Below are 144,179 nucleotides of genomic sequence, written 5' to 3' on the forward strand. Positions count from 1 at the left end.
TCTCACTGAATGGAGCAGTTTGTACTGACTCCGACGTCATTGCAAACCGCTTGGCAGAGCATTTTGCTCGGAATTCCGCTTCTGCCAATTACCCCTTGGCCTTCCGCTCCATTAAAGAGCGGATGGAACGTCGGGGCCTTTCTTTTCGCACCCACCATCCTGAATCGTACAATGTTCCATTCAGTGAGTGGGAATTTCGCAGTGCCCTCGCCGCTTGTCCTGATACCGCTCCTGGGACAGATGGCATCCATTGTCAGATGCTGAAACACCTTTCAGTGGACTGCCAGCGACGCCTCCTCGACCTTTACAACCGTATTTGGGTCGAGGGGGAGTTTCCGTCGCAGTGGCGGGACAGTATAGTTATCCCCGTTTTGAAAGCTGGAAAGAACCCTCTGGAGGTGGACAGCTACCGTCCTATTAGCCTCACCAACGTTCTTTGCAAGTTGCTTGAATGGATGGTGAGCCGGCGGTTGAATTGGGTGCTGGAGTCTCGGGGCCTTCTGGCTCCGTCTCAGGGTGGGTTCCGTAAAGGCCGCTCCGCCACCGACAATCTGGTGAGTCTGGAGTCGGCCATCCGTACTGCCTTGGCCCGCCGTCAGCACCTGGTCGCTGTCTTTTTCGACATGCGGAAGGCATACGATACGACATGGCGTCATCACATACTTTCTACGCTTCATGGATGGGGTCTTCGGGGCTCTCTGCCGATCTTTATCCGAAATTTTCTGTCGTATCGTACCTTCCGCGTGCAAGTCGCGGCCTCTCATAGTTCCTCCCGTGTCCAGCAGAACGGGGTACCACAGGGATCTGTCCTCAGTGTCTGCCTGTTTTTAATCGCAATAAACGGGCTCGCTGCAGCGGTGGGAAATTCTGTCTCCGCTTCCCTGTATGCTGACGACTTCTGCCTTTTACTACAGCTCTACTGGCATTGCAGCTGTTGAACGTCAGCTACAGGGCGCTATCCGCTAGGCGCAGTCTTGGGCTGTAGGGCATGGTTTTCAGTTTTCGGCTGCCAAGACCCGCGTTATGCATTTCTGCCGGCGCCGAACGGTCCATCCTGAGCCGCGGCTTTATCTTGCCGACGAACTCCTTGCTGTGGTGGAGACCCACATGTTTTTGGGTGTGGTTTTTGATGCCCGGCTGACTTGGCTGCCTCATATTCGGCAGCTTAAACAGTCGTGTTGGTGGCATCTAAATGCTCTGAGATGCTTGAGCCACACCCGCTGGGGCGCTGACCGATCTACCCTGTTACGGCTCTACCAGGCGTTAATCCAGTCTCGTCTGGATTATAGGAGGCTGGCTTATGGCTCAGCATCCCCATCTGCGCTGCGGGTACTGGATCCAATCCTCCACAGCGGAATACGCCTTGCCACTGGTGCTTTCCGGACCAGCCCACTGGTCAGCATACTTGCGGAGGCAGGTGTCCCTCCATTGCGGTTCAGGCGCCAAAATTTACTGGCCGCTTATGCTGCCCATGTTTTTAGCTTGCCCGGGCATCCAAACTGTCGTCTCCTGTTCCCGCGATCGGTCGTCCATCTGCCAGAACGTCGGCTCCGGTCAGGTTGTATGATCGCTGTCCGCGTCAAAGAGCATCTCTCTGGGCTTAGGGATTTCACTGCTCCTCTTCCTTTTCGGGCCACTTTGCGTACAACTCCATGGTGTGTTCCTCGCCCTTGCCTTCGGCTCGACTTGGCACAGGGCCCGAAGGACTCAGTCCCTCCAGAGGCCTTCCGCCGCCGCTTTTATTCCATCCTGGCCACGTATCAGGGCTCTGGCATTGTTTACACTGACGGCTCGATGGTTGCTGGTCGTGTCGGTTATGCACTAACTCTAGGGGACCAGTACGAACAACGATCCTTGCCGGCTGGCTGCAGCGTTTACACTACTGAGCTGGTCGCCATCTTTCGTACCCTAGAGTATATCCGCTCCCGCTCAGGTGAGTCCTTCGTGATCTGTAGCGATTCCCTGAGCGGTTTACGAGACCTCAACCAGTGTTTCCCTCGTTCTAGTCTGGTGATGGCTATCCATGAGTCCCTGCATACTCTTGCCCGTTGAGGCCGCTCTGTGGTCTTTGTGTGGACCCCCGGTCATGTCGGTATCCAGGGCAATGAACGTGTTGACCGCCTGGCCAAACAGGCCACCAGTGAACCTACTCTAGACATTGGCCTTCCGAAGACTGATTTGAGGGCAGTCTTATACCGCAAAGTTATCTCGCTTTGGGACGCTGAATAAACTCCGTGCCGTCAAGGAGACGACGACTGTGTGGCACTCCTCCTTGCGAGTCTCTCGCAAGGAGTCTGTCGTCCTCTGACGACTGCGCATTGGGCACACACGGATGACCCACGGCCACTTATTGCGCCGTGAGGACCCCCCTCCCTGTCGCTGCGGCTCGATATTGACGGTGGTCCACATTTTGTTGGACTGTCCACTTTTATCTGTGCTCAGGCAGACGTTTGCACTGCCTGACACGCTCTCTGCCCTTTTAATAGATGACTCTGCAATGGTGGACTCAGTTTTGCGTTTTATTCGGGCATGGGGTTTTTATTGTTTAATCTGAGTGTTTATGTTTTTTAGTGTTGATTCTGGCTTTTAGCCTCTGCTTTTAAACTGAGTTTTTAATGTCTTCTTGGTGGTTGGCTTTTCCTCTTTTTTTTCTCTATGGTCGGCCAACCACCGTCACACTCTGTGTGTTTTAATTTGTTTTGTCTGATCTTTGTCGGAGTATTTCTTGTCCTGTGTCGTCTGGTGTCTTTCCTGTTGTTCGTTTTTTATTCTCTTTGGGTGGTGTTTTTTTTTTTTTTTTTTTTTTTTTTTTTTTTTTTTTTTTTTGGAAAAAGGGACCGATGACCATAGCAGTCTGGTCCCTTTAATCTCACAAACCAACCAACCAACCAACTAAAGCGAGCGAGGTGGCGCAGTGGTTCGTCCACCAGACTAGCATTCGGGAGGACGAGGGTTCAAACCAGCGACCATCCAGATTGAGGTTCTCTGAGACTTCTGTAAATCTCTCTAGACAAATGCCGACATGGTTCCTTTGAAAAGGCACGGTCACTTTCCTTCCTCATCCGTGACATCATCCGAGCTTGTTCTCCGTCGCCAATCACCTCGATGGCTGCAGGACGTTAACCCAATCTTCCTTTCTTTCCTTCCCCACCTGGTCCAGCGTGCGACCGTAGACACTGGTACCATTGGTGCATAGGTTTGGTGTCGTGCAGACTTTGGCCGTATCCAGTATTTTTTTTAAACTAACTAATACAACTGCGAGCTCACCTTGCCCTACTCTCATTCTGTACCTGAAATCCGTTTGGATCATATCTTGGTGGAGGTGAGTCGCCCTGTACAAGACGTCTGTTAGTAGAAGAGCCGTTAGCCTATCTCTTTCCCGATACAAGCTGAAACGTAAGTTTAACGACTTTTAGCGAGCAGAGCAAGTCAGGAATTCCTCTGTGCATTGATCCATATTTTACGAAAAATTAATTTTACCGCCCATGTCGCGATGTTATTGGCAATTCATTGCCACCGTAAGTGCCATAATGGCAAAACTGCCACCTACTGATCAGCCAAGCCAGGTAAAGAACCTTTGTCAGGAGTTCAGTTCTCCATACGGTTTCTCATCCTTGATACGCCAACTCTTGCTCTTTCGAACACTTACCTGTACTTCGGCCTTGTTAATTATACTTGCCCTTGCCATATCCTCAAGCATGTTCATAGCAGCGGTTGACTATGGTCAGAAGTAATGATTGTTGTGCTAATAACCCTATTTTTCAGCTTATGATTAAGATTTCTGTTGGCGATGCCCGTGAATCAATAAGATGCAGTACCGCTTTTTTGTACTAAATACAATAAGTAATCAAATGTCTCCGGACACCTGCCTGAATATAACTTACAGGTTCGTGGCACCTTTCATCGGTAATGGTGGAATTCATTATGGTGTTGGCCCACCATTAGCCTTGATGACAGCTTCCACTCTCGCTTCATACGCTCAATCGGGCGCTGGAAGGCTTCTTCGGGAGTGCTGCACTGAGGAGAGGTATTGATGTCGGTCGGTGAGGCCTGGCACGAAGTCGGCGTTCCAAAACATCCGAAACGTGTGCTACAAGATTCAGGGCAGGACTCAGTGCAGGCCAGTCCATTACAGGGATGATATTGTCGTATGACCCCTCAGCCACAGGCCGTGAATTTTGAACAGGTGCTCGACCGTGTTGAAAGATGCAACCACCATCCCTAAATGTTCCTCAACGGTGGGAAGAATGAAGGTGCTTAAATCATCAATGTAGGCATGTGCTGTGATATTGCCACGCCAAACAACAAGGGCTGCAAGCCCCTCCATGGAAAACACGACCACACCATAACACCAGTGCCTCCGAATTTTACTGTTGGCAGTAGACACGCTGGCAGACGACGTTTACCGGACATTTGTTATATCCACACCCTGCCATCGGATCGCCACATTGCATACCGTGATTCGCCACTCCACACAACGTTTTTCTACCGTTCAATTGTTTAAGGTTGAAGCTCCTTACACAAAGCGAGGCGTCGTTTGGCATTTACCAGCGTGATGTGTGGCTTATGGGCAGCCGCTCGAACATGGAATCAAAGTTTTCTCACCTCCCGCCTAACTGTCATAGTACTTGCAGTGGATCCTGATGTGGTGTGAATTCCTGTGTGATATTCTGAATAGATGTCTGCCTATTACACGTTACTACCTTCTTCAGCTGTCGGTGATCTCTGTCAGTCAACAGACGAGGTCGGCCTGTACGCTTTTATGCTGTAAGTGTCCTTTCACGTTTCCACTTCACACTTTTCAGAGCCCAGTTTCATCGGAAAAAGTGGACCTAGAAAAGTTGAGGAGTATGGAAATCTCGCGTATAGTCGTATGACACAAGTGACACCCAACCGCCTGACCACGTTCGAAGCTCGTGAATTCCGCGGAGCGCCCTATTCTGCTCTCTCGCGATGTCTGATAACTACTGAGGTCGCTGATATGGAGTACCTGGCAGTAGCTGGCAGCATAATGCTACTAATATGAAAAACGTATGTTTTTGGGGGTGTCCGGATACCTTTTATCACATAGCGGATGTGTTGAGGACGGATCAGAACTCCAAAAGGTAAACTTCCAGAGGTGGTAGTACGGACCAAGATACGAAAACTGTGTCCAGTGAAACTGGGCTCCGAAATGCGTGAACACTTGTCCTATGAAACACGTCCCTTTCTCTTCCGTATTCTGGGAGGACGTAGTGTGGACCATAATAAGAAAACAGTGTCCAGTAAAAATATATTCCAAAATTCATAACACAGCTGCTATGAGCTCTCGTTAAGATAAAATGTAAGTCCTTTGCAGTAGCTAAGATGAACAATTGGTCATAGTAGTTTGCGAGGTGCCGGGGCTAGTAGTGTATTTATCACTAAATTCTACTAGAATCCACATGTGTAAATCATGCTCTAAGCCCCCCCTATTCTAACTCCGACTTTTGCTGTTGCACAAGGATAAAACAAATACGCGAACTGACTCTAATCAACCCTGCTAGTGGAGTAGAAGAGAGTTTGGCACCTGCAATAATTTAATTTGATAAATAAGTTAAATAAACAAAGGTTTCATTAGCATAGTGAGGAATGATAGGGTTGCTCTATTGATTAACAGAAAGAAAGTTCTGTCCAAAATAACAATATGATTTATTAAGATTAAACGCAGAATAGTAAAAGAGACACAGGAAATATAAAACATCAAATTGGCTAAAATTGGAGATTCATACAAACACAGTAAAGGTGAAGTTGTCCCTAACTTAGATCGTGAGGTTTAAGACGAAGTGGTATGTGGAGCCAATTCCTTTCCACTCAAATCTCAAGAGAGACACACAGCTAACCCAATAGTAATTGCTGCTACTCGAAACTGAACAAAGTTAGAAAAGGATGAACAGGCGCGCTCTGCTGAGCTCTGATTATCACCTAGGAAAATCCCTATCTGCCGGTGCTGCGGACGTACATTACCAACAGTCTTCTTATCTCCCAGAACACGATCTGGCGTACCGCAGGCGAGGGCTGGTTGCTCCGACGTCCTCGACCGAAAGGCGACTGCCGACTACCCAGAGCACCCGTACAGGCCGAACACCGAACATTCCCGCCCCCACGACAGTGGCCGTGGTTACGTTCCAATCAGCAACTCGAAAACCGGCGGAAATTCCACTCCATTGCCGGAGCACTACCATTCCACCAATGGAGATTCTTGGCGCCAATTTCTGTGCTGATTTTGCAGAAAGTGCGGGAATTTTCCCGCCACAACTGCGTGGGTACACAAGTCATTCCCACGCCTCGCTGGTAGCCCGCCAGAAAGTGTTTTCGCAAAGTTTCTCTGAAGTAACGGAACCTCTAGCCCAGCCGCTACTTCACACCCCAGCGGGCGTGTCTCTTGACAATGTCGGCGTCTGAAAAGCATTCACTCGACTGCCTCACACACGTCGGCTTAACTCTCTCCCGTTCCACAGAGCCCGCCTGTCACCGGCCCACCCGGGTGACGAGAGACGCTGCGTGGGAAGTACGCGTGTTAAGGAAAAGCAACCCTCCACCGCATGCAACTAGAGAGGAGAATCGTAAGATAGAAATATGAGAGGGGGCTCATGCCACCTCTCATTGCCCCTACGCCATTTTAGATTGTAATTGGTGAGCGGTTGGCTCACTTAGGAGCAAGGTAGTGAGTCAATCGCCCAAGAACAATCTTACAAAGTGACTCCACATACCGCACTCTATAAAAAAGATCATTGCAACTGAAAAATGCAACTCATAGAGGGAGGATTATTTATGATGTAGCCAACTTCACCTTCTTAATATGGAACACTAACACTCACATCACACATCCATACCCAGGGAGCCCCTTCCAAACACCGATTCACGCAGACATTCACGCTCTAAACATGGCCCGGGCATCTGAGCCAAATATGGAGCAGTTTATTCTTTACAATCAGAGTTGGAGTGCTCCGCAATTAAATGCCCAAGATGTTACAACAATTTTAATCATTAAACTAACCTGACCTCACTCACACATGATAATATTTAAGTTAACAATCTCTTTGTGAGTTTTCAGAATCTAGTTACAACCTCCGATTCATTCTGTCTCCCTGCAGCAAGAATAACCTTTACAAAATGTTCCCTGAACTGATGGTCCATTCACAATGACAGTGGTGGTATCTGCTTCAGTTTATAGGGACTTCAGGCACACTGTTAGCATACACACAACAATAAACACAAAATACAAAAAAAACATGATGTGGAGAACAATACAGTAATCTGTAATAAGAATTACAGTGTAAAACACAAACGCATACAAGGTATAACATACATTACAGAAACAACATAAGAGAAAGAAATTTAAGAAAAACAAAAAAAACAAGGTTCATGGGGCATCAAATTGTGCGTGCACATTGCACAAAGTTCACGACTGTGCTGAGAATGAGGCACTAAATCACATTGTTAGAAATATCCGTGGCACTTCACAAATTCCACCGTACTGACATCACATAAGGCTAAACGTCGGGTGTAGTTGCTACGTTGTGGCAACAGCAATAGGGAGTTCTGGAGTGTCTGCAGTACGCTGTTGAGATTGTAGTCAGACCCACGCATATGATCACGGCAGTACGGTAGGAAGACACAGTGATAGGTTCTCCTCACGTCGATTAATTGTCTCTGAGATCTTCTTGTTGGGATACATCACTAGTCTAGGTCTCTTCTCTCGCTGGACAGAACTTTACGTTTCCCAATATTGCAGTTCGACGAGGGATGATGGCACGTGGAGTGACTCCACAAGTGTGTGAGGTCATCCATACAGGATCGAACTAGGAGCGACTATTGTTAAAAACTGCTCTCTAATAGAGAGGAGAAGTAAGACATGAGACCATACATTTGTTAGTGTGGCACGATACTGCTTTGTGTATGCAGATCGGCCAATGCTAGTGAGTTGTAAAAACCCAAACAGGTGAGTATAGAGCGTCCCTTTCTGTCCTGAGGCACATGAGGCGCTGGTTCTGACACGATATGTGATCTTCTTCGTGTACTCACGACAACGTGGTCTGCCGCAGGGAATCCCTCCAAGCGGCTGCCGCGTCCGGAGAGCTAGCAGGCTGTCGCGTGTCAGGGTCAACGGCCAGCCCCACTTTCGCTTGTGGCGGGGCAAGGGTCCCGTGTAATCCCTCAGGTAGGCAGCCGGGTGACTGTCAGCGTGTAGGACGGGACGCTCGCCCTCTAGCAGGTAGCCGAAGACCTCTTGTTTTTGCGCTGGCTGGCCTCTGCATTGCCACGTTCCTCGTCATCTGTACAATTCTTACAAAAGTCTTATGCCTAACTTTTTCCCATGACCTTCTATGTTATAATAAATTTACCTAATGAAACATTGATGGTCTGTCATTTCAGACACTCTTATCTTACTTTTATAGTTATTAATCTATGGCAATCATTATAACATCTAATCTAGACATGGAAATAATTTATTTTGATATACGTGTAGAGACCGATCTCAGTAAGTACATGGTGTGTGATAACTGATGCTTTGTAATGGATGAACAACTAAATGTGCGGGCCCGCACTAATATTACTATTAATTATATAGATCGACAGTAGACATGCTTCAAGAATTAACTACCATATCCCAACGATCTACATTCTACGTCTTTTAATTAAATTATGTTGTTATGCAGGTCTAAGTTTTACTGTGCTATAAAGAACATGCAACTACGCTACTTTCGCTCGCCCGTCGTCCCTCCATCTCGGGTCTGTGGTTTGGTGACCTGAAAAATAGCAACTCAACAGGCGCGCGCCACACTTGTGGTAGAAAACCCCCACAATATTAATCTAGTTATTGTTAAATCCTACAGTTTAACTTATCCTAGTATCGTACTTTCCCTTTTATTTATTTATTTATTTATTTTATTTTATTTATTTATTTATTTATTTATTTATTTATTTTTTTTATTTACCTTATACAATACCCTTACATAGTTCCTGTTACGCTGAGATGTCTTGCTGCTCGCCGCTATTGACGACAGTGATGTGCGCGCCGTACGACATGACCTCCGAGTTTTCATTACGCCTCACTGAAACTCCAGAGACTGGGTTAGCCATGGCTATACACGACAATAAATTTATAGTTGCAACTTCCTTCTCTATGTGAAGCGGTTTTCGCGATCGAAGTACACCTTTCCAGAAGCAATGTAATATGACCAAGCCAGGACTGGTTCCTGTTGAGGATTCAGACACCCAACACACGCCAGCTACACAGTATGTCACGAATATCCAAGTACAATTCCTTGGTGATTCATCTGTGACAAAAACGAGCAGCACGCTAAATCCCCAACCAGCACATTAGCATGGTAGGCTTTTATGCCCTCATTTCTCTCGTCTAGGGCACCATTAGAGTCAAATGCTCACAGGTTCACCCCGACTTGCAAGACAACGATACCGGCGCAGCTCTGCAAAAACTATACTGCCCATATTCACCCTCGAAATCGCGCAATATACCACAATCGTGCAGTGCACTGACGCGTGCCTGCAAGCATTGGTATGAACGTCTCACGAACTGGTTGTGGCCGCTATGGAGCGTATCACGACCCCTCAGAACGCTTCTAAGAGCACGTTCTTGTATGCGCCCGTTTGTGCGACGTCTCGTCACTCATCCTTATCCCTTAACATGGACACCAGATAGGAAAGGACAAAAACATTGCTCATGAAAAGGTAGTGTCTCCTACTCCATCGACATTGGAGATCGCAAACATAAACAAAAAGAGGATAGCAGCAGTAAATTCTTATGCAAGACAACGCCGCGTGTTAATACTTTAGCAATCTTAATCTATTAATGTAACGATTATTGTTCCCCGAACAAAGGTTCATATATTTGCCTATTCTACTATGTACATTTCTTACACTACTACTATTCTACGAACTCCTTTATGTGAGATATGTGGTGGAGTCCTATGGACTTCTTTCCTTTCAGCGTCTCCAATTCATAAGCATTGTGGTGAGCTGCTCTCCTTATACGGTACGGGCCGTTGTAAACAGAATAGAATTTTTGGCATTTCATTTTTTGTTTGTTCGAAAGTCGGAAAGACTTAACGAGCACCTTTTGTCCAATTTGGAAGTGTCGTAGACGAGCTCCCCTGTCGGCACGTCTCTTCCTGACCTCTGCTGCAGCCCGTATCCTCTTGAGAGCCAAATCCACTATGGCTTGGTGCTGCGTTCGCGCCCTTGGTGGGAAGTTTACGACCTTGGTTATCAAGTCCTTAGGAATCCGGTTTTTCAGTACTGTAATGGGTGCCAATCTTGTTATCCCATGGGGTGCCTCATTGATCACCTCCTGGAAGTCTTTAAGGAAAACGTCCCATGTCGTGTGCTGTTTGTTACAGTACAACCGGCACAAGTTTCCGAGTTCTTTAATAACCCGTTCTGCAGCATTCGAGCTCGGATGGTGTGAAGATATAAAAATGGGATCAATTTTACATCGACGCAACGTCTCCTTCCATGTTTTTGACTTAAACTGTGGCCCGTTATCAGAAATGATTCTACTCACATGACCAACCTGTGGTAGGAAATCCCGGATTAGGGCTCGTGATACAGTTCGTCCTGTCGCCCTCTTCAGTGGCGTAAAGGTAACGTATTTGGACGTTAGTTCAACAAACACTAATACGTAAGTATATCCTCTTCTTGTTCTTGGCAAAGGTCCCATTAAATCTGTTGCTGCTAATTGTCTTAATTTGGTCGGTACGATTGGGTATAATGGTGCCTGCATGCTCACAGTGGTGTGCTTAGCCTTTTGGCAGTCTTTACACACCGACAGTACCCTCCGAATTCGACGCTCCATGTTTCGAAAGTAACACATGGTCCTTAGTTTGAGATTGCACTTGCGTGGTCCGAAGTGTCCATAGCTGAGGTGAGTATGCCATATAACCTTGTTTATTAGGTGTTCAGGGATGCATACCCCCCATTCAGTGTCATTGGCATAATTTCGGTGGAAAATTATGCCTTTCCGCAAGAGGTAGAACTGCCTGACGGTGGCGTGTCTTCTGTCTATCCATTTCTGTTTCAATAACACTAGGGCAGGGTCCTTGTCTTGCTCCTTCTTGATGTCCTGCATACTACAGGTAATAAAATTTTCAAAGGCTACTTTCTGCATATAGTAAAGGCAGTAGTGATTTTCCTCCAGATCTTCTTCCATGTTGTGCTCAAATCCGATCGGTGACCGTGATAAGGCGTCTGCAATAATGTTCTGACTGCCGGGGATATATTCTATCGAAAAGTTGTACTGCTGTAGATATGATGCCCACCTAATGAGCCGCCTGTGATTAAGCTTTGCAGTCATCAAGAACTCGAGTGCCTTGTGGTCTGTGTAGACCCTCGTCTTGCGACCAAACAGAAGGTATCTGAATTTTTCAAACGCCCATACAATAGCCAGCGCCTCTAACTCGGTTACTGAGTAATTCCTCTCACTCTTGGCTAGTACTCTGCTAGCAAACGCAATTGTCTTCCACACCCTGTTTCCTTCATGTACATAGTCTTGGAACACCATGACACCCAGACCGGAGTATGAACTGTCCGTTACTATGCAAAGCTCTTCAGCTAAATTAGGGTGTGATAGGATGGGTGCTTGTAATAATGCGAATTTTAATGTTTTCCATTCGGATTCGGCCGCCTCATCCCATTCCCAAGGAATCTTCTTTCCTGTAAGTTGATGCAACCGAGGACTGCTCTGAGTTTTGACATGTATAAAGCGGTTGTAAAAATTTATGATCCCCAAGAACCCCCTTAACTGCTTCTTTGTCGTAGGAATGGGAAACTTTTCAATCGCTTCGATCTTTTCGGGATTTGGCGCAATGCCCTCACCCGTGATGATATGTCCTAGAAATTTCACAGAGGACGTCCCAAAATTCGATTTTTTGATATTGATAGTCACACCGTATTCCTTGAATGTCGCTAGGAGTTCACCGAGGACCGCATTGTGCTCTCCCCAAGATTTCTCCGCGATCAGCAAATCGTCCACATAGCTGGTGACATGACGTTTCAAATTATCGCTTAGTATGCCGTCCAGCCCCCGAATGAATGCGGCAGATGAAACGTTCAAACCAAATGGTAGACGACGAAACCGGTAACATCTTCCAAATGCTAAAAAGGCTGTGTACTGTCTGCAATTTGGATGGAGCTCGATCTGCCAGAAACTCGATTTTAGATCAACTGATGAGAAGATTGATATTCCATGGAAGTTTTGTAAGAGTTCCTCTAATCGTTCCGGTCTGTCTGTTTCGGGTTCTATTATGGTATTAATTTGTCGCGAGTCCAAGACTAAACGAATACTACCATCTGCCTTCTCGATTACTCTTAACGGGTTATTATAGGCTGAAGCCGTAGGTTCTATTATTCCTTCACTCAGCATTCGCGTAATTTCAGCTGCTACTTTCTGTCGATATGCCAAGGGGATTGGATAGGGTGGCACACGAAACTGGTTGTGCGGACGTACACGAAATTCATATTGGAAGTTCTTTATTGATCCTGTCTTGGGAAGGAAGACCTCCGCATGTTCTACTAGTAATTTATGAAGTTCTTTGCGGTGTTCGCCCCTTACATTCTTTATTGCTTCCACTTTTTCTCCTATTTTCTCCTTTATTTCTCCCATTATTCCGACTTCATTCTCATCCGTGTCCTCTCCCCTATCCGCAACGTCGTCCTGTTCTTCCTTTCTGTCTTTCAGACACGCATAGTTTATCCGAACACAGTTAGACGGTAGTTGAGCTGGGATCAGCTGATCGTCGAACTTAATGTGGACGGGATTCCCTTTCCTCAAAACCACTTCACCTCGTCCTAGATCAACTATCGCTTCATGTTCATTTAGGAAGTCCGTTCCTATTATCATGTCGATCGCCAGATTTGGCACGATCCAGAAGTTAGACTCTATTTTGTGTCCTTGGCAGGAGAATTCCAGTCTTGTTTGTTGGGTGACCTCCGTACATTTACCCGCTAATGCCCCTTTTATTTTGGTTTTCTTAACCGATAGGACAGGCCAGTCCATCTCCTGAGAGCACCTCTTGTATGCTGCCTCAGATATTGCTGTTATGTAGCTTCCACTATCTATTATCGCATTCAGACTCTTTTCAGCTATTGCTACTGTGATAAGAGGCTGCCGATCATGTCGAGGAGTTGCTTTATGTTCCTCGAGCAGGATTTCTGATAAATCTTCGTAATGTATCATCCGTAGTTGGCCAGGTCCGAGATTACGTGCGAAATTCCGGCGGCCTGTGTTCGCACTAGTCTGGCGTCAATCCCTAGTTAGGCTCCCCCTCCTCTGACGTGCATTAGGATTTGCGGGTCTGGTTTCAATCTCCTGGTTCCACCGTTGTCCTTGGTTTCGCTCTCTCCAATTACGGTCGCTTTGCCGTTCGTTATTCCTTCTATCCCAGATTCCTTGTCTAGATTGACCCTGCTCCCTGACGTTCTGGTTTCCGTGTCTTTGGTTTCCATAACCTTGAATAGCGTAACCTTGACTTCCGTAACCCTGGTTTCCTAACTGACCAGTGCGATTATGCAATCTGCTGTCGTCTTCTGTTCCTGGCCGGTGGTATTTGTTACTTTGCCCCTTCTTCCTGTCCTTTGCGTCTTGTTTATCAAAGACTACTTCGAGTTCGCGCAATAGAATCTTGAATGCTTCTATGTCAGCTCCACACTTGCCGACAAGTGTCTGTTGGTACCTAACTGGCAATTTGGAAAAGCAAAATTTAATGATTTCTCCGTTACTATATGGACTATCTAAAAATTGATTCTTCTTGAGTAAATCATCAAGAAATTTGGTTGCGCTCCTATGCCCGGACACTTCCAGTTCAGGACAAAATATTATTTCCTCTTTAATCCTATCTTGCGTTTCCTTTGACCAGTAGGTCCGCAGGAATGCACCAACAAATTCCTGATAAGTCCGACACGTCACTGCCACACCCCGCATCTTTTCCGCGGCTTGGCCTTCGATGTGTCCACACATGAATTCTAATTTTGCCTGGGTTGGCCATGATGCCGGTAATGAATTTGTAAACTGCATCACCCAGCTCTTCGGATGCATCGACCCTCCATTTTCTTTGAACTTCTGGAATTTCAGTATCGACAGGAAGTGATTGTGATCAAAATCCTGTCTGATCCTCGCACTGGTGTTGTCACTCGTTTCCGATACTTGCACGTCTGCTGAGTGTCCTGTTCTATCTTGCTGATAACTGTGATGTGCAACCTCTGTATCACAGTGGAAGTGGCACTCAGAATTCACTCTCCTAAGTGGGCTATAATTATTGGAGCTATTACTTGCTGTTTCTGCGTGTGCATTGTTAGTTCCGCACTCTGTCACTGGGCTAGAGCACGGCGGGCTTTTCCTCGGAGACACAATTCTGTGTACTCCATCGTGGGTATCCGAACGCGCAGTGCTCGTGTGCCCGTTTTGCTCTAGTTTTGCTATCCGACTCTCTACTTCTTCCATTCGTTTCGTGGAGTTCGCAACCGCGATATTACCTTGAGTTTTTAAGAATGCTAGGGATTTTGAGTGGGATTGTGTTGTACGTCGCAAGCGCCCTGCGAGTTTAGAAGTTGCTTCCGCGACTTTCATTGCCCCTGTTGCTGCAGTTTTGGCAAGGCCTGCTACTTTTTGTGCTACCGTTGACATTTGTTTTGCTTCTCCACATTCTTTCTTTATTGTTAATAATTCCCCACGAATTTCCCCTATATGCGAAATTATTGCCTCCGTGTCCTTCTTACGCTGTTCGTCAGCTTCTTCCTTCTCCTTCTTACGTTGTTTCTCCTCTTCTTCCTTCTCCTTCTTACGTTGTTTCTCCTCTTCTTCCTTCTCCTTCTTACGTTGTTTCTCCTCTTCTTCCTTCTCCTTCTTACGCTGTTCGTCAGCTTCTTCCTTCTCCTTCTTACGTTGTTTCTCCTCTTCTTCCTTCTCCCTCTTACGCTGTTCGTCAGCTTCTTCCTTCTCCTTCTTACGTTGTTTCTCCTCTTCTTCTTTCATTGATCGTAGGAAGCTCAGTATTGGGTTTACGTCATCTTCTTGATCCTCTTCAAACATGGGCGATGTAACTCTGGACACCTGGGCGCTAGAGCTCTGACGTGACCGAGCTGGCCTCTGTCTGCACTCGTTCGTTTGACTATAAACTTCTGCTACCGTCTCGACCTGTGTGCCTGTCTCTGTTTCATCCTCTACTTCACTATCATAATCACGGCCGCAACGCTGCTCTGAGATCGCGACCAAATCACCTTCCTCATCAATGCCCCTGGCGTCCTGTCCTGCTAAAAATGTGCCCATCTCATCTCCGAACCTATTCCCGTCAGTAAACTGCCCCTTATCCATTATGCTATCCTCTTTTGTTTTAGCTTCGCCCGATAATAGTCGTGCCTTACTTCTCGTTATCATTCATAAAAACAAATTCATCTAAAATGCACAATAAAATTAATCTACTCCATATATTTTTTACACATAAACATAAAATTTCAACAACGCTGTTCCAACGCTGTAATCACAAACACAATTTGATGTGGTACAGAAACCGCACACAAATCCGACAAAGTGCGATGCGGTACAGACACCACATCAGCGAAACACAAAAAAAACAATGAACAAAAAATATATACACTGAAAACAAAACTGTAGTCATGCGCCGCTACTTAAAAACTAAACGCGGAACTACCAGAAAAAAACTTGCGTATTAATTAAGCAAAAAAAATTCTGAGTGTCCCTACTAATATTACTGCTTGCTTATCAGAAGATTCGCAGGAAAGATCCTGGCAGGGTCGCCATATTATGCGAGGTGCCGGGGCTAGTAGTGTATTTATCACTAAATTCTACTAGAATCCACATGTGTAAATCATGCTCTAAGCCCCCCCTATTCTAACTCCGACTTTTGCTGTTGCACAAGGATAAAACAAATACGCGAACTGACTCTAATCAACCCTGCTAGTGGAGTAGAAGAGAGTTTGGCACCTGCAATAATTTAATTTGATAAATAAGTTAAATAAACAAAGGTTTCATTAGCATAGTGAGGAATGATAGGGTTGCTCTATTGATTAACAGAAAGAAAGTTCTGTCCAAAATAACAATATGATTTATTAAGATTAAACGCAGAATAGTAAAAGAGACACAGGAAATATAAAACATCAAATTGGCTAAAATTGGAGATTCATACAAACACAGTAAAGGTGAAGTTGTCCCTAACTTAGATCGTGAGGTTTAAGACGAAGTGGTATGTGGAGCCAATTCCTTTCCACTCAAATCTCAAGAGAGACACACAGCTAACCCAATAGTAATTGCTGCTACTCGAAACTGAACAAAGTTAGAAAAGGATGAACAGGCGCGCTCTGCTGAGCTCTGATTATCACCTAGGAAAATCCCTATCTGCCGGTGCTGCGGACGTACATTACCAACAGTCTTCTTATCTCCCAGAACACGATCTGGCGTACCGCAGGCGAGGGCTGGTTGCTCCGACGTCCTCGACCGAAAGGCGACTGCCGACTACCCAGAGCACCCGTACAGGCCGAACACCGAACATTCCCGCCCCCACGACAGTGGCCGTGGTTACGTTCCAATCAGCAACTCGAAAACCGGCGGAAATTCCACTCCATTGCCGGAGCACTACCATTCCACCAATGGAGATTCTTGGCGCCAATTTCTGTGCTGATTTTGCAGAAAGTGCGGGAATTTTCCCGCCACAACTGCGTGGGTACACAAGTCATTCCCACGCCTCGCTGGTAGCCCGCCAGAAAGTGTTTTCGCAAAGTTTCTCTGAAGTAACGGAACCTCTAGCCCAGCCGCTACTTCACACCCCAGCGGGCGTGTCTCTTGACAATGTCGGCGTCTGAAAAGCATTCACTCGACTGCCTCACACACGTCGGCTTAACTCTCTCCCGTTCCACAGAGCCCGCCTGTCACCGGCCCACCCGGGTGACGAGAGACGCTGCGTGGGAAGTACGCGTGTTAAGGAAAAGCAACCCTCCACCGCATGCAACTAGAGAGGAGAATCGTAAGATAGAAATATGAGAGGGGGCTCATGCCACCTCTCAAGTTCTCTACGAAATTTTCAAAAAATCTATTTTTTTGTTTTAAAATGTTCTTTGTAATTTCTACTGTATTCTAGAGCTGATCCAGAGTTCGACAGGAAATCAAGTATCGAGGTATAATGCGATCTGTAAAAAAAAAAAAAAAAGTGCCTCCGAAAACCATTCACAGCAGAAAAACAATTGTCGACTTGTAATCTGAACAACGGCGGAACAGGAATTATGGATATTATTATCGTGCTCGAACCTGAGACCGGATAGCCTGTTACAACTTTTGCACGAAGTAGGTAGAAAGACGTATCAAGCTAGCAGAGCAGCGGATGACAGAAGCTGCCAAAGAGGCCCGCAGCATCACAATGACCAAGAAGAAGATGCAAGGGGCTCTCTTTTTGTATTTGGAAGGATTGATGTATGGTTCATGTTTAGAGGCATGTTCAACTTAACTTCCAAAAACGTAGCCCTAAATTTTAAAGGCGTTTTTCTCAAAACTGTATGTTTCAAAGTGGCGACAAACACAGTTAGAGAATGGTACATACGATTTTAAACCTCTAAATACCGCGCGCGTCACAGTCTCACGAGATACCGCGGGCGGACCTGGGTTTCGCGTTTCCAAAATGGTACATCCGTACACTTTTGTAAGTATTATTACTTACATAATGTCAGTAGACTATAAGGACAGTAAATGTCACAGAAAAACACTATTTATTCTAACTTCGGTACCAGTTTAAGGGATAAAGATAAATGAATACGTAACTGTGCTTTATATTATAATAGCATTACTTTTGATTTCAGTAATGTATAATATCGAACAATTGTGGTATAAAGAATATACGTGTATTTCTCATATTCACTGAAAATAATGAGATTACAATTTACAACAACTATAATATGAAAACACTGAATCTCAATCACTCTGCACTTCCATTTCCCCATCTTCGCAAATTATTTGGCGTTTTGAGTGATTCTTATATAAAAACATTTCCATGTCGAATAGCGCACAGTAGTTTGTTATTAGTGTGTGGGCCACATTTCTGGCACGGAGCTACTCTTCTTTCATTCGATTGCCCGCTCGATTCGGTATTATTTGTTTCTCCGTAGTCTGAGAGAGATAAATATATATCCTTCAGTGAATTCTCAAGTTTTGCACGGTCTTTATAGTGTTCTTCAAGAAGCCCGAAAGCCTTATGTTCCAGGAAGTCCTGTCTACTATGTGTTTGGCCTATATTATTCCACATCCACAATATGTGTGCATTTATTCGTGCCTAGTTAAAAAATATGAAGAATATTGTCAGCTGCCACGTTTACGTTTTTCTTGAAGTCGAATAAAGGGAGCACTGTCGGTCAGCTGCAATCAAACCCCCCTTTGTATGGTTACGGTCCTTTATTGGAAGCACTTTTCCTCGTTTCTATGTCTATTTCCTCACAGTCATGCATTTTAGATAACAGGAGGACACATTTTTTCTTCTTTGGCATATTGGATACACAGGGTGCAATCGTCCTGGAATGCAAATAACGGGGAGCCCCTTCCTCGGCGTTTCAAATCCAAAAAGTCTGAGGCGATTTCTGTTTTATTCCCTTTTATCGTACGAAGAAATGTTACACCATTCTACAGAAGAAACTGCGACAGTGGATAGCTAATGTAGTAGTTGTCGGTGGTCACATTTCTGTGAGAAGGTAAGATGGGCTGAACCACTCGTTTGTCTATGTAGAACGGTTTGTTCGATTTAAAGAAAGGACCTTCCCCGTGATTGCTGTAGTACACCTCAAAGTTGTGCGCATAACATGTTCTACTGTCGCACATGGCATACAGTTCCGGGCATTACTTCGCCGCCTTGGCAGGCGTATATTGGATGAAACTACACCGACCTTGAAAGTGAAGCAGCATGTCATCAATGGTCACAGATTTTGATAGAGAGTGATGCTTTTACAGCTACTTTCAAAGTCCCTGTACATCTCAGTAAATGCTGCTGGTTTATCATACTTTTCTCGTATTTCCCTGGTCGCCCTCTCATCATACCTGATGTTTCTCAGTATGAACAGAGATCTACACTCCTGGAAATTGAAATAAGAACACCGTGAATTCATTGTCCCAGGAAGGGGAAACTTTATTGACACATTCCTGGGGTCAGATACATCACATGATCACACTGACAGAACCACAGGCACACAGGCACAGGCAACAGAGCATGCACAATGTCGGCACTAGTACAGTGTATATCCACCTTTCGCAGCAATGCAGGCTGCTATTCCCCCATGGAGACGATCGTAGAGATGCTGGATGTAGTCCTGTGGAACGGCTTGCCATGCCATTTCCACCTGGCGCCTCAGTTGGACCAGCGTTCGTGCTGGACGTGCAGACCGCGTGAGACGACGCTTCATCCAGTCCCAAACATGCTCAATGGGGGACAGATCCGGAGATCGTGCTGGCCAGGGTAGTTGACTTACACCTTCTAGAGCACGTTGGGTGGCACGGGATACATGCGGACGTGCATTGTCCTGTTGGAACAGCAAGTTCCCTTGCCGGTCTAGGAATGGTAGAACGATGGGTTCGATGACGGTTTGGATGTACCGTGCACTATTCAGTGTCCCCTCGACGATCACCAGTGGTGTACGGCCAGTGTAGGAGATCGCTCCCCACACCATGATGCCGGGTGTTGGCTCTGTGTGCCTCGGTCGTATGCAGTCCTGATTGTGGCGCTCACCTGCACGGCGCCAAACACGCATACGACCATCATTGGCACCAAGGCAGAAGCGACTCTCATCGCTGAAGACGACACGTCTCTATTCGTCCCTCCATTCACGCCTGTCGCGACACCACTGGAGGCGGGCTGCACGATGTTGGGGCGTGAGCGGAAGACGGCCTAACGGTGTGCGGGACCGTAGCCCAGCTTCATGGAGACGGTTGCGAATGGTCCTCGCCGATACCCCAGGAGCAACAGTGTCCCTAATTTGCTGGGAAGTGGCGGTGCGGCCCCCTACGGCACTGCGTAGGATCCTACGGTCTTGGCGTGCATCCGTGCGTCGCTGCGGTCCGGTCCCAGGTCGACGGGCGCGTGCACCTTCCGCCGACCACTGGCGACAACATCGATGTACTGTGGAGACCTCACGCCCCACGTGTTGAGCAATTCGGCGGTACGTCCACCCGGCCTCCCGCATGCCCACTATACGCCCTCGCTCAAAGTCCGTCAACTGCACATACGGTTCACGTCCACGCTGTCGCGACATGCTACCAGTGTTAAAGACTGCGATGGAGCTCCGTATGCCACGGCAAACTGGCTGACACTGACGGCGGCGGTGCACAAATGCTGCGCAGCTAGCGCCATTCGACGGCCAACACCGCGGTTCCTGGTGTGTCCGCTGTGCCGTGCGTGTGATCATTGCTTGTACAGCCCTCTCGCAGTGTCCGTAGCAAGTATGGTGGGTCTGACACACCGGTGTCAATGTGTTCTTTTTTCCATTTCCAGGAGTGTATTATAGGAACACAGATCGACAAGCCATCATCCCTGACTATTATGTTTGCAAGTTCTTCTGACAACAGCGCGGCTACTTTTGTTGACAGCCATAAAGAATAGAACTCCACAAAGTGCCTTCATTTTCGAAGAGGAAGTAAACCTAGAACCTCTTTGCCTCGTATATTGAATTGTTAAGTTATACATCTCCGTTCTGAAATACAGGGTGGTCCATTGATCGTGACCGGGCCAAACGTCTCACGAAATAAGCGTCAAACGAAAAGAAACTTGTCTAGCTTAAAGGGGGAAACCAGATGGTGAAATGATTGGCCCGCTAGATGGCGCTGCCATAGGTCAAACGGATATCAACTCCCTGTTTTTAAATTGGAACCTTCATTTTTATTACATATTCGTGTAGTACGTAAAGAAATATGAATGTTTTACTTGGACCACTTTTCCCACTTTGTGATAGATGCCGCTGTAATAATCACAGACATATGGCATACAATTTTAGGCGAACAGTTGATAACAGGTAGGTTTTTTAAATTAAAATACAGAACGTAGGTACGTTTGAAAATTTTATTTCGGTTGTTCCAATGTCATGCATGTACCTTTGTGAACTTATCATTTCTTAGAACGCATGCTGTTACAGCGTGATTACCTGTAAATACCACGTTAATGTAAGAAATGCTCAAAATGATGTCCGTCAATCTCAATGCATTTGGCAATACGTGTAACGACATTCCTCTCAACAGCGAGTAGTTCGCCTTCCGTAATGTTCGCACTTGCTTTGACAATGCGCTGACCCATGTTGTCAGGCGTCGTCATTGGATCACGATAGCAAATATCCTTCAACTTTCCCCACAGATAGAAATCCGGGGACGTCAGATCCGGTGAATCTGCGGGCCATGGTGTGGTGCTTCGACGACCAATGCACCTGTCGTGAAATGTGCTATTCAATATCGCTCCAACCGAACGCGAGCTATGTGCCGGACATCTATCATATTGGAAGTACATTGCCATGCTGTCATGCAGTGAAACATCTTGTAGTAACATCGGTAGAACATTACGTAGGAAATCAGCATACATTGCACCATTTAGATTGCCATCGATAAAATGGGGGCCAATTACCCTTTATCCCATAATGCCGCACCATACATTAACCCACCAAGGTCGCTGATGTTTTACTTCTCGCAGTCATCGTGGATTTGCCGTTGCCCAATAGTGCATACTAAGCCGGTTTACGTTACCGCTGTTGGTGAATAACGCTTCGTCGCTAAATAGAACGGGTGCAAAAAATCTGTCATCGTCCCGTAATTTCTCTTGTGCCCAGTGGCAGAACTGTACATGACGTTCAAAGTCGTCGCCATGCAATTCCTGGTGCATAGAAATATGGTACGGGGGCAATCGATATTGATGTAGCATTCTCAACACCGACGTTTTTGAGATTCCCGATTCTCGCGCAATTTGTCTGCTACTGATATGCGGATTAGCCACGACAGCAGCTAAAACACCTACTTGGGCATCATCATTTCTTGCAGGTCGTGGTTGACGTTTCACATGTGGCTGAACACTTCGTGTTTCCTTAAATAACGTAACTATCCGGCGAACGGTCCGGACACTTGGATGATGTCGTCCAGGATACCGAGCAGCATACATAGCACACGCCCGTTGGTGGTTCAAATGGTTCAAATGGCTCGGAGCACTATGGGACTTAACATCTGAGGTCATCAGTCCCCTAGAACTTAGAACTACTTAAACCTAACTAACCTAAGGACATCACACACATCCATGCCCCAGGCAGGATTCGAACCTGCGACCGTAGCGGTCACGCGGTTCCAGACTGAAGCGCCTAGAACCGCACGGCCACACCGGCCGGCGCCCGTTGGTGATTTTGATCATAATAGCCATACATCAACACGATATAGACCTTTTCCGCGATCTGTAAACGGTCCATTTTAACAAGGGTAATGTATCACGAAGCAAATACCGTCCGCGCTGGCGGAATGTTACGTGATACCACGTACTTATACGTTTGTGACTATTACAGCGCCATCTGTCACAAAGCGAAAAAAGTGGTCCAACTAAAACATTCATATTTCCTTACGTACTACAAGAATAGGTAATAAAAAATGAGGGTTCCTATTTAAAAATCGCAGTTGATATCCGTTTGACCTATGGCAGCGCCATCTAGCGGGCCAACCATAGCGCCATCTGGTTTTCCCCTTCAACCTAGACGAGTTTCGTTCTTTGTAGATTTTTTGTTTGATGCTTATATCGTGAGATATTTGGCCCGGTCACTATCAATGGAACACCCTGTATATAGGTTTGTGTAGTCAACAATTTTGTCAATCGTATTTGTAGGAATGAGTCTCATAAATGCGTCCAATTCAGAGGAAATATATCTCTCAGCGCGGGTCGGGCCTGGCAACTTTTTTAAAGCGTTTTGATTTCGTTTTATTCGACACAGATAAGGGATTTCTTATACAAAGTGTTTCCGAACTTCTCTTACGTAAAAAAGGCAATAACTGCCTTGAATATCATCTAAAGGAATGAAATGTTCGTCTACGGATTGTTCTGAGCCGCTACTGTGGCAATCCATGTTCACACTTTCTTCCTCCCCTTCACTTTCATCTGTGAAATCGCATCGAGGCTCAACCCCTTGAGCCGCGCGGAGTGACCACGCGGTTTGAGGCGCCGTGTCACGGACTGGGTGGCCCCTCCCGCCGGAGGTTCGAGTCCTCCCTCGGGCATGGGTGTGTGTGTTGCTCTTAGCAGAAGTTAGTTTATGTAGTGTGTAAGTCGAGGGACCGATGACCACAGCAGCTTGGTTCCTTAGGAACTCACATACATTCGAACATTCTACCTATTCATCTTCGAACTCAGACAGCCCATGAATTGTGCGAGGTAGGAAAGCAAAAGGGAGCAAAGACGTAATTATGCGCATTGCACTTATCGCAATATGCAGCGACGTTGAACACAAACAACTTTACAAGCAAAGGGATACACTACAAAGTAAATACGTACATGATTGACAGCGCGGTATTCAGTGCCGCCTGTGCGATGTTTTAAGTTCAACGCGTAGTTTCTCACTGACTACACAATGAAACAGGAGAAAGACACGTGCAATACTCGAAGCAAGGGAGAACCTTGGAATTCCTATAAACAGAAAGTGAGGGGAATAAGGACTAATACGTATTTCCGCGAAAACTGCGGCTTCGGCACTCTTTACCACCGCGCAGTATTTAGAAGGTTAATGGGAATCTGATGCAGAGACTCTAAATTGAATTCTCCATCAGTGTACTGTACGTAGTCGTTTTGTGATATCTTCAAAAGTCTATTTTCTGTGCACGCGTTTGTTCTATTTTAAGGACAAAGAAAATGACATTTGTTTCAACACGCCACCATTTTGTTGAAACTTAATTTTTTCGAGTAACGTATGTAAGTTGATAGAAAATATATTGAGGATGACTTATAAAAATTAATTTTGTTGAAGGTCCTATAGGAAGTCTTCGGAAATTTACGCCGATGACCAACGTTGCGGCTGAAAGCGCTACTTCTTGGGCGCCAAATGTGGATACAAAATGATTTCTTGATGATAAAAGTGTAGGGAATAAAACTGTATACGCAGGTTTAGCATTAGTTTTAATTTTATTTGAAAAAAATCAAGAAAAATCACCAAATTTTCATACAATTAAATAGGACTGCCCCTTAAAACCCCACGTTTACTAGACTCTTTTGTTGTTGATGCCGGCCGCGGTGGTCTAGCGGTTCTAGGCGCTCGGTCCGGAACCGCGCGACTGCAACGGTTGCAGGTTCGAATCCTGCCTCGGGCATGGATGTGTGTGATGTCCTTAGGTTAGTTATGTTTAAGTAGTTTCAAGTTCTAGGGGACTGATGACCACAGATGTTAAGTCCCATAGTGCTCAGAGCCATTTGAACCATTTTGTTGTTGTTGTCCATACTACCGCCTGTTAAAGTGTGTCGGTGGAATTGTGGTTCACTCTGTATCGCAACGACGTCATTAATACAATCAGGTGTAGTTCATCAGTAGGTTTTTGGCTTTCTCAGCTTCCCATAAGGCTACACACGTCTGCCTGATATACAAAATACACTCATGATCAATTACGAACAGGTTACAGGTAGTAGTTCTGTTGCGTGATAGAGAATACTGTTATCCTACTCATGTTCAAGAGAAATGAAACTAGCGAAATTACATGAAACGTTTCTTCAAGTTGTGGTATTTTTCTCTTTGTGGCGAAATATGTTCTGTACTCTCACCAGTCTGGTAACAAATTTCTATCACATAAAGTAACAGGCTTACAGCCTTTGAAATTACAGTTACGGACAACTTAAATTGGAAGGAACACATAGAAAATGTTGTGGCAAAGACTAATCAAAGACTGCGTTTTATTGGCAGGACACTTACAAAATGTAATAGATGTACTAAAGAGACTGCCTACACTAAGCTTGTCCGTCCTGATTTACAATACTGCTGCGAGGTGTTGGTTCCTTACCATATAGGACTGAGGGCGTATATCGAGATAGTTCAAACTGGGGCAGAACATTTTGTATTATCGCGAAAGAGGGGAGAGAGTATCACTGAAATGAAACAGCATTTGGCTTGGACATAAGTAAAACAGAGGCGTTTTCCGTGGGGAGAAATCTTCTCAGGAAATTTCAGTCACCAGTTTCTTCCCTGAATGTGGAAATATATTGTTGACGCCGACCTACACAGGGAGAAACGATCGACATAATAAAATAAGGGAAATCAGAGCACGCATGGAAAGATATAGGTGTTCGTTTTTTCCGCGTGCTGTGCAGGAGTGAAATAATTGAGAGTTAGTGTGAAGGTGGTTCGATGCACCCTCTGCCAGGCACTTAAATGTGATTTGCAGAGTATCCGTGTAGATGTAGATGTAGAAAGCGTTTGACAGCACAGTGTCTAGGGCGACCTAAAATGCTGCTTTATTACCGAAGTGCATCGCTTTAGTAATAAAGAAAGTGACTGAAGCATATAATCTCCCCCTCCTTCCTAATTCCAGCTATTGTTCACAATAAGCAAAGTCTTTTATGAATAAAATTGAGAAAGGTGTAGATTACAATAAACTTTCTAGTTTACTTAGCTTTTTGTGTAGAGTTGACTCCAGACCTTCTTGTCTAGGGGTCTGATTCTTGAAGCTGAAATTCTCACATTTTAGGTCCTAATAATTAAATTGATCTAACCAATTTGAAGGTTGTTGTTGCAGAATTTTTGTTGTTACGTTAGTATATTTTGTCACATTTTAGTATATCAAACACTACGTGATCAACGGTATCGAGACAACCCCAAAAACATACGTTTTTCATATTAGGTGCGTTGTGCTGCCACCTACTGCTATCAGCGACCTCAGTAGTCATTGGACATCATGAGAGAGCAGAATGGGGCGCTCCGCGGAACTCACGGACTTCAAACGTGGTCAGGTGATTGGGTGTCACTTGTGTCGTACGTCTGTACGCGAGATTTCCACACTCTCTTCGTTCGTTCTTGGGTTGGGTTGGGTTGTTTGGGGAAGGATACCAGACAGTGAGGTCATCGGTCTCACCGGATTAGGGAAGGACGGGGAAGGAAGTCGGCCGTGCCCTTTGAAAGGAACCATCCCGGCATTTGCCTGGAGCGATTTAGGGAAATTACGGAAAACCTAAATCAGGATGGCCGGGCCCGGGATTGAACCGTCGTCCTCCCGAATGCGAGTTCAGTGTCTAACCACTGCGCCACCTCGCTCGGTTTTCCACACTCTTTCCGATGTGATAGTGAAGTGCAAATGTGAAAGGACACGTACAGCAGAAAAGCGTACAGCCCGACTGCGTCTGTTGATTGTCTGAGACCGTCGACAATTGAATTGAGTCGTAATGTGTAATAGGTAGACGTCTATCCAGACCATCACACAAGAATTCCAAACTGAATCAGGATCCATTGCAAGTACTATGAGGTGACAAAACTTGGATTTCATGTTCTAGCGGCTGCTCATAAGGTACTCATCATGCCGGTAAATGCCAAACGACGCCTCGCTTGGTGTAAGAAGCGTAAACATTGAACGATTGAACAGCGGAAAAATGTTGTGTGGAGCGACGAATCACGGTACACAATGTGGCGATCCGACGGCAGGGTGTGGGTATAGCAAACGTCAGGTGAACGTCATCTGCCAGCGTGTGTAGTGCCAACAATAAAATTCGGAGGCAGTGGTGTTACGAGGTGGTCGTGCTTTCCATGGAGGGGGCTTGTATCCGTTGTTGTTTTGCGTGGCACTATCACAGCACACGCCTACATTGATGTTTTAAACACCTTCTTGCTTCCCGCTGTTGAAGAACAGTTCGGTGATGGCGATTGCATCTTTCAACACGATCGAGCACCTGTTCATAATGCACGGCCTGTGGTGGAGTGGTTAGACGACAAATACATCCCTGTAATGGACTGGCCTGCACAGATTCCTGACCCGAATCCTATAGAACACCTTTGGGATGTTTTGTTCAGAAATTTTTCTTTTTTTCTGTCACTTGCAATTTGCGCTTCGAATCGAATTGTTACGTTGATACTTAACATAACGCTACCCCTTTTTTGAGAACCGATAAATAATTCGTGATAGAGTGTAGGATTAGAGTTGCAACGTTGATAGTAGTGTTAACAGCTGCTGACAACGCATTATCGATGCTGTATTTCCTGTGAAGTCTGAAAACGTGTCACCTGCAGGTAAGTGTCTCTCGCTGGGAACAACACCCAAAACGTTGCCTTGTAAACGTTAAATTTTCATTACCTGTTCCCGTTGTTACGATTATGACACACTAAAATCGACTTGGTTACGTCAGTATAGAATTTGTGACAGTTGTTAATGGCGCGTGAAAGACGCAGCCGGTTGTGCATAGTATCGTGTCGCCATTGAGAATAAAAGGACGCCGAACGGGCACCGGAGTCATAGCTGATGGTATCGGATGCGCGTAACCGTACAGAATGTCACAACGTTGACGATGAGTGTTGCACCAGGAAGTGCAGCCATCTGAACGGCGGCATATGGCCGATCAAGTCTGTTAGGGCGGGGAACAGCGCTGCGTATGGACCATAAAGTCAACTCGGTGACGGCGCTATTGCTGTCACGGAAAACACGGCACGGTTATAGCTGGACGAGCTGCAATGCAAAACGCGATGGACGACGCATTCGACGCCCTGTTGCAGTCAACCGCACATATTGTGTTGTTTCTATGAGGTCTGCGCGTTGTGTAACATTAACGAAAGAAGTATTATCGCAACAACGTGGTCAGTACCGATTTTTCTACTTCAGAAAAGCGTATTGCTCCTCTTGTGTAGTAGAATATATATCTACATCTACATCTACATGATTAGTCTGCAATTCACATTTAAGTGCTTGGCAAAGGGTTCTTCGAACCACAATCATACTATCTCCCTACCATTCCACTCCCGAAAAGCGCGCGGGAATAACGAACACCTAAACCTTTCTGTTCGAGCTCTGATTTCTCTTATTTTATTTTGATGATCATTCCTACCTATGTAGGTTGGGCTCAACAAAATATTTTCGCATTCGGAAGAGAAAGTTGGTGACTGAAATTTCGTAAATAGTTCTCGCCGAGACGAAAAACGTCTTTGCTTTAATGACTTCCATCCCAACTCGCGTATCATATCTGCCACACTCTCTCCCCTATTACGTGATAATACAAAACGAGCTGCCCTTTTTGCATCCTTTCGATGTCCTCCGTCAATCCCACCTGGTAAGGATCCCACACCCTGCAACAATATTCTAACAGAGGACGAACGAGTGTAGTGTAAGCTGTCTCTTTAGTGGACTTGTAGCATCTTCTAAGTGTCCTGCCAATGAAACGCAACCTTTGACTCGCCTTCCCCACAATATTATCTTTGTGGTCTTTCCAGCTGAAGTTGTTCGTAATTTTTACACCCAGGTACTTAGTTGAATTGACAGCCTTGAGAATTGTACTATTTATCGAGTAATCGAATTCCAACGGATTTCTTTTGAAACTCATGTGGATCACCTCACACTTTTCGTTATTTAGCGTCAACTGCCACCTGCCATACCATATAGCAATCTTTTCTAAATCACTTTACAACTGATACTGGTCTTCGGATGACCTTACTAAACGGTAAATTACAGCATCATCTGCGAACAACCTAAGAGAACTGCTCAGATTGTCACCCAGGTCATTTACATAGATCAGGAACAGCAGAGGTCCCAGGACGCTTCCCTGGGGAACACCTGATATCACTTCAGTTTTCCTCGATGATTTGCCGTCTACTGCTACGAACTGCGACCTTCCTGACAGGAAATCACGAATCCTGTCGTACAACTGAGACGATACCCCATAGGCCCGCAGCTTGATTAGAAGTCGCTTGTGAGGAACAGTGTCAAAAGCGTTCCGGAAATCTAGAAATAGGGAATCAACTTGAGATCCCCTGTCGATAGCGGCCATTACTTCGTGCGAATAAAGAGCTTGCTGCGTTGAACAAGAACGATGTTTTCTGAAACCATGCTGATTACGTATGAATAGATCGTTCCCTTCGAGGTGGTTCATAATGTTTGAATCCAGTATATGCTCCAAATCCTTACTGCAAACCGACGTCAATGATATAGGTCTGTAGTTCGATGGATTACTCCTACTACCCTTCTTAAACACTGGTGCGACCTGCGCAATTTTCCAATCTGTAGGTACCGGGAAAAAGTGGAGATATTTCTTTTGGTGACTGAGGACGATCTACTGAATTACATCAAATCAGCATTTACTTCATTTCTGTAAAAGTAATAATGGCTATTACGAGTAGTATGTTTTTAGGTTGGTTAGTAACTACAAGTATGCGTGAAAAGGGCAAACCATTAATGCTTATTTTCCCCTGGGCAGCAGATCTGGTGTTCAAGTGTTGGCACGTGGACGTAAAACGATTAGTCTATTGTAAGAGTTGTAGTCCACTTAAAAGAGCAGTAACAGCCATGCGGAATACATCATGTCTTAAAGCGTAGTGCTCCTCTTCTTTTGCAGAATGTACACGGTGAAACAGGAACAGGTGCAGATATTTCTATTGGTGAGTGAGACCGGTGTACTGAACAATTTTAAATTAGCATTTACTTAATTTCTGTACTAGTAATAATGGCTATTAGGAATAGTATGTTTTTAGGTTGGTTAATATCTCCATGTTTATGTGGTAAGCGAAAGCCATTGATGCATAGTCTATTTTCAGAGGTGTAGTCCACTCAGTGGTGCAGTTACAGTCAAGTAAAGAACATCAAGTCGTAAAGCTTGTGACGTGTTTGTGGGAAAACTGTTCGATGCCGCGAAAAAAAAAAAAAAAGCAACACACTGATGTGTGTACATAATAAGGTACTACATATAAAAATATCTGCACTCATACCTGTTACAACTTGTATTACAACACACGAAACATATGTGAATATTATACATTCAGATTGTGAAATTTACTTTTGAGCAACTAAATACTGCGATATAAATTCACGCTAATATTAGACTACAATTCCGTCATCAGCGATTATTGTCCATAATCCAGAACATACATTTGAAATTGATCGTCTAGCTAGTTAATTTGCTAGAGAGATTTTTGAATGGCGCACATAATCTGGCTCTTGCTACTACGATTATACCTTATCATTGCGGGTTGTGTATGTTATAAGAACAGTTGACACTATTCTGACGCCTCATGGGATACCCGTAAGCCGTCTTCATACGGGACGTTTATCTCATTGCCGAGCACGCCAGATGTTGCACTTCCGACATATCTGCTACATGCTCTCAAACGATCTGCCACATCTCACGGAACGTGCCCTTCATCGTGATTTTCCACTGTAGAACTTTCCAGCGGCTGTTGTTGGCTGTATCTGGTACGCGAATAACACCGTTTGTTTACGAAAATACACGCCAGTGAAATAGATAACTTTTTTACTGATAATGGAAGACGAGCGGAGCAGATCGCGAAAGAGATTCTGGACTAGTTGATGGTTTGAACAACGAATTGCTGATAGTGTTCCTCTACTATATATGCTGCATAACGATATGAGAGTCATACTAGAAGAAGTTAACTTAACTGAATCTACATAAGACTCTCGGTGTGGGATTGAATGTAGTTCAAGGTGAGTGTCGCTTTGCACATGCATAATGCCCACACTCTCGCCGTTGTGTTAACTACCATTACTCTGAAACAACGTACAGATCACGTAAATTTCAGGGTCCAAATTCGTCGGAAAAGGGAATTTTTTCGAATCTGCTCACCGCCTTGGAAAAATATATTCCGCAGGAAGGTAAAAACATGCGGCAATCTATAAGTCCAGGAGATACCTATATATGTTTTACATAAAGTTTCACGGTAGCCAAAAGTTCCGGTCTGTAACTTGTGTTTAGTATCTGACAGACTGGCAGTCGCCTTAAGATTTCTGCAAATTCGGTAAATAGTTCAGTCGTTGCGTTACGCAACAACAATTGCAGGTCAAAATGCACTCCTGGAAATGGAAAAAAGAACACATTGACACCGGTGTGTCAGACCCACCATACTTGCTCCGGACACTGCGAGAGGGCTGTACAAGCAATGATCACACGCACGGCACAGCGGACACACCAGGAACCGCGGTGTTGGCCGCCGAATGGCGCTAGCTGCGCAGCATTTGTGCACCGCCGCCGTCAGTGTCAGCCAGTTTGCCGTGGCATACGGAGCTCCATCGCAGTCTTTAACACTGGTAGCATGCCGCGACAGCGTGGACGTGAACCGTATGTGCAGTTGACGGACTTTGAGCGAGGGCGTATAGTGGGCATGCGGGAGGCCGGGTGGACGTACCGCCGAATTGCTCAACACGTGGGGCGTGAGGTCTCCACGGTACATCGATGTTGTCGCCAGTGGTCGGCGGAAGGTGCACGTGCCCGTCGACCTGGGACCGGACCCCAGCGACGCACGGATACACGCCAAGACCGTAGGATCCTACGCAGTGCCGTAGGGGACCGCACCGCCACTTCCCAGCAAATTAGGGACACTGTTGCTCCTGGGGTATCGGCGAGGACCATTCGCAACCGTCTCCATGAAGCTGGGCTACGGTCCCGCACACCGTTAGACCGTCTTCCGCTCACGCCCCAACATCGTGCAGCCCGCCTCCAGTGGTGTCGCGACAGGCGTGAATGGAGGGACGAATGGAGACGTGTCGTCTTCAGCGATGAGAGTCGCTTCTGCCTTGGTGCCAATGATGGTCGTATGCGTATTTGGCGCCGTGCAGGTGAGCGCCACAATCAGGACTGCATACGACCGAGGCACACAGGGCCAACACCCGGCATCATGGTGTGGGGAGCGATCTCCTACACTGGCCGTACACCACTGGTGATCGTCGAGGGGACACTGAAAAGTGCACGGTACATCCAAACCGTCATCGAACCCATCGTTCTACCATTCCTAGACCGGCAACGGAACTTGCTGTTCCAACAGGACATTGCACGTCCGCATGTATCCTGTGCCACCCAACGTGCTCTAGAAGGTGTAAGTCAACTACCCTGGCCAGCAAGATCTCGGGATCTGTCCCCCATTGAGCATGTTTGGGACTGGATGAAGCGTCGTCTCACGCGGTCTGCACGTCCAGCACGAACGCTGGTCCAACTGGGGCGCCAGGTGGAAATGGCATGGCAAGCCGTTCCACAGGACTACATCCAGCATCTGTACGATCGTCTCCATGGGAGAATAGCAGCCTGCATTGCTGCGAAAGGTGGATATACACTGTACTAGTGCCGACATTGTGCATGCTCTGTTGCCTGTGTCTATGTGCCTGTGGTTCTGTCAGTGTGATCATGTGATGTATCTGACCCCAGGAATGTGTCAATAAAGTTTCCCCTTCCTGGGACAATGAATTCACGGTGTTCTTATTTCAATTTCCAGGAGTGTAGATAACATCGACTATTGCAGTAAGGAATTTCCAGAATCTTTTACGATACAAAAGGCGGAAAAAAAACTGGAAGAGGCAAGCAGCGAACCTGCTAGATGTGTCTTTAGAATTTACCACATTATCATGTACGCAGCTTATTGCCGCTCGCCATAAAATCGCATTCACTGGTGCAAGCCTGTATCTTTCATTCGGAGTCTTCCTCACGGAATTTGTCCAGAAGAAACTTCGTCTGCTTATCTGCTGCCAAATATAAATTAAAACAGTTCCATGAAATTTTCGTAGATAATAAAAAATATAGAAACAAAGACAGACTGTACAGAAGCCCTTAAGGTTGTATATTAAGGATCCTCCTCAGACACAACGTATCAGTTGTGAATAAACGGAAGGATACACAATTATTTTCAGGCCACTGAACTTAGAAGGTGCCATAGTTTTTTTTTTTCCTTGTTCCTCGTCAGCATAAATGAGTCACCGAAGTAAAAAAAAAAGAAATTCTTTAGAATGACCCTGTAACGAAGAACTAAATTTAAGGTTGACCTGGAATCTTTTAATGGAGCCATGGAAGTTGTATATTATGGAGAAATAATCAGGACTCCAGCGTGGTAGGCAAGGAACTTCTAGTGTTTCATTACTTAGTGGATTGTGAGGAACGGTGCTACAGTCAGTTATCACTAAATATTAAAGCGACTTGTAATAGGGTGTTCAGCTGGACTACAGACTTACATTTGGCAGGATTTGCATCCACTGCTTATATCTGGGTTGCTGTTTTAAGTTTGAAAGTTTTGATGTTGTGGTTTGTTGAAAATCTAATAGTGAAGGCTCGTGTTACATATTGGTAATGTACAAATTAATCAAGTACGTAGTTCACAATGTTCTTTGCGCTGGTCTGAAACGACTATTCCGTTTTGATGAAATATCTTAAGGTTATTTCTGATTCGCTAAATATATTGATGCTTGCCATATTCTTCTTGCTATATTCTTCTTGCAAATTTACATTTGGTCCCGGCACACCAACCAGTGTGAGAGTGAAGACACCAAACTGCTCTCTGGGCATAATGGACTTTGCCTCAGATTAATTTTGCGTAACTTCTCTCTGGTGGGGATCGTGTTAATGACCATCTCACACCAGGTCGCCTTATAATGCGACTGTTACACGCGGCTATAAAAGTCCTTTCAAATGTTATTATTTTTTCACGAGGTTATACAAGTTCTTCTAAAAGTTATTGTCTGTTCTGTCGCCTTTCTTGCTGAGTTATGCTTTTTGTTGTGGGATGTTTAGGAAGTTACTACAGGTGTATAAGCTACATATAATCACGTATGACATACCAAAGTTCTGAATTCACTGGTGCCATTTTAACCGGTGGGAGGGAGTTGGAAGGCACAACTGATGTGAATAAAAAGTTTGCTATGACTTTGTAATTATTTTGAATAGTCCTGAATGTCTCTTCAATAAACAAAGCCATTGATTGTGGCTCACATTTTTGATACGTAAAACCCCTTTGGACAGCCGTAGACTAGAGAATGAAATGTGGCTTTGAAGTGTTGCCTCGCCAGACATACAAACAAGACATGGCATGTATTATCTAGCGATTTCTGTAAAAACTGGTAACACTGTAGTTACGTAATTGATTTAAAAAAAATGGTTCAAATGGCTCTGAGCACTATGGGACTTAACTTCTAAGGTCGTCAGTCCCCTAGAACTGAGAACTACTTAAACCTAACTAACCTAAGGACATCACACACATCCATGCCCGAGGCAGGATTCGGACCTGCGACCGTAGCGGTCACGCGGTTCCAGACTGTAGCGCCTTTAACCGCTTGGCCACACCGGCCGGCAATTGATTTCTGCTCTATGTAGTCTGCCTAGTGTTTTTAAGTTATTTTCTTTGATTATAGGGCACACTGTTGATTTTATTCGCCCAATTTACCAGACCCATCTCCCTGGAATTGGTAGAGGTTATTATGGCTAATTATTTTTTGGTTTCTAGTTGGTGGGTCTTATTTTGTTCTAAACTGTTAGTTTAATGTTCCATTTCTATTATTTAGAATCTACGTGGTATGGTTCTCGTTCATGTGACCCCACTGAACCTTTTAAGAATCCATTTCATTGTCTCTAACTCCTCCGCGGTGTTCGTGGCAAAACTGTCTTCATTTGCGTGGGTTCGACAAACAGCCTTGGTGTTCAGGATCTGGTGGTCTTGAAGTCTTCAGTGTAGATGTTCGACGCATAGTGTGTACAGTATTAACGAAAAGGATATCCTTGATGAATTGCACTCTTTATTGGTATTGGAACCGTTATCTGCCCGTTAAGCCCAATTTTCGAGTAAGCCTCCATTAAAAATTTAATGTATGATGCTAGTGGTTCAAATGGCTCTGAGCACTATGGGACTTAACATCTATGGTCATCAGTCCCCTAGAACTTAGAACTACATAGACCTAACTAACCTAAGGACATCACACAACACCCAGCCATCACGAGGCAGAGGAAATCCCTGACCCCGCCGGGAATCTAACCCGGGAACCCGGGCGTGGGAAGCGAGAACGCTACCGCACGACCACGAGATGCGGGCTATGATGCTAGTGAATTGCTCGTTAAAGCCTGTTGTTAATGTTGTTCTTAATAACACCTTGTGGCTAATTCTGTCGTATGTCTTATTGAGGTCTAGAAAAATGAGAGATAATTCAATCCGTCATATTGATGTAACGTTGACAATATCTCTGCATTCTGATAATAGATTGGATATATTTCAATCTTTTGCAGTACTGTTTTGGTACGGGCTTAGGAGCTTATTGATTAACGGTTTTACTCTCCAGTTTAGTAGTCTTCCAATAATTCTTCAGTCCACATTAGGTAAAGTTATTGGTCTAAACTATTGCTGTGTTAGTCAAAACTTAATATCGGCATGGACGATATGGATTCAACGTATCAGTAGCGTAATGCCTTAAGGTCGCTACAAATGCCACTATCTGATATTTAACTATGACAATATGTACCGAAAACGAAGCATATTTAATAAATAGTCATTGTGCTGTAGCACTAAAACAGTATTCTTCCATGGCACAATACCAAAAGGTTCAAACACAAATACACCGATGTTTCCATTTATTTTATTACAACAAACTGTACCAAAAATATTGCGTTTTCGAGAGAGCTTCACTGTGCTGGAGATTTGAAACAACTTACTTTCATATTAAATATCATGTGTATAAGAACCACCAAATGCGGAGTCCTGCTTGTGACATAAAACCGATGTTACAACTCATTAGCCACATTCCTCTCCATGGAGCAAAAATCTAGCATGGAAAATTATTCCTTACGTGTTTAGCAGTGTAGTGGAACGCGAAGTTCATCGCTGTAACGTCACCAGCTCCTCGTCCATGTACGTTTAACACGTCACTTGAGAGGACAGCCTTGGACGCACTAGGTTCAAAATGGTTCAAATGGCTCTGAGCACTACTCGACTTAACTTCTGAGGTCATCAGTCGCCTAGAACTTAGAACTACTTAAACCTAACTAACATAAGGACATCACATACATCCATGCCCGAGGCAGGATTCGAACCTGCGACCGTAGCGGTCGCTCCGCTCCAGACTGTAGCGCCTAGAACCGCACGGCCAGGAAGTACTAGGGTGCAACTAGAATTTAGCCAGGCAACAGTACGGTTAAAACATTTCGGGATGTTTCTTTGTGACAAATGGTGACGGCTCCATAATGTATATGCTTCTTTGAATTTTCGTAGCAGATTAAAACTGTGTGCTCTAGTTGGACTCGAACCCGCAACTCTGCCTTTCGCGGAAAATGCTCTTACCGACTCAGCTATCCAGGAACGATACAGGAGCCGCCTGAAATGGGCGAACTGCACCTCACTTGGAAGGATTTGACACCAAGTTGTTCAGCAGCATTCACCATTTAATTTCAGATACAAATATACACTCCTGGAAATGGAAATAGAACACATTGACACCGGTGTGTCAGACCCACCATACTTGCTCCGGACACTGCGAGAGGGCTGTACAAGCAATGATCACACGTACGGCACAGCGGACACACCAGGAACCGCGGTGTTGGCCGTCGAATGGCGCTAGCTGCGCAGCATTTGTGCACCGCCGCCGTCAGTGTCAGCCAGTTTGCCGTGGCATACGGAGCTCCATCGCAGTCTTTAACACTGGTAGCATGCCGCGACAGCGTGGACGTGAACCGTATGTGCAGTTGACGGACTTTGAGCGAGGGCGTATAGTGGGCATGCGGGAGGCCGGGTGGACGTACCGCCGAATTGCTCAACACGTGGGGCGTGAGGTCTCCACATTACATCGATGTTGTCGCCAGTGGTCGGCGGAAGGTGCACGTGCCCGTCGACCTGGGACCGGACCGCAGCGACGCACGGATGCACGCCAAGACCGTAGGATCCTACGCAGTGCCGTAGGGGACCGCACCGCCACTTCCCAGCAAATTAGGGACACTGTTGCTCCTGGGGTATCGGCGAGGACTATTCGCAACCGTCTCCATGAAGCTGGGCTACGGTCCCGCACACCGTTAGGCCGTCTTCCGCTCACGCCCCAACATCGTGCAGCCCGCCTCCAGTGGTGTCGCGACAGGCGTGAATGGAGGGACGAGTGGAGACGTGTCGTCTTCAGCGATGAGAGTCGCTTCTGCCTTGGTGCCAATGATGGTCGTATGCGTGTTTGGCGCCGTGCAGGTGAGCGCCACAATCAGGACTGCATACGACCGAGGCACACAGGGCCAACACCCGGCATCATGGTGTGGGGATCGATCTCCTACACTGGCCGTACACCACTGGTGATCGTCGAGGGGACACTGAATAGTGCACGGTACATCCAAACCGTCATCGAACCCATCGTTCTACCATTCCTAGACCGGCAAGGGAACTTGCTGTTCCAACAATGCACGTCCGCATGTATCCCGTGCCACCCAACGTGCTCTAGAAGGTGTAAGTCAACTACCCTGGCCAGCAAGATCTCCGGATCTGTCCCCCATTGAGCATGTTTGGGACTGGATGAAGCGTCGTCTCACGCGGTCTGCACGTCCAGCACGAACGCTGGTCCAACTGAGGCGCCAGGTGGAAATGGCATGGCAAGCCGTTCCACAGGACTACATCCAGCATCTCTACGATCGTCTCCATGGGAGAATAGCAGCCTGCATTGCTGCGAAAGGTGGATATACACTGTACTAGTGCCGACATTGTGCACGCTCTGTTGCCTGTGTCTATGTGCCTGTGGTTCTGTCAGTGTGATCATGTGATGTATCTGACCCCAGGAATGTGTCAATAAAGTTTCCCCTTCCTGGGACAATGAATTCACGGTGTTCTTATTGCAATTTCCAGGAGTGTATAATTATTTTAACCATCTAGAAAACCATAATTTTATTAAAGAATTAATCGTATAATGACTCTATTTAATAACATCAAAAATCAAGGTTCACCGGTTGGCTAACGCTCACAACAAAACTATAGATTAATTTTTTTTATTCTATAAGAACAAATCAAATTCCTTTATTGTAGGAATCCAACCCCTTAAGTACAACTAGTTGAACACAAAATTGCATCCTTTAGGAAGATTAACTGGATCAAAATTACAAGAACAATTAACTTTTTATCAATAATCCTGCCTGAGGACAATTAGAGTCAGAACAATATATACTTAAGTGAAGATTAGGCCCATAAAACTATTAATAAACACAGTAACAGATCAGGAGCCAGAACATTAAACAGTACAGTTAGCAGCTTATTGCGACATGAAAAACAAATGAGTGACAGTTATTACATTAAATATTAAAGGTGCAAAGCCAATTTTCAGCAATAATGCACAACAACTTAACTTTGATAATTACTTGCGTAGACTACTTACAACAGGCACAACGTTCAGACGCGGACGCTCTGGTATGGTTACAGTCAATAAGGAGTGCCGCCAGATGTCCATATGTCCCTTCCAGATCGCAGATGTGCGGATTGGCCAGCGCGAACCTCTCAGCAACTCGAGCATGGACGATCAACGCAAGCAAGGCAGTCCCACACTAACGAGTATATTGACAGCTAGATTGGGAGGCAGAGCTAGGACACAAAAACTTATTAGTCGAGATACAAGAGGGGAAATTCGCGTTACCTATACAGAGGGGCACGCTGATATAAACTACAACATGAATATTACATTTTCTTTTACAAAACCTTGCACTTGGCCGCTGTCGTTGGAACTGGTACAAATGTAAGCTATCGCCCGAAATTCCTGGGCCTTACTACTTTGAATCCTCAATAAAATGAACAAGCTTACAAACGCGACAAAATGCAATTAATCCGCTGAATGGGCAGCACAAGAAATTTACAGAAATATTAAATATATAATTTGAAAAAAAATATTAGCTAGCTCACCGATTTACATCAGCAAGACCTGTAACGCTGCGCAACAAGCTACATGTAAAATTCCACAGTTTAAAATGAGGCGAATTAAGCTTCAATAGCCCATAGTTTACCACAATTCCAACAGTGAGCCCTTGTGTAAATAATAGACCATATACACCATGCAGAAGAATCGTCCAGTGACCCAACCATAGCTTAAACTTGGCAGTCTATGTGAGCAATACTAGAATACACCAAGACTTCCATCAATTTTCAGGACAAATAAATGTATCAACTTAAAACAATTCGGTCACATGCAAACATAAATGTTCAAATGTGTGTGAAATATTATGGGACTTAACTGCTAAGGTCATCAGTCCCTAAGCTTACACACTACTTAACCTAAATTATCCTAACACACACACCCATGCCCGAGAGAGGACTCGAACCTCCGCCGGGACCAGCCGCACAGCCCATGACTGCAGCGGCTAGACCGCTCGGCTAATCCCGAGCGGCTCATGCGAACATAAACAGTGTCACATTGAACGTAGCGCGACCCAAAGCAGTGAAGACAGTCATTTAAAATACAATAACGCTGGCAATACAATTGCAGAAGGAAGCAATTCCAATGCTTGGAACGGTAATACCTCCACTTCCAGAACATCGACTTCGTTCTCCTCAAAAATGGGTTTAATGGACAAAAGGAAGGCGCCAAATGTCATTTCTGCCTGTCGGCCAACGTCCAGCCCAAAATCCACCGCAGAATGCTTTCCAGTCCCCACATCCCGCGGAGACATCACTGGCGTCCAGCACACTTCCTCGTAAACGGTCTTGCCAAGCTGGGTACACTCTCCTCACTGCGGCTACGCAAACTCTCCATCGATTAACTTACCTCTCGGTCCCGGAACGCCACTTAGCCATACGACGCGGCAGCGAACCAACTTCGTTAAATAACTCGCTACAAACACATTTAATGTTCACACTGCTTGCGACATTTACAGCTGACTGCTCAGAACACTGCTGAACGTTCACTGGCTGTCGGAGAACGCGTGACGTAAGTGCGCAAAACTTGCCTAAACTCGCCCTTCATCATTCGCGACTCAAACTACAATACCGTCTCCAACTTTCGAAATTTAACATTTGTTCTCCAGCATTCCGTGAGGGAGTAGAACTCGGGGAACAAAGGAGTGGCATGCCTCAAATTTGTACAGGATACATACGACCGAAATGTGCAGAATTCGGAGTGCTTTACATTACGCAGCTGTACCTGATGTCATGCTGAGATTTCAGAACGGTAATCCCACGTGCTGAAATTAAATCTTCTAAGCATAGTGGTATGAACTGAAAGAGGATGTGTATATGAGCCAGGCGACTTGATGTGAACGCTTTCTGTATGCGATGTTATTAGGTAGTATTTGTTATTGGGGGTCTATGATAAATCCGGCTAGCTGTGTGGTATAGATACTGGATAGACTTACTCGAAGGTCACGGAAGCAGAACGCTTCCAAATATTTAACTACATATGAAGGGCTTATTTCAGTAGTGGTACAAGTCCATTTTTGTTCATTTCGAGATACAGATGGTTCAAATGGCTCTGAGCACTATGGGACTCAACTGCTGTGGTCATTAGTCCCCTAGAACTTAGAACTACTTAAACCTAACTAACCTAAGGACATCACACACATCCATGCCCGAGGCAGGATTCGAACCTGCGACCGTAGCAGTCGCACGGTTCCGGACTGCGCGCCTAGAACCACGAGACCACCGCGGCCGTCCGAGATGCAGAGTCCTAAAGTTAAATGAGTGCTGAAAATTCTGCAGTTGAGTAACCAAAAATATTAAAGCATATGGCTTCTTGCTAGACACGAACCTTTCTTTCAGTATGTTTGAATCATTAATTTCAGCACCATTATAGACAGAAAAGTGGAGCTAATGGACTTGTACCACTATTGAAATTAGCCCTTCATATGGCGGAGCATGATCTGAAAATATCAAAACGATAACGTAAGAAATTCCTCATCTTTCTATTTGCTAGCAACGTCTCCACTACTGCAGTCAAACAACGGTTTACTTGAGACATCTTAGGACTTTCGAGCAACACGACAGCAAATGCGACGTGCTGGGACTCAGAATCCTGAAAATCTGGAGTAGGACTCCTTCACGGTCATAAAGAAGGGTGGACAACCTCAGTGTCACTCCGTCGACTCTGTGGTGGATGTGGTCCGTGTGTTGTCTGTGCCCCATGAACGTGGCGTTCAGCAGACCGCAGCCCGGTTTTGGCAGTGTCACATGCAGTCCCGTTTGCCACGGTGAGCATAATAAAATCAGTGCACTGGAGGTTACCAAGTCCTCGTCTGCAGTTGTCTAACACGTGTAATGTGTATATGTTGTTCTTTGTAAGGTTTGTATCCATATATTGTAAGTTCCAGAAGGAGATTTTCGCTCTGCAGCGAAGTGTGCGCTGATATGAAACTTCCTGGCAGATTAAAACTGCGAACCTTGCAGCGCACACTCCGCTGCAGAGTGAAAATCTCATTCTGGAAACATCCCCCAGGCTGTGGCTAAGCCATGTCTCCGCAATATCTTTGTTTCCGAAGTACTAGTTATACTAGGTTCGCAGGAGAGCTTCTGTAAAGTTTGGAAGGTAGGAGACGAGGTACTGGAAGAAGTAAAGCTGTGAGGACGGGGCGGGTGTCGCGCTTGGGTAGCTCAGTTGGTAGAGCACTTGCCCGCGAAAGACAAAGGTCCCGACTTCGAGTCTTGGTCCGGCACTCAGTTTTAATCTGCCAGGAAGTTTCATATTGTAAGTTGTTTGCCTCTGATTCAGTCATTAAACTCAACAGCAATTTTTACCGATCTGGACGACGTGTCGGCCGTCCCGTAGCCTCGTCGCGTTGTACCGCTGCGTCACGATCCGCTTCAAAGCGCCATTGTGCCACGCGGGTTTAGTCGAGCGGTCTTGGGCACTGCAGTGATGGACTGTTCGGCTGGTCCCGGCGGAGGTTCGAGTCCTCCCTCGGGCATGGGTGTGTGTGTTTGTCCTTAGGATAATTTTGGTTAAGTAGTGTGTAAGCTTAGGGACTGATGACCTTAGCAGTTAAGTCCCATAAGATTTCACACACATTTGAACACACGCCCTTGCTTCGGCCATCCTGCGTAATCGTGCCCCACAGATACGAGAACTCTTTCACTTCTTCCCCTACTATGTCGTTTCGAGTATCGATGTTAAGGAAGTCAGCATTCTTCTTCCTTCTAATCTTCATAAGCTTTGTCCACTTTGAGGTTCCGTAACTCAGTAGGTAAAAACGGAACCCTTACAGGATCACTTTGTTGTCCGTCTGTCTGTCTGTTGTTGTCGCGTTGTTAAAACCTCATCTCGTCAGGAACTGGTAGATGCACGAAGTTGAAATTCCTGTCCCACACTAACATCTACGGTAACTTGACGGTGCAAGAAATTGAAGCTACTAAGTCAGTGCAATCAGGAGATACGAGCATTTATGTCACATGTATTCATACTCGAAAATTCACTCATCAGAACTTACAGTTAATTAGCACTGGGCTAGAATCATTAAATGTAGCGAGAATCAAGATCTCACGGTACAAATACAGGAAAAAAATCTGAAAATTTGTAAGTACACTACTGGCCATTAAAATTGCTACACCACGAAGATGACGTGCTACACACGCGAAATTTAACCGACAGGAAGAAGATGCAATGATATGCAAATGATTAACCTGTTAGAGCATTCACACAAGGTTGCCACCGGTGGCGACACCTAAAACGTGTTGACATGAGGAAAGTTTCCAACCGATTTCTCATACACAAACAGCAGTTGACCGGCGTTGCCTGGTGAAACGTTGTTGTGATGCCTCGTGTAAGTAGGAGAAATGCGTATATATATATGTGTGTATATCGAGTTAAAATATCATTATTGGCAAGTTGTTAAAAGTTGTTAATGTCATACCTGGTAATCTCCTTTTCATAATAAAAATTGTCAAGCTATTTGAAATTGTTTTAAAATTATTTTTTAAAGAAATGTCAGACTTAAAAATTTATTACTGAAATATCCTTTTAAAATAAATGATAACCTTATCAATGTGTGTTTTTTCGCCAGCACCTCTTGGCCCCTACTTCCACGAGAACGTTTTTGGAATAACATGTGTACTTAAGTTGTTGTTTGTGAATCGCACTAATTGACGGTTCAATCAGCAAACACAACCTCTTAAAAAAAAAAGAAATTTCCTCCAGTTGTGACTGTTCATTTTTAAACACAAAAGACCTTCACTGCCCCCCCTCCCCCCTCAATGACAGCTCGCTCGAACCACTCAAATCGCAAATGAAGGTAAAATTACTAAATAACAGTCTATTCTATCGCACAGAAATTTGTTAAAATCTGACCGGCTTCGGCAGCTGGCAGTAGGCCACCCTTGTATAACTGACAATCCGCCTGACGATGATGACGCTTGGTTCAAATGCCTCTGACCACTATGGGACTTAACATCTGAGATCATCAGTCCCCTAGGACTTAGAAATACTTAAACCTAACTAAACTAAGGACAGCACACACATCCAAGCCTGAGGCAGGATTCGAACCTGCGACCGTAGTGATCGCACGGTTCCAGACAGAAGCGCCTAGAACCTCTCGGCCAATGCCGCTTGGAACAACTGTGCAACCATTTTTGTTATGAGGCTGGCTGCTTGAATTTGAGCGCGTAATGGCCTTATTGTTTAATTTGAATGGTAATTACCTCGGCAACGGAGCAAATAGTTTTTTTTTTTTTGTTAACAGTTATTTAGCAGTACAACCTAACCAGCAACACACAAACTTTTGAGACTGTTTCTGATTTCCCTACATACGTTGGAGAAGCAATGACCGAAATAAAACAAAGATACGAGAGTGGGATTAAAACTCAGAGCGAAATGGTATCAATGATAAGATTCACTGATGGTGTTTCTATTCTCAGTGGAAGTGGCGAAGAGTTACAAGATCTGTTGAATGGAGTGCGTAGACTAATGAGTATATAATACAAACTCAGACTGAATAGACAGTAAAGCAAAGATATGAGAAGAGGAAATAACATCATACTCGTAATTAGTGATTGCGAAGTAGACAAAGTGAAGGAATTCTACCTTCGAAACGAAACAACCCTTGACGGACGAAGCGAGAAGGGCATAAAAAGCAGACTAGCACAGGAAGAGGGGCATTCCTGGCCAAAAGAAGTCCACTATTATACACTCCTGGAAATTGAAATAAGAACACCGTGAATTCATTGTCCCAAGAAGGGGAAACTTTATTGACACATTCCTGGGGTCAGATACATCACATGATCACACTGACAGAACCACAGGCACATAGACACAGGCAACAGAGCATGCACAATGTCGGCACTAGTACAGTGTATATCCACCTTTCGCAGCAATGCAGGCTGCTATTCTCCCATGGAGACGATCGTACAGATGCTGGATGTAGTCCTGTGGAACGGCTTGCCATGCCATTTCCACCTGGCGCCTCAGTTGGACCAGCGTTCGTGCTGGACGTGCAGACCGCGTGAGACGACACTTCATCCAGTCCCAAACATGCTCAATGGGGGACAGATCCGGAGATCTTGCTGGCCAGGGTAGTTGACTTACAGCTTCTAGAGCACGTTGGGTGGCACGGGATACATGCGGACGTGCATTGCCCTGTTGGAACAGCAAGTTCCCTTGCCGGTCTAGGAATGGTAGAACGATGGGTTCGATGACGGTTTGGATGTACCGTGCACTGTTCAGTGTCCCCTCGACGATCACCAGTGGTGTACGGCCAGTGTAGGAGATCGCTCCCCACACCATGATGCCGGGTGTTGGCCCTGTGTGCCTCGGTCGTATGCAGTCCTGATTGTGGCGCTCACCTGCACGGCGCCAAACACGCATACGACCATCATTGGCACCAAGGCAGAAGCGACTCTCATCGCTGAAGACGACACGTCTCCATTCGTCCCTCCATTCACGCCTGTCGCGACACCACTGGAGGCGGGCTGCACGATGTTGGGGCGTGAGCGGAAGACGGCCTAACGGTGTGCGGGACCGTAGCCCAGCTTCATGGAGACGGTTGCGAATGGTCCTCGCCGATACCCCAGGAGCAACAGTGTCCCTAATTTGCTGGGAAGTGGCGGTGCGGTCCCCTACGGCACTGCGTAGGATCCTACGGTCTTGGCGTGCATCCGTGCGTCGCTGCGGTCCGGTCCCAGGTCGACGGGCACGTGCACCTTCCGCCGACCACTGGCGACAACATCGATGTACTGTGGAGACCTCACGCCCCACGTGTTGAGCAATTCGGCGGTACGTCCACCCGGCCTCCCGCATGCCCACTATACGCCCTCGCTCAAAGTCCGTCAACTGCACATACGGTTCACGTCCACGCTGTCGCGGCATGCTACCAGTGTTAAAGACTGCGATGGAGCTCCGTATGCCACGGCAAACTGGCTGACACTGACGGCGGCGGTGCACAAATGCTGCGCAGCTAGCGCCATTCGACGGCCAACACCGCGGTTCCTGGTGTGTCCGCTGTGCCGTGCGTGTGATCATTGCTTGTACAGCCCTCTCGCAGTGTCCGGAGCAAATATGGTGGGTCTGACACACCGGTGTCAATGTGTTCTTTTTTCCATTTCCAGGAGTGTAGTAACAAACAAGAAGGGGCAGGATGATAGGACGTGTATTAACACATCATGGAATAATCTCCATTCTTCTAGAGGTAGCCGTAGAGGGCAAAAGCTATAGGGGAAGACAGACACTGGAATACACCAAGCAAATAATTGAGGACGTAGATTTCAAGTGCTGCTATGAGATCCAGAGATTAGCTAGAGCGTTCAGATCACTCACACAACAAACATTACAAAAGGTTCAGCATAGCGCACATGTGTTTCTGACATCCTCTTTTTTGTGTCGTTCGTCTTCTGACCGGTTTGATGTGGCCAGCCACGAATTACTCTCTTATGCAAAGTTCTTCATCTCAGAGTAATATACGCAACCTACGTGCACAATTATTTGCAGAGCTTATTCCAAATTCTGTCTTCCTCTACAATTTTAACACTCTGCAGCTCCTTTCAGTGTCATGGAAGCTATTCCTTGGTGTTCTATCACTCTGCCTCTTCATTTTGTCAGTGTTTACCATATATTACGTTCCAATCTCGATTGTGCAGGGAACCTAATCATTCCTTACCTTATCAGCCCACGTAATTTTCCGGTTTTCCTTCAGTGCGTAATTCACTAATTTACAATGCTACGCTCCAAACGTACATTCACAGAAATTTCTTCCTGAAATTAATATTTATGTTTGATACTAGTACACTTCTCTTGGCCAGTAATGCCCTTATTGTCAGTACTAGTCTTCTTTTGATGACTGTCTCACTCACTCCGTCATGGGTTATTTTGCTACTTATCTAGCAGAATTCCTTAACTTCATCTACTTCGCGGTCAACAGTCCTGATGTTCTATTTCTCACTGTTCTCATTTCTGGTTACTTCTCATTACTTTCATCTCTCTTCAATTATCTCTCAATCAGTATTCTGTACTCAATAGACTGTCCGTTCTATTCAGCAGATTCCGTAATTCCTCTTTATTTTCACTGAGAATAGCAATGTCTTCAGCGAATCATATCATTGATAGCCTTTCACCTAGAATTTTGATCCCAATCTTGAAATTTTGTTTTAGCCGAGCGGTCTAAGACGCTGCAGTCATGGACTGTGCGGCTGGTCCCGGCGGAGATTCGAGTCCTCCCTCGGGCATGGGTGTGTGTGTGTTTATCCTTAGCAGTTAAGTCCCATAAGATTTCACACTCATTTGAACATTTTTTTAACTTTTCTTGTATTTCCGTCATTTCTTCTTCGATTGAGAAGTAGGGGCGAAATACTACAGTCCATTCATACACCCTATTTAATCCGTGCGTTTCGTTCTTGCTCTTCCAGTTTTACTTTCCCTATTGGTTCTTGTTCAAATTGTATATCACCTGTTTTTCTTCATAGCTTATCCTATTTTTCCGAATTTTGAACAACTTGTACCATTTTACATTGTCGAATGTTTTTTCCAGGTCGACAAATCCTATGAACATGCCTTGATCTTTTTTCAGTCTTGCTTCCATTACCAACCACACAAATAGTACAAATGGCTCTAAGCACTATGGGACTTAACATCTGAGGTCATCGGTCCCCTAGGAACTACTTTAACCTAACCTATCACACACATCCATGCCCGAGGCAGGATTCGAACCTGCGACCGTAGCGGTAGCGCGGTTCCAGACTGAAGCGCCTAGAACCGCTCGGTCACAGCGGCCGGCTACCAACCAGAACTACAGAACTGTTTCTCTGGTGCCTTTACCTTTCGTAAAGCGAAACTAATCGTGATCAGAACGATCGTTACTTTATTTTTCATTCTTCTCTACATTATTACTCTCAGCAGCTTGTTACGCTGATTAAGCGAGATTGGTCGCACTTGTCGGCTCTTGCTATCTTTCCGAAAGTCTGATGGTACAGCGACAGTCTCAGATATTGTTCACACAGTTGTGCACACGCCGTTTTGTTGCCACTTCTCCCAGTGAGGTTATTACCCTGCATCCACAAGGCCACACTGTATCATAATAGTGCCTTAAAATAGTGTAATGTAACACCGAAATCGATTGCAAATAAAATAAGAACTATAAATGCAGCTGAAGATCGCCCCAACAATATATGGTAGCCTCTCTTATAAAATACCTCGTAGAGCCAGAATTGCTTCGCCTGTTCCTATATGTGTCTCCTGCACAAATGAGAAAAGGAAAAACAAATGTTGTGTGGCGACGTCGCAGGAGCCACACAAGTAGCCAGGTTACTGTATCTCTACGCTGTACGAGCACAGAGGAATTTTGGAGCGAGGCAAAGAATAGGGGCGGAAAATGCGCATTTGTGTGGGCCGCAGCCGCCATCTCCACGCCGACAGAGACGGTGGCTGGCTGTGTGGGGAAACTGCCCCCGCGGCGGTAGTGGCCGTGACGCGCCCCTGGGGGAGCAGGGAACAGGCTGCCCGCAACACAGCATGCAGAGTGCCGCGTCAGCGGCTAGCGCGCGATCCCGCGAGTGCACTAGCCTACGTTCTCCTCTCCATGCTAACCACAGACACACCTCTTGCCGTCTCGTCTTCAGAAACAGGACAATCACAATCTCTCTCTCTCTCTCTGTTTCCACCTGCGTCCCTCCTTCTTTCCCTCTCTCTTTTTGCCCCAAGTGCCCTTGCCCGCCGCCCCCTCTCCCTCTTCTTGTGAAGCGGTGGTCTCCACATCTCTGTCATCACCCCCCCCCTCCCCCCGATGTGTTAATTTAAAATGTCAAAGAAAAGAAATCGAACTGCTGAATGAAGGGGGAAGGTTAACAAGAGGGAGATCCTTCTTTTTTTAATGTAGCTTTAACATTGTGTTGCATGTTTGAGACGTGGGCCGGAAAAGGTGTGGACGGGGCCTAATTAGTTACCACTGCTTGGACAGTAAACACATACACTTTATTTAAGTAAATAATTTTTTAAAAACAATCATTTAAAAAAAAATTGACTGCAACGCAAGCTTCACTGGCAGTTGAAGGCCTTATTAAGAGAGTATTCAAAATTATTTGCGGCTGAACGCCACAAACAATACTTCAGAACAATTAATGGCTGAAGGCCTGAATCACAAACGAGGAAGACAATTACACGTTAAAAATACCAAAATAAGTTTTTAAACAATCTTTTTTTAGAAAAAATTGACTGCAACACAAGCTACACTGACGGCTGAAGGCATTATTAAGAAAAAATTCAAAATTATTTGTCGGCTGAAGGCCACAAGCAATACTTGAGAATAATTAGCGGCTGAAGGCCTGAATTACAAGTGAGTAATACAACTGCACGTTGAAAATACCAAAATAATTTTTAAAACTATCACTAAAAGAAATAGACTGTAACACAAGCTGCACTGATGGCTGAAGGCCTTATTAAGAAAGAATTCAAATTATTTGCGGCTGAGCGCCACAAGCAATACTTCAGAACAATTAACGGCTGAAGGCCTGAATCACAAATGAGGAAGACAATTACACATTAAAAACACCAAAATAATTTGTAATCAATCTTTTAAAAAATTGACTGTAACTCAAACTACACTGACGGCTGAAGGCCTTATTAAGAAAAATTCAGAATTATTTGTTGGTTGAAGGACAAAAGCAATACTTCAGAACAACTAGTGGCTGAAGACCTGAATTACATGTGAAAGACAACTACACGTTGAAAATACCAAAAGAATTTTTAGAACAATCATTAAAAAATTGACTGTAACACAAGCTAAACTGACGGCTGAAGACCTTATTAAGAAGAATTCAAATTATTTATCGGTTGAACGCCACAAGCAATAGGAATAATTTAAGCAAAATATCATTTTTAAGCAACTGACCCAATCAGACCAAATAAAAAAAGGGATTGATCCACAGACAGTGCTCCAAGGATCGACCTGAGGAAAGTCCCTACAGTTGCATAAGTGGTGAGACAGGCAGCCAGGAGTTATGCTCACCTAACAGGATGGCAACTCAGACTAGGGACAGTTTAAATGCCGATCAATCCTCTTACCAAATCCACCTAATGTGTGATAACCAGTACAACGATGGAATAATTCAAGAAAGGGCAAAGTGACAGATAGCACTGCGTCTTCAAAATCCAGTGTTTAAAAAATCAGAAGGCAGAAGGAACCACTACAACCAAGGTAGTCAAAAGAAATCACAATCCACACCACAATCAAGGTGGCTGTCGAACTACACGTCATGCCAGACAGCATCGGCAAGATGAGGAAAAGTACACTGCCGCAAAAGTACGCTAACCTCCAGGGCAGGTAACTGGGGCGTTAGCGGCCACTAGGCTGTAAAATACCGCTGGTTGCATTTCACCAAATAATAACACCAAATTTGAAAACTAATAACAGATAGTAGAAGACGACCAATAGATTCCGCCAATTCCACATGCTCCACTTGCTGCTATTCACCTCATGGTGACCCTCAAGCAGCAACGCATGGACAGATGACGTCATCACAAAAATGGAGGTCTCACTACTGGATTAATGTTCACTCAAATCAACGTGCTGGGTCTGGTGGAAAACGAGGTTGTGGTCTTCGCAACTATTGCCCTAGATCCGGCAATACCTGCGTACCGCCAGCGGTCCCAGCATGTCCACGCGCAGCGGGACCTCTCTGCTGCTCCGTCCCAACTGAACTACCGACACAGCCGACCTGGAAAACACTTCATGTCCTTCCAGAGACAGTATGGGTACTAGATATCGGTAAACGCGGCAGCTGTCACTCGCAGACAGACAATGCAAGCAAATGTAGTGGCGACAGTAAACAGAAGAAGAAAATGAGACGCCACTATCTCTATTACACGATGCCAACCTACAAATGGCACCAACGCGAGCCGCACACGGCTCAATGTTACAACTGATAACGTCCAAGCTGCCATCCAACATCGCATTCCGCAGAGAGGAAAACTCTAAAACTTATGTGATTACGGCAGAGGGAGAGAATAATAGTCTAAGAACAATAGATTATGTACCCATTCCCAGCCATTACGTCATCAGGAATGAAGAAAAAAAATTGTAATATAATCAGGATCTGTATTGCATACATTCTGTTTATGGAGCAGGACGTTGCATTTATCGTTATCCGTTATTCATGTTGTTAGGGAAATTAGTACCCCAAGGTGGGGTGTCTATGATTTCTTTAGGAGCACCTGCGTTTTTAAATCAGTGCTCGATATTTTTTGCAGAGTGTACTGATGTGAAGGTGTGCTCATTTTATTTCCAGTTCCTTTGATGACTGTTTAACTGGTCAATCGCTGCATGAACTACAATCAGTAGTTTTTCCATGAAATTATCAGTTCGTTTTCAGTTGATTTGTTAATGGCACCGGAGTGGCGCGACATTTTAGACAAAGTCAGAAGCTGATTTTAGGCTACATACATGTCTTCTGCACTGTCTGAGACTGTTCCCCCATGGGATTATTAATCGTCACAGTACCAAAGGGGGGCGAGTGGGGGTTCTTTGTGCCCACCTATCGAAAAAAAATTTCTTGCCTTTAATGATTTCTTATACCAGATACCATAGTTATTTTAAATTGTTTGGTCAGTTTTTGTAGTATGTGTCACTTTCCCCAGTGAATGTCATATTCAATATTTTCAGTTTTAGGACGTAACTCACACATCAGTATCTGTTTAAATAGAGTTTTGTGAGTAAAAGTCAACAAAAATTAAAGACTTTGGCATTTAAAAATTTTTTTTTGCGTATGCATAAAGTTACTGAAAGTGAGATGATGTTGCTTAGAGAGTCCTAAAAGATTTTTCCATGCTCAGTACAGTAACACCTGTGTATATCTTTACTAAATTGTTGTTAATAAAAGTGAACAACAATTGACGAATTTTGTATGTTTTACTATTTTTTTAGGTAGACATGAAGTACACCCCTCCCCCCCCCCCCCTGCCCGTCCACCCCGCACCCGAGGAAAATTGAGAAAGACTTCGTTTATACTGGTAATCGCCTTAATAGGAAGGCGTTGAAGTCAGAAACAACGCAGAAATTTGAATTGAATAATGAGTGCTTACTATTTATTATTATGTATGATATGAGGTCAGACGACATACTAAATTTGTAGCAATAATATGTATGTACAGAGTTACGTTTCGAGAGCTTTTGTGGATTGTTATTAAATTCCATTAATAACGTAGTAGCTACTTTTCGCCAAGCCGGCGTTTACTGTTAAAAGTCCCTGGAAACTTTAGGATTGCTTTGGCCGTTAAAAGCCATCAGTATCTGGCAACCTTCACAGACTTCTCAAATCCACAAAAAAGAAAGACCGGCTGTACAAAGTATCACCTATCCGGACAGTTGACTGTTTCCTTTTAGTGCCGAGGTTTTAAATAGCACCCAAAGCTAGTGGTCGGTCTCATTTTGCTGATCTATAGGCAGCACACTTCTTCCTAGGTTAGTACAGTCAGCCTCTAGCCCACACGGAATTACAGCTTAGCCACCATGCTGCAGTAGTCTGCCTGAGTGCCTAAGGCCTCGGAATTACTGGAAAGGCTGCCGGTTTTGTCGAGCAAAACCCTTTACAAACTCGTTGCTGCTAGTCACGTCGCGACAATTATATTGGATTTACGACAATAACTCGCACTTACCGCCTCCGCGGCGAGTAAGGTTCTAAACTGAAGCTGCCTCGCTCGTCCTCATTTAGAAATTTTGTTTCTATATTGATGTAGTTTCCATGATTCCCTTGCGTATTGGCCAAGCGCTGCCTATTGGTCTCAAACAATGTTTGCGCACAATAACTTTATTCCTGTGTCCCTATGAAATAGATATGTTTAATTCAAAACACAAAGGAACTGAAGACATTAGCTTCCAGTGCGAATTGTTTGAAATAAATTGGGAAAGTTGAAAATGTGTCCCAGACCGAGATTTGAACGTGGGTCTCCTGCTTACTGGGCGGATGCTTTAACTTCCTTCCCCATCTAAAATTGGAGGTTAAATTATTATGAGTAAACAATATGTAGTTACTTGAATGGAAGCACTTTGGTGAGAGAAGTCGCTTCCCTAATACTTTTTAACCGCTATCTTACACACTTCCAGGCAGAAATTTTGCTGCTATTTTCAATCTTTAGGTTTATAAAACAAAATGATTAGAAGTTACAGTTCATAATCGTACTCTGTCTCACTCTCGTCGACAAAGTTAGAACCTGGAATAAAATCCCGGTGGCTCTGCAGAACTCCGGCGATCGTTGACTCTGAAAATTCGTAGAATAATCAGAGGCACAATTGTACGCCGTGGGGAAGCTCTCTTGGGTGCTATGACGTACTCACTCTACAGCACCAGAATAGTGTCCAAGTTGTGTATCAGTTTAGATAAAATCCAGAATTTAATCCCTTAAAATAGAGCGTAAACGACCGTGGGGCAGGCTCTACTGATTTCCCAGGATACAAATTTCCCTACGAGTTACGACACACAAAATAATGTTTCGAGCCGCAGATAAGGGAGAAGTTAAAATAACCAAAGAACTGAACGAACCATTTCCATTCATGAAATTATAATTTCCCGTAAAAGATTTCCCTGGCTGCAATCCAGTATATATTATCTTCTTGTATGAGATTAAATGTCATCACAGTTAATCAAATTTCATTCCTTATTCAAGATGGCAGCTTACAACAATGCCGCTAATTACAGTCTCACGGCGATCTTACCCTAAATCTAAAATCCGAAGCAGTCAGTCCATTGTACACGTAATATTCCACATAACAGCCAGAATGTCTTTACAGCACGAGTAGGAGATTATTTGTCTTTCGCAGTCGTAAGGAGTCTTTGAGCCCTATGAATTACTTGCACTATTTCAGTGCGAGAGAAACAGTGTGTTTTAATGGAATTTAGAATTCGAAGAATTCGTCCACACTTGGAATACCCTCTCCTTCCCCTTGACAGTACCAGACAACACACGAGTACGGCGAGGTATTAAGCAAACCGCCGCCTAGGGTTCACTGTCATCGATCATCCCCCGCAGAATCCGAACATGGCCCCATCCAATTTTCAGTTGTTTCCAAATTTAAAGAACACTTTTGAGGAGCTAACTTTGATAGTGACCTTTCTCTGCCTCGTGATGACTGGGTGTTGTGTGATGTCCTTAGGTTAGTTAGGTTTAAGTAGTTCTAAGTTCTAGGCTACTGATGACCATAGATGTTAAGTCCCATAGTGCTCAGAGCCATTTGAACCATTTTTTTTTATAGTGACGAACCGGTGCAAGAAGAGGTGAGGTTGCGGCTCCGTCAGTAAGTCAGACGTTCTACGGCGACGGTGTCAACAAACTGGTCTGTGATTGGGAGAAATGTGTTCGTCGCTAGGGTGTCTGCGCTGAGAAATAAATATATAGACTAGAATAACGAAGGTATAGAATGGTAATAACGTTTGTTTTATTTAAAAAGCTTTTTAAGGTTCGACGTAAAAAATTGCAGGCATTTCTTTTCAGCACGCTCTCGTAAATGTCTATTACATTTTACTAAGTATTGATGTCAAATGTGTTCAAAGAAACTTAACAGACACCACTCTTTTCATCACAGTACTGATGTCATGAGCCTTCAGAATCACATATTCATTGACAACTTCTTCTTCTACCTGAATGTTGTGCTTCTGTTCAGTTACGAGAAGCGGATTTTTCATTTCCTGAAAAAAATGCAAGGGCACAGATATTATCTTCCCAGAAAACATAACGTTTCCACAGATGTTTTTTTTATTTCACTAAAGAGTGAACTATGCAAGCTAGTATGAAGATTTTGAATAATTTTCCATGATTTTGCTTGACACATGTGAACTATTGGAAACTGTTCATGCATCAGTAGCGTCTAAGACTGTTACTATTGGATAATCTTCATTCCCTGCCCCATTTTGTTTTGAGGACCAGTTAATAAATTTACCCTGTTCATCTTTTTATTGTGTCAATTACCTACGGCAGTGAAGTGGGGCTTTGTTGAAATTCCGAGGGTTGCCTGTGGATGAGATGTAGAAGTGCCTGGAAGATAGGATAGGGATGTAATTGATCATCACGGTACCTGGATTCAACGTAAGAGTGTAGGACGTGGGCAGCTGGATTTATATTTTCCAGTACATGTTCTGGCTTCGAAGACGATCTAGCAAGATCAGAAGATTCAGGAAACTGACCAGATGTGAGCTGGGGAACCGTGAGACCGCTACGGTCGCAGGTTCGAATCCTGCCTCGGGCATGAATATGTGAGATGTCCTTAGGTTAGTTAGGTTTGAGTATTTCTAAGTCCTAAGGGATTGATGACCGCAGATGTTAAGTCCCGTAGTGCTCAGAGCCATGTGAACCATTTAGACGAGATATCCGCATGGTGCAAAAAAGTAGCAGTTGGCCCTGGACAACGAAATGTGACGTCCTCAAAATGAGTGCCAAGACAATTTCTCTTAAATTTCGATTACACGAAAAACCATAAAAACTTAAAGGTTGTCGAATGAACTAAATGCATAAGGACTCAATTTACGAACAACTTAGACTGGAACCATAACATAGAAAATGTTGTGTAGAAAGTGAACCAAACACTGTGTTTTATTGGTCGAAAACTTAGAAGGTGTAACAAATCCACTAAAAATATTGCCTATAATATCGTCCGCCTTCTTCTGATGCTTGGCATGGAATCTTTAGCGGATAGGATTGACAAAGGGCCCTGAAGAATTTTAAGGAAGTGCAATTCGTTTTGCACTACCACGAAATTGGGTAGAGGGTCACGGATACAATAAAAGGAGTGATAATCATTCTAATTGCGGCGAGATCTTTTTGTACGAAGTATCAGGGCCCGTATCGTGTCGTGGAAACTTCGTCACCACTGAATGTCGAGATGCAGTTGTCGACTAGAATTACAATTGTGCACGTGGGACGTTTTAAGCCTTTTCGAAGGATTTCAGATGTTATCCCAGGAACTGGAAGGACAGACTGGAAGGGGAAAGTGGAAGCAGCGGTAGGAGGTTAGTATGGGTTAAGACCTAGGAGATGAGAGTAGATTTATGTTTTTCTATTGTTATTAAATGTAGGTGTAGCATAATGTTTAGTGTATGACATGCTGCGAAGCAGGTGACTTTCGGGGTGAGGGAATGTGAGGGAATGGTAATAGATTTAGGTGAGATAGGCCGGAAGGGGCCATAACCGGGCTACTGGTCGTCATCTGATTGGAAGTACTGCGGAATCAGAAACAGGAAGTGGAAGTGTTGTTTGCGAAGCAAGAAGATGTTGTGATCACCGGTCATCGCTGGGTGAAACAGGTGGTATTTAACGAGTGGGAGACGCGGAATGAGGTGAGACGGTTAGAGGTAGCCTTTGAGAGCTGATTGCGGAAGTGATTAGCTAAGCAAAAATTGTAGGGTAATCAGTAAATTGGAAGTGTCTGGCCAGTTGTTAGATCGGTTACTGGTGCTACAATGGCAGGTTGTCAAGATTCAAGTGAGTTTTAACTTGGTGTTTTAGGCGGCGCAAGGGCGATGGGACACAGCATCTCCGAGGTAGCGATGAAGTGGGGACTTCAAGTACGATTATTTCGCGAGTGTATCGTGAATATCAGGAATTCGCTAAACATCAAAACTCCGCCACTGCTGCGCCCGGGACACGATTCTATAAGAACGGGACCAAAGATGACTGAAGAGAATTGTTCACCATGACAGAAGTGCAACCCTTCCGTAGACTGCTGCAGATTTCAATGCAGGGAAATCAACAAGTGTCATTGTGTGAACCATTCAACGAAACGTCACCGATATGGACTTTCGGAGGCGATAGCGCACTCGTGTACCCTTGATGATTGCACGACACAGAGTTTTACACGTCGCCTGGGGTCGTCAAAACCGACTGTTGACGACTGGATACATGTTGCCTGGTCGGACGAGTCTCGTTTCAAATTGTATCGAGCTGATGGATATGCACGAGTATGGAGAATACCTCATGAATCCATGGACCCTGCATATCAGTAGGGGACTGTTCAACCTGGTGGAGGCCATGTAATGGTGTGGGGCGTGTGCAGTTGGAGTGATACGTCTGTATACGACTCTGACAGGTGACACGTACGTAAGCGTCCTGTCTGATCACCTACATTCATTCATGTCCACTGTGCATTCCAACCGACTTGGGCAATTCCAGCAGGACAATGCGACATCCCATACGTCGGGAATTGCTACAGAGGGCCTACAGGAATGCTCTTCTGAGTTTAAACATTTCCGCTGGACACCAGACTCCCCAGAAACATTATTGAGCGTATCTGGGATACTTTTCTACGTGTTGTTCAGAAGATATCTCCACCCATTTGTACTCTTTCCGATTTATGGACAGCCGAGCGGGATTCATGGTTTCAGTTCCCTCCAGCATTACATCAGACATTACACAAGTTCATGCCACGTCGTGTTGCAGCACTTGTACGTATTCGCGTGGGCCCTACACGATATTAGGTTAGGTTAGGTTAGTGTTGTTTAACGTCCCGTCGACAACGAGGTCATTAGAGACGGAGCGCAAGCTCAAGTTAGGGAAGGATGGGGAAGGAAATCGGCCGTGCCCTTTCAAAGGAACCATCCCGGCATTTGCCTGAAACGATTTAGGGAAATCACGGAAAACCTAAATCAGGATGGCTGTAGACGGGATTGAACCGTCGTCCTCCCGAATGCGAGTCCAGTGTGCTAACCACTGCGCCACCTCGCTCGGTCACGATATTGGGAAGGTGTACCAGTTTCTTTGGCTCTTCAGTGTAAATTCCTTGCGGATTTGGAACTCAAATCTTCTTTTGTTAGTATCGTAGCACTACCAACATGGGGCCGTGACACTTGCGGTGACATGTGGAATGCAGTACGGGGTCCGCAGTTTGACCTCACGTCAGGGCAGCGTGCCCTCAGACAGGGGATGCAGAACCGCCACCGCCGTGGGGCCATCCGAGCCCTGAGGTACAGCGCGCCAGACACAGCACGTCAAAAGGGCGTCACGGCCGCTGCAGTGATGCAGATATCAGCTGCACCCGGCTGCCGCTGCCGTGGCTACTGAGACCGGAGTACGTCTCTGACAGAATCAGTGGCATTGCACAACACAGGCGGCCAGGCCGCGCTCTGTCAGCATTGCGGGACATTACGCACACATACGCAGAAGGGAACTGGATGCCTCAGCCACACTGCTGCTGCTTGTAATGAATCACGTCGGAGGGCTGTGATAAAGTAATCTGGAGGGCAGAAAACCAATCTGCTGACTACAGTCCTATTTCACTACGTCCCACGAAGACAAGGACGCTGTAGATACAGCTCTCATCGTCGAGGACCGGTTTTATGAGCACGAGGATGAACTGTCACGTCTCCTCACCACATCTCATTATTATTGAGCCTTTCTGGTCTACTTTGGAGAGGAGTATGCGTGATCCCTATTCACCTCCATCATTGCCACCAGAACTTGCTGCTACTTTGCAGGAGGAATGGTGGAAGATTCTGTATCCACATCTACATACATTACGTACACCAGAAGCAGGGTCGGCTTTAGCTGGCGAGGGGTCATGTGCAAAATATACATACATTACATACTCCAGAAGCAGGGTCGGCTTTAGCTGGCGAGGGGTCAGGTGTAAAATATACATACATTACATACTCCAGAAGCAGGGTCGGCTTCAGCTGGCGAGGGATCATGTGTAGAATATACATACATTACATACTCCAGAAGCAGGGTCGGCTTTAGCTGGCGAGGGGTCATGTGCAAAATATACATACATTACATACTCCAGAAGCAGGGTCGACTTTAGCTGGCGAGGGGTCATGTGCAAAATATACATACATTACATACTCCAGAAGCAGGGTCGGCTTTAGCTGGCGAGGGGTCATGTGCAAAATATACATACGTTACATACTCCGGAAGCAGGGTCGGCTTTAGCTGGCGAGGGGTCAGGTGCAAAATATACATACATTACATACTACAGAAGCAGGTTCGGCTTTAGCTGGCGAGTGGCCATGTGCAAAATATGCATACGTTACATACCCCAGAAGCATGGTCGGCTTTAGCTGGCGAGAGTTCATGTGCAAAATTTCCGCTCGAGACTCACCCGCATCACCCCCTCCCCGAAACTCATCCAACGCACGTTACACACCTTCCCCACGTTCAAAATAATTCCAAGTTTCGTCACTGACGTACTACAAAAGAGTGTTACCACAGCAGACCTACTGTTAGAATTGAAATATAATTAATTGGAGAAGGAATCTTAATCGGAAGGTAATTACTAAAATATTAATGATAAATGCTAACTTACCAATGGGAATCCTACTAGTTTAATGAAATTCAAAATCACATAAGGTTCACAAGCTTTGTTCAGGATATACACTTAAATGTTCTTATTAGGTGAATGCTCTCCATATTTAGAAGAAATTACATGGGTTGTAGGTAATAAATACTAACGGTTTTCTGCTTTACGTAATTATGCCCAAAACCTTTTTTCCTTGCTTTTGGCGATCAAATTCATCAATAATTTCTTAAAAATTCTATTCTGTAACAACGTCGTGGTCCACTGACAGCATGCAAGAGAAGGGGAGCGTTCTTTTGAGATGCTGCTTCTGAAATAATACCCTTTAAACGTGAAGAGCTCGTTTCAGAGAAGGCGAGTCACTGGCACGGTTAGCAAAATTCTATGGGCTATATAAACGTTGGGAAATGGGTTTCCAATGTCATTTAAGTACACTGGTGTCCAAAATTAACACAGCAAAACGCTATTCCCCTGTCAACAGACGTCCTTGCGGTCGTGTTCTGCACGAAAGATGCAATTCCGGTCAAAGCACAATCACGCCAGCGATTACGTCATGGCACCTATCAAACAGGATAGTGTTTGCCGGGTAGATCCACAACCGCAGTCGCTGTATACAAAGCCATAGACGGTGCACCTACCACACTCTCTGCTGTGGAGGGCAATAGGAAGAATGGAAGCAGGACAGTCGCAAACTCAAGTGGCCCGATGGCTTAATTTGTATCGTTCTGTTGCTTCTCGAATGTGGCAACTGTTTGTAGAGTACCGAAACTGCATCCTGAAGACGTGGGCAGCGCCAACCACGCGTAACATCAGAAAGAGGGGACCGTCATCTGGCTGCAAGGGTACGATGCTACCGCCTTAGGACTGCACGACAACTGGTATTTGACCTCACAGCATCCACAGGACGTGTTATATAGAGCAAAACGGCATACAGAAGGCTTCGGCGGAGTAACCTTTACTGTCGGAAACCTGCTGTGTATATAGTTTTGACGCTTCACAGAAGCGAACTTCTAGAGCGGAGTCATCAATATGGCGCCTGGACGATCGAACAGTGAGCCCATGTTCTTCTCACAGATGAGTCCCGATTTTGTCTGGAGAGTGATTCTCGACGGGTTCGCATATGGAGGGAACGTGGGACACGATTCTGGGACCCAAACATTGTGGAAAGAGACCGATATCGAGGAGGATTGCTAACGGTGGGGGCAGGGATTATGTTGACCACCCGAACACCTCTTCATGAAATTGTATGGGTGAATTGGCAAGATTTAAGTGCTGTCAGATATCGTGATGAGATCTGGTGACCTCGTGTGCGATTGTTGCGGGATGCTGTGGGCCCAGACCTCGTATTGATGAACGATGATGTTCCAACTAATAGAGCACGAGTGGTTATGTTTTCTTGGAAACGGAAGATATTGCACACAGGGCGTTACCTGATCACTCTCCCGATTTGAATCCCATAGAGCACGTCTGGGATGCCTAGGGAGACGGGTTGTATCACGTCTCCTAGACTTGCGAGCAGCTCTGATGGAAGAATGGGCATTATTGCCTCAACACGAGAATGATGACATCTTTCACAGCATGTCCAGCCGTTGTCAGCCTGTATTGCTGCCAAAGATGGTTACACTCAATACTGTGCACAAAACGAAGAACATTTTTGACGCCGTTCATTTTGTAGTTGTTTACTTTCTGTATTCTTTACAATGTTTCTACTTTACTAGTATCTGTTTATACTGTTTCTAGGCATAATAAACCAACTTTGTTGCTTTAATTATGAGCATCAGTGTATATTAACATAGGATGTTCACATCATCGAGCACCATTTCTCTGAAAACTTTAATTTCTGTCAAAAAGTCTGAAGTAACAATGTCTTTCGAACATTCACCAATTATGTTAACACTTAGCCCTTTCTCAAGGATTTTGCATAGCATTTTCAGTTCTTCGTCCTGTATGTATTTTAAACTTTCTGGAGAAAACAAGAAGCCGAATATTTGGGATTACTTACCCAGCTGACGAAGCCTTTCTTTCAAACATTTTAACATTGCATCAACGACAGAATAGAAAAAAATGCATTCTGTATTTCTCCTCTGAAGGCTGAGCTCTTAAAACCATGTTGTCGCCTTCAAGTCAAATAGCTTCGCCTTCATGACAGTGCTCTTTTCTCCAAAATTTGGTAAAATCTGCAAACTTTCAGCTATGTTTTTTCCCTGTTATTTGCGCATTAATGAAACCTTCTTCACACAAATTCACATAAGCTTCATTAGACTTTCGAGGGATTTAGTTGCTATTTTCATGTCCATATTTTCTGCTTGAAGTGCCTTACTTGCTGCATTAATAGCAGAGATGGTCATAAGATATAACAATTCCTACAATAAACTCGAAGATTTATAATTTGTTCACAGCAAGCGAGTGTACTGTGCTCTTTGTTTTCGATACAAAAATGCTGTTGCTCACCTCACTAAGAGCAGTTCTGACTTCTCTTGTCTTATAGCTTTGACACTCTCCATCCTACTTTCCCAACGAGTATCTGAAAGCTTCTTCATTGTTGAAGGTGGTACGCTGCTCAGTAAGATTTCCCATCTCTGAGAGAGTGCAGTAAAAACAATTTGTATTCTTTGAATTACACCAAGAAATGTTAATGCTTTTGCTGTAGATTTTGCTGCACCTGCTAACATAAGATTAAGAGTGCGGCTGGCACATGGCACATAAAATGCTATTGGACTGCACTTCAGGATTCTGGCTTGAACACAACTTCGATAACCTTTCATTGTTGCTCTATTACTGTAGCTTCGGTCTCTGCAATCATGAATATCGAATCCTAGTTGATCTACTTTCGACAAACGGGTTTCATTCAAACTTTCTCTTGCTGTTGAAGTGGCGTTCAGAAAGTCGAGTAAGTGTCCGTCTACAGTCTTTGCTTCTTCTGATAAATTTACAAACCTAACAATGAATGTCATTTGTTCATTGTGGCTTGTATCACGAGTACAGTCAAGTATGACAGAAAAATATTTACTTTCCTTTACAAAATTATCAACGCTATTTTTTACATTGTTGGCAAGCAAATTGATGAGCTCGTTTTGAATGTTTTTCGCAAGATTATGATCATGAATTTCTTGAGTTTTATGTACCTTAAATTTTCCTGTAAAATAGTGTTAAATTCTAGTATCTTTCGATCAAACCAAGGAAACTACCATTATTTTTTTGATAGAGCTTGTCGCTGATTTTCCTTAAAGCCATATTATGTTGAACTAGGTACCTAATGGTGAGTATAATTCTTTTTAGAACCTGGCGCCAATGTTTCTTCTCGTTATGCAGTAGTTCAAGGTCAATTTGAACAATATCACTTTCTTACATTTTATCCATTTTTGTACACTTTATGTGGTTAAATGATTGTTGATGCTCTTGAAGCAGATTTATAATGAACCGAATCACAGAGTCCATCACTTGATAGCTTGTTTGAGGGAGATGCAACAGAGTTTACAACAAAAACAAAATACTTCGTCGGTAGATTTCGAATACACAAGCCATTTGCAATCCCTTTTTTCTCCTTCTGGTAAGGTTCTTACGTAAAAATGAGTTAAAAATATTCTTCTTTTCTCATTTAAGGGATACTCAAAATCTACAAGTTTACTCGGGCCTTTCTGTGTAATATTAGTTCTCATGGAGGATATTAGCGTGTAAGACCAAGTGCGTGAGTCCGAATTTGTGATTTCTTCACAATTGCTACTACTAGGCCTATCTGGGTGTGAGATAGCAGGAGGTCTGCATTCCAATGCTTCATGTTCAGTTATATGTAAAGCATCACATGATGAAAGACTTATTGACATAGTGCTTAAAGCACTATTTAGGTTCACTGTTTGAAGTTGATGGTTGAATTAATTTTTCGAAAGCGCCTTTTTCACGGTTCAAAAACTGTTCATGCTGTAGATTTTTCTTGATCTTTTCTAAATCTGTCCCTTTCACGAGACATCTCTCTGTAGGCACTCCGAACTTCACAGGACAGGCAAAAACACTGTATATTCACAAAGAGTGCACGCACAACACGTGAAAGGGCCTGAACTGGAAAATTATCGTACGTTTAAACTGATGACAATGAGAAAATCATTCTCTGGGAAACACCCGTTGACGGAAGATTGCAATGCTTCATTGTTAGCCACAGCAATGAGCAGAAAGGGCGCGGACAGACGCTGAGAAACACTGTGTCGCGTACCTCTTATTTTACGCATGAGGAACCGTCATGTGTTGACAATACCTTTTACTATAGCGCATCACTATCATAGCCCCTGGTTCCCTCGACTCCGATGCAAACATAATTTTCATAGACGTACTCTAGTGGCCATAGTCGTGTCACAATGGGTATATAACTGAATTGCACTATATAAAAAGTAGCTTAGTTTCAGAAACACTTTACTTTCTTTCTAATTTATCTGTAATAACGAAATTACGGATGGCAGTTATCAAATTACCTTCTAATGACAGAATGAGATTTTCCTCTGCAGAGGAGTGGGCGCTGATATGAAACTTCCTGACGGATTAAAACCGTATGCCGGACCGAGAGTAGAACTCGGGAACTTTGTCTTTTGCGGGCAAGTGCTCTACCGACTGCGCTCCCGAAGCACCACAGACCACTACTCCTTAAAGCTTCAATTCTGCCAGTAGTTCGCTCCTTCCTTCCTAACTTCACAGAAGCTCTTCTGTGAACCTTGTAGAACTAGCATTCCTGGAAGAAAGGATATTGCGGAGACACAGCTTAGCCACAGCCTGGGGGATGTTTCCAGAATGAGATTTTCACTCTGCAGCAGAGTGTGCGCTGATATGAAACTTACAGGCAGAGCACTTGCCCGCAAAAGGCAAAGGTCCCGAGCTTGAGTCTCGGTGCGGCACACAGTTTTAATCTGCCAGAAGGTTACATAACTTCTAATGTTTTGCGAGGAGCCCCTAGAGGCGCGAGGCCGCTAGAAGCGCGGAGCCTTGTGCGGTTGCACCGTCTGCACATGCCAAAGGCCGGCTTTGTTTACAAGCCAGCGTATGGTGCGTGGCGGAGGGTACATTGTAGCGTTACTAGTTGTATCCTTTCATATTCCACTCGTAGACACAATGAGGGAGAAACGATTGGCTATAAGCCCGTAAGAGCCTCAATTTCTCGTTTCTTATCCTTGTGGTCCTCAGATAAAATGTATGTTGGCGACAGTAGGATCGTTCTGTACACATCATTGAAGCTGTTGCCCTTGAAAACCACACAAGACTTGTATTTGCCCATTCCGTGACACCTGCAAGTTGTTTTGAATGCCAACAGGTTTACTACATTGATTTCGGCACGGTAATGTATTGAGTTTTGGTCTTCCACACTTTTGTCGACTGTCTGTAGCACATGTATGGGTGTGTGGTAACAAAATATTTGTGTCATTCCAAGAGGATTTGGAGGTAACTACCAAATACCCATCCGTACAAGGTGACGTAAACGATAAAGCATGGTTAAATTCTGATACAGTGGGGACTAGATGAGTGTTACACAGCCTTTAAATAATTTCATGTGGATACCGGATCTTTCCTTCGAAACGGCCACAGTCTGTTCCCTTCCCAAAGCTACCCAGTCCTCGCTACTGCTCCTTCGCTGCAGCCCACAGGTCGACTGGGCATCAAACACTTAACTTCTGCACTTCCTCCGTTCATTAACTACACTACTGGCCATTAAAATTGCTACACCCGAAGATGACGTGCTACAAACTCGAAATTTAACCGACAGAAAGAAGATGCTGTGATATGCAAATGATTAGGTTTTCAGAGCATTCGCACGAGGTTGGCACCGGTGGCGACACCTACAGCGTGCTGCCATGAGGAAAGTTTCCATCCGATTTCTCATACACAAACAGTAGTTGACCGGCGTTGCCTGGTGAAACGTTGTTGTGATGCCGCGTGTAAGGAGGAGCAATGCGCACCATCATGTTTCCGACTTTGATAAAGGTCGGATTGTAGCCTATTGCGATTGCGGTTTGTCGTATCACGACATTGCTGCTCGCGTTGGTCGAGATCCAGTGACTGCCAGCAGAATATGAAATCGTTGGGTACAGGAGGGTAATACGGAACGCCGTGCTGGATCCAAACGGCCTCGTATCACTAGCAGTCGAGAAAACAGGCATCTTATCCACATGGCTGTAACGGATCGTGCAGCCACGTCTCGATCCCTGAGTCAACAGATGGGGACATTTGCAAGACAACAACCATCTGCACGAACAGTTCGACGACGTTTGTAGCAGCATGGACTATCAGCTCGGAGACCATGACTACGGTTAACCTTGACGCTGCATCACAGACAGGAAAGCCTACGATGGTGTACTCAGCGACAAACTTGGGTGCACGAATGGCAAAACGTTATTTTTTCAGATGAATCAAGGTTCTGTTTACAGCATCATGATGGTCGCATCCGTATTTGGCGACATCGCGGTGAACGCACATTGGAAACGTGTATTTGTCATCGCCATACTGGCGTATCACCCGGCGTGATTGTATGAGGTACCATTGGTTACACGTCTCGGTCACCTCTTGTTCGCAATGACGGCACTTTGAACAGTGGACGTTAGATTTCAGATGTGTTAAGACCCGTGGCTCTACCCTCCCTGCGAAATCCTTCATTTCAGCAGGATAATGCACGACCGCATGTTGCAGGTCGTGTACGGGCCTTTCTGGATACAGAAAATGTTCGACTGCTGCCCTGGCCAGCGCATTCTCCAGATGTCTCACCAACTGAAAACGTCTGGTCAATGGTGGCCGAGCAACTGGCTCGTCACAATACGCCACTCACTACTCTTGATGAGCTGTGGTATCGTGTTGAAGCTGCATGGGCAGCTGTACGTGTACACGCCATTCAAGCTCTGTTTGACTCAATGCCCAGGCGTATCAAGGCAGTTATTACGGCCAGAGGTGGTTGTTATGGGTACTGATTTCTCAGGATCTATGCACCCAAATTGCGTGAAAATGTAATCACATGTCAGTTCTAGTACAATATATTTGTCCAATGAGTACGAGTTTATCACGTGTATTTCTTCATGGTGTAGCAATTTTAATGGCCAGCAGTGTAGATTCTAATCGAAAGTCATACGACTTCTTGCCGCATATGACTCACCGATTGACTAGAGTGTGACAGCTGCCTCTACCCCTGGTGCAGCGCTCAGTAGAAAGAAAGGAGGCCAGGGCGCCGCTGCGCATGATGAACGCCGCCGGCGCCGCGGAGCTGCTCGTGCACCGGAGCGCCACGCGGAGCGGCTTGCTCACGGCGGCGACCCGCTGCCGGAAATCGCGTTTGCGGTGAACGCCCAGGCGGCGCGCGCCGCCGCTTTCGCTGCTGTTCTCCCTCCGAAATCCCGCCCGCCGGCGCTCCACATTCACGGCGCCGCCCGGTCCCGCAGAATACCCTGAACGCCGCAACAAATGCAATTTTCTGCGGAACCTGTCGTCAGAACGGTGGCTGCCGTAGCAGCGGTGGCACGGGCCTTCCCGGGTATCGAGACTGCGTCGTGTCGCATACCAGTGTGTTTCTCTGTCAGGAAGCAGCTATCGTATTGCAGAGAACACCGCTATGCAGGATCGTGTTAGGGTATACTACATGCAGTATGGTAGAAGGAACTCATCTTTAAATTTATAGATGATTTGGTGATAAATTGAGTGCGAAATGTAGTAATAGAGCTATCGCATGTGGCAATAACAACGGCTCTAACCTGGCAGGTCATCGAAGATAGATTGTGTGACTGGTTTGATGTGGCCCTCAACGAATTCCTCTCCTGTGCCAACCTCTTCATCTCAGAGAACACCCCCCCCCCCGCCCCCCCCCCAAAAAAGTTCAAATGGCTCTAAGCACTATGGGACTTAACATCTGTCATCAGTCCCCTAGACTTAGAACTACTTAAACCTAACTGACCCAAGGACATTACACATATCCATGCCCGAGGCAGTATTCGAACCTGCGACCGTAGCAGCAGCGCGGTTCCGGACTGACGCGCTCGACCACAGCAGCCGGCCTCAGAGTAGCATTTGTAACCTACGTCATCTGTTACGCTGAAGCGCCAAATAAACTGGTTTAGGCATGCGTATTTAATTAGGCAGAAGACGGCGCTGCAGTCGGCAACACCTATAAAAGACAAGTATCGGACGCAGTTGTTAGATCGATGTTGATGATGATGTCTGGTTTTGCGGGGCGCTCAACTGCGCGGTTATCAGCGCCCGTACTAATTCCCAAACTTTGCTCAGTCCAATCTCGCCACAGCACAAACACCCAGTCATCCCGAGGTGGGTGAGAATCCCTGACCCCGCCGGGAATCGAACACGGGACACCGTGATCGGGAGTTGTTAGATCGGTTACTGTTGCTACAATGGCATGTTATCAAGATTTAAGTAAGATTGAAAGTGGTGTTGTTGTCGGTGCATGAACAATGGAACACAAAATCTCCCAGGTAGCAATGAAGTGGAAATTTTCCCGTACGACCGTTTCACGAGTGTGCCGTGAATATCAGGAATCCGGTAAAACATCAAATCTCCGACATTGCTGCGGCCATAAAAAGATCCTGCAAGGACGGAACCAACGACGACTGAAGAGAATCGTCCAACGTGACAGAAGTGCAATCCTTCAGCAAATTGCTGCAGATATCAATGCTGGGACATGAACAAGTGTCAGCGTGCGAACTATTCCACGAAACATTGTCGATATGGGCTTTCAGAGCCGAAGGCGCACTCGTGTAATCTTGATGACTGCACGACACAGACCTTTACGCCTCGCCTGGGCCCGTCAACACCGACATTGGACTGTTGATGACTCGAAACATGTTGCCTCGTCGAACGAGTGTCGTTTCAAAGTGTATCGAGTGGATGGACTTGTGCGAGTATGGAGACAACGTCATGAATCCTTGGACCCTACATGTCAGCAGCGGACTGCTCAAGCTGATGGAGGCTCTATAATGGTATGGGGCGTGTGCAGCTGTAGATTTGGACTCTTAATACGTCTAGATACGACTGTGAAAGGTCTCGTGCATCCATTCATGTCCATTGTGCATTCCGACGGACTTGGGCAATTCATGGAGTCAATTCCCTCTAGCACTACCTCAGACATCAGTCGAGTCGAGTCCATGCCACATCGTGTTGCGGCACCTCTGAGTGCTCGCGGGGCCCTACACGTTATTACACAAGAGTACCAGTTTATTTGGCTCCTAAGTGTGCAAAAGAAGTGTTCAAGGGTAGCATGAAATTCAGAGTCAAAGGACATCGATGTTCTCAGTGAAACTGAAGTATTATATCTGCAACTTTTGTAGCCCTGTCTTCCTTAGTTGCGTGTAATATTACGGTATATTGATAATTTTTACTTATGGACCGTCTGACAGCAACTGAATAAAACAAAATTGGCACTAAAATTGTGTTTTATTCAGTTGCTGTCAGCCGGTCCACAAGTAAAAATTATCGTTATACCGTGAAGTATTATAGTTACTGTTCAATGGAATGAAGAGTCGCATGAGTACAGAACAGGGATTGAGGATAAACCTAAGAAAGACAAAAGTAATGAACGGTAGCTGAAACGAGAATAGTGAGAAACTTAATATTAAAGTAAGTATTACGATGTAGTCAAGGACATAAAAACGGAATAACACGAGCTAAGCGGGCATTCCAGGCCAAAAGACGTGTGTTTATATCAAACATAGGCCTTAATTTGAGTAAGAAATATCTTAGTTTTTACTACTGGGGCACAGCATTGTATGGAAGTGAATCGTGGACTGTAGATAAACAGGAACAGTAGAAAATCGAACATTTGCGTTTCGATGCTACAGAAGAATGTTCAAAATTATTTTTACCGAAAAGGTAATGAATGGGGAGATTCTGCGCAGAATTAGCAAAGAAAGCACATATGCGAAACATTGATAAAAAAAAGTGGCACAGAATGAGAGGATATATGTTAAGAAACCAGGAAATATCTTCCGTGCTCCTAGAGGGAGATGTGGTGAAAACTTTGGAGGAAAACACAAATAATTGAGCGCCTAGTTTGCAAGTGCAACTCTGAGATGAAAAGGTTGGCACAAGAGAGGAATTCGTGGCGGGGCACATCAAAACTGTCAGAAGACTAGTTACTCAAAAAAATGCCCATTCGATTCTTGTGAGATACAACACTAGTTTCTGTTTCCGTGGTCACGCCATTTACCAGCTTTACTGCCACAATTTTGCTCTAAGAAATGTTCTGTCTCGTATCTCGTACGTTGGGTTGCGTTCTGCATATCGCGAAGAATGAGAAGCTATTTGTTACAAAACACGCAACTCGGTATTTATGTAACACGTTCAGAGAGGCTACGGATAAATCACAACAGTGACATGGTGCAATTTTTTCCAACCTTCTGTTTATTCAGCGACTTTCTGCTGCATATTTACCCGCTTATCAGAGAAAACTTCTGTTCCGGTTTAAGGTCTGTTGTTTGTGCTTCCGCATACGTACAGAGAGTTTATTTATTGACAGACCGTTCGGATACAAGTTCCATATATAAAAATATGGTATACAAGCCTCAATGCCAGAGTGCATCGCAACTGGGAAAGACGAGCGGGAAGGAAATTGTAGTAATGGTTACCATTGCTTTTGTAATCCCTCATTTCATTTGATACAGTGCACCATTTCCCTATCTTTTGCTAATCATTTCATCAGTATATAACTATTAGACGCAACTTCTACAATAATATTATTTTCATATTTGTAAACGTTGGGGAAAATGCTTTGTGTGGTAATGACCTGCAATACACGATGATGGACCCAGATGAACTATTCGGGATTTTGCAGACTAGCAGTTTCCTAAAGTTTTGTGACGTAATAGAAGTGAAGTTTACCTAGTGTTATCAACTAGACTTTTTTTCTTAAAAGTGTATATGTTCTATGGCAAAATAAAGCAACTTGGTTGCTTAATAACTGTGTTATCCACCTTGGGACAAGTGACGAAGCTTCTAGCTATGAACGATTTTTTTTTCTTTCGAGTCATTTTCTGACTGATTTGATGCGGCCCCCCACGAATTTCCCTCTTGTGACAACTTTATATATTCAGAGTAGCACTCGCAACCCACGTCCTCAGTTGTTTGGTGGATGTATTCCAGTCTCTGTGTTCCTCTACCACTTTTACCCCTTACAGCTCCCTCTAGTAACATGACAGTTATTCCCTGATGTCATCATAGATTTCCTGTCATCCTGCGCCTTTTCTTGGTAGTGCTTTCCATATATTAGTATAGCCTGAATATTAGGGGCGAAAGACTACTCCCCTGATTCTACTATTTTTTGTCTGAGGACTTCGTTCTTCATCTTCCAGTCTTATTGTTCGAACTTCCTTCTTGTATATACTGCATACTGCTCGTCTTTCCCTATAGCTTTCTTCTATTTCTCTCAGAGTTTCGAACATTTTGTAACATTTTACGTTGTCGAAATGTTTTTCCAGGTCGACAAATCCTGTGAAAGTGTCTTGACTTTTCTTGAGTCTTGCTTCCATTATCAACCGCAACGTCAGAAGCACCTCTCTGGTGCCATTACCTTTTATTAAGCCAAATTGATCGACATATAACAAATCTTCTATTTTATTTTTCATTTTTGAGTGTATTATTCTGGTCAGCAACTTGGATGTATGCGCTTTTAAGATGATTGCTCAATAATTCTCTAACTTGTAGGCTCTTTATATTTTCTGAATTCTATAAATGATGTTTTTCCGAAAGACTGATGGTATACACGTACTGCACACGTTCTATATACATTCTTCACATCAACGTGAAAAGTCGGTTTGTTGCCACTTTCCACAATGGTTTTAGAAATTCCGATGGAACGCTATCTATTTTTTCTGCCTTATTTGATCCTAAGTCATCCAAAGCTCTTTTACATTCTTGTTCTAGTACTGGACCCCTATCTCTTCTGTATCGACTTCTGTTTCTTCTTCTATCAAGTCCAGACAAATCGTCCTCTTGTAGAGGGCTTTGCTGTCGATGCCGATGAGAACAATCTTATCACTTAACTGTTCACAGTACCTCTGTCGCTGCACCACCTCGCGTTTCATAAAGAAATCTACTCCTGTTATACCGTTTTCCGCTGCTGTTGATATAATCGTCTGATCCGAAATACTTGTTTTCTCTCCATTTCACTTCATTGGCTCCCGCTACATGTGGATTAGGCCTCTGCATTACCCTTTCCAGATTTTCTAGCTTCCCTACCGTCTTCAAACTTCTGACATTCCATGTCCCAGCTCGTAGAACGTTATTCTTTCGATGGTTATTTACTTTTCCCATGTTCACCTCCCCCTTGGCAGCCCCTCCAGAAGATATGAATGGGAGATATCTTCATGAAACTTGTTTCAATCACAGGCCACATATCATGTAGATACACATTACACGTTTTTAATGCAGATGTTTCTGTTGCCATCTGCATCCTCATGCCGTTGAACGTTGCTGTTTTGCCATTGAGGGGAATTTACCACTCCAAGGGCAAGGCAATGCCCAGAACTATCCACTCGTTCACCCTCTGTGACACAGTCGTTGACAGAAAGAGGGTGCTCCTTATGCTGGAAGTCGTTGACCAAAATTTAAGCAGTGGTTGGAGTTGAACCTATGACCAAGAACATTTTGCTTACTAGTCAAAGACACTGTTCCTAGGCCAAAGGTGGATGATCCTTAAAAAAAAAGACTTAACTATTTGATCTGTGCATTTTGGACTTGATGGGTGCTTTTCTCTTTTTAATCTGTGGGTTTCACAAGAAGACGCAGTCACTTCTCTTAACCCTTACCTACTCTGGTGAAATGCTCATACGCTAATACTCTAGTCGAGTCTCGGAGTACCCAATAAGTTAAACGAAACTGTAATTTAAAGAAATATTATTTTGAATTGCACTTTTGTCACTGAATATTATAAACACTTCTTCGCATTTGAGATACGATTACAAACAGTTTTGGCACACTGAAAATCTGTGATCGTTACAAACATGTTTTGAGCATTTTTCACACACTATTTTTCTTTCCTTGTCCGCATTTCTTGCATACATGTAGCATCTTGCTTTTCTCATGGGTTGTCGCTCTGAAGATGTCGAGGCAAGAGGAGTACCACCAAGTTTAACTACAACGTCTCTCAGTTCACGACAAAGGGGTAGGATATCTCGACATTGTATATGGGGTTTTACTATATCCGTTCCAAGCCTCTGTAGCAATTATCTTCTTCTTAAATCATCAGTTTGATCAAGTTGTTTGGTGCACTGAAGTAAAACAGTAGCATTGGCTCCTACTATGTTTAAAATGGCATAAAATACAGACACTGGCCACCTGCGTGTTCGCCGTGATACCGAATACTTGGTGAGTTGATACAGTGCGTCAACTCCTCCTTTTGTGGCATTGTAATCAATTATAATTTCAGGTTTTCTCTTTTGAGTGCTAATTTTCTGATCGTGGTGCATAGATGAAAGCAGCACAACAGACCTACTTTTCCGAGGAACATAAGAACGCTGGTCGAGAATCTCTGTATTTGTTTGACATGTCATGTATCTTGACGTTTGTATTGGTGAGTATTAGTTCTAATAAATCTTCAGTAATGAACAATTCCCAAGCAGATAGTATGTCAGTTGAATCAAGGATTTTTGCTTCACGTCTAGCACCTGGAAGGCGACTAACTATATTGTGAACACAGGTACGAGTTGTAGCAGGAGCTTCTTTTGACCACTTATAGGACTCCTGTTTTCCAAAAAAAAAAAAAAAAAAAAATTGGCAGCGGAAGGCCTAATACACGCCTCTTCATCTAATTCTTCACAACTACTTTCTGATGTAACTTCAGAGGTGGAACCATGAGCACTTAGTATAAATTCATCACTTAGTAACAATCATCTGCTGTGCTCTTCTCATCAGATTGCACAAACGCAGGATCATTCACTATTCTTTCCAACTCGTCATCTGTTATTGACTTCGATGATACGTTTCTGAAGAATAATGTATACATACTCCCCCATGAACCATGGACCTTGCCGTTGGTGGGGAGGCTTGCGTGCCTCAGCGATACAGATGGCCGTACCGTAGGTGCTACCACAACGGAGGGGTATCTGTTGAGAGGCCAGACAAACGTGTGGTTCCTGAAGAGGGCAGCAGCCTTTTCAGTAGTTGCAGGGGCAACAGTCTGGATGATTGACTGATCTGGCCTTGTAACATTAACCAAAACGGCCTTGCTGTGCTGGTACTGCGAACGGCTGAAAGCAAGGGGAAACTACAGCCGTAATTTTTCCCGAGGACATGCAGCTTTACTGTATGATTAAATGATGATGGCGTCCTCTTGGGTAAAATATTCCGGAGGTAAAATAGTCCCTCATTCGGATCTCCGGGCGGGGACTACTCAGGAGGACGTCGTTATCAGGAGAAAGAAAACTGGCATTCTACGGATCGGAGCGTGGAATGTCAGATCCCTTAATCGGGCAGGTAGGTTAGAAAATTTAAAAAGGGAAATGGATAGGTTAAAGTTAGATATAGTGGGAATTAGTGAAGTTCGGTGGCAGGAGGAACAAGACTTTTGGTCAGGTGATTACAGGGTTATAAATACAAAATCAAATAGGGGTAATGCAGGAGTAGGTTTAATAATGAATAAAAAAATAGGAGTGCGGGTTAGCTACTACAAACAGCATAGTGAACGCATTATTGTGGCCAAGATAGACACAAAGCCCATGCCTACTACAGTAGTACAAGTTTATATGCCAACTAGCTCTGCAGATGATGAAGAAATTGATGAAATGTATGACGAGATAAAAGAAATTATTCAGGTAGTGAAGGGAGACGAAAATTTAATAGTCATGGGTGACTGGAATTCGTCAGTAGGAAAAGGGAGAGAAGGAAACATAGTAGGTGAATATGGATTGGGGGGAAGAAATGAAAGAGGAAGCCGCCTTGTAGAATTTTGCACAGAGCATAGCTAACACTTGGTTCAAGAATCATAAAAGAAGGTTGTATACCTGGAAGAATCCTGGAGATACTAATAGGTATCAGATAGATTATATAATGGTAAGACAGAGATTTAGGAACCAGGTTTTAAATTGTAAGACATTTCCAGGGGCAGATGTGGATTCTGACCACAATCTATTGGTTATGAAATGCAGATTGAAACTGAAGAAACTGCAAAAAGGTGGGAATTTAAGGAGATGGGACCTGGATAAACTGAAAGAACCAGAGGTTGTACAGAGTTTCAGGGAGAGCATAAGGGAACAATTCACAGGAATGGGGGAAAGAAATACAGTAGAAGAAGAATGGGTAGCTCTGAGGGATGAAGTAGTGAAGGCAGCAGAGGATCAAGTAGGTAAAAAGACGAGGGCTAATAGAAATCCTTGGGTAACAGAAGAAATATTGAATTTAATTGATGAAAGGAGAAAATATAAAAATGCAGTAAATGAAGCAGGCAAAAACGAATACAAACGTCTCAAAAATGAGATCGACAGAAAGTGCAAAATGGCTAAGCGGGGATGGCTAGAGGACAAATGTAAGGATGTAGAGGCTTGTCTCACTAGGGGTAAGATAGATACTGCCTACAGGAAAATTAAAGAGACCTTAGGAGAGAAGAGAACCACTTGTATGAATATCAAGAGCTCAGATGGCAACCCAGTTCTAAGCAAAGAAGGGAAGTCAGAAAGGTGGAAGGAGTATATAGAGGGTTTATACAAGGGCGAAGTACTTGAGGACAATATTATGGAAATGGAAGAGGATGTAGATGAAGATGAAATGGGAGATAAGATACTGCGTGAAGAGTTTGACAGAGCACTGAAAGACCTGAGTCGAAACAATGCCCCGGGAGTAGACAACATTCCATTAGAACTACTGATGGCCTTGGGAGAGCCAGACATGACAAAACTCTACAATCTGGTGAGCAAGATGTATGAGACAGGCGAAATACCCACAGACTTCAAGAAGAATATAATAATTCCAATACCAAAGAAAGCAGGTGTTGACAGATGTGAAAACTACCGAACTATCAGTTTAATAAGTCACAGCTGTAAAATACTAACGCGAATTCTTTACAGACGAATGGAAAAACTTGTAGAAGCGGACCTCGGGGAAGATCAGTTTGGATTCCGTAGAAATGTTGGAACACGTGAGGCAATACTAACCTTACGACTTATCTTAGAAGAAAGATTAAGAAAAGGCAAACCTACGTTTCTAGCATTTGTAGACTTAGAGAAAGCTTTTGACAACGTTAACTGGAATACTCTCTTTCAAATTCTGAAGGTGGCAGGGGTAAAATACAGGGAGCGAAAGGCTATTTACAATTTGTACAGAAACCAGATGGCAGTTATAAGAGTCGAGGGACATGAAAGGGAAGCAGTGGTTGGGAAAGGAGTGAGACAGGGTTGTAGCCGCTCCCCGATGTTATTCAATCTGTATATTGAGCAAGCAGTAAAGGAAACAAAAGAAAAATTCGGAGTAGGTATTAAAATTCATGGAGAAGAAGTAAAAACTTTGAGGTTCGCCGATGACATTGTAATTCTGTCAGAGACAGCAAAGGACTTGGAAGAGCAGTTGAACGGAATGGACAGTGTCTTGAAAGGAGGATATAAGATGAACATCAACAAAAGCAAAACGAGGATAATGGAATGTAGTCTAATTAAATCGGGTGACGCTGAGGGGATCAGATTAGGTAGTGAGACACTTAAAGTAGTAAAGGAGTTTTGCTATTTAGGGAGTAAAATTACTGATGATGGTCGAAGTAGAGAGGATATAAAATGTAGACTGGCAATGGCAAGGAAATCGTTTCTGAAGAAGAGAAATTTGTTAACATCGAGTATAGATTTAAGTGTCAGGAAGTCGTTTCTGAAAGTATTTGTATGGAGTGTAGCCATGTATGGAAGTGAAACATGGACGATAACCAGTTTGGACAAGAAGAGAATAGAAGCTTTCGAAATGTGGTGCTACAGAAGAATGCTGAAGATAAGGTGGGTAGATCACGTAACTAATGAGGAGGTATTGAATAGGATTGGGGAGAAGAGAAGTTTGTGGCACAACTTGACTAGAAGAAGGGATCGGTTGGTAGGACATGTTTTGAGGCATCAAGGGATCACAAATTTAGCATTGGAGGGCAGCGTGGAGGGTAAAAATCGTAGAGGGAGACCAAGAGATCAATACACTAAGCAGATTCAGAAGGATGTAGGTTGCAGTAGGTACTGGGAGATGAAGAAGCTTGCACAGGATAGAGTAGCATGGAGAGCTGCATCAAACCAGTCTCAGGACTGAAGACTACAACAACAACAACAACTCACATAATCTTAAAAATTGACATTATCGTTGAAATGTGGCTCTTTTCGAAGTTCTCTAAGACTTCAGTGGCGTAAAATACCAATTGAAATAATGGGAAACCACTTATGTTAATATTCTGGTGGGGTATTCTGAGACCTCTTTCTCTTTATCTCACAAAATATTACCGGAAACACTGCATCCAACACTCCGCGTTAAACGGCATCACATCACTGAGGACTACCAAAAACACAGGCGCCATCTGTTATCCGTTCACATACCATGTATTGTATTCATATCACCTGCGGTTCTCCAGGACTCTACTACAGCAGGTAACGGTTAAAGAAACATTATTGTTAGCTTATGAATTTACACATTACTTCAATATTGTAAATTAGGGAATGATCTGACACTTTACTTAGTACATTCGGAATAGCAACACAACACTGCTACTTTCTTGCCTTTTTTTCTAGCTGCTATGAAGTAATTTTTTAATTATTCTGCTGCACTTCCTCCAAATCAATTTATACCAGTGTGTCAAACTTTGCACTTCATGTAGACCAACATGCGGTGGCCAGTTACACTGGGCAAGAAAGTAAAACTTTTTGTGTATTAAATGGAAACTGTAAAGGGGTGGAGATTGGCTGCTAATTTCAAATTTGTTAACAGGATTTTCTATCGGGAATAGATTTTTCTAACACATACATTTCAATTCAATAAAATTATGTATTTATTTTGTGCCAAAAAACGTAATAAAAATGGTCCAAATGGCTCTGAGCACTGCTGAGGTCAACAGTCTCCTAGAACTTAGAAGTACGTAAACCCAACTAACCTAAGGGCACCACACACATCTACGCCCGAGGCAGGATTCGAACCTGCGACCGTAGCGGTCGCGCGGTTCCAGACTGTAGCACCTAGAACCGCTCGGCCACTCAGACCGGCAAAAACGTAACGTTTTCCTATACAGTGCCTAGTACCTAGAATGTAAATTTCTGTGATTATCTGCGGTATCTAGCTTGAGGATCATCCTTTTTGAGAGTTCAACAGTTGTCAGTTAACATCCTTGCGCTCCATTTACCTTTGTAACGGGTTTCCAAAGCACAAATTTCCTATTTCAAACGTTTGCCATATTCATCACTTATAGTGCCAAGGTTGGAGAGAAAGAGGTCAAATGTGAGCGCAAGAAAAGAGGTTTTAGAGACATATAACAATAACGTTTCCTATAATTCTTAGTAAGCTGACTAAGAATCTGCTCATAGTTAGCAGCATTATGGTTTCCTAGGAAGTCTCTCACATCGTTTTGTAAGCATCTCCGTGCCGCTGCCTCAGCTTCATTCAAACTCTCTTTCAGTGGAGGATCATTCCCATTAGTTCCCTTATTTGTGGACCAATAAACATGCCCTCTTTGATCTTGGCGTCGCTGATGCAAGGAAACTAGGTTCTGACGATCTCAAAACTTTTGCCATTGCTTTGTCAAAATTCTTTATCAACCCCAGATTGTTGAGTGTGTAAGATAAATATTCTCTGACTTCACATGTGGTTGATACACTACATGTTTTGTTCCAGCAGTGGATGTTTATCTGTATGGCCATTGTTTCAGAAGGCGATGGTTTTTCCTTTGTCCTTGCTGTTCAACTCACAAAGGGAACAATAGAAATTTTGTATGTTAGATGTAACTCAAGAAGCAGTGCTATAACCTTGAAATCATCACATACATGGCATTCACAAACATCATATATTATCTACCACAAACTTCATATTGGCATATGATACCTTCATATATGCAGCTTATGGAAGAGGGATTGCCGCGCGGGGTAGCCTAGCGTTCTGGGGCGCCTTGTAACGGTCCGTGCGGCTCCCTCCGTCGGTGGTTCGAGTCCTCCCACGGGCATGGGTGTGTGTGTTGTGCACAGCGTAAGTTAGATTATGGACCTATGACCTCAGCAGTTTGGTTCCATAAGACCTTACCACAAATTTCAAAATTTCCAAGAGGGATCGAAAGATATTGATTGCCTCTGTGCAGAAGGACTGCTTAGCAAAAAAAAAATGAAAAGTCGCCCTTCATTGGGATTGAGCGGATTTCCCATGACTTCAAATAAACTAGCCACACCTTTACAGTACACGAAACTATGTTGCTGGGAGAAAAGATTTTCAAACTATTGTTGTCTTACACGACGGAAACATACCTTTTCATTTCCATACACAACATTCCATCCTTTCAACCTTGAAGCCACAATCTCAGCATTTTTTTTTTTATAAGTCAGTTTCACGAAACACATCGTTTAATTCAGATTGTGTAATCATATGTGATGCAGTTGAAATTGTTGTGTCGAAAAACAATGGATCCTCTCTTCTCTTTCACTACCAGAATGTAGTTCAGCCTCGGAAAATTCATCATCTCTGGTCTCATCGGTATCTATACTCTGTGTTTCTGGTCTTTGAGGAAAGGCAGGCTTAAACTGTGAGACACAGGGCTTCTAGGTGAAGCAAATAGCAATGCCGGAAATAGAAGGCCAAACTTAATATTCGATACAAGAGGTCGCTATGTGTGAATTTTATTGTATTACTTTACACTGCTACTAAATGATTGTGGGACTAACTTTAATCAATCTTTAAGTTGGATTGTATATTTACATAACGGTGCTCCGTGAATTTAATTGTGTTGCCTTGCCATTGCATACACATCGGACTGTTTGACATCTGTCACACATGGTGGTAATTCTGATTAATTCACAGAGTGTAATTAAGCAGATCTGTGGACTACATTAACTGATACTGAACTTCATGCGTAGTGTATACACTAATATTATTTGGTTTTCTGCTTTCACTGGCATTCACTGTAATAGAGTAAATTTGATTTCTGCTTTTATTTTAATCCTTACTGCTTATAGCATATTTTGTGCACCAGAACTCTGTTCGGCTTTCTTCTTTTTGAAGTAGTCTAAATTCAGTGTGTTGTTGTTGTTGAGGTCTTCAGTCCTGAGACTGGTTTGATGCAGCTCTCCACAATTTAAATATTTTTGATTATTACTTCTTTTATTATCTGTAGCTGTGGGTGCACCATTTGCGTTTGTTCTCTATTCAGGAAGTTGTTTTCATGGCTATCCAGGTGATGGGTTTATCATTAACAGCAAATTCAGTGAAACTTTGTAAACTCAGGTGTTTTGCAGACAGAAAATAAATCGTTAAATTTATATGTTCAGTCATGGCTGAAACAAGTCCTAACACTCCCACTGTCACCATTACATTGTGGTAACAGAATACGGTTGTGTGTGTAGCGAGCTGTGGCTGATAGACCAAGTTTTAACTTTTCTTTGATGTAACAGTCAGGATGCCTTGCCATTGAAAATAGTACTCTGTTTCATGTTTGTTTCAGAATGGCCAGATGAGAGGTGACAGGATGAACGGGCCTACACAAGGAAAAGTGAAACACGGTTTGGAAATTGGAAATGCAGACTTCCCAGGAAGTGCAGCTGAAATAGTGCAATGACTCAATGAGGTACGCAGCTGATACAGGTGAGAGGTGCCATCCTCCATATACAGTTGACATTATCAGAGTTACCTTCAATAATCACATTGTTAGGAGCCAGTGAACCATTGAGTTTTCAGTTTTGTTGAGTTTGGTAATGATTGTAACATTTTATGAATAGACATGACGATTTTAGTAGAATCAAAAACGGAGGAAAATTTTAGGGACATGACACTTTGTTACAGAAGCAAGTAATGGGTGTACAAGACTGTATAAAATCGTTGTTAGGTAAGATTTCAGAACACCTGACAGACAGTGAAAGATACTATGGGAACGACATAGGGAATAATGAAGATGTCTATCCAGATACATTGAGTGTAGGTCTGAGTTAATTGCTAAGTTCATAACAACCCCCTGCTTCCCAGGATTTGCGAAATTAAGAGTTGACAATGACCGGAATTATGAATTTTGACCCACGTCGGGATAAGGCCTCCGAATCCGAAGTAAATAATGATTATTCCGCGGGAAACAGGAGACGTTATAACTTGATCGTTTTTGAATGAGTAATTTCATTCAATAACGATCGGTAAATGAAATAAGGGAAATAATTTGGAAATAAATTTTGCCAGTGGAAATTTTGCCGAAAGAAACGATTAAGTTGTAAAAGCAATTAAAAAAATCGGTCGCCAGCTCAACTGATGAGCGACAGTGCTGTTAAGTGGTGGTGGTGGTTAGTGTTTAACGTCCCGTCGACAACGAGGTCATTAGAGACGGAGCTCATGCTCGGGTTAGGGAAGGATTGGGAAGGAAATCGGCCGTGCCCTTTCAAAGGAACCATCCCGGCATTTGCCTGAAGCGATTTAGGGAAATCACGGAAAACCTAAATCAGGATGGCTGGAGACGGGATTGAACCGTCGTCCTCCCGAATGCGAGTCCAGTGTGCTAACCACTGCGCCACCTCGCTCGGTGTGCTGTTAAGTACATGAACAATTGTGTCAAAAATAAAGTTTACCTGTTTGTAGCGCGGCAGGTGGAACGAGAACTTTTACGTAAGTGCTGTGTCAGGCTCAGCAGTCATATAAAACAATGTCATAACAATCGAACTACACTTAAACATTAATGGTTAACTTTCAATAAGTATTTTGATAATTATTTTGTTCATAATTTTTCAGCTAAGTGCAATGGTGACAACACAGATAAGTATCTATCGAGATGGACTGTCATTCTGTCTTTAAAATTAGATACTTTGCACAGTTTAATCTACTGATAATGAAATATATTGCCAATAATTGATTAACTATGTTTTGGATGATAATAATTCATTAATTGGGAGACTGTCAGGTGGAATAAGCTTTATAGTTTCATGAAATATCCTTGAACTAACCTCAGCTGAATATGCATTAAAATAAATCTTAATAATCAAATTTATTACTTCAGTGTATTATTAAGTTACTACGGTTGGCGTAAGCTTATTAAGTGCAACAGTTAACTACGATAACTAGTCTGAAATTTACTCTTCACCGTCTATGCAAATAATTTGATAATTAACATATTTTCTCTTGATAATGGCGTGACACACTCGGTTCAATAAGGTAAGGATCGGAAGGAACCTACTTGGTGTTATTGTCGGGTATAATGTAACTGCAACACTTCGATTATAAAGTGCTTATTATTAATTGTTCCACTTCAGAGAAAAGCACAGTCACTGGCAAGCCTTCTACAGTTTTATCCTACGAAAATTACGTAGAACTTACTTCCCTCGTTGTCGGTGGATCGACGGAAGTCCACGGCAGCGACACAATGTGGCAGCGGGCTTTTACTGTTGCGACTTGGGCCCACAGTGCGCTTCACATTTAAGTCCTTGTTTCTTCAGCACTATGCCCATTAATCCATAATAACTTGCCCGGCCATGCTTCCAGATATGCCACCATTACTTTCCCGTTGTACTTAGATCCACACACTAGCCGTTAGATTTAACACAGCCTGAACTAGCAGCACTCGACTGTACGTCTAACTCCGAGCACGGCGTCACTGCTGCTAGTACCTGCTGGCGCGCTCCCGCGCCCAGCGGCACGACAAAACAATCTCTCTGACTTCAACGTTAACTAAATATGCCCTGACTTGCCAGTGTTAAATATTTACAATACATATTTACACTAGACAATACATCGTATACAAACAGTTTCATGTGTTAAGTAAGCGAAAAAATTCATAGCAAGGACTGCGTTGTAGCGTCACAAGTTGACCAATCTCTTGGGAGGATTGTTATGGGAATAATACGTCCTACCAGTTCAAGCTAGAGAGGATATTGAATACATACGCTGCAGTTTCTTCTCGAACTATAAGATAAAGGAAAGATATTGGAGTTGAATTACTTCAAATTTTATCAGTTGTTGATACCATTAGTCTCTCTGCAATTATAGCAGGTGTTTTGGGAGGATATAGAGAAAAGACAATCCCCAGTGCATAAAATGTACATTAACTTTTGTCGGTGTTTTTAATGGTTAAAGGAGGGAAACAACTTTGCACTGGTTGTGTGGATGCTTCTGTGTGTTTTGATTGGTTACTCTCCACTAAGAGCGTTACACAGCGCCAACAAGCCTCAAATGTAAGAGGGCAAGTTTTGGTGCTGTTGGGCTATGTTAATGGAGAAACAATAGACGCTGCTTTGTATGGAAGCATTTTGTTGGCTAATATCCAATAAGAAACTGTTTGGTACTTTCAGGCTATGCTGAAGAGGGAACCAATTAGTGTTGGTTTGTGTGGGTGCATGTATGGTCAGTCCCTTTTAGGAAGGTAAATGCTCCGACGATTATCAAATATCTGAAGGGAAATTTGGTTCTTGTGGACCATAGAAAAGTGGATACTTGCTTCCATGGGTTGAGCTACAAGTTTGACACAGCTGTCTGAAAGTGCTCGAGGATACTCAAGCCAATGTGATATTTTCATTGAAACTTAATTCACTCCTCTGTGATCAGTGGGCATTCAATTACTGATGAGTGGTGAAGACTGGCACTGCATAAATCCGAAAGACGTGAGGATAATCTAGGAAAAAATTGAAAATAAATGGAAGCATTGTTCAACGTTACATTGTGGGGGATGTGGCCCAAATCATACTTGCTAAATTATTTGTTGCAGTGAGTGAGGGGACTCGTTAGGTCATGGACAAGATTTTGCTCCATTTCAGGGGACCTGTCCCAATTGTACGAGTCTTCACTTCATTTATCTTACTGGTAAGAGACCCAAGGGAAAACATGTTTTTATAGTCCATGTCTCCCAGACGAAAGCATATGTGGGGAGGCCTTATCTTAATGTAAATAAGATTGTACCTGAACTTCCTTATCGTACATATTCCTTGGAGATCTTGAACCACAATTTTCCATGGTATTTAGTGGCACAGTTTGATCAAATTAAAAATCTGTTATATAGTCCTATATTTTCTTATCCTATACAATCTCAAGGCTGTAAAATTTTGTGGAAAACTGCAGACTTTGTTTTTGGTTTCAAGGGCATGTGCGAGTACCAGTCCCAGGAGCCTTTAGTTTTGTGGCAGGGAGAATCTGCCAATACTATAAGTCACACATACAAGGCTATTTAAAGGGTCCTGTGAACTGAACTATGGCAGCACAGCAGCACAAAGTTGTCAATAGCAGGTGCAGGGCCCCACCAGCAATGTACAGAGCCATTGTGGGAGGCTGCTGCATACTAGAGCAGAATACCCCAGAGACAGAAGGTCGAGTACCACATGGAGAAGAACTTTGACCTTCAAAAGGCAGAGCAGAATGGTTAAACAGAAGCATTGATAGATACACATGGGCAGCCATTGGGCTGTAGACTACTAGGAAGAAGAGCATGTTGTTCAATGGAAGCAAATACGGCACGTTTGGTCCAGTTTTCAGGTAGCTAGATTGTAACAACTGGGTTGAGTTTTGAGCTGTGTGTTTGTGTGTGTGTGTGTGTGTTTTGTGTGTGTGTGTGTGTGTGAGAGTGTGTATCTACATTGCATTCGGTACTCCTCAGGCTCTGGTGCAAGTTGTGTATTTGGCTACTGAACAAATGTCGTTTTGCAAGTAATAGAAGGCAGTACTCTATGGTGAATATGTGAAATCATTCTGTGTGACTTTGACTATTTTATTTAAACTGCTATTGAATGATTGTGGGACCGATATTGCATAGAAGCTTTAAGATGGAGAGTAGACTTACAAACTGTGCTCCATGGATTTAATTGCATTGTCTTTCCATTGCATACATATCTTAGTAATAGGCTGTTTGATATATGTCAGGAATAGTGGTAATTCTGATTAATTCATAGTGTGTAATTGATTTGGGCTGTGAGCGCTATTAACTGATGTGGAAGATCCTGTATATTGTGCAGCGCATTTCATTTGGTCTCTGTTTTCGTCTGGATTCACTATAATAGTGTAAAACAATTTTCCTGTTTAAATATTTTAATTATTACTGCTTTTACCCTCTGGGGGTTGTGTAAGCACCGTAAGTCTCAATTAGTTCCTCTAGTCTCTTGCATTTGGCTTCTATTGAGGAAATGTTCTGTTGTCAAATATTCTTGTTGCTTTTCGGCCGTCCAGATGAATGATTCAATACAATTTTTGAACTGAGATGATGTGTAGTTAACAAGGAAATGCATATGTTTACTCGCAGGTGAACCCCATCTCAGCGTTGCCACTACCACCCTTATAATTACCACCTCATCAGTCTGAACTACACAAAACATCCTACGTAATGACTCTGCATTATTATGCTGTTTTCCCTCCCTATAATGGAATTCATAACCATACCCACTTAACTTTAAACGCAGCACATGAAATGACTCCTAATGTCTTTAAAATTCATTAACAGCAACAGGACATTGTGGTTCTTGATCCCAGTGAAATTTCTATCCCGCAAAAAATATTTAAGATAATTAACTGTAAACGCATTGCTATAAATTTCTTCTCCATTGCACTATAATTAAATTCAACCTCTACAGACGTAACAGACCTGGTTTTATTCGTCATTGTGTTCCTGACTCAGAATGTATCCTACAAGCAAATTAGTTGCCTTACATAACGATAAAAGCGGTTTCTCAAAATCAGGGTATATTAGCAAAGAGGAACTCACCAAAACACTTGTTTTATTGTGCTCTTGTATTCTGCAGTCCATTTTCAACAATTTGATGATTTAGTTACTGTGTCATTAGTCCTTGACCAAACAGCGATAATGATTCGCTAGTTCAAGAAGACTTTACGATTTCTTCACATTAGTGGATGCAGGAGAACTGTCTACCACTTCAGTTGGTCAGAGGTTTGGCTTTATCCCAATGTAGCTAACAATATGCCCCAGATATTGAACGTGCAAGTCTGCAAAGCAAATAATAATTTTTCTAAGTTTAAAGCCAAATGTGCACCTTGGACTCTTGACAACACATTTATCAGTCATTGAGCATGCTGCTGCGTTGTCTGAGAAAACACAACACTGGCATCTAAATAAAGGACCAAAAACGTTGACAAACCCTTTAACAACTAATATTCAAGTTGCCGGAATGTAATAGGCACTTTCCTTAAGTGGAAAGGTATCCTTAAAAACTCAAACAGGCCAGAAGGCATTACAAAAGCAGGTTTCAAACGGTCTTGGGGATAACAGGAATCTGATGATAGTCTGATTCCATATCAAGAGTAGTAAAATACTTGCAGTTTCCCTACCTGCCTAGGCTTTCATCTATACACGACAGAGATTATGTGTCGGGTGTTGTGACATTATTTTTCACCCTCACATTAAAACATAGGTAACAGGATACCTTACCTTTAAGTGAGTTTTGCGAACAATTGGTTCTGATGAGGCCTATGGAGTTGTACAACTCCATTATCAAGCTGTAGGTGAATAATTTCTGCCAGCGCTGACTGCTAGTAATACAGGATTTGAAATGGCATCTGTGTTATCAATCTAGTATACCTCATTGGAGTTCTGTGATATGTTAAGTCAGTAGCTGGCAAATGCTGCCCTTCCTCTAAGTACCACACAAATTTTTCTAGTACTGGATAAGAAAGGCTTCGATCTGATTCGGACAAAAGCGACAACTTTTGAGGGATGATATGACTGTATAATATTCTGTTACTCTCCCTTATTTTCCTTAACATATTTTGCTTCGTTGGAGGTAACTCATCACTAGATGATATCTTTTGTTTACTGGCCAGTATAGTTCCACATGACGCTGTGACATTTTTTCATTCAATGTCCACACTAACTGAAGTACAAAATGTTTCATCTACCGCCTCAGTCTTACAGAGACACCATTTTACGTATAGCAGGTCAGGAACGTCATTTGGGATGAGCATGTAATCCAGAAAGACAGTTCTGTCAGGCTCTTGGACTGCCACCCACAGCGTTTTTCCGGTACCACCACTTATTGTGATGAGCTGCTTCGCCTCATCGAACAGTACATGATGGGTACCAGTTACACACCGAAACTGGACCAGAAAATCATTCCCCGGATGACACTGACCTCAGTTTCTAGCTTGGGGGAACATGTTCCCATGGGTTTTATTACGTCAGCATCCAAACCACTAGGAAGGCGCCAAGGCAGCTTTAGCGCCCATTTGTTCTAAGTGCGCTGAACTTACACAACTCCCTGTTTCATTCAAAATTATTACGTTTCTGCTGTACTAGTTTCCATTACCTTCTCTATATCTCAGCATTTGACGAGATTTATTGTTCTTACTGAGGGTGGGGTAGGTTAGCTATCCCTGCCCTAAGTGTCTCCCTAATTAGGTCTCCAGTTTCCTCTGTAAATTTAAGAGCCACCTCGACCATGTTATCGTCTATTGCAATTCCAAGGCAGTTTGTGCACATATGTCGCACTTCTCTGCATTGAGGGCAGCAGGGAACCTTTTATCTGTCGGCAGTTAGTTTCGTTAATGAACATGTGATATGGTTTGCATGAAGGAATGAAAACAAATCGTTCTGCTTCTTCATGTAACAGTACTAAGTGGACCGCTTCATCCAAGGAGAATGGTGAAGCCACCTTGATTTCGTTACCAATTTGCCGCTTACTGCCATGAATGAAGACATCTCACACTAGAGCCTCATCCAACACTACCTCATTATGTGTTGCATCCCTGCCTAATATGTATGTCTGACAGAAAGAGGTCCTGATGTGGTCCGAAAACGCCTCAAAATTTTTCTCTGATTTCTATCTAAAGCTGAATAACTTACCACAGTAACGGTTGCTTCCCGTCTTATAATACCACTTAGCTTTCGAAATCTCTGTCTATTCTACTGGTTACATCAATGTACACCCTCTCTGCCTCACCCACATACAACTGCAACTGCACCACACTGAACGAAAACCGTCCTGTCACGAACAAATCCGACTCACAAAGTAAGTGTTCTGTGAAAACATAATGTTTTCAGAAGGTCTCCCCGAGAAAGAAGAAAATAATGTGACTGCCAGAAGAATGCAGATAATAGCAGGCTGTGAGATAGCTGTAATGGCTTCGGCTTCCGTAGGGAATTCCAGAGAGGCCTGAACATTAGAATCTTTGGTACAGCCTGTGTTTGGACCCCCTCAATGTTCTCCTTTAACTCCACGTTTATAACGGAATTTTCTGCACCTGAACCTGCAGAGCTACCGCTTTCAGAGGTGCTGTCCTGCTGTCTGTGAAAGGTACGGCTACGAACAACGGACCTACGACTTTATACCAAGAACAGTTCAAGGAAACCAAACGGGGTGATTACACATAAAAGGAAAACTATTCCCATGTCGTCATTGCAGTTGTGCCAACATAGACATCTGCCAAGAGATCGGTGAGGAAAGGCAGAAGAGACAATGGCTGTGGTCACTTACATTACATACACCGGTGGCGGCGATGGCGGGACAGAAACTATGACCCTTGGGGAGCACGTAATCTGGAGTGAGACTGCTGAGTGGCAGTGAGAAGCCCAATGGTGGCAGGGAATCACCATGACCGGAAGCAACGGCGACCAGTGCCGTTTGCACTCACACACAGCGTTGTTGAGCGCACCAGATGTCCAACTGCAGCAGAAGGTATTGGGTTCAAATGGTTCAAATGGCTCTGAGCACTATGGGACTCAACTTCTGAGGTCATCAGTCCCCTAGAACTTAGAACTAGCTAAACCTAACTAACCTAAGGACATCACAAACATCCATGCCCGAGGCAGGATTCGAACCTGCGACCGTAGCGGTCTTGCTGTTCCAGACTGCAGCGCCTTTAACCGCACGGCCACTTCGGCCGGCGGCAGGATTCGAACCTGCGACCGTAGCGATCGCGCGGTTCCAGACTGTAGCGCCTAGAACCGCTCGGCCACCGAGGCCGGCAGTTATTGGGTGTCACAGACAAAATCCATGACCCACACCATAGGCTTACGACAGCAAGACCCATCCAAGTGCTAAGGACTATGTAGTAACACTACAGCTCTCGCCCGTTGACAACGTTCTCATACAGGCGACCAGCTGCCAAAGGGCAAGTGATTACTAGATCCTACAGTCATCTCTATACTGGCAACAGACGTGCACGGTGAGAGAGGTTAGGCTTGCAAAAAGTCATTCAGTGTGGATATTTTAAGTAAAATAAAATAGGCAGACACTGCCTAGATACATCATTTTGAAGAGATAAAACAGCTTTAGCTAGAGGTGATTAAATTATTGGCATGACGGGCTTCTCAGCATTTTAGCTGCATCATCTAGTTGAATAAAATCAAATCATGTTCGGATCGAGTAACAGCATCTGGTGAGCTAGCGGTGTCCCTATATAGCGAAATAGTGATCACAGCACAGACCACATAGATCATGGCCGGGCGGGGTGGCCGAGCGGTTCTAGGCGCTACAGTCTGGAACCGCGCGACCGCTACGGTCGCAGGTTCGAATCCTGCCTCGGGCATGGATGTGTGTGATTTCCTTAGGTTAGTTACGTTTAATTAGTTGTAAGTTCTAGGGGACTGATGACCTCATAGATGATCTGTGCTTTGATAACTATTTTCTTGTATGGAAACCTCGCTACATTATCAGATGCTGTTACTCATGTTATCGTGGGATGGTTCTATGTAATTTTACGTTTGACGTCCGCTACTTAGCGAAAAGTGGCTGACGATGAATGCTGGGTTCTGCTCTTTTCTCTATGGGAATATGACTTGATTTTATTGTACATGATGAGGGAGCTAAAGTGTTGCGGAAGCAGTCGTATCTATAAATAAAAAACTTACATCTAAAGTGACCTTATCTTTCCATAGTAAAATAAAATACCATCTTTACATCAAATTGTCTTATTTATTTCACATTAAGGTACACGTAGACTCACCTGGGAAACACGCCAGGCATTTGGAAAGCCATTAGGGCCAGCACGGAATTATTCATAGGAGCATAGGAAAAGGAAGTGTCTACCGGTCGATAGCAGCAGGAAGAGTAGGTTCATCCCAACCTGGAATCCTGCTATTTGCAACCGAGACCCCACTTGATCTTTTCTTATGCTTCTACTGATCTAAGATGCTGGCTTCGCTCGCCACAGTGTCTGTCTGTCAGCAGTCCCTACCATGGGAATCAAGCAAAGCCCAGGATAAATATCTCGCACTGTGTTCAAGCGGTGGCAGCTATCTCTTAGCTAGCAGCAACTCTCAACAGGGGGAAGAAAATCTCCCACTCGAAGAAAGGATAAATATCTGGGACTGTGTGCAAGCGATGGGAGCCATCTCTTAGCTAGCAGCAACTCTCAACAGAGGGAAGAAAATCTCTCATTCGAAGAAAGGTTACAATAATTTTCATCCAGCTCCCTTAGAACGGGTGGCTATCTGTTCAATTACATTATGATCAGACAGAGATCTCGAAATCAGATATTGGGTGCAGGTGTACTTAGAGGCAGAACAGACTCGGATCACAATTTAGTAATGCTGAAGTATAGTCGGATGTTTCAACGAGTGGACAGGATGAATCAATGTGGAAAAAGTGGATTGCTGAGGTACTGCACAATGATGAGATACAGTTGAAGTTTTCTAAGGCTTTCGATACTACGATAACGAACACCACAGTAGGCTATCCAGTTCAAGAGTAATAGACCTCTCAAAAAAGATCAATCACAGAACTTGTACAGACATACACAGGTACAAGGAAGGTAACTACGAAGGAACCTAGGTACGGAAGAAATACTTCTATTGACGAAAGTAGGAAGCAGAAAAATGTTCAGAGAATGACAGGAATGAAGTAATGAAAGTCACTTAGAAATATAGTAAACAGGGAGGTCTGGGAAGCCGTAGACGAATAGCTGCACGAAATATACGAAGAAATCAAAAAACCAAATGGTCGTCGGGTAGGCAAATTCATAACATACAAAAGTCAAAATAATATTTGGTAAAGTAAAAAGCAAGGGCATCAGCATAAAGAGGGCAATGTGAATTTCACTGTTAAACGGCGAAGAGGGAGTGGATAGGTGGAAAGAGTACTTCAGGCTTTTACTAGAGGAGGGTCTTGTCTGATGAGGCAGAAAATGAAATGAGAGTCAACGTGGAAGGCATAGGGGTTCAGTATTGGAATCAGATTTTGACACAGCTTTGGAAGAGATGCGATCAACTAAGGCAGAAGGGATAAATAATACTTCTATGCAAGTCTGGAAATCATTTGAGGAAATGGAACACAAGCGACTTCTGAAGTTAGTGTGTAGAAAATATGACTCCGAATACATATCATCATCGTTTGGAAAAAAGTCATCCACAGAATCCCGAAGGTAGCAAGGAAAGGTAAGTGAAACAGCTATCGTACCACCAGATTAATGTCTTATGCATCCATGTTGTTGACAATAATAAGACATACAAAAATCGAGCAGCAATTAGATGACGATCAGCTACGATTTATGAAAGGTAAATGCAACAGGAATGCAAGTCTGATGTTGCACTTGGTAATGGAAGGGAGATTTACTAAGAAGCATGACACTTTCAAAGCATTTGTTCACCTAGAAAATGTGTTCTGTAATTTAAAATGATGGAATACCGAATTTCTTAGAAAAATAGATGTAAGGTAAATGGAAAGATGAGTGGTACACAACATATTCCCGAACGAAGAGGATACAATAAGAATGGAAGACCAAAAATGAAGAATGTTGAACAGTGAGGTCGGCTTTCACCCTGATTGTTCAATCAATACATCAAATAATAAATGACGGAAATGAAGAAAGTTTCAAGAGTGCGATTAAAATTCAGGAAGAAAAGATATCAAGTTTAACATTTGCTGATGGCATTGCTGGTTCAAATGGTTCAAATGGCTCTGAGCGCTATGGGACTTAACATCTGTGGTCATCAGTCCCCTAGAACGTAGAACTACTTAAACCTAACTAACCTAAGGACATCACACACATCCATGCCCGAGGCAGGATTCGAACCTGCGACCGTAGCAGTCACGCAGTTCCAGACTGAAGCGCCTGGCATTGCTGTTTTCACTGAAAATGGAGGAGAATTACATAACCACTGAAAGGACTGAAATCTCTAAAAAGTGCAGAATATGTGTTGAAAGTGAACCATAGAAAGATGGAAGTAATTAGAAGGTGAGCACAAAAGTAACGAAGTTAAGTAGTACTATTACCTTAGAAGCAAAATACTGCATGGGAGACGAAGCAAAAGAGGCTGTGAAAACACACCAAAGGACCCTAACATCGGCCTTAATTCGAGGAACAAATCTCTGAGAATGGACGTTTGGAGCACAGCTATTTATGGCAGCGAAGCATGGACTATAGGAAAACCGGAAGAGAATCGATGTTTTTGTAATGTGTTGCTACAGAAGGATGTTGAAAATATGGCATACTGATAAGAGGAATGAGGAGGTTCTCCGCAATCGGTGAAGAAAGCAACACGTGGAAAACACTGACAAGACGACGAAGCAGAATTGTAGGACATGTTTTAATACATCTGAAAATACCTGCCACTGTTATAAGAGAGCTGGAGAGGATAAAAACTGTAGGGGAAGACAAAGATAGGAACGCATGCAACTAATAATGGAGTACGTAGGGTTCAAGAGATTCTCTAAGATAAAGAGGTAGGCACATGAGAAAACTAGTGGTAAGTCACATCACATGAGTCATAAGACTGATGCCGCCGTCCACTTCCCAAAAAAAAAAAAAAAAGGCAAATTGTTTGTGTTGCACTGGGATTGTAAGGGTTTATTTCTAAATTTGACCATTACTGCTTCCTGCAAGTAATTGGGCCACCGATTTTTACACACTGTGCATGCGAATCAGCGCCAACATTTTTAAAATTTCACTGTGCAGCAGTGTCTACGCTGCTTCGGAACTCCCTGACTGTGTTGGACTTGGGCTTTAACCTGGGATCTTTGTTTCCGCGGGCAAGTGCTCAACCGGCCTTTTTTTTTTTGTTCTGTTTCTTCATCATTTTTCGTCATAGCTTCTGTGCAGGTGTCATACCTCTGAAGTTCAATTGATGACATTTACACGTGCTTTTGTTGTTTTACTTTTTATTACAGAAGATGATCAGCCTCTGACCAAAGATTGTGAGCTACTGTGCTGGCTATCCCACTCACCTATCCAAGTACGACTGACAACCAACCCAGTTTTTCTTCTGCTAGCACCTCTTCTCCTACCTATGAAACGTTCAAAGACGTATTGGCAGCAGGGTAGCTGTGAGACCGGTTGTAACTCCTGCTTTGTAGCTCAGTCGGGAGACTGCTTCTCCGCAAAAGGAACGTTCCCAGGTTCGATTCTCGGTCCGACAGTCAGTTTCAATGGGTGATCTAGATGCAGATGGTAACATTCTTAATTTTACCCTCTTTTTTGTACTAAATGTATGTTTGTTTTATTTATTCAGTGGTCTCAGTACATCTTGCTTCCGGTTCTCTAAATGCTACGATACACCGGCACAAAACGTTGCTAGAGGCAGCGCCACGGCAAGTAGCAGGCTGTTAGGGGCTGTGGGGCAAGGTAATCAGCACGTAATACGTCAGGCGGGACGGGAGCTCTGTGATTGGCAGGCAGCAGGCAGCGGTGTCAGGGGCAGGGCCACGCTCTCGCACCGACACTTGCTAGCACGGTCCCACACGCGTGCCGGGGTAACCGGCCGCCGGCTGTCCACGCGTGTGCTGCGCCTCGCACGTAGCGCGCCAATCGATACACGCAGTCTGGCGCGGGCCACTAGTCACGCCTTTTTCAAGTCTTGCGCGCTTTCCGCCTAACCGAGGTCACAGCGGGCACAATGACTCAACAGAATGCAGCCGCACTTTACAGTGCACACTCACCGGTATTATTGTCTGTACACTGGGCAAGCGGTAAAGCGTCTAGCACTTTGAGGACTGAGCGCGAGTGTGGACGCTCAACCGGCTGGTACTGAGCGATTTCACAGTTTTTCTGAATTTTCTACGGCAGATTCTATACCACAGAAAATAGATTGCTCTTTTGCATTTAAGAACTACGTCAATTCCCTTCAGAGTACTGCAAAGAAATAAACATTTACGTTAGTGACAAGGGTTGTATATTAATTTGAGAGTATGCTGTTTTCACAGTGAAAAAAAAATTATTTTTAGGTTTTAGGACCTCTAAGGGAGATAGGATTGAAGTTGTTAGTTTTAAATGAATAACTGTTGAAATATGATTAACAATCAGACAGTTACATTGGCTTTTGTATGAAATATTTCGAAACATTTTGGAAAACAAAGCCCTACGTCACAGGTTTCACAATAATATCGCGTGTCTTTCCTTGAAACTTTATCATATCTGGCTTTGCTTGTTTCTGCGCACACTCTGCAACTTCTCTGAGGCCACTTAGACAATTTTGTGGGTGGAATTAATTTTGGAAAATGTCTTCCGCTTAGTCTGTTGATGGGGGAACAATCCTGAGAAGTGCATGAGCCTAAGAGGCCACCTTTGTGAACCAAGTTCTCTGCTAACTCTGTAATGTATTCAACCAGATGATTGCTTCTATTTCGCGACGTTTTGTACAAAATGTATGAATTTACAGTCATGAACATGAAAATGTGAAATAAAACTTTTTTCCACCACTTTATTTCTTTTCATTCAAAAGGATAGTACGGCATTAGCTGGTTGCTATCATCCACACCAGCGTTTTTACTATTGTAGTCCAAAACACAGACTGGCTTCATTTTTTCCACCATTCCAAATTTAGTTTTTACACTGACATTTGTTGCCGCCATTTTATGTTTTGTTCTCAAAAGAAAAACGTTTCTGTTGTCCTTCCATTTTACAAACAGTAAGTGATCTCGTCTGCGAAACCAAAGTTCATTTTTTTTTTTCAGTTTCTGGCCAACAAGATCCCTTGGTAGTCCTTTTCTATTTTTCTGCACAGTACCAACTGCCTTAGTTCTTTTCCCCCACAAATAATCCAGTAAATCATGGCTGGTGTAAAATCGGTCCATGTATAATGTGTGACCTTTATAATGAAACGAATGACACAATCTGTCTACAATGTGTAAAATGCTGTTATCGGCATTAGACTGTTTCCCAGAATAAATTTCACAGTTCAGGACGTACCCACTTTCACTTTTACATAGTATAAAAAATTGTACGCCATATTTGTTAGGCTTATTTTTCATATACACTCTAAAACTCAGTCTACCACGAAAAGGGCAAATTCCTTCATCTATAGTAATATTTTCGCCTGGCTTGTAAGCCTTTCCACTTTGGGTCACGCATCTGTCGAATATAGGTCTTACCTTATGAATAGGATCGTGACCTACCTGGTTTTTAGGAATATATGTTGCGTTATCTACGAGAAGTAACATTCGTAGAATTGACAAAAATCTATCTCATGGCAGAGACTTTGCCGCATATGAGGACTGCAACACGGGATTCGTTGACCAGTAGTCAGACAGTATTGGTTTCTTGACTAGGCACATATGCAAAATAATACCAAAAAACTTATACAGTTAACTGAGTTTCACTGTTGTCCACTTACGCCACACTGACTGAGGCTTCAGTTTTCCTGTAGCCCTTAGTGTCTCTTGTCATTCTAGCGTAGCGGTTTGTCTCTCGTTTGATCAGTCTCACCAGTTCTTCATCGAAAAAGTACGTGAAACAATCAAACACTGAATAATGTTGGTCAATCCCATCTTGAATTCCACAGGATTCAGAAAAAACAGGAAGCTGGGGAGTGATTGTATCGTCATCTGTCCACTGGCCAGAAGAATATGGCAAATTGCAATGACCAATTGTGTTTGTTGTGACAACGATGTCAACAGCCTCATCTTCAGGTTCAAATGGCTCTGAGCACTATGGGACTTAACTTCTGAGGTAATCAGTCCCCTAGGACTACTTAAACCTAACTAACCTAAGGACATCACACACATCCATGCCCGAGGCAGGATTCGAACCGGCGACCGTAGCGGTCGCGCCATCTTCAGGTCTTCCTGACGGTTCACCGTCTGAGGGATCGTTTTCATCTATAAGAAAATTCGTAAAAATTATGTTTTTTCTGACCAGGAATCAAACCACAGAATTACGGAAAATTCGGACAAAAAATAGCTTATCATCACTAATGTCAAAATCTGCAGTTTCTTCATCTAATTCAGAACCACTATTGTTCAATAAAAACTCTATTTCTTCATCTCGAAAGGCCATGACGCCAATAAAGCGCAAAGCTATCAGCCGACAACAATCTAAAGTTTCGAACTGCCGCGCGCCTGTTGTAAGTCGAGCGTGAGCGCGGCAAAGCAAATGACTCAAAATATACTCCTGTACCACCTACAACAGTGACATATGCTGCCGTCTATAATTTTTTCTTGGTACTAGGATAACCAGAGAGTACTTTTAAACCTACAGAATATGAAAGTCATACGCTGGGAGTCGTTAACATCGCTGATAATCGGCCGACGTAGGAGCTACGTCGATCGTCTTTTTGGGGTACTGTCGGACCGACGTAGAAGCTTCGTCGCTCGTCTCGAAAGTGCTAGAAGTAACATGAGATGAAAAAGTAAACTGGGCTGAGCTCACACCTGCAGTGTGCAAGGCAGCTGCATCTCGTCATGGCATACGAAAGTACAAAGAAAATGTCTTCCTTCTGACAAAAAGGTCATCAACATCATCTCCTTCCAAGGATTAGGTGTTGAAATCATCTGTTCCGGTCTCTATCACCCATCCATCTCTTACGAGGTCCGCATAGTTCTCTGTTTCCAGTCGGCCCATAATTCATTATGTTTTTTGGCAATCTGTTTTCTGTCATTCTATCAACATTATCCACTCATTTCATTCTGTTATCTTCTGTCTTGTCATTAACAGAAAAGATTTTTAAATCTGATCTTATTGCTCCGTTCCTTATTTTATAAATTTTATTACAGCCTCCTACTTATCTCATGGACTTGGTCTCTGCTGCTTATATATGTAATTTTTCGTTTTTTTGCTACTGTCAGCGATACGGAAACATATAAAACATATAGAAGAGTAGATGTGTTTCTTTGCTTGTTTTTCTTCACAAAGTTCTTACAGTTTTTCCGGAGATAGCTCGATATTTATTAACGTTCTCCTCAATTTCTGTATCCTTGAGCCGTGTGCGGCTCGCGTTGATGCCGTTCATAGTTTGGCATCTCGTAATAGCGATAGTGGCGTCTCGTTTTCTTAGTGTCTTCACTGGCGCCACTACGTTTGCTCGCCTCGTCGGTACGCAAGTGGCAGCAGCAGCGCTTATCGATAGCGCGTACTGTAGTACCATCTCGTTCATAACTTGGCATCTCGTAATAGCGATAGTGGCGTCTCGTTTTCTGTCTTCACTGGCGCCACTACGTTTGCTCGCCTCGTCGGTACGCAAGTGGCAGCAGCAGCGCTTATCGATAGCGCGTGCTGTAGTACCATCTTTGGAGCGGTCTCTAGTATTTCCGTGTCGTCATGTGTCGAGCTAGTTGAGTTGGGACGGAGCAGCAGTTAGGGCAGGACAGCCAGTACTCTCCCGACAGCTGGCGACACACATGCAGTGTCCGACGGAAGGATGTGGTCGCGAGAATGCACGACCACGTCAAGGACCGGATTCAGCGAGTTTTAGTTGAATGGACCGTGATGTTCGAGTAGTGCAACTTTCACGTGTGTGTGTCCGCCCATCGAAGTGCTCTCATGGCATAAAGTCGTCAGTCGACGATTTATACTGGGATCTTTCCCGTGCTTGACTTGAGTAGGGCCAACCGTTGGTTGGTCGTTCGGTCGTCGTCGCAGCGGACGACGTGCATTTGGTTTTCTGACCGCTTCTGGCTTCTCTGTGTTGTGTCGACCTATAATTCGTCCGTGCTGTTTCACACTGACTGGTTTTAGTATGGTTTGAGACATTGTGGAATTGTCTTCACGCATCCGTGTGTATCTTGTGTGGTTTTTAATGTCCAGTTATTTAAATGCTGTCTGTATTCTGGTGTCGGTAGTTTGGGGGCTTCGGACGGAGCAGCGAGGATGTCCGCAGCGCAAGGGCAGGCCAGGACCGCTGGCGGCATGCAGGCACTGTGGGATCGAGGGGCTGTTGCTGACGACCGAACACAGGACTTTGAAGCTGAATGAACCGTATCCAGTACTGAAATCTCCACTGTTTGAGATCTCGCTTTTGTTTGCGTGTTTCTGCTCCCAGGGTCGGTGAGACAAACCACAAAAAGTGGAGTCTCTCAGGTTGGCGGAACCTATTAGCCGCCTTCTACTCCTTGATGTTAATTTGAATTTAGTATTATTCTTATTAGTGAAGTGTGACCAGCCGTAATTTCTGCCTTGTGGCCGCTAACACCCCAGTTACCTGCCCTGGAGGTTAGCATACTTTTCTGGCAGTGTACCTTTCCTCGTCGTGTCGATGCTCTCCGACAAGGCGTGTAGTTCGACAGCCTTTTGAATTGTACTGTGCATATGTTTGGGAGGTCTACCTTGGTTCTAGTGTTTCCTTCGGCGCCGGCCGAAGTGGCCGAGCGGTTCTGGGCGTTACAGTCTGGAACCGCGCGACCGCTACGGTCGCAGGTTCGAATCATGCCTCTGGCATGGGTGTGTGTGATGTCCTTAGGTTAGTTAGGTTGAAGTAGTTCTAAATTCTAGGGGACTGATGACCTCAGAAGTTAAGTCCCATAGTGCTCAGATCCATTTGAACCATTTCCTTCGGCCTTGGGTGTTTTCTGAAGACGTAGTGCTGTCCATCTCTTCACACTCGCAAAAAATATTCCATTGTTGTACCACTGATCAGACGTTAGGCGGATTGGTTACTCGGTCGGTCGGCGCTTAAGATACCCCTAGTGTGAGTTGCCATTCCTTTAAGTGAGTACATCTCTTTGCTGCCTGTATCTCCGCTTACACAGCTGTAGTCATCTTCCTCATGTAGATCCAGGGAGCACTGTCTGTGGATCACTCCGTCTCATTTGGACAAGTTGTCATAATTATTAAAAATTTACCCTAATGTTTTAACAAGGTATTGCCTTCCCCATTTATAATTCGGGCCTTCAGCCGTTAATTGTTTGTAACACTGCTTGTGGCCTTCAGCCGACAAAATTATTTTCAATTTTCTCTTAATAATGCCTGCAGCCGTCAATATAGCCTGTTACAGTTCGTTAACATTTATTTAAAAAGGTTTTAGTATTTTAACATGCATCTGCCTCTCTTACTTGTAATTCAGACCTTTAGCCGTCGAGTATTCTGTAAATTGCTTGTGGCCTTCAGCCCACGAATAATCTTCAACCTTCTTAATCAGTCCATCAGCCATTGATTGTGTGTAACATTGTTTGTGACTTTCAGCCGACCAATAATTTGCAATGTTCTTAATAAGGTCTTCAGCCGTTACTATAGCTTGTTGCAGTTTTGAATGTTAAGAAGAAAATATCTTATTATTTGTTAATGTGTAACTGCCTTCCTCACTTATAACTCAGGCCTTCAGGTGTCGTATATTCTGAAATTACTGCTGGCCTTCAGCCGTCGAATGATTTTGAACCTTCTTAATCAGGCCTTCAGCCATTGATTGTGTGTAACATTGCCTGTGACCTTCAGCCGACAATAACTTGCAATTCATTTAATAAGGCTTTCAGCCGCCAGTGTAGTAGAATCTTTTAAAAACGATTGTTAAGATTTTTTAAAAAATAAAGTGTGTTATTGGTGCAAAAAATGGTAACTGATTAGGCCCCGCCCACACTTTTCCTGCTTTCACTAAGTCCCACGTCTCAGTCATAGTTAAAACTAATATCACATCCTAGATAACTGAAGTGGGATAGTTGTTCTGAAATTTTCTCATTTATTAATGTTTTCGATCTGACTAGATTCTTACTTTTTACGACCCCTTATCGTTAGACAAATGTTAGTGTTGTTGAGACAGGAACCAGCCACAAATTTATTTTAAGTTCGTTTATTTAAAAGGTACCGCTGCCGGTTTCGAATCATTACAATTCATCGTCAGACGGATTTCATTCTTCCATTAGAGCATGTGGTGCGTTTTTTATTGATTAGTTGTCCTAAAATATAAATAACAGATAATTATAAGGACGCCACACAGGTGGTTGGGTTACAGATTTGCAAGTCACATCCCAATACAGATCTGTAACGTAACCATGTGTGTGGCGTGCTTATCATTATGTATTATTTTAGGACAACTAATGAATAAAAAAGCACAACATGTTCTGATGAAAGTATGAAAGCCGTCTGACGATAAATTGTAATGATTCGAAACCGGTAACAGTACGGTACCTTTTGAATAAGGGAAATTAAAATAAATTTGTGGGTGGTTGCTATCTCAACACCATCAACATTTTTCTTCAAATAACAGCCACGTTCTCCAATCATGTCAGCATATGACAAAATTGCGACTATCTTTGTCTTATTTACAAGTATGGAGCAGTTAATTTATACTACTTCGCCTTTTGGCTCAATCTATATACCGCTCTTTGTAAATTGGCTTCTATTTCCTGTATAACATCTGGTCATCAATGTCTAACAGAGTATTTAATGGTATGCTAGATCATATTTTAGGTCCTAAGTGTATTTCATCTTCCCACTACATAGCTAGGTCGTCAGTAAATAAATTAAATGAAGTATGTGATAGACTGCAACCATGTCAAACACTTTTTTTTAAAATTTCATCTGACATTTCTGAACATCAACTTATAACTATTTTTGTATTTACATGTAGCCTCTGTATTATGTGTATGAGATTTCTAGGAAGACATTTTATTTCCAATATTTTCCACAAACGAAGTCCTTTTACCTTATCAATTGCTTTCCCAAAACCAATAAATGCTAAATGCATCTCCAAATACTCCAACGATTTTCAATAGTTTTTCTTATTATAAATATATTATTAAGTGAATGTCCCTTTCTGAAGCCTGACTGTTTTTCTGAGGTTGTTGCATCAGCAGTACTTTCTAGCGTTTAAGATTTTTCCCACATTTTATATGTTGCATTTAGTAAATTTATTACCCTATGATCTCTTGTGTCTTTCCTATAGCCTTTTTTAAATACAGAAATTACTTTAGCTGTGTACAGACTAATACTCCCAACACATATTTTAAAAATGAAGCAATCAAAATTCTAAAATGGTTCCTTCATATTTCATTAGTTTAGCATTAATTCCATGGGGGCCATTACCTGTTTTTATTGCTTGTTCCATTTTAAGGTGCTTTTAAATCTTTTATGTGTACTTGATCTATACAGTTATTGTCAGTTTTCATAGAACAAATGCCTTCACAGTTTGTACCTCACCATAAATTTCTCTGATGGTTTATCCATTGATTTCCTGTTATTATATTAATGGTTCAAATGGCTCTGAGCACTATGGGACTTAACTTCTAAGGTCATCAGTCCCCTAGAACTTAGAACTACTTAAACCTAACTAACCTAAGGACATCACACACATCCATGCCCAAGGCAGGATTCGAACCTGCGACCGTAGCGGCCGCGCGGTTCCAGACTGTAGCGCCTTTAACCTCTTGGCTATTATATTAATGTCTGCAGTTTCCCTCTCTGTTATAGTCATATGTTCTATTAGTTTAAGCGCAATATTCTGTCTTCTGGGAATGTCTAAGAAAGAAATTTGCACAAACGCTTTTATTTCCACAGCCTGATTACAGTGAAGTTATCTTGCTATGTCTTTGCTCCCAAAAGCATGGGTCACGTTTACAGGTGTAAAGGATAGAATGTTTCTGATAAATTTAAAACCTTGCCGTATATTATATCACATACGATGACTACCCAATAAGACATATTGGCAAGGCAATGCTTTTCTTTCTGCCAGTTGAGCTGTTTAGGCATGACACGATATTCAGTGTTGTTTCATTTAATATCACTTTCATGCTTATTCTTAAAATAAAATAGTTTTATATTGGATTTATGAGGGGATAACTAATATTCTTGGATTGAACAGCTGGCTTTTTACTAGTACATTTCTCAATCCTTTTTAGGTAAATGAGGGACCATCAGCTGCTTGATTTTACATTGTAAGATGACCCTTTCATTGTCACCCATGGAGAGTGAAATGAGACATAAGGACGACAGTGGGTTTGCTTAATTAACTTCTTCATTCTGGTCCTCAGCCATAGTATATCAGGAACAGCTTGGTTGAGGTGTCCGGTTGCCTCTCACGTGAAACAATAGACGTCTGGCATTGCTGACAGCGCAAAGAGCGGGCCCAAGTGTGGCATTACTCGAACGCCACTGTGAGTGATGTCTCCAGCTGAGACTGTGGTACAGTACGGCAGCACAGCTGGCAATATCACAGAGGCTACCGTGACCTCCCTCCAGCGAGCGGGCGGCTCTCTTCTCAAGCGGCTGCTCTCCCGTGACTCAGGGCAGGCTGCCCTGTACCATGACCGAATGGTGACCCCACACTGCATTCCACGATGTATCTTCAGGTATCAAAGGCTCATGGTGTAGATTATGATATTGAGATGAGAGTATTTTAGTACACGAATGTCTAAGAACTTATATGCTCCAAACTATGTTCGTTTCGGGATTGAGGCCACTTCCGTGGTGACAACTGAGGAAAGGCTTCCGTCCTTCCACTAGCACATTGCAGCGTCACATGTTGCTATACCGCGCCCAGCTGGCTCTGCTTCACAACAGCTGTAGGCTGTGTTTTTCTTCACAATGCATAACACTCTTTCCTGCCTGCAGCTGGCTCTGTTGCAGTTCACTTCCGCTCTATTGCACGTTTTGGTTGAATATGGTCCATACACTACATTGCCCTCCTTTTCATCAAGACCCAGTCCCTCGGATCGACCGAGCTAGATTATCCATTACAGTAGAGATCCTGGCGATTGGTCAATCTGGCCCTGTTTCGCCTCTTAAGAACGTGGCCACAATCCTGGTACGCAACCACTCATGGACTGGAGAAACGGACCCATCCACTATATTGGAACCCGGTTATTTTATTCTATTACGTACCGTCTTTTATTGGCGTTTTCTTCTGGCGGATAAAGAACATTAGGTACAAAGTTCTGCGATTTTCAGCTCTAATGTTTTAGGTATATGTTCATCTGGATAAGTGCCTTTTAGTGCCACGAAACCAGTAGTGATCTGATAATAAAGGCGTTTTATTAATATCTAAGGCCATTGGAATCTGAATGACAGCTGGGTCCAAACTCAGTCTTGTGCTTCATCTTCTATGTACCAAAACAAGGGCAACGCTCAACAGAACAAGTGATGCTGTGGTGGCAGGTATGACAATAATCAATATTGTCTATTTCCGATACTGACTTTCGTGATGTAAATTTACATGCTGCAATAAGGTTTCGAGAGAGACTCGTACCTCCTGCTGGTTCAAAGCATGTTTATAGACTGTATTAATTCCGGCCGTGGAGTTTGATTTAAGCTGGTTAGTTCTGCGATAGGTAGCACTTCCATGGGCTCCTCTTGCCAATAGAAATAGGGCAGCGAAGTATTCAAGTGAGTTATCAGTGAAATTGCGCCGGGAAGATGGAAAGTGGGCCCAATTATCTCGCACTCTATTCAGTTTAATGAAACAACCACTCCCATTTAAATCTAGCCTCGTTGCTGACGTGAGCTTCCACAACTAGCCACAACTATCATCTTGTCAAAGGTAGGTACAACCAAATCATCTCGACCTGCTGAACGTCAATTCCGACTTGATCACTTCTTTATTACATTCCCTTACACCCTTTAGTTCCATCATCAGTTTCACTGCGCAGGAATCCTACCCCTCTCTTATTACCATACTCGTAAAGACTCTGATTTCCCTGCAGTAACATTTTTGTAACTTTGCTTCCTCATTTCTACGTATCTTCTCTTGTCTCTTGCAATTAATAATAGTCAGTGCGTTTTACCCTTACAAATTTGTTCAATACCCCTTCTTGACAGGATACAAATGAACGATCTGGCACTTGTGACATTCTTGATCTCCTGCTACTGGTATAGAAACGGAAATGTCAACTTTCGCTCCATCACTTCTCACCGATGCTGTGGCTACCCCGAAATAAACGGTAAATTTTTGTGCTGGGGTTCTAAAACCAACCCCAACTCCGACGACGTTTCCTTCAGTACTTCCCTTAGACCTCTAAATACTGTTCTGGCGGAACGAGTTTAGCCCTGGCTGACCTCTTACAGCCTTCTGCATAGCCTCCTGTAGTTCTGTTACTTTCCTTCCTGCTTCCCTAACACTGTCTTCTACGGACTGCAACCATTTTGTCATTACTACTTCCCTATCTAAGACTTCTACTTCGGTTTGTAGTTCCATGATATTCTGATTAATTACTTGTTCTGTAGCTCTGGGATGCCGCCTTTCTTTTCCAGTGAGTTGTCGTAGAAGCAGTAGTTCGTTATTCAATACGTCCTTCTCTGAACTTTCAATCTGTGTAGTGTGGCAATCACTCACGGGTTTATTCCCTTTGCTTAACCTCTTCTTCGATGTCATTCACCCATCGAATGTCTTCTTCGTCAGCAGTGCCAAATATTGTTTTCACAAGCCGACCTCCAGCGTCGATCCAACCCCTCTTCCTTCGTCTAGTGGAATAAACCCAGTACCTGGATCATCTCATTCATTAATTTCTCGTTCGCTCTGTGTACTATCTCACATACCCCCACACTTCCTTTGAGTATGTCGTGCCTTCCCGTCCCCGAACGGAATTTGTCGAATGCTTTCTCTAATCTTCTCACCCCGTTAAGCATCTCAGATGTGTTGGTTCAAATGGATCTGAGCACTGTGGGACTTAACATCTGAGGTCATCAGTCCTCTAGAACTTAGAACTACTTAAACCTAACTAACCTCAGGACATCACACACATCCATGCCCGAGGCAGGATTTGAACCTGCGACCGAAGCAGTCGCGCGGTTCCGAACCGAAGCGCCTAGAACCGCACGGCCACAGATGCCGGCTCGCATGCGTTGAATATCATCTGTATCACCCAGTGGTGACTAATGATCACAAAGTCATACCGTTTCGGCAGCGGCACTCCCCCAGATTAGTAGTTCCGCTATGAACCGCATCATCTAGCCTTCCCTGCACCTCGCCTACGGTCGTTAATATCTGTTACTTTCCTACCCCTTATTCATGCTTATAATAATTACACTATATCTAAACTTAACATAAGAAAGTATTGGCCTTAATCTGTATATTAAATAGGCCTTAATCTACGAGTTGTTCTTGTTGCTGTTTCATTCACACCCTCTTATCTTCCGATACTTTTCAGGCCAGCATATTCTTCCGGACTCCAAAAAAAATGTTTCAACCGCGCTAAGTGCACAATTCTTCTCGTCGGCAAATGAATCTTAACATTTGCTGGCGATATGTTCTCTACCACTTGGTATGGCCCCTGATACTTTGCAATAAACTATTTTGTCTTTCCCTTCGGTGTATATGAAGTTGATAACATCATCCACTGACCAACCGTATAATGTGCATTTTTGCCGCACGGCCCCGCTACTTTTTCCTTTTCCCGCGGTGCTCATGTATTTGTCCTCCGTACTCTAGTCCAGGTTTGCCTAATCACTCTGACACATTTCTTGATTGACTCTACAATCTACACTTTCTTTGTTTTGAATATGTCGAAAGGTTCGTAGTGGGACTACTGATCTTCGTCGGTGGAAGCATTACGGAAATAGCACCAGGAAGGGGGAGTGCTGCTTGCCAAGCAGGAAGAATTAGTGTTCATTATTCGTTATCGGGTGATACAGGTAATATTCAACGCATGGGAGATGCGTAACGAGGACTGAAGATCGGAAGAAGTATTCGACAAATTCCGTCCGGGGACGGGAAGGCACGGGATACACAAAGGAAGTGTGGAGGTAAGTGGGAGAGTACATGGAGCGTACGATACATTAAGGAGTAAGATAATCCAAGTACTGGGATTATTCCACTAGACAAAGGAAGATGCTTTGGATTGACACTGGAGGTCGGCTTGTGAAAACAATATTTGGCACTGCTGATGAGGAAGACATTCGAAGGGTGAACGACATCGAAGAAGAGGTTAAGCAAAGGGAATAAACCCGTGAGTGATTGCCACACTACACAGATTGCAAGTTCAGAGAAGAACGTATTGAATAACGAAGTACTACTTCGACAACTCACTGGAAAAGAAAGGTGGCAGCCCAGAGTTGCAGAACAAGTAGTTAACCAGAATATCATGGAACTACAAATCGAAGTCTTAGATAGGGAAGTAGTAAGTACTGCCCTAAATGATCCAAGGTTTTTGAGCTGTTTGGCAAAGGGAACGCGTCTGTTACGGTTTTCGTGTCACTCTCCCTGTTGTAACAACAAAATATATGGTTTTTTATTTATTTTATTTTATTTTACTTTTTTTTCGACGGCTATTCCTTCCCCCCATGCACTATTACTTTATTCAATTACTCCATCTTTCAGCTGTTGATCGATGAATTCCTCCAAAACTGGCTACAAGTATACAGGTATTCCGTATGCTTAGCGGTAGACCGATGATTCAAATTGCCGTTGGTTTGTGGTGTTGTGTGTTATGCATAGCTGGCAGTGCCCTTTTTGGAAAAAAATGTATTCTTAAATTCCAAAAGTAAGTTTTTTCCATCCGTTCACAAATGATTCGCTCTACGTCCTTCACCGCTCCTCATAATGCAGTTTCAATAGCGTCCAGCGAATGTCCATGGCTGACACTCTTCGTGTGTTATTCTTTCTCCTCCTTTGTTAGTATTGTATCCTCTGTGCTAAAATTACCTATAAAAGCAGATACCTTTTTTTCGCTATTTATTTCTTGTGCATATACAATACCTCTTTTAACCTAGAATTCTACCTGGTACAACGCTTCATTCACCTCTAACGGTTCCAGCATACACAAAATTCCTACCGGGAAGCGTCGGACCCAAAGTGATTTAAAAGTACCCTTAGGTACAGAGTTTTGCGAATCAAGTCTTAGTGTGATCATCTGTGGTTTTACCGGTTCGTCTTTCGTGACGGACTTCCCTCACGACATCATTACACTGGCAATGGCTTCGCCTAACTGAATATTTTCCCTTCAAGTTCCACCCTACATTGCCAAAGATTTATTGTAGCCCTCAGTCACGTGTACACATTGTTTAAATTAAACCGTATCCAGACAAAAGTCTATGTCCACACATAGACACACCTTTATCCCCCACACCAAGCAGTCTGTATCGTAGTGAATCCCTTTGCTTACTTTTCTCCAGATGACTACTAGTGACTGGCACATGCGCCTGTGTCCAATAATATCCTGCAACCCTTTTTCCTAGTGTTCTGCTCTTCACACAGATCAGCTCTGCTTAAGGTTTACTAGCATCCAGTCTTACTGGGAATGACTGTAGTAGGACCTGGGACTCCTATTGGCATTTAACACCTCATAATTCCCAGGTCCTCTACTTCTAAAACCTCTTACTTTAATCTCACATCCCAAGTCTAGCGACACTGCCAACTAATATGTCCCATTCGTCCACACCTGAAATATTTTATACTAGCTGCAAATATTGTCCATTTACCCTGCATTCCAATCGATAAATCGAGCTCCTCACACACTATAGCCAACCACACTGCTGTGCGCAAATCCCTTTCCGTAGACGTCTTGACATTTCTGCTTGTCACCCCTTACAAATGGATCGAGTGCTCTCTGCTTAGCTTCTTGCAAAATAATTTCATTCACTGCTGTATCCTGTCCTATTTCTTAGTTACAACCATCAATTTTCCTTATCCTACCCGGAAACTGTTCCACAGTTTCCGTATTTCTCTTAGTTATTACCCTCTAATTGTTCCCTATAGTGTATGACACTATTTCGTTCTGTATGTGACTGAATTAGCCCTTCTTTATGTTATTCGAAGGTCGTGGCTCCCTTACAAACTTCTGGATACCCTAAATAGGTTGTAGCTTCCCCTGTCGGTCTCAGTTTTGCAGCACTCAACAATTCCTCGTCAGACCAACCTTCCATCTCAGCCAGATTGCCAAGATCTCAGACGAAGGCCTGCACATCCTCAGTTGTCTTACCAGAAAAAGGTGCAATTAAAGTTGCGACTGACAAACCTACATCCCGTTGTGACGAACGCGATTCCACCAAGGCACGGAGTTCTGTATTATCCACTATTAATTGTGCTATCTTTTCGAACAATATGCCTACAACTTCCGGCTCCGACACACCTTGCATCTCTGGTTATGTCAAAAATTTGTCTTTGACAATAGGTATTTCAGAAGTAATACTCACAAGACAAGGAAACAAAATATATTAACTTTATTTTTATATCTAATCATGAGTCATATCGACTCACGGCACTGCCTAGCAATATGCCACCAATGATTACATGTACAACATTTTGCTGGAACTAAGTCGGTACATGGTGCTGAGTGGCCCTCAAGGTTACATTGTGCACATCTAGCAGGCACCGACCAGTCGTGACTTCCCTCTCAGATTAGACGAACCTCCGGGTTCTCTACTCGCAACAAAGTCTGCTTTACAAAATGCACAACCGTTAAACGTACAATACGATCAAAAACTTAGGGCTCATTGTACAGCCTGTAGGTTCAGATGTTACTCTAAGAAGGCGACGTCAGTGATCCGACACCAGCGTTAGATGACCCATAGATTGTGAACCGTGGAGCGTGAAATAAATTATCAGATCGACAGTGGATTTGCTTAATTATTTCCCTCTCAGCTGTAGTACATCAGGTACAGTTTGGCGGAGGTGTCCAGTTGCCTCTCATGTGAAACAACAGACGTCCGCTATTGCTGACAGCGCGAAGAGCGGGGCGAGCGTGGCGTTACTCTAACGCCACTGTGGGTGATGTCTCTGGCTGCGACTGTGATGAGAGTGTGGCAACGCAGTCGGCAACACCATGGAGTCGGCCATGGCCTTCTTCCAGGGAGCAAGCGGCTCTCTGCTCTGGCGGCTGCTCTCTCGTGACTCAGGGCAGGCTGCTCTGTACCGTAACAGTGGACGCCTTACTACATTCCACGATGTTGCTTCAGGTGTCACAGGCTCGTGGTGTAGATTGTGACACTGAGACAAGTATGTCTTAGTACACGAATGGCTGAGTACTTATGTTCGTTTAAGGGTTGAAGCACACACTCTAAACACCTGTCATGGTGGCAAGTGAGGAATGACTTAAGTCCTTCCATTAACATACAAGGTGTGGTTAGAAAAAAACCGGACTAGTACTGGTGAAACAATAAAACGAATGCAATAAGGCTGAAAGTCGCGTTGCCTGTCACGTGACTCTCGCTCCGCCTACTGCTCGAGTTTCATCTGCCTCCTGCACTCAGTCTGCCCGTGGCGTCTGTTTTAAGTAGTTGACGTTTTGTCTGTGCGTCGGAAAATGTTGAGTGTACAGAAAGAACAGCGTGTTAACATCAAATTTTGTTTCAAACTAGGAAAATCTGCAAGTGAAACGTTTGTAATGTTACAACAAGTGTACGGCGATGATTGTTTATCGCGAACACAAGTGTTTGAGTGGTTTAACGGATTTAAAGATGGCCGCGAAGACACCAGTGATGACACTCGCACTGGCAGACCATTGTCAGCAAAAACTGATGCAAAAATTGAAAAAATCGGTAAACTTGTTCGACAAGATCGGCGTTTGACAATCAGAGCAGTGTCTGAGTTAACAGGAGTTGACAAGGAAAGTGTCGAACAAGTTTACCGATTTTTTCAATGTTTGCATCAGTTTTTGCTGACAATGGTCTGCCAGTGCGAGTGTCATCACTGGTGTCTTCGCGGCCATCTTTAAATCGTTTAAACCACTCAAACACTTGTGTGCGCGATAAACAATCATCGCCGTACACTTGTTGTAACATTACAAGCGTTTCACTTGCAGATTTTCCTAGTTTGAAACAAAATTTGATGTTAACACGCTGTTCTTTCTGTACACTCAACATTTTCCGACGCACAGACAAAACGTCAACTACTTAAAACAGACGCCACGGGCAGACTGAGTGCAGGAGGCAGATGAAACTCGAGCAGTAGGCGGAGCGAGAGTCACGTGACAGGCCACGCGACTTTCAGCCTTATTGCATTCGTTTTATTGTTTCACCAGTACTAGTCCGGTTTTTTTCCAGCCACACCTCGTATTGCAGCATCAGCTGTTGCTGTACTGCCCCCAGATGGCTCTGCTTCGCTGTGTTTTGTTACGTGATGCATAACACTCCTTCCTGTCTGTGGTGGGCTCTGCTGCAACTCACTTTCTCTCTGGCTTGCTTTTTGACCGAATATGGACGTCACACTACAACATAATCCCATGGATGATCATATTAGGTCGGTTTTTGAACACTTTTTCGTTATATGGGAACCTGTTAGGTCATCAGATACTGTAGCCCATACTAAACTAAACAACTCCCGAACAGGCCATGAAGGCCCAACGGTACCGGCCGGCCGCCGTGTCATCCTCAGCCTATAGGTGTCACTGGATGCGGATATGGAGGGGCATGTGGTCAGCACACCGCTCTCCCGGCAGTATGTCAGTTTCCGAGACCGGAGCCGCTACTTCTCAATCAACTAGCTCCTCCGTTTGCTTCACAAGGGCTGAGTGCACCCCGCTTATCAACAGCGCTCGGCAGACCGGATGGTGACCCATCCAAGTGTTAGCCCAGTCCAACAGCGCTTAACTTCGGTGATCTGACGGGAACCGGTGTTATCACTGCGGAGAGGCCGTTGGCACTGTAACTCATGGTTAGCAGAATTTACTTGTGTTTTATCTATTTGATAGTATTTTATTAGAAATATCTTCTTTTTAGCATTCGTCATTTCTAAATATCAAGGGAGCGTTCTGTGATTTTTTACGCTGTTTTTTGTTGATCTCTGATACTTAGCGAAATATTGCTATCAAAGCTGTGTCATTCCATTGCGTTTTCTCAATCGGAACATGACTCGTTTTTATGAGCATGTTAATCCCGTATATCTTTTCATGTTAGTTACGTTTTCCTGCCTTACATGATCTTTTTTCTATTAACTTGCACAAATAGCACCTGATGATGCAACATAAATGCTGCGAAACCAGTATTGCCTGTAAATAAAGGACTTACAGCTGAAGCGGTCTTATATTCAAATGGTTCAAATTGCTCTAAGCTCTATGGGAATTAACGTCTGAGGTCATCAGTCCCCTAGACTTAAACCTAACTAACCTAAGGACATCACACACATCCACTCCCGAGGCAGGATTCGAACCTGCGACCGCAGCAGCAGCGCGGTTCCGGACTGAAGCGTCTTATATTCAAAATGATGTATCCAGGCTGTGGCTTCCCGGACTACAAGGTGTGCTGTATTTTTCAGGAAAGCTAATGGTGCCTGGAACTTCTGATAAACACCTACGTCATATATATATCTGTGAAGTTCGACACTTCGATCATATTTCACAACCTCATGTGCAGCTATTCTGGCTACATGCAGACAAGTGCAGAGATGCCCGTACTTCATCTCTCCTCTACAGCCTCCTGTCCATGGTATCTCTCCTCGACCTTGACGCACTTCTTTGAAAAACACAGCAAAAATGCTCATTCCCATCACAGAAAACTCCTTTCTGTCCCACTCCACCACTCAGCCGCTTTCTCATTTTTCAAGATGAAGCCCGACTATGGAATGATTTCCCTCATTATACAAGACAACGAATTACAGCTCCAGATTCTAAAGACAGTTAATAACAAATCAGCTAAAGAGACAATAATGTTTTCCTTCGTTCCGGTACGCAGCCGCTACCGCATTACAATAAAACATTCATTAAACAAGATCTTCCTCATTTTTCCAAAGCTCTTGGCTGCTGTAGTCCACCTAAACTTCTATTCCTCAGAACTTTTTATGTCAGGTAGCATCACTTTTCTACATCTGTGAATATATTCTTATTTTGTACCTGGATCTAACACATTATTATTATTCTATGCGGTAGTAATATTACCAGTGCTAGTTTTAATTTTAGTACTGGAATTAATTTTATCTTTATATACACATTCATTAGTCTTCATTCACTATCAGTTTTGATAAATTTCGATGACCTTAACCAAAAATATAGTCAAGATCATGAAAACAATAAAAAAAATATATAAATCTCAGTGTCACTCACCTGAGGATGTCAGGTTTTACGTTTTACTACTATTTGTAATATTAAAATTGTTGTTATTTCTCAACTTACTATGTGTAAAACCTTGACCAGTATAAGAGAGGATCTGAATGTCATAATATGACATTTATATATAAAAATATAAATAAATGAAGAAAATTGAAGTTTGGAAAGCGAATTATATTTTAGGGAGAAGAAATAAAGATGTTGAGATTCGTGACTGTAAATCTGTCATGCACGGCAAACTATTTGGCAGAGTGGTTTGGAATGAGTACTGTACTCAAAATAGGTTAAAATATGAAATCAGCAAAGTAAAACGAGGGAAACGGAATACAACTCATTTAAATCAGACGATGCTGAGAGAATTAGACTACAAAGTAATAGATGAGGTTTGGTATTCCTCCAGAAAATAACTAGTGAAGGCCGAAATAGGGAGGATATAAAATATAGACTGGAAATTACAAGAAATGCATTTCTGAAAGAGTAAAATTTGCCAACTTACAACTGAAATTTCAGTGTTAGGGATTCTCTTCTGTATGTAATTCGTAAGCAGCCCCGTACAGAAGTGAAATGGACGATAAACAGTTTAGACAAGAAGGAAATGGAAATTTTTGAAATGTGTGCTACGTACTGAACATTATACGGGTAGGTCGAACAGATAATCAGGAGATACTGGATCTAGCTGAGGAGAAAAGAATTTTGTTGCACATCTTGCTGAAGGAAGGAACTGTACAGGGCAAAAAGGGGAGAGTAGCTAAGCAGACTATACTTTACCACACATTGACGGGAAAAATCTCAGTACCAACAATTAAATAATGTTGAATACCGAAATTTGTTAACATCGAGTATAGATTTAAGTGTCAGGAAGTCATTTATGAAAGTATTTGTATGGAGTGTAGCCATGTATGGAAGTGAAACATGGACGATAAATAGTTTGGACAAGAAGAGAATAGAAGCTTTCGAAATGTGGTGCTACAGAAGAATATTGAAGATTAGATGGGTAGATCACATAACTAATGAGGAAGTATTGAATAGGATTGGGGAGAAGAGAAGTTTGTGGCACAACTTGACCAGAAGACGGGATCGGTTGATAGGACATGTTCTGAGGCATCAAGGGATCACCAATTTAGTATTGGAGGGCAGCGTGGAGGGTAAAAATCGTAGAGGGAGACCAAGAGATGAATACACTAAGCAGATTCAGAAGGATGTAGGTTGCAGTAGGTACTGGGAGATGAAGAAGCTTGCACAGGATAGAGTAGCATGGAGAGCTGCATCAAACCAGTCTCAGGACTGAAGACCACGACAACAACAACAACCGAAATTTCGGTAGTACATTTGTCTAGGTAACGTATTTAAGTGATTATCATTGCAAGACCATAGGTTAATTTAAACGCGAGGTAAGCCACTGCAAATGTGAAATGCTGGTACATTAACTACCAGAATGTTGAATGCAAGCATGCAAACGTGCGTGCAATGTGTTATACAGGGCCGGATGTCTGTAAGTGGGATGGAGTGCCATGCCATTTGCACTTGGCCGGTAATACGGCGACGGTTAATGTGGTTTGTGGCCGATGATGGAGTTGTCGTCCGATAGTGTCCCATATGTGCTAGATTGGAGATAGATCTGGATACCGAGAAGGCCAAGAAAAAAGGTCGACATTCTGTAGCGCATGTTGGGTTACAATAGCTGTACGTGGACGAGTTTCATCCCGTTGGAAAACAGCCCTTGGAGTGCTCTTCATGAATGGCAGCACAATGGGTCAAATCGCCAGACTGACGCACAAATTTGCAATCAGGGTGCGTGCGAAAGCCACGAGAGTGTTTCTCCTGTCATTTGAAATCGCAGCCCCGACCGTAACTCCAGGCCTAGTTCCAGCGTGTCTTGCACGCAGACAGGTTGGTTGTTGGCACTCAACTGGCCTTCTAAACAATACACTTGCACTGAGGCAGAACCAGCTGTCAGAAGACGGAACAGACCTCAGCCCTACCCTCCAATCATTTCCCGTTTGACATCATTGAAGTCGCAAATGGCTGTCGTTTGGGGTCAGTGCAATTTACGCTACAGGGCGTCTGGCTCCGAGCTGTCCTTGAAGTAAGAGATCTGTAACAGTTGGTTGTATCACTGTGGTGCCAACTGCTGCTCAAAGTGCTTCTGCAGATGCAGTGCGATGCGCTATAGCCATACGCCGAAAACGATGGTCTTCCCTCCCGGTAGGGCCACGTGGCCATGTGGATCCTCGTCTTCTTGCGACCGTACATACTCCTCATCACCGCTCCCAGCTATCGTGTACAGTGATTACCTTCCTGCCAAGTCTCTGCAATATCGCAGAAGGAATATTTGTCGCCCTATTACACGACATCTTTCTAACTCAGTGAGTGCTGATAATGGCTTCTCTGTCGTCTTAAATTCTTGACTATCATCAACTCACCACGTCCAATCTGAAAGGTAACTAACGCTCACGACCGTTACACCGTGTATTTAAAACCAGATCCTATTTGCATCCTCCTAGTGGCGCCAATAGAGCACAGGTTCTTCTTGGTGTTGTGATTTTTTTCCGTTAGTGTATAAACAGATTAAAAGAAGCAGAGATTAAAAGAACATACCAGTAAACACTAGCAGGAAACCTAAGTAAATGTGAAGAAAAGGGTGAGGACTGTGATATTAACCACTATTGGTCTCAGATTAAGGAAACAGTAAACAAGGTAGCAACCGAAGTTATAGGTAAGCGGAAGAGGTCAGATAAGGTATGGTTCAGTCAAGTGTCCCAGAAGAAACTGAAGTGAGAAGGTTGGCTATGAAGAGGTGATTGGAAATATGAGGGTTAACACAGGTACGACAGGTATACAACAATAGGGAAGGAAATGCCAATTACGCCAAGGCAAAAAAGCCCTGATGTCACCATCCTCTTCATACTTTTCTACAATTTTTTCCAACCTTTCATCAAGTTTCGTATAAGTTGTTTTCTTTCGTTTGCCTTCCATACTTAATTCTGACTCCATTAATGCACATGATGAGTTCTCTGCTTCTGTTTTCATACATTCGGTCTCTTCTTTAATTTTAATATTCGATTTTCCGAGAAGATTATTCATTTTGTTGTGCCTACCTTCTACAGCGTTGGTGGTACGATAGTGCCGTCTGTAGCAGTTCCAAAGACTGATCGGATTTCCATCATTTTCCAACCATCTATTTACAAAGTACTCGAACAAGTGAGAAAGCTTGGCGACATCCGGTGCTTGTGAATGTATAATGAACCAGCCATCGTAGACATCTTCAGGTCAAAGGAACGCCAGAGAAGCGCACATGCGAATCTGTAGTCTTACTTTTTCGTTTTCTCTGTATTCGCAAGTAAATCCCAAGTCTTGCACTTGCCTCCAGAGAGATTTCTTCACATGGAAATGATAGCCGGGATCACAACTTTTAGCGCAGAAATTGCAACTGATTCGAAATCAACGGTGACATAATTAGATTCCATGGTACATTATCCACAACATTGCGGAAAAGACGGATATGTGTTTCTATTCTTTTGTTTCGTAAGAATACAAAAGCCACCGGATAGATGTTTGTTTCGTACTTTGAACTTCCTAAGTCTGCATGAATAGTATATTTCTGAAAATCTTTGCTATAGCATTTGAAGGTCCCATCCATAAAAAGTCTTGTTCAGTCCTTAGAGCCCCTCTTCCTACTTTTCTGCTAAAAATTATGATCCCATCTCCAATGCTTAAGAGAAAACTGCTGCCGTCATTCATTGTTAGGAACTCTGTCTGAAGATCAACTTCCTGCAGTGTTTCTGGCTCTTTCGGATTGCCGTGTGATTGGGCCCGGTGCATGTATAACATCCCATTCATGCTTGCTCTTCTGGCGTTTCGTAATAAAATCATACATTCGATTGTGCAGGTCGCCTAACTCTTCAGTATATATTTTAGAAATAGAATTCTCTTCCTCTCGTCATCTCTTCTTCGCCTGATTAAACGTCTTTTTTACTTATAAGCGACAGTCATCCGGTGCTCCTTTGAACTAAGCACGATACAGTTTTTTTCTTTTAAGCATTCCTCTGCAGTATGTTGTTCTATGTTTCGAACAGCGCCGTATCAAAGTCCCATCTGCTTTGGTTCTCTTTACGATGTACGAGTAAGTATCGTAGTGGTCACATGGTTTATCGTGGGTGGTTGTTGATAGTTCCATATCGAACGTTTAAACACACAGCGACGCAAGGCGAGCGAGCTGAACACTCCGAAAGTTAGACTCACACCGACAGTGGCTAGCCAAGCTGTCAGTCACTTGAGTGGACGAGGACTTCCCGAGTGTAGGCAAGGCGTGCCGCACAGGGATCGGTTCCGGTAGATGATAACTGCCGGGGTTGTAGGGAGGTTCTGTCCTTAAGCAGGTGGCTTCCTGCAAATCTGGCTGCAAGTTTCACAGATTTCTGGCTGGGTGCGATGTTCCCTGGGTGCAATTTTCACAGCTCCGCTCCATATCGCTCTGAAACATTTACATTAAGGTTAACACATAAACAAAACATGCTGATCATCGAGAGGAAGATATTAAGGAAGATATTCGGCACCAAGAGGGACACCCAGACACAGGAGTGGAGGATAATCAAAAACCAGGAACTGGCAGACCAGTATGCACAAACTGCTATTCGAAGCATGAAGAAAACAGGGTCAGTGGAAAGCAGAAGGGGCCGAGGAAGGACAAGATGAAGATGAACGAATTATAGCAACAGGGACACGAAGCGATGGGTGTCAGAAAATGAAAACTGATCGTGAAAGCCAGGAACAGAAGTGATTGGTGGAGGAGACTAGAGAACGCATGATCTCCCAGGCCAAAGTGACAAGCAAGAAGATGAAGAAAAAAATGGGGTAGAAGGGGATCAATGGTTGAATACAGTAAGCGGGCTATCAAGAAGTATCCATTTGTGGGCGTTTCTGCAGCCTATATGGAACCAACAGCTACTCAGATGCTGGTTATTAAGCACTGACATCGAGGCAAGGGGTTATTGCTGCATTAGAACGAAAACTTTTTGAATTCCCCCCGCCCCTTATCGATGTACGTTACAGTAGTTACGTGGAGGTGAAGAGGCTTCTAAAGAATAAACTGACTTAGAGAACTGTAACAACGCAATTGGTAGTGAAAACTAAAACAAATGAAACCGTTATTGGAAACAAAAACATGAGAGTAAACATGGACCCAAAAACTAGTCGTTTGCGAAATAACTCTGGATGTGTGGTTACTAGCTCCCACCGACTTCAGTGGGAAGTGTTGGCCCGGTTAATACGAATTTGTTTGAAATCTGAGCGTTTCGATTAACTTCTCATCTAAGTGTGCTCAATTTTCACCCAAGGCTCATGTTTTGGGAATGCGGTACGTGCGTGACGTGACACTGGTACGTGTTGCTGCCAAAGTAAGGTGACTTCTAGCGCACGAATATGATCCAAGATGCATAAATCGAACTGGGACTGCTCCTTGGCCTCTAAGATTATCTGACCTTAGTGCTCAGAATTTTCTGTCGTGAAAATGATTTACCCCATCTTCTCAGTATTGATATGATTCGGTGTGTTTCGAAAAATTGAACGTACTTGCTTGCTAATGGAAGGACGGTGTATGGAAAACCTTATAAGCTGTGTGGTACCTAATTTTGACACAGTTTCTGACTGGTAACTTTCGCCAAGGAATGCTAAGGATAAGGTTGTTGGTGCTTGCATTATTTGAATCACTGTTGTTTGTAGTTAGTATAATTTACGCTCTGTTCCTGTCTTCCTGAATTCAGTGTCCGTTAGTGACGACAGCCCAACTTGTTCCATGAGATTTAGGGCATGCAGCCATAGAAACCATAATTCAACAGATAGTCCAACCATAAGTGTTTCGGTTATCTTCCGAGAAAGCGATAGACTTAATTTTTAGTCTTACGACTAACTCGTAAGGTGTATGATAGGTATGCAGCCAAAATACGGAATGAAAGTTGCAGACAATACGATTTCTGCGTTTCACGTCCGACTTCTAATACGATATTTATTTCGCTGCCAAAATATCAAGATACAGAACATTCTAAATGTACTGCACTGGGTGGTAGATGAAACAATAGGGCACTTCATGTACTTTCACTGGGAATGTACGATCTGGCGCACTATGCTGAAGTTGCAGCGTTTTACAGTTCTTCCCACTTTGTCGTGTTTGTTTCAAAGTTCCGAGGCTTGATACTTTCCTGAGTTATATCTGGATGACTGATACATAGGACTGATACACAGGATGATGTTCTACAATACGAAATGAAAAACACTTTTTGTAGAACACTCTTTTATGCGCTGGTTGACCTCGAGTAGCCTAGATAAATTACACTACATTTCACAAATTAGGCAAAACTTACAAAGGAATACTCCATCCGTCATGTTGAAACCCACTTTGAAATTTTTATGCAAGAACAATACAAGGAGAGAAATCCACTGTCAACATTTTAGCTGCTAGGATGCTTGACAAGTAATTTACAAAAATTACATCAGTAACTCGTTTTTGTTGAACGAAGAACTGTCTATGACAGCGAGCTGTATAGCTCTTCCCGCCTAGTACGCGATTAACCGTGGCGAGAGATCATTGTGACGCTTAATGCTAATATCCGGAGTTACAAGAAAATTGGAAGTAGTGCAGTTGATAAATATCTATTTATCGATATATCGATATATTTCCCAGAACAGGTCTTTGCTTGTCGCCGATATTTTACGCGATATATCGATTTTTATTTTATATTGTAATTTTTTCTTTTTCTGCAATTTTCGGTAAATGTATGAAATTCTTTCGAAATTGTAGTCGAACATAATTTTACTTCCGCTGAGTGAAGGAGTCTTACTACTTTTGGGGTCCCCGCCTCGTCCAGTCTTTCTCTTTTACTCTGCGAAGCAAGTATAGGTGGCGCAAAGAAGAAGTTCAATTGCACTGGGGGCCGTGGGGGGAGGGGGGGGGGGGGGAGGGAATTGAATAACGAGATTTCCGAATTTCTAATGTGAAGAAATAGCACGACACTTGCGTTGAAAAACAATTTTTAACGCATTCTAGTGAGCTATTTATTCACATCGCCATTCTTCAAAACAGTTGCTGAAAAAGGTGACCGTAATTTTTGCAATGGTTGGAGACGTGTGAAGGAATATGCTGACGTAATCGGCGCTCGGCCCTGCTGCAACGTTTAACTTCACAACGCAAATTTGACACAAAACTGCTAGGTCCTGGTGTTTGCAGAAATGGAAAAACAGGGAAGTCGGCATGAAGTGCTTCCAGATAAATTCAATATGTGACGAAACCGAATGAAGGACACATCGGACACATTTTATTGTGCCACTTACATGCAGTTACCACTATAAGTATACTGGTTTTCGGCAAGCGTCAATATTCATTATTTTCCTTTCAGTTCTTGCTGTGAGCGGTATAAGCAGGCAGCTAGCTTCTTGATGTACGTATTACCTGATAGCACATCAATACTTAAATAAATGGATCTAACACCGCAAGTATATTTGCAATGTGCAGCCGATAATTTTAAAGGCCGGTGGGTCGACATTACTACGTCATTATATCGATATGTCGATAGTTTTATAGATGTATCGAGAGCATATAATGAGATTTTTTTAAAATATGGGTACATCGAATTCACGATACTTTTAAAAATATCAACATTCCTAATGTGAAGCACCTATACCACACAAAAATGTCACTTACCTTTAGTGTTTCGAATAAGGAGCAGTTCATATCAACAGCTAAACTGTTGCATATAGAATCTTACCAAGGTCACTAGCAGAGGAAAAACAAATCAAGGCAGTGTTTGGTATTACATTACAAAAGATTTCCATCAATCTTGACTTTCATTTCTTGAAATGATATATTTCTTGTACATACATCATTTTATAATAATTCTTGTAGCATAGTTTTAATTACAATTTCTGAGTAATGTAAGTTTTAGTAACAATGAAATAGTTCCGTATTTATTCCCCATAGTCATCACAATAGAGCGAAGTGTCATTTTAATGACGAAAGTAAATTTTTTTTCAGACGCAGGTCGCACCTGACGAAATAAAAATTAATGTTTTGAGACATTTCATAGTAATTGTTAGTTTTAATCAGACCGAACTGCGGAGGAGTAAGAAATGGTCTTCGCCGTTCCTCTGCTTATAGCGATTCGTAAAATGTACCGATGCAAACAGATAATGCAGAAATTACTTAAATTTTAGAATACCGTTCTCCTGATAAGCCTCAAATGACATGGAGATATCGGAAATTACATTGCCCGAAAAATTTCTTAAAAATTCTTTGCGCAGTGGAAAAAATTCTTTATCGATTATGACACTGTTTGTTCCAGGTGGAATCTAAATTAAACCAACAGCCTTTTCGTCGTTCTCGTGAAAGACAGAGGTAGCGTTATATCCAGTAAAATTAATTTTTCTTATTTCTCCAGATTTTAATAGGTGAATTATAAGATGTCTGCCACTAAACAGCCCTTCTTTTAATTTTTGGTTCTGAAATGCCTTGAGGTCCCTGAGGAGAGATTTAAAGCTGCGGAAAGAGTAATCCTCTCTTACTTATCACGTTATATGAATGTTCTGTAGCATTAATCGATTGCTCAACAGACTGTCTTTTATCGGCACGAAATAATGAAGTGTGATTTGCTCATAGTTCTTTCAGGAAACGTAAATGATCGGCGTTAGACATAGTAAATGTGGGGGATAACGGGAAGCTTCGTCTTCATATCAGCTAGGAATTAACGGCATCTCCTCTGCTTTTACTTGAACTAGAACTAATCTTCGTTGTGTTACGACTTTCTATACTGTATGGTTTTTGGGAACTGCATAACCAGGCAGAAGAAGACTTGGAATCAGCAATGTTCGTCTCAGTTACGATTTGGAGGGCTCAGTGTCATAAATCTTCATTGGTAACGATGCAACGCCTCTCATAAACAGCTCTACATTGTTCGTATATCAATAAAATGTTTCTAAAATAGTACTGTCTATGTTATTTATTCACTTCTAGGTGATTAATGATGGTAAGGAGACATTGTGCCCACAATGTACACTGAAGTTTTAGAATAGTTTTTTTTCACAATTTTGCGAGTGTCATTTAGGCTGCTGACCACTGTTCCGATTGAGAATGAAAGCATAGTATTCTTCAGAGGTGAGTCACACTAAATTGAGTCACCTCAAGTCAATTATTACTTCATGTCAGATTTTCTTCCCTTTATACAATTCACGATCAGATTTTATAAAACAAAAGCCATTTTGCTCACTGCTTAATATGAATCGTTAAACATAATTAACATTACTTGGGTTTCATTTCCGTTCTTAGCACTTACTGCACCACAAAAGCTACTTGGAATTATTACGGATAATAGATGAATTCCAAATTTGAGTGAATAGTAATTGCAGACAATTGTTTCAGAGAAACTATCAACCAAAATTAAAATTTGCTTTACAAACTGCAATCGCACCGAGAAGTGTTATCTGTATACCGATGCGCTGTCAACCAAGGATACGCGCCTGCTACGGCTCTGGTTGGAGCTACGAATTTGGCAATTTTCAACAATTAAAAAAAAATGCTTACAGTGCGTCTTAGTAGCAAAAATTTTGGGTGGGTCTTTCATTTGCTGTATTCTTCCTATATAAAAAATTTCACCATGTTTCGATATATCAGATGGTACCATTCCAATGTAAGTATTACTGCGGCACGAAAGCTTTGACTAAAATTCTTTGCCGGACTTTGCATACACTAGTGTTATGTGCCTAACCGCATAAAGTTTCCCATCCTAAACACAATGTGAGACCCTTGTTGACAGCTGTACCGTCTGAGAACGAAGCCGCAATATTGTTCAGAAATGAGTCACCACTAAACTGAGCTAACTCGCATCATTTATCCTACACCTACTTGTAGGCAACGTTTATCGGTAATCAGGTAACAATACGATCCCTGTTTGTTACTATAATTTTGTATTTGATATTTTTGGGTATCATTGTGATATCGTTTTATTAACATGGACATTTCCCCTAACTCTTTGGGGTAGTAGTAGCTTTATTCATCTGTAGATCTCTTTTTACAAGGATATAGGACATGTGAAATTTGAGATGTGCATGGCTCGTGTTCCCGCCATCATGTATTTTACACCCTATTTTTAACGTTCTTCCACCTCACTACGTTAATTTATATTACTACTGCCACTGAGTTCCTGCTTTGCCAGACTGTGACCGGCGCTATCAGTGCGTATCGATGTATCCCCTCTCGTAGCACCTTTTTTCGACTGCTATTACTTCCCGGGGGTGTCTGTCATAAGAAGTTCGGGTTGCGAGTTAGTTGGAACATGTCCGGAGCGCAGTCCAGACCTGCCAGTTGAGGAGTTGCAATGCGGCACTAGTGAAGTCGGGTTGGAGCAGCGAGGTCTGCGTCGACATGGCTCCCCCTACCATTGCTGCCACGCATCACTTAAGCCGGGCCTACCGGACGACGCATTTTGGCTCGCTGATCGTTCATGAGTCGGCTGTGTGTGTGTGCATCGACTCCGAATTTGTCTTCCTGCGTGTTTATTTACTGTTGGGTATCATTCGTGTAGGTCTTTGTCAGGTTTTTTGTGTAGTTGGGGTTATTTACAATGACGACTATTTTAGTAGTTGTCGGCATTCTGAGGGGAGTCAGTCGGTCGCTGCGGACCAGGGAAGTTATCTCCGCGTGGTGCAGTCGGCTGGGTCCGCTGGCGGTCCCTGCGCAGTGTCGGAGCGAGTGTCGAGCTGTCCGATTGATACGAATTTCGTGGTTCACCGACTCAGGACGTCAAAGTTGAGTAGTGGCTTCAAATACCCAAGCCACGTCCATTCATGTTGGGTTGTTCGTTTCGGTGGTTCGCTGGTGGGGAGGTTTTCCTGTGAGCAACACCGAGTGTTTCTGAAATTTAGTCGCCATGCGGTGCAAATAACTTTATTGGTTGACTACAATTCGAGTGCACCAGCGGAATTTTCTGCCTCGTGTCCGTTAGCATTCTGGTTACCTGCTCTGGCCACTAATGTAATTTCAGGCAGCGTTGTTTCCTCACCTGTTGTCGCTGTCCAACATGGTGTGTAGTTTTGACAGCGAATACGTATTTCACTGTGGATAATCACGTTCGTAACCTTTTGTGTTTGAGTTCACATGTACTGATTGGTGGCAAGGAAGTCGTTGTGTCAGTCGGTCCGTGTCTGCCCTTTGGTTAGGTTCCGACGGATCAAGTGTAGCTGGGCTCACCACTTGTTTCACCTAAGTGAACGAGGGCAGATGTAGTGTCCCTTTTGCAATATTCACCATTATTGAGGTTAAACATAAATAAAAATGACTGTATGTGACTCAAAATGAATTTCAAACATTGATTTAACTGTAAAAATATACACTATATATCGATAAATGCAGAAAAGACATTATTTTTAGTGTATGAGATTATATTGTGTAAGTAATTAAAATAAGTATTATTATCTCTGTAAGAGTATAAAACACAATGCAATGTTCATTCTTCTGTCTAGTCTGTTTTGTGCTGTTCGTTCTGGTGTTAACTGGAATAAGGTACGCAAGCTATTGTGCTGCGCTAGCATTTGTTTCTGTCGTAACGTAATTGCAAATATTTAATGGTGTAAGCTGTGTCCTAGTAAGAATATATTAGTATAAAGTGATCTCCGTGTGTTATTTCAAGAACCTATGCCACATTTATCGTATGAAAAGAATATTTAACGAAAATTATTTAGCACGTTTCCAGCTGCTGCGGAGCGAGTAACAGTGATCTCTGACTGTTAACAACTAGCCGCCATTACGCGGTACATTTAAAAATATTTTTTCACAGCACAATGTCTGATACCCGGAGCGGAAGAAATTATGTTAAAATATTCAGTGAGATTAATTGAAGTAATCCAGTGAAATAATTGTATTAAAACTTGTCTGTTTTCTGTGATAGTGAACTGGAGCTGAGTAATACTACGCCATTGCATTTACAGTAATTTGTAGGGAGCCTGGCGCTCGAGAAAACCAGATATAATACGTAATTGGCAACCTACGAAATTCATTATTTTGCTTATTATATCTCTTTTGTATTTTTTTGAAAGCTAAAAGTAAAAACTAACTCCACTAAAAATCAGTAACAGATGACGATAAATCAAAGGACAAACAAATTTACTAGGCGAGTGTTTCCTCAAAATAAATAGTTACATTATTTTTTTAAAGAGATATAATACAGACAGACCTCCCTGGAGGCTTCTGAGTGTCGTTTTTTTTATTGACCTTCTCACTGGTGTTTAATTGTCTGTTTATAATCTATCATAGCCAGTCATTTACAAATTCTAGTTTTTATTGGAATTAATGTATTTTTGAAGTTTGGAAAATCAATTGTGGGCCTTAAGCCGCTTAAAACCTTATTTTTGAAATTACCCTTCAAGCAAAAACATTGCGGCCTTCTGCCTTAAAAGATCATGGTAATATATTTTAAAATTTTCACATTTAATTGTGGCCCTCTGCCTTAAAAGATTATGGTAATATATTTTAAAATTTTCACATTTAATTGTGGCCCTCAGCCACCTTGCATATGTTTGTTCTATCTACCTCTGCATTGAGACTTACCAGCCTAGCTCTGATACCATATGTATTTTAATTATTTTATTTGCTATTTTAACTGCATTTTTTATTTGGTTGACTTTTAAGATTTCTTATTTGGAGGCCTTCAGACGTGAAATACTTTCCTTTTTGAAACCCGTAGCTCTAAAGGTTCGGATATGTGCCGTTTTGGTTTCAAGGTGTTATTAAATTACAATAAATTACAATTTTGAGTGAACCTGACCGACACCTTATTTGGCCCTTTCCACAATCCTAATCACCTGTTCTTCCCTGCGGGTTTAGCGGGTGCCTCAGAAGTATTTACAACTTAGATCAATTTAAAATGAGCTAATTCGTATACACATATATTTACAGAATTCTAGTTGGGGACAATCATTAGATTTACTCCTGGTATACAATAATATTTTTAGAAATAACTTATTAAATAATGCAGTTCCACATTGTTCACTCATATCTCACAGTACGTCACTGCACACACTATACACACATTGTTTCATAACACATCACTCACTATACACACACACACACACACACACACACACACACACACACACACAAACAAACATACACACTGGTGATCTCTGGGCTATTTTCTGTACCCCAAATTCCGATTTGCTTTCCTGAAAAACTGAGTCAGCATCCCTCCATAATGAGTGAGATGTTGAGCTCAGAAAGAGGAAGAGGTGTTAGTAGTGTGCCATGCATAGCTTGGGGGTAAGTATATCTAGAAAGGAAAAAAAATAAGGAAAAAATAAAGTGAAGGTGTTACACGGAATGTTGGATATTTTATGATGATGATGATGATTATTATTATTATTTATTTGTATAACATTTTGTTATCAAACCTCTACTCTGTTCTAGCTAAGTAATCCTTCAATGTTTGAAATGTTTTGCTTACCAGGTACTTTCTAGCTGCCTTTTTAAATAAGTGTATTTTCGCAAATTTCTTTAATCTCTTTTGGTAATTTATTGTACAGTTTTATTCCTTGGTAGAATATGCTGTTTTGAGTTTTATTTTTATTTTTTCTTGGTAAATGTAAGTTGAGTCTATCTGTAGTTGCATGGTCATGGACACAGCTGTTTGTGCATTAATTACCAATGTTATTTTTGATGAGTACAACTGACTGGTAAATGTATTCACATGGAGCAGTTAAAATCCCCAGTGTTCTGAAGAGATCTTTACAATGAGTTCTACTAGTACTTTTGGTTATTATTGTTTTGCCTCTTTTCTGGAGTTTGAAAATTGTGTTCATATTTTATGCATTTGTTCCCCAAAAAAGGATGCCGTAGCTAAGAATTGAGTGTACATACGAATAATATGTCACTAAAAGACACTGCATATTACACACTGATGATAGAATTATAAGGGTATAACGTAGTGATGATATTCTTTTAGCAAGTACCTTTGTATGTTCACACCACTTCAACTGAGAATCAATATTCACTCCTAGAAATTTTGCATTTGTTACACAGTCTATAGAGGTGCATTCTACATTTAATTTAACATTCTCATTTTACCTCTCAATATTGAAATTCATGGCATTAGTTTTCTTTATGTTCAATGTCACTTCATTACATATTGACCAATCATAAACTTCGTTGAGAGTTTCATTTGCTTTCTCGGCAAGGAGTTCTCTTGTTTTCTCAGTGACTATCATATTGCTGTCATCAGCGAAGAGGATTTTTTCACCATGACTAACACTACTGGGAAAGTCATTGATGTATATCAGGAACAGTATTGGTCCTAATATGCTACCTTGTGGAACCCCTATATTAATGTAATTTGGTTCCGATAAGTGTTTTACTAAATGTTTAGATCTATTTGAAGTATGTGTTATCTCTACTCTTTGTAGCCTATCTGTTAGGCATGATCGAAACCAGTCATTAGCTACCCCTCTTATTCCTAATGCTTCTAATTTATTCAATAGAATCTCGAGGTCGACTGTATCAAACGCCTTAAAAGATCGAAAAATATGTCTGTGACACACTCTTCTTTATCAAGAGCAACTTGTGAACTGCTTTCAGTATGATTAAACACTGTATAACATGAAGGTATGACCAAACTTTCAGGAAATATTCCTTATACATACAGAATAAAATATAATATTTTCAAGTTCGAGTTCATTTTCTGTTTCTCTTCACATTCACATTAATCATTTGAAACAGAGTTGCTTTGAATCACACTTAAGAAGCATAATGCCAAAAGTTGTGCTGAATAATTTAAACAATGTAGGAAGGAGAAAAAAATAAGATTAGTGACAAAGAATAAATCATAAAGGGATTCTCACATGGATCAATTATGGATGCACTCCTATTTATTATTATGAAAGTTCACAAAATTGTGTAGTGCCATCAACAATGATTTTCTGTTAATGTATGTATCGGTATTGTTGGTGACTGTTTTGTTAGGGTGTCATATTCTTCCACCTAGGCTGAGCTGAGAAAGTTCCCCTATTTTCTTAGAGAATACCTGTTGTGATAGAGCATGGGCCTGTAAGAGTGCTTCAAATAATTATGTATTGCATGCACTATTGAGCTCCAGCTTATATCAGTATTAATGATCGTATACTTCTAAATAAAAAATTCCATGACCCCCTCCCGCCAGAGATTCGAGGCCTCCCTAGGGCTTGGGTGCGTGTGTTGTTCTTAGCATAAGTTAGTTTAAGCAATGTGTAAGTCTAAGGGACCTAATCATTATGATTGCTTAGGAATTCATACATATTTGAACATTTTTGAGATTCCGTGACAAATGGATGGGTAGATGTGGACAAATTCCATTGCCTCCAAGCTCTCTGGACTTAAAAAATAAATGTAAATGCTGTGTGACTATGGCCTCCCGTCGGGTAGACCGTTCGCCTGGTGCAAGTCTTTCGAGTTGATGCCACTTCGGAGACTTGCATACTGATGGGGATGAAGTGATTATGATTAGGAAAACACAAAACCCAGTTCTTGAGTGGACAAAATCTCCGACCCAGCCGCGAATCGAACCCGGGCCTTTAGGGATGATATTCCGCCACGCTGACGACTTTTTTTTTTAAGGTGGTTTGAAGCTCAGACTGAGACTTCAACGCTACACTTTAGTTTATTTTTTTGTATTTTAATTTTTTATTGTTGTTGTTTTTTTATTTATTTTTCTCCAATGTCAGACTTAAAACCTTTGCTGACATACATTTTGTTGTACTACCGCATAAATAGTGTCTACAATGTCCAAATGTTGACAAATAGTGGCTAATTAGGAAATTAATTAATTAAGGAAATGAATAAAACTGAAAATGTCCAATTGAAAGACATGAAGACATTGCGGATAATACAAATACAAAAGAAACATGCTCCTGTTGCAATGAAATGAAATTCGTGTCGGGGGCGACAGTTGATCACGACCCGACGTTCGATAGAGCAAGAGAGCCATCTATCGACTCGTTCTCCAGACGTTGGTGTAAGACTGGGTCGTCTTCTCGAAATTAACTAAGGGTCCGTAAGTGTAATCGATGTCTATCTCGGTTTCTTCGTCTATCTCATCTCTCACCCGTCACACCCCATCTGGCCGGCGGGTCGGTAAATGTAAGTCGCAAGTAATTAGCGAAGTCTTGCCCACATTTCTTATGCTGTTCCAGCTTCGTGTGTCCATCCAGGAGAAAATGGCAAAAATCCATTTTGTCCTTTTACGATTCGTTATAGACGCATGTCACTGCATTGGTTTTTTGGACCGGAAAATAAGATTCTCGGGGGAAAAAAAGTGTATCAGATGAAATTGTGTGAGGGGCGGAGCGTAACAGGAACGCCAATATCTGTTGTGCCAAGTGCCAGACTGGAGCAGTCTCACTACAGGCTAAACGATGTTCTTCAGTGTCCACTGTTGCGCAGCCTAAACATAGTGGAATGTCTGCCAAATGAATCGCGTGCCGCCGTTGATTCGTTGCGAACTTCCTATTTACCACCACATACCATGTTGAGCGTACCGACGTTGGGTGGTAAACGTTCCGTATAATGCGCCATATCTGTCGCCAGTTCTTGTCTGGTTACTTCTTTTCCAGGGTATTCGGCACCGTCGCAATAATATTTGGTGCACATCTCGCGTCGTCGGCAGTATTGTTGTTGGGAAGCCTTCTCTGACATAGCTAAGCTCAAAAAAAAAAAAAAAAAAAAAAAAAAAGACTTGAAATGTGACATCTTCGGTGAAATATGGCCAACACTGACTGGAGGCAGCACTGAAGTGGGCGCTAGTACATCGGCCAACGCACCCGAGATATTGCGAAATTGACCGCGCCACTGTCGGAAAATCGTACTGACGAATAACGCTCGTGCCTTTTCATATACGTTCACTAAACCAAGTCCACCCTCTCCAGGTGGTAGCGTAAGCGTTGTGTATTGGATCTTAAACAGGTGTCCCACACTCACGTAGGTTCCGAAAGTTGCTTGTATCCGTGATGCCATTGTGCGCGTTAAAGGCAATACATGCGCTACGTGAGTTTTGGTGCTAGGTACACGTTAACATAGGTCACCCTCTGAATCATACCCAACGCTCTTAATTTCTGTAACCGCACCATTGTCCGCATCAGCTTCAATATGCGTCGGTAGTTATCCGCTGCTGGCCGCTGCACATCCGTGTGGAACGTAACACCTAGACATTTTATGGTCTTAACTAACCTTCCTGCCCCGGTTGTAATCCTCGACCGACATTCATGCAGCGTGACTTCTGTAGATTAAGCACGCTTTCTGCCGCCATCCCGTATCGCTGTATCCATGCCAACGCCGTACGTACTTCGTCGCCTGTCCTAGCCACCAGCATCACATCGTCAGCATAAGCGCTGCAATGAAAGGTCAGTTGTGGCAACGGCACTCCCTCCAACCGTCTTCGGAGACCATATAGACAGGGTTCCAAAGCCATTGCATACAAAAATATCGAAATGGGGCAACCTTGACAATCTGACCTGGAAACAACAATGTAGTCAGTGCTCCGCCCATTCACCGAGACCTTTGATCGCACGCCGTATAACAGTCGCATGATCACTAGAATGAAGGCCTGTGTGATTCCCAATCTGCCCGTCACTGCGTGCAAAAAGGTATGATCCACTCCGTCGAACGCATGATCGAAGTCAATAGCGACTAGTGCCTCACGCACTCAACATGCCGCTGCTATTGCGATGATATCTCAGTAGTCACCGAACGCCGTATGTACGTTACTCTTACCGCCGAGGCAAGTTTGATCTATGAGGAGTCTTTCAGAAATTGAAGACCGCAGGCGAGCCCCAAGGATGCGCGCGAAAATCTTATAGTCGCAATTCAAGAGAGTGAGTGGTCTATAATCTCCTGGCCTTCTGCCACCGCGTGGTTTGGGTATTGGGATGATGATACCCTCCGTGAATTCGGCGGGTATCTCAGTCTGCGGTAACACGAGTTCGTTGTACATCTGAATCCAGGTCCGTCCCATGAGGTATGCAAAGGTGCGGTAAAATTCAATTGGGAAGCAGTCCTGTCCTGGGGACTTGTTCGGAGCCCCCCTGGCAATTGCGTCTGTCAGCTCGTCCTCTGTTATCGCTGTGATGAAAGTCTCTGCATCCAGTGGTGGTCCTTTATCTGGCATTTCCGAGATGACATCATGTAGTGCCTCGTGATTCACTTGGACAGGTCCATATAACTGGCGGAAATAGTCAGTAAACACATGCGCAATATCACGCTGGTTCACAACTTGCTGGCCAGTTTCAGAGATTAGTTCCCTGATCAATGACCTTCGTCGTCGTTGGCGTTCACGTACTACGTGGTGCATGGAGGGGGTTTCGGCAGCAACTGTGTCCGCCAATCTTGCCCGGACCATTATACCGTCCATTCTTAGTCTCGTCAGCTGTAATAACTGGGCTTTTATCCTGCGCATGGCCGTGTGCCTTTCCGGCGATGGTTGTTGGGTCATCAGCTCCCTCAGGGCTGTAAAATAAAAATCAGCAGTCGTGCGGTTCCACTGCGATTTGTCCTGCCCGTGTCGTATCCACGTTCTCCGTAACGTTGGTTTTGCGCATTTGATCCACCACTGGAGAACCAAGGTGTATGCTCTTTGGCGGCGAACGCAGGTCTCCCAGACCGCCTCTATCGACCGACGACATGCAGCGTCACGTAAAAGTGCACCATTCATTTTCCAGTGACCCTTACTCCGCCATATCTTCTGACGTACAGACGTACGGCATATGACCCGTAAAAGCCGCTGGCCAGATTTCGGCATCCAGTATCGTCGTCCGTAGAGCTCGTGTCACATACACTCTATCAAGTCTACTCGCCGAGTGTCCCGTTGCAAACGTATAACCCGGTCTGTCGCCATGCTGCAGTTCCCAGGTAACCAGAAGCGCCATTTCGGTAATCAACGCACGCAGTTCCATGCATGGCACATAATGAGGTACTTGGTTCTTTTGGTCGACGACACAATTAAAGTCGCCGCCCACTATATAGTTACCATAGCGTCCAGCGAACAACGGTGCTATCTCTTCGGTGTAAAAGGTCGCCCTTTCTCTTCGTTTTGTGGAGCCAGATGGCGCGTATAAATTGATGAAACGAACGCCGTCGACAGTGATCGCTATACCAAGTGCCAAAGGGAGAGACATGACGTCCTCCAGTCCTATTCCTTCCCTGGTGAGGATCGCCACACCGCATCCACTTTCATCGTGCACTGAAGAATGTGCTTCGTAGCCGCTCTGGCGGCGATGTGAAACGCACTTCTTGTAGGAGTACAATATCCACGTCCGCAGCGCGTAACATATCTTTCAGCATTTGAATTTTTAGCGGTGTCCGAATGCCATTAATGTTTATCGTTGCAATGCGGTACCCCTGGCGTGTGTTCATCAGTTGTAGGGAGGTGTCATCAAGCGATGGTGTTGAAAACCAGACTGCTGTCGTCTATCTGCACCCCCGGCGCTCCTCACCACACTAAGTTGTTCAACATTCCCCGGCCCCTCCCAGCGTCTGGCCAGGACTATCCTAAATCGTCGCGTTCGTATTTTTATTCTGTATCTGTTGGTCCATTTCTTGCGCCCAGTCCCCCAGCATATTTCCGGAACTGGCCGAGGGCTGGTAGGCAACGTTGTCACCGCTCTGATGTTGGACAATTGTCATCTCCACTTCTGCCTTCCGGTCACCAGAAGGAGAGTTCAAGTTATCGTCGCTGTGCAATTCCTGCACCGTCATCTCGGTATCTGTTGAATCCACTGGTCTCAGGCCGATACTGTTGTTGTCGTCCACTGTCCCCTCGGGACTATGGCTATCGTCAGCAGAAGTCAGTCGACGCTTCTTTCTTCTCTTCGGCAAACGCTGTTTCCGTTGCCTTGCTTCCGCATCGGCTGTTTGGGTTGCGTATCCTCCGTCTTGGGCCTGGCCTATCACGCTCTAGGTGGAAGAACTGGCAGCCACCACGGATGAGCCTGGAGCGGCCGTCAGCTGCTTCTCGTGTGTGGTGTCCTGTGTCTGCTGTGGTGGAACCGGTGGTCGGAGTTCCAGTCCCTTGGTGTCCATGTTCTCTATAGGGGGCAGCTGCTGGTGCCCATCGGAAATCTCCATCACGTCTCCTCTCAGGGCTTCCACAAAGGTCAACGGTAATACAGTCATCTGTTGTGGCACCTGAACGTCACCCCGTGGGGTTTGCACTAAAAGTCGCTGGAGGCATTCCGAGCGGACGTGACCTCCTTTCCCGCACCCCGAGCAAGTGCGAAGTTGTCCATCATAGATTATAATCGCTCGACAACCTCCTATGTACAAATAAGAGGGGACGTTCTTTCGCAGTTCTATCCGTATTTGTCTCACCCCATTTAGGACGGGGTATGTGGTAAAACTCGTCCATTTTTCGGCCACATGGGATAGAACTGTACCGTATGGTCGAAAGGCATCGGTAACAAGTTCAGAGGGGACCTCAAACGGATGTTCGAAGACTCGTATAGTGCGGATCCCCATTCCCGGGTGATCGACCGTAACCGCACCAACATTCCCGTCGGCATGACAGAAACGATACCCGTTCGGTGATCGTTGTAGAAGTCTTTCGCAAGCAGCCTCGTCAACAAGCTTGACATAGACGACGCTTGACGATCGATAAATGGATTCCCACGATTTCCTGTGGATCGATTTTTACCTCTTCTCTTAAAAAACGTTCAATCTCGTGTGCCTTTGGTCGTGTATAGTCATTCGCCAAACTGAACTTCAAAGACGTTTTTCTGTACGAGTGTGCCATCTCGTTCTAGACTCACAACACAGCACACGCGAAGCTGCTCCGGCGTAAACAAACAGGCGCGCGCACAACAGCGCGGCCGGCAGGCAACACGGTCCGCACTGTGTCACTGCCGAAGACAGACTGCGTTTCACACATATTTGAACATTTTTGAGATTCCGTGACAAATGGATGGGTAGAAGTGGACAAATTCCTTTGCCTCCAAGCTCTCTGGACTTCAAAAATAAATGTAAATGCTGTGTGACTAGGGCCTCCCGTCGAGTAGACCGTTCGCCTGGTGCAAGTCTTTCGAGTTGATGCCACTTCGGCGACTTGCATGTTGATGGGGATGAAATGATGATGATTAGGAAAACACAAAACCCAGTCCTTGAGTGGACAAAATCTCCGACCCAGCCGGGAATCGAACACGGGCTGCTAGAGATGATATTCCGCCGCGCTGACCACTCAGCTACTAGGGGCTGACTCTGGTACAAGACACACTACACTCTTATTTCGTAGACGTTTGATTGTTCTCGAGTGTGGTACTCTGGTACAAGATGTACGGAGTTTTCTTGCCCATATTGTGGAAGGTTGTAGAGAATACGCAGTTCTCCAAGGATATATCAGCGCATCAGGAATTCAACGCGATGACCGGTTGATTCACGTATCCTTGCTAATGGATGGAAAATTCCATTTAGGAAAGTATTTCATACTGTGCTGATACATTATTTTCATAGTCTTTCCCATGAGTATTGTAGTAATGAAGTATAAGGAGCAGCAGAATGAAAACGAGACAGTTGGAGTAAACTGTTTATTATTTCAAAGGTGAGCGCCATAACTCTTGTACATTTATCGTACTGAGAGACGAGACGGTCAATGCTTTCATGGAAAAATATTTGTGGTTGTCTATGGGATCGCGATTGCACCCAGACATGCACCTCTTTGTCTGAAGCGAATCGAAGGCCACGAATTTCTTTCTTCAGGGCTCCACAAATATGGGAATTGCATGGGAAGAGGTCGTGTAGAAATTGTGTTAGGGTTTCCCAGCGAAACTTCAGCAGCATACTCGAAACAAGCTTGGTAAGGTGTGGGCGGACATCTTGTTGGCAGGTTGTTTCGACTAGGTTGCAGTAGTATCGCAAGGAAGCCGCAACACGTCCTCCATTAAGTCCTGATTTCTCTCCATCCGATACCCATATTTTTGGAGCTCTCAAGAAAGATATTGGTGACCGTCGATTTGCTTCAAACGAAGAGATGCACACCTGGATACAATCACAGTTCCGCAGGCAACTGGAAACATTTTTCTATGAATGCATTGAATTATGAAATACACAAGATGAGAAGAATATGAAGTGGCTTGGCATTATTACTTTAATGAGGTGACATTAAGAGTACTCATGGTGAAAGTACAGAGGAGTAGCCTAGTTTCCAGACCTAACAATTACTTCCTCAGAGACCAAGAGCTTGGGAATGACAAAAAATAAACAGCAGGTAATTTCACACCTCGTTTTCATCCTATTTCTCTAACTTAACGAATGTGCAGAGGCCCATTAACGAAGAAAGCTAATTCTTTTGCATTATGATGCCAGACGCTACGTCAGAGACAGCAGTAGACCTTGTTAACAGAAGGCTTTCTAACAGTCGTTTTACGACGTTACTCTTATGCTCTTGCTGCTACTCCTCACGTAGTGTATCCCTTTTGATACAAATAATTACAATGCAATATTAAGTTCCGCCAGAGTGTGGGCAATGAACGGCCGTTAACTCTGAGTGTGTCTCGCTATCGTCAACAGGGGCTGATGGCAAACCGTCCTTCTATAAGTGAACAACACAATATCAAGAGCAAATACTAGCTGTGAGACATTAGTGAATAATTTATGGAAAGATGTACTAAAATTTGATTTTTTTTTTTTTTTTTTTTTTTTTTTTTTTTTTTTTTTTTGCAGAGCGGCGAATGGTGGATACCACATACAAATAATTCATTGAATAACTCTTGAGTACCTATCAACAATGCTAAATCTGCAATTACTTTGTACAGACATGGCAGCTACACCCAGCAGCATGCACTAAATTATAAAGTACATCAGAGCAATAAACTCTCATAAAACTTTCTCGGGCATGAGCTTTATCATTTACAGAGAATCTAAATTTTATAGCCATCAATGCTGTTCCTACTAAATCAGTTCAACTCCATCACAATATCAATCCTTTAAACCACAAATCTTCTTTACTGGTTCACAACTGCGATGAAATACAATAGAAACTAAAGGCACTCATGCGAGATCTCGCTACTAACTTTCCCAGACTGAAATCAGCGTACCGAGATCTACATGTCATCATATTCTCCCGCTACACGAAAATAACATTCGTGGCAAACACCCTGCCCAACTTTACCGAAATCAATAAGAAATTACCTTAGCAGCCTCTGGTTGGAAGACAATATATGAAACAGGACTCGGTCACACGATCACTTATCGATTCAGCACAGATGCTTTCATCCTGATCACCATTCATAATTTTCACAATAATTGCATACAAATCATATTTCATCATCATCATTTCCTGGGGCCTATGTCTCACTTCAACGCGGTGTCGGCCTTGTTACTACGGATTTGGTGATGTTATTGTCGGAGGATGGCCGGATGACCTCCCTGTCGCCACCGCATACCCCCTTGGGATGAAACCCAACTGTCTCCATCTAGTATAAGCCATGAAGTAGTGCGAACATTTCAGATGGGGACCAAATCAGTATTCACTTCGTTGGATGTGGAAAACTGCCTAAAAACCACATCCAGGCTGGCTGGCACACTGGCCCTCTTCGTTAATCCGCCGAGCGGACTCGATCCGGGAACGGCGCTTGTACCCTAGTCCAGGAAGCAGCGCATTAGCGGCCTCAGCTGACCTGGTGGGTACAATAATTTCCTACAGATACTTATGATAAGACATGTAGAAATATTTTCATTCATTTTGCAACCTCTTAACAAACTCACTTATGGTTTATTTCAACGATTTTATAAAATTGAGATACATACAAATAGCTACATCCGGCACTCGAGCCAAAACAATAACCTGTCCTGCTTTATAAAGTACAACTATAATGAAATAAACATCGAGCGTTATTGTAATATTACAACGGGGAAACTCATGACAATAAGATCATTTGTCTGTTTGTTGAAAATTCCATAGTTAAGACACTATTTATGTTAACAGGCGTTATCCTCTTTCATCTGGTGTGGCTTTCGTGTTGGGTTCAGTTGTTTCAATTTATAATAAACTGTAATGGTAACAATGTGAATAACTTTTTAGCTTTAAGGTTGCACACATGAATTTATGTTCCATGAGTTCGTCACTCTGCCGCGGTTTCACAGCTGTCACTGTTTTCTCTCTAGGAAGCTTGTAAGGAATTTTACATGTTTTCATTATATTATATTAGTGCATTTCAGTGGCGATATACCAAGTCGCAGCTCGTCCCGTGCCCACGCCACTGCAACGCATCCCGATTTCTGCCTGGGAAAACCACGAATGAAACTTCCTGGCAGATTAAAACTGTGTGCTGGACCGAGACTCGAACTCCCGAGTTCGAGTCTCGGTCCGGCACACAGTTTTACTCGGCCAGGAAGTTTCAGTATTTCAGCTTTCTGTCGACGGGGTCAGCTACCACTGACAGCACCAAACGTCGATCCCTTGCAGGCCTAAAGGCTGAAGCATCGTCCACAGACTCTCGGCCTTGTAACACTCCCTTGCAGCAACCCCGAAATTATTTCAACGTCTGGTGATACGTTAAGAAAAAAGTGTTATTTTCTATCTGAAAGGAAGTAATGAATCCAAACAAATCTGTTCTGATGCTCGGTAAGCTCGTATGTTGTTCACTAGGATCTACACGGGTTCATTAACACGCAACGACAAATTGTTAGGCCTGACGCTACCGACTTTCACAAACTATGCACTATGACATGCGGCCATTCAGACATTCCTAAAACAGAAGAAGGATTGAGATCAAGATTTACCATACCGCCAACCAAGAGGTCACTTTGAGATGGAGCACAAATTCCGAGCGAACAAGAATGAGATACTGTTCAGACTGTGCCCTTTTCAGAGGAAACAATCCTTTTCAGGTAGTTACGGGAAACCTCTTATAAAACCACCTACCGGATCTCTGCTCCAGTATCTTAACTACTGCAGCACCTCCTTTTATCAGAAAGTGGGATGTATGTTGATCCATTTGTATGTGACAGGTACTGCAACAAGAGCCAGCTCCAAGGATATTTCCACCTCGTCTGATAATTTCAACCGCTCTTCCCCTCCCCTCCCCTCCTCACCACCCAGCCACCTCATATCCGCCTTCCATATTCAGACACTGGCATTGTATCCACGATGTCCTTCATCTTTAGCGTCGTATTTTCACACATCACATATACTCGACTCATAATAGACTTTTTGACGGGAATACGTCTTTCCAGGTATGGGCCACTACTCAGTGGAACTGATGTGAAACGTATACAGTGTAATACACTTCCAATTATAACTCCTAAATTATTTCCAACAAAATTAAGTTATGTCATTCGCAGAGTATATAAATAAAATCCATTCACGTTTTCTTTTCTCTCAGCAGATGCTCGTAGGGTGCGAGACCTGCAGGTGCCAGCACAGCTGAGTAATGCGTAGTAGGCGGTATGGACGGTGACCATGCTGTACGAAGTATAGGGTAATAGGACAGCGAGTGATTTACACATAACTGTTTTAATTTTTGAAAGAAAAAGTGTGGATACCGCCAACACCTATTATCTGTGTCCACATTAATCAAAGGAAGAGCAGCTATGGTCGGATATCGGGAAGGCGTGCTTCCCGACATGCCACGACCTCAATTTACGGCTCAAAACAAACAGTTTTCAAATGGTTCAAATGGCTCTGAGCACTATGGCACTGCTGAGGTCATTAGTCCCCTAGAACTTAGAACTAGTTAAACCTAACTAACCTAAGGACATCACAAACATCCATGCCCGAGGCAGGATTCGAACCTGCGACCGTAGCGGTCTTGCGGTTCCAGACTGCAGCGCCTTTAACCGCACGGCCACTTCGGCCGGCACAAACAGTTTTGAAAGCACTTTCATTTATTGCAGCGAAGGCTAGCCGTTAAATCCCAAATAAAATTATTGGAACGCAAACAGAGTGAAATACGACGAAACTGGCAAGAAAGTTCGTGCAATGCAGTTTAGTTGCGTCAACACTGGTTTGATAGGCTTTTTGACTATGCTTTTAATGTTAATATGTACTGATTATGGCGAAAGCATCGGTAGAGAAAAGTTACAGACAAAGCAGAAAAAATTTGTCTGCAGGAGCGTGGCAAGGAGAAGAACAGCTTAAATAGTATTAATGACTAATGGAGGGTGGTGAGGTTTCCACGTAGCTTTCCAGGTGTAAACGCCGTCTAATCACTATGTCTGGATTGAAAAAGGTATGGTGCGATACGGACAGTACCTCTTTTGTTTATTCTATGTTTATTTACTTATTACACATTATTTTCTCAGGGGCATTGCTCTTTTTCCAACTTGTAATGGGGATGGTACGGGAACCAGTAATACACGATGTGCAAACAGTTCTTGTTGCAGTGTTATAATAATAATTACAACCCTGAAACCAAATCTCTTTGATTCTGCAATTATCTTTATCTCGTTATTATGAAATTTCTTTCTTCTGTAGGGCATTTTAAGCTGTAGCCTGGCGGAAAATAAGATGTTAACACTGCCACCAGCAAGCTTTGCTATTTTGAAAAACGCACCCAAAGTGACCAATTCAAGCACTTCATTTGTCACCCATTTCACAACACCATATATAATTTCCAGTAAAACACTAGATTTTTTTAAGAATGATTCGTTTCCCTAACTTATTCTCACTTTTCTTGATTTATGCAAAACTTTCATCCTTTTGTTTGACCCATAATAAAACACTTAATCAAAACTTTTCTGCAGAAAGTCCTTATGAATTTGTTACGATGCGTGAAACTGGACAAATTCAAGTAAATGCGAGAAAATTACCAATGATTCATGAATATTTACAATTTAAACAGTTTCCGGTCAAGGCGAAAGCGTAGCGTTGAATAGAACTTTAAAGTAATTTCAACAAGGCACCATATGAGATTCAGCCATTATTAGGACACATGTTTCAAAGAAAAAACACATCAATTTCTAACATTCTGCGTGGTGTCTGTTTGTTCTATATCGTGTCTCCCTACCACTTTCGCGCAACGACGCTCTGAGCGTGTTTTTTTAGGGAATTGACTAGTTTCAACCTGGGACCTGTTGCTGGTAAGGAGACGTCAGACCACACATGACATGTAGAGTTCAGAAGAGGTCAATGAGACTAGCGATGATATAACCAAATAATGATTTCAGCGTCAGCTCCACTGCGCTCCCTGTAAAAGAATCTTAATACTAACTAAATTTAGTGGAAGGGGTTCAAGGCGTTCCTATTTTCAGTTAGCTGGTAAAATAACGTCGAAAAAGCAGTTAAGTTTACCATTGGAAATTTTATTCTACTCACAAAACATTGTTTATAAATTGCACTATTGATAAAAGGAGATGTTTTAATATAGGATGGTAAAAACCAACTGCGTTCAACAAAAATGTGAATGAATATTCCCTGAATGGGTTTCCAAGTTCTACAATGGCTCGAAGGATGACCTATGCCATATCTCATCTATAATCTAGGTTTAAATTAAGTTTCACAAAAGAGAAAACTATCAAAATGGTCTACAGTGACCCTCAATTATCTTTATTTACTTATCTAACTAGTCGTAAATTACAGTGGCTGATGTGGCTTCTCAATTACTATATAACAGAAAAATCATCGCGTTTCAGAATTTTACTTCAAGTGGCAAATGTGAACACCATGAGCTTTAATTGACGATCGACACTAGTATTACGCAAAAAAGGGGGTGTAACAGATGAGACTTCTGCAGTTCTGAGTGAAGCTTTATGCGCTGTTATGCGGCATCGCGTGCGTTCATTACGTTGTCGGTGTTCGTCAGTGGCGGCGGGCAGCACAGCTCCGCTCACCTCGCCGTCTCGGAAGCAACTCTCTAGCAACTCTCTCCTAACTTCTCCTTACTACAATTTACCGAAGTTGGTTTAAAAACACTATCTGGCTGTATTTTCATCTGACCAATCAGGGTCTCAATGTTAACCTTAAGCTCCGCCTACAAAAATTCTGTCTATCCAATGAGAAACGTTATACATTTCGTGGTGGGGCAATGTTTTTAAAGTTTGCAACATAACAGAGAAGCGAAAAAATCTCACGCTTAAAGTTGCTGCTGGGGTGGCCCTTTTTGTGTTATCTTAAGATCTATACTGTTCTTCTGGAGGGCTCTAGCTTTTAACATGGGCTGGTGGTTGGTCCTGACGTAACAGAGACGCGAAAAAGTCTCACGCTAAAACTTGCGGTTGGGGTAGCCCTTTTTGTGTTATCGTAAGATCTATACTGTTCTTATGGAGGGCTCTAGCTTTTAACATGGGCTGGGGGTGGTCCTGACGTAACAGAGACGCGAAACAGTCTCACGCTAAAACTTGCAGCTTGTGGTGGTCCTAGCGGTTAGCTGGCGACGCGGGTGTCCGTCCCTTATCGTAGGACCTTCCAGCTTAACATGGTTCTGCTCTCGGCTTCTGTTCTCGTTTCTCCCCTCGGAACTGCGTCTGTCTCACGGTGGGGAGGTATGACATGCATTTAGGCATTCTTGTGTTAGTCTGTGGTATTCCATTTGCTCACTCGTTACTCGTATTACTTTGGTTAATTTAATCTCACGATTTATTCGGAGCTATGTGACATACTACTGGATTTGCTTGTCATGTCAGGGTTTTCATGGAAGGTGTTGGATTTGCCTGACACCTTACAAATTATCATCATTTGAATTGAGACCTGCAAGCCCGCCAGCTGAATCTGACAGCCAATGGGCAGTCATAACATATAAGCCTCAGGTAAATCGAAAAAGGAACACTTCAAAGTTTTGTGTAAAAGTGACTAAGGCTGGTCTCATAAAAGAGTGTTTAAATAAAATTTATGCATTAACAACGCCCAAAGACTTCAAGTAATATCAAAAGCAGTTAAACTAACCAGAATACAAAATTAAATGACACAAAGGCAGCACAAGCTGACAAACCCGGCGTTGCTCGGGTATTCACTTTGCCAGTTTTCTATTAGAAACGAAAACAAACGACTTTTGTAGTGAATCATCGGAAAAATTTCATTTCCACGTACTTTGATACTGGTGGTAAGGTCTTATGGAACCAAACTGCTGAGGTCATCGACCTCTAAGCTTACACACTACTTAATCAAACTTAAATTAACTTACGCTATGGACGACGCACACACCCATGCCCGAGGGAGGACTCGAACCTCTGAAGGGGGGAGCCGCGCGGACCGTGACTAGACGCCTGAGACCAAACGGGTGTATTAAAACTTCATACTTGAGGCAGTATTTTTTCACGAATCCCAGCATTTACGACGTCATATCTCTTGAACTATATGTCGTACAATGATATATTCATGTAGGTACATTCAGCAGATACTGTGGATACTGTCAGCGAAGTACATTATGAATGAAATTAGTCGCAAAGAAGTAATACATTTAAACTTTATGCATTATGGCGCACTTTCACACACTCTCTATTGATTATGACGTCATATCTCCTGAACTGTGATGGGTAGATGGTTCTTAACCTCCGAGCGACTATCGATTGGCAGTAAGAGATAAACTATGTGATCAAAAGTATCCGGACACCCCCAGAAACATACGTTTTTCATGTTAGGTGCATTGTGCTGCCACCTACTGCCAGGTGCTCCATATCACCGACCTCCATTAGACGTCGTGAGAGAGCAGAATGGTGCGCCCCGCGGAACTCACGGACTTCGAACGTGGTCAGGTGATTGGGTGTCACTTGTGTCATACGTGTGTACGCATGATTTGCACTATCCTAAATATCCCTAGGTCCACTTTTTCCGATGTGATAGTGAAATGGAAACGCGAAGGTGCACGTACAGACAAAAGCGTACAGGCCGACCTCGTTCTGTTGACTGACAGAGACCGCCGAAGTTTGAAGATTGTCGCAACGTGTAATAGGCAGACATCTATTCAGACCATTACACAGGAATTACAAACTGCATCAGAATCCACTGCAAGTACATGACAGGCGGGAGGTGAGAAAACTTGGATTTAATGGTCGAGCGGCTGTTCATAAGCCACACTTCACGCCGGTAAATGCCGAACGACGCCTCGCTTGGTGTAAGAAGCGTAAACATTAGACGATTGAAGAGTGAAAAACGTAGTGTGGAGTGACAAATTACGGCACACAATGTGCGATCCGATGTCAGGATGTGGGTATGGAAAACATTTGCCCAGTAAACTTCATCTGCCAGCGTGTGTAGTGCCAACAGTAAAATTCGGAGGAAGTGCTGTTATGGTATGGTCATGTTTTTCATGGAGGGTGCTTGCGCTCCTCGTTGTTTTACGTGGCACTATCACAGCACAGGCCTACATTTATGTTTTAAGCACCCTCTTGCTTCCCACTGATGACGATTGCATCTTCCAACACGATCGAACACCTGTTCATAATTCACGGCCTGTGGTGGAGTGGTTACACGAGAGTAATATCCCTGTAATGCACTGGCATGCACAGAGTCCTGATCTAAATTCTATGGGACACCTTTGGGATGTTTTGGAACGCCGAATTTGTGCCATGCCTCAACGACTGACATCGATACATCTCCTCAGTGCAGCAGTCCGTGAAGAATGCGCTGCCATTCCCCAAGAAAACTTCCAGCACCTGGTTGAACGTATGCCTGCGAGAGTGAAAGCTGTCATTAAGACCAAGGGTGGGCCGAAACCATATTGACTTCCAGCTTTACCGAATGGGGACGCCACGAACTTGTAAGTCATTTTCACCCAGGTGTCCGGATACTTTTGATCACATAGTGAAGGTATACCTAGTTTGTTTGACAAAGGTCCGACGGTATAGGAGGAGATGTTTAAAGCACATGCACACGCACGCACGCACGCACACACACACACACACGCACACACGCACGCACACACACACACACACACGCACACATATTTCTACAAGGTGTGTCGGTTAAAAGAGCCAAAATCATATCCGCTAAATAGAAGTGACTACCAGGAATAGGAATAAATTGTCAGGAACGTATGTTAGCCGCTGGTAAAATAGAAAATTAAATTAACTCAACCAAAAAACATGTAACATGTGGATCACAGAGGATAGTTGTCCGCAGCTCGTGGTCGTGCGGTAGCATTCTCGCTTCCTACGCCCGGGTTCCCGGGTTCGATTCCCGGCGGGGTCAGGGATTTTCTCTGCCTCGTGATGACTCGGTGTTGTGTGATGTCCTTTGGTTAGTTAGGTTTAAGTAGTTCTAAGTTATAGGGGACTGATGACCTCAGATGTTAAGTGCCATAGTGCTTAGAGCCATTTTTGAACAGAGGATAGTTCCGAATGTTCGTACAGTCTACATGCACCTGAGCTCTCCAATTACGACTGAGTTATTCCAGCTCGACCGTGAATTCTATAGCCATAAATATCAGATAAAGTCGCAGTGCCATCATGCATCAAATTCGAGCGACGTGCTTTTCGTGCGTGTAAGTTGATAGAATAGAGCCACTCAGTCATACGAGATGATATGCGGTTTCTGCAGTTACTCAGAACGTCCATGTTCCATATGCCTGCCAGCAATTTCCCCTGGAGCCATCCTCCAACTGTCGGTGGCAAAGTACAGGGAGCTAGCGAGCTAGCTGACGTGGACCGGCAGTAAGTTAGCACGGCAGAGCACACGGATGCCCCCTGGCGAGACGCGAAGCATGCCCTTGCTACAGACAATGGCGCTTTCGAGTACCTCTCGAACAGCCACGAGTCAGCATTGTAGAGCTAAAAAATATTAGCTTCAGATAGGTAAAAGTAGTGCACAGCACTGGACCGACCGAGGTACTGACTGGAAAAAAAAGTAAGATTAAGACCATTACTTTACCAAACGTTTTTTTAGTACAACAGTTAATTTACTATGGAATTTCTCATGTTTCACTCAAATACAATAACGTTTGAAGAAATTCGTTACCACTGTATGTTTCTTTTCTGAAAAACAAAAACTAGTCGTTGCATTATTCACTAAAACTAGGATATGATGGTAATACGGATTTGCCGGTCGCGGTGGCCAAGCGGTTCTAGGCGCTTCAGTCCGGAACTGCGCGACTGCTACGGTCGCTGGTTCGAATCCTGCCTCGGTCATGGATGTGTGTGATGTTAGTTAGGTTTAAGTAGTTCTAAGTTCTAGGGGACTGATGACCTCAGATGTTAAGTCCCATAGTGCTCAGAGCCATTTGAACCATTTGTAATACGGATTTCTTCAAATGTACGATGGCTGATAAAGTGAAGGTCTCAGAAGGCGAGGACGAATGAAATGAAACATCGCGGCTCGAGAGGATATGTGTTGTTATTTCACTGATTATTAAGAAACTGGCCGTTTGAGCCTACTTATAGGATCACGTCCCCCTCCCTTTGGCCTGGATGCAAGTACTGATTCGGTTTGGAAGCGTGTCATACAATGATTTCATCCTCTGGTGAGGCAGTTATTGCAAATGGTGCGTGATATCCTGGATTCCAACGGCCTTGCCGCAGTGATAACATCGGTTCCCGTCTGATCGCCGAAGTTAAGCGCTATCGGGTTGGACTAGAAATTGGATGGGTGACTATTCGGTCTGCCGAGCGCTGTTGGCAAGCGGGGTGCACTCAGCCCTTGTGAGGCAAACTGAGGAGCTACTTGATTGAGAGGTAGCGTCTCCGGTCTCGTTAACTGACATACGGCCGGGAGAACGGTGTGCTGACCACTTGCCTCTCCATATCCGCATCCAGTGATGCCTGAGGGCTGAGGATGACATGGCGCCGGTCAGTACCGTTGGGCCTTCTAAGGCCTGTTCGGTCGGAGTTTAGTAGATATCCTGGATACCGCCATTGGAAGTAGTTGATGTTCGTGCTGGCCTCACGTATTTTTTTATCAGGGACAGATCTGGGTATCTTATTGGCCAGACGATTACTTCAACATTACGCAACCAGTTCATGGAGACATGAGTCATCTGTGGACTAGCATTATTGTGCTAAATAAGGGCTCCACGATACTGCCACATGACAGATAACACATGACTGATGACGTACTGTTGTGGCTTTATTGATCCCTCCTTTACACCCGGGAAGTTCGGTTTGCAGCAGAATATGGTAAACTCGTCCTGGTGCTCTTCAAAACACGTACGTACACCATGAGCTGTGTCATGTTGCACTGTCCAGTCATACCGCACCTCTCGGCTGATATACATCTAGAGAGCGGCACGTTGTTTCCCTTTTTCTGTGTTCTCCTCGCAGTATATTCTTTAAAGTTCGTGTGTGTTTTCCTGCTTCAAAGTTTTTGTAATAGGAAATTCATCCAGACTGTACCGCAATGGTTGCTCACAGAACAACGTTGCTCATTAACCCATCAACTTCCTTTCGTGGCACATCAGGAGGGTAGCAATTTGCATGACTAGGATTCAGCCTGCTTTGATAGTTCACTTCTTCAGTCAGGGGTGCACTACACAAAGGAAGCAGCTAATTGGGCAGCAGAGTACTTATGGAGAGTGAACCGTGGTAAAAAATTTCTTTTTTGCTGTTTTGAAGAGCGCGCCACAGCGCGTTGTG

This window comes from Schistocerca nitens, chromosome 5 (assembly GCF_023898315.1).
Source record: "Schistocerca nitens isolate TAMUIC-IGC-003100 chromosome 5, iqSchNite1.1, whole genome shotgun sequence".
NCBI lineage: Eukaryota > Metazoa > Arthropoda > Insecta > Orthoptera > Acrididae > Schistocerca > Schistocerca nitens.